This window comes from Bos javanicus, chromosome 17 (assembly GCF_032452875.1).
Source record: "Bos javanicus breed banteng chromosome 17, ARS-OSU_banteng_1.0, whole genome shotgun sequence".
Classification (NCBI taxonomy): Eukaryota; Metazoa; Chordata; class Mammalia; order Artiodactyla; family Bovidae; genus Bos; species Bos javanicus.
In genome coordinates this window covers 35,571,179-35,715,357 of record NC_083884.1, presented here as the reverse complement: position 1 = coordinate 35,715,357, position 144,179 = coordinate 35,571,179, and the positions used below count along the sequence as shown (strand labels likewise).

Sequence of the window (144,179 nt, the reverse complement as noted above, 5' to 3'; positions counted from 1 at the left end):
AATTATGTTTTGGGTCTCCTAGAATTACTATCAGTTCAGAGCCAGTATACAGTAGCCCCCAAAAGGCTTGATTACTTTCTTTTGCACAACATAGTTGTCCTGACAAAAGGCTATAGATTTCTTTGGGGAAGTCAAGGAAAAAGATTAACAGTATACATTTTTGGCAGTATATTATATCAGAGTCCTTCCTTATGAGATCCAGCCTTCCCTTCATCCAAGAAAGTAAACTGGCTCAAGTGTAAGAATTACTTGGATTATTTTCTTTGCAGATCTAACCTCTGCTTATCAGGTTAGATTTTGTTTGCTTGACCTGAAACTTTTCTGCTTATACAGATCAAGTTAGAATTTTGTTCATTTATTTATTTTATTAAAGTACAATTAATTTACAATGCTATATTAGTTTTAGGTTATAGCATAGTGATTCACTATTACTGCAGATTATACTTCATTGTAGGCTATTACAAGAAAATGTGTATAATTACCTATGCTCTACAGTATACCTTTGTTGCTTATGTGTTTTATATATAATAGTTTGTATCTGTTAATCTCATACCCCTAATTTGACCCTCCCATCCCCGTCCTCTCCCCTTTGGTAACCACAAGTTTGTTTTCTATATCTGTGATTCTGTTTTTGTTTTGTGTACACCTTCATTTGTATTATTTTCTTTATATTCCACATATAAATGATATCCAGTATTTGTTTTCCTCTGACTTGTTTCAATAATATTCTCTAGGTCCATCCACATTGCTGCAAATGACTGTATTTCATTCTTTTATGAGTAACATTCCATTATATATATATATATATATATATACACACACACACACACAAAAACACACACACGTGTATATTGTTGTTCAGTAGCTAAGTTGTGGCCAACTCTGCGACCCCATGAACTGCAGCACATCAGGCTTCCCTGTCCTTCACTATCTCCCTGAGTTTGCTCAAACTTATGTCTGTTGAATCAGTGATGCCATCCATCCATCTCATCCTCTGTCACCCACTTCTCCTCTTGCCCATAGTCTTTCCCAGCATCAGGGTCTTTTCCACTGAGTCAGCTCATTGCATCAGGTGGCCAAAGTACTGGAGCTTCAGCTTCAGCATCAGTCCTTCGAATGAATATTCAGGATTGATTTCCTTTAGGATTGACTTGATCTTGCGGTCCAAAGGACTCTTAAGAGTCTTCTCCAGCACCACAGTTTTAAAACATCAATTTTTTGGTGCCAGTCTTCTTTATGGTCCACCTCTCACATCTGTACATGACTACTGGAAAAACCATAGCTCTGACTACATGAACCTTTGTTGGCAAACTGATGTCTCTGCTTTTCAATATACTGTCTAGGTTTGTCATAACTATTCTTCCAAGGAGCAAGTGTCTTAATTTCATGGCTGCAGTCACCGTCTGCAGTGATTTTGAAACCCAAGAAAATGAAATATGACTCTGTTTCCACATTTTCCCCATCTGTTTGCCAGGAAGTGATAGGACCAGATGCCATGATACTAGTTTTTTAAATGTTGAATTTTAAGCCAGCTTCCCCCCCTTCCCCTTTCACCTTCATCAAGAGGCTCTTTAGTTTCTCTTTGCTTTCTGCCGTAAGTGTGCTGTCATCTGTATATCTGAGGTTATTGATATTTCTCCCGGCAATCTTGATTCTAGCTTGTGGTTCATTCAGCCTGGCATTTCACATGATGTACTCCACATATCTGTTAAATAAGCAGGGTGACAATATACAGCCTTAACGTATTCCTTTCCCAATTTGGAACCCGTCTGTTGTTCCATATCCAGTTCAACTGTTGCTTCTTGACCTGCATATAGATTTCTCAGGAGGTAGGTAATGTAGTTTGATATTCCCATCTCTTGAAGAATTTTCCAGTTTGTTGTGATCCACAAGGTCAAACAGAGGCTTTAGTGTAGGCAATGAAACAGGGGTATATATATTTTTTGGAATCCCCTTGCTTTTTGTATGATCCACTGTATGTTGCCAATTTGATCTGTCTTCTCTGCCTTTTCTAAATCCAGCTTGAACATCTGAAAGTTCTTGGTTCGCGTACTTCTGAAACCTAGCTTGAAGGATTTTGAGCATAATCTTCCTGGCATGTGAAATGAGTGCAATTATACAGTAATTTGAACATTCTTCATTGCCTTTCTTTGTGATTGGAATGAAAACTGACCTTTTCCAGTCCTGTGGCCCTGGTGAGTTTTCCAAATTTGCTGGCATAATGAGTGCAACACTTTAACAGCATCATCTTTTAAGATTTGAAATAGCTCACCTAGAATTCCATCACCTCCACTAGCTTTGTTCGTAGTGATGCTTCCTTAGGCCCACTTGACTTCACACTCCAGGATGTCTGGGTCTATGTGAGTGATCACATCATCATGATTATCTGGTACATTAAGAGCTTTTTTTGTATAGTTCTGTGTATTCTTGCCATCTTTTATTAATCTCTTCAGCTTCTGTTAGATCCTTGCCACTTTTTTCCTTTACTGTGCCTATCTTTGTATGAAATGTTCCCTTGGTATCTCCAGTTTTCTTAAAGAGATGTCTAGTCTTTCCCATTCTATTATTTTCCTGTATTTCTTTGCATTGGTCACTTAAGAAAACTTTCTTATCTCTCTTTCCCTTTCTCCTTTGCCTTTCGCTTCTCTTCTTTTCTCATCTATTTGCAAGGCCTCATAAGGCAACTACTTTGCCTTCTTGTGTTTCTTTTTCTTGGGGAAAGTTTTGGTTATCACCTCCTGTATAATGTTACAAACCTCTATCCATAGTTCTTCAGGCACTCTGTCTACCAGATCTAGTCCCTTGAATCTATTCATCACCTCCACTATATAATCATAAGGAATTTGATTTAAGTCATACCTGAGTGGCCTAGTGGTTTCCCTTACCTTCTTCACTTTGAGCCTGAATTTTGCAATTGTGTGTGTGTGTGTGTGTGTGTATACATAATAATATATGCAGCTTCTTAATCCAATCACATATTAATGGGCACTTGGGCTGCTCCCTTGTCTTGGCTTTTGTAAATAGCACTCGATAAACATTGAGGTGTATGTGTATTTTTGAATTAGTGCTTTACTTTTTTCCAGATATATACCCAGGGGTGGGATTACAGAATCATATAGCAATGCTATTTTTAGTTTTTAAATTTTTAAGGAACCTCCAAACTGTTTTCCATAGTGACTGCACCAATCTACATTCCCACCAATGGTGTACAAGGATTCTCTTTTTTTCCACACCCTCACCAGCACTTATTGTTTGTAGATTTTTTGATGATGGCCACTTTTACAGGTGTGAGATGATACCACATTTTGGGTTGGTTTGCATTTCTCTCATAATTAGCTAGCCATATTAAGCATATTTTCATGTTCCAGTTAGTTAATCTATGTGTCTTCTTTAGAAACATATCTATCTAGGTCTTATGCCCTTTTTTTTTTTTTTTGCTTGGGTTGTTTGTTTGTTTATATTGAATTGTATGAACTGTTTTTATATTTTGGATATTAACCTCCTTGCCAGTCACATCATTTGCAAATAATTTCTTTCATTCCATAAGTTGTTTTATCATTTTGCTGATTGTTTCCTTTGTTGTGCAAAAGCCTTTAAGTTTAATTAGGTCACACTTGTTTATTTTTGCTTTTATCTCTTTTGCTGTTGGAGACTGATCTGAGAAAATATTGCTATGACTTACATCAAAGAGTGTTCTGCCTGTGTTCTCTTCTAGAGTTGTATGGTTTCAGGTCTTACATTATGTCTTTAGTCCATTTTGAGTTTATTTTTGTATGTGTTATGAGGGAGTGTTCTAATCTTATCCTTTTACATGGAGCTGTCCAGTTTTTCAAGCATCACTTATTAAAGAGACTGTCTTTTCTCCATTATATATTCTTGCCTTCTTTGTCATAGATTGACTATAGTTGTGTAGGTTTATTTCTGTGCTGTCTATTCTTGATCTACTAGATCAAGTAAGAATTTAGTAGGCTTCCTATCAGTTTCAATTCTAGGAACACCACAATCAACTAGCCAACCCTGTAGGTCTATGCCAGTCAGATTATTCCAATTACTGCTTTGACTCTGCCTTCCATTACAGTGACAACACCCACCTTGCCTTTGGCTGCTGACTGCTGCCACTTGGTCCCTGCCACCCCAATATCCAGTTACTCCCCATCCATTTAGGTTTCTCAGTTCAGTGACTCTATTTCCAACTGTGAAAAGAGTGATCACAGAACTCTTAAGGTTGCTGGAGTTCTCACAGATTTTTTATTTATCACAGTCATCATGAAGAGTATGTCTTCTGGACTCTCCCAATATGAATGAGTAGGTCTTAGATGACAAATCCACTTGAACATTCCAGTCTCTCTAGGCCTAACCCTAACCCTTCCTCTGCATTCTGGCTTGCTCACTGTGGGCCACTTTTTGGTCTGTTTTAGCCAACCAACCAAACAAACCATTAGAGCTCTTTCTAACTTCCCAAGTTGCAACATTAAAGACAGAATTTGTGTTCAGTTAGCTCATGTCAGTAAATTCTGCCTGGATTCAATATTATGTTCCTTACAGCATTATCCAATTCTTAACATCCTTTCTTACACACGTGTCCCTGCATTTCTGTCTGTATAAATTTAAAAACTCAAGGAATTATTTTAACATGTAGCATATCTCTGTGTATCATGCTTTGCACCCTACCTTTAGAGATTTGTTGGGCCATCAGTTATGGGCATAGAAGTAGGATGGGCTGAGGAGTGGTCCTGAGCAGAATTATCATCTTATACAGCAACTGCTCAAAAAGACCATTTCAGTTTCCTCAGGCAGTGCAGGGTTAATCCCCTCAGATAGGGGTGGAGAGGCTGCTTCTGTTGGGAGCAGGTTAACCTCTTCCACTGACAAGTTTCAGGATCCTACTCCTTCCCAGTCAATGCCGCACTTTAACTGTAGACATTCTGGGGAGGCTAGGAGTTGAACTTGCTTGTAATTAAGCCGATCAGTCACAGGATGAGATTCTGTCCTTGACTTTCAGCAATCTCAATCCTGTGGCTACAGGAGATCATTTATGCAGCGAACTTGAGCTGGGAATTTGAATCCCTAAGCCCATCCTTTTCTTGCCCAACTTTGTCCAGCAACAATAGGAACAACCAGCCAACCTAATTATATTCATTTTTTGCCAAAAATGTTTGAAAGTTTTATGTGAACAGTGACCCAGATCCTTGCTTTTTCAAAGTAGTTGGTTCGGAGTACCCAGTTGTGATGTTTGTCCTATCTGTATTGTCATATCACACCATGGAGTGTCAGCACTCTTTATTACTGGAAATAGGGTCCTTAGCATCTTTAAATCTAGTTGTAATAGGGAACCAATTCCATAAACCCAGAAACAATTGAGAACTCATCCTTAACATTCTGTTTCTCTAAAACAACTCTCAATACCAAAATATGTATTAATCCGAGTCCTCCAGAGAAACAGAACCAACAAGAGCTGATAGATAAACACATAGATACATAAATAAAGGAATTGTCTTACATAATTATGGAAGCTGAGAATTACCTAGATCTGTAATTGGCAAGATAGAGACCCAGAAGAGCCAATGTGTAGGTTCTAGTCTGAAGGCCAAAAAAGACCAATGTCCCAACTCAAATGGTCAAACAGATGGAGTTCGCTCTTACTCAGCCTTTTTGTTCTAGGTCTTCAGTTGATTGGATGAGGCCACATTCATTAGAGAAGATATCTACTATTTCTGAGTCTAGTGATTCAAATGTTAATCTTATCCAGAAACAGACACACCAGAATAATGTTTGAACAAGTATCTGGGCATCCTGTGACCTAGTGAAGTTGAGATATGAAATGAATCATTACAGCTATCTTGTTATTTTCATAGATGTTGTCTATAATATTTATAGAGTAGATTCAGTTCAGGTCCTTATTATTTCTTGCTGAAACTAATGGAACAACCTTACAACTAATCTCATGATATTCAAATTCTCTTTACTTGCATTCATCCCCTAAACTACCACCCACATTACATTACTTTTAAATAACACAGATAGATAGTGTTTTCTATCACCATCCCCTTGCCAGAGCACTGTGGCAACCTCCAGTGGTCTTTCTAGGCTGTAGGATTCAGTATGATCTCAGTAGGGCTTCCCTGGTGGCTCAGATGGTAAAGAGTCTGCCAGCAATTTGGGAGACCTGAGTTCAATCCGAGGGTCAGGAAGATCCCCTGAAGAAGGAAATGGCAATCCACTCCAGTATTCTTGCCTGGAAAATCCCATGGATGGAGGAGCCTGGCAGGCTACAGCCCATGGTGTCGCAAAGAGTCGGACATGACTGAGCAACTAACACACATACCAGCATAGGCAAGAGGAAGTCGTCTTATCATCTTCCACTCCACTTCTCATGAGGATGCCTACTTATCCTTCTGATAATACATCAATGCAGTATAATCTAGTAGCTCTTAGATTAAACCATGTGAAATTGTCCTTTTTTAGTTTAAAAAAGAGGTGAATTGGCAGAATATGACACAATTTAACCCAGTAATATAAAATGAGAAGTATAATTAAAGCTTCTCAAGAGCAGAGCCCTATCGTATTCATCTCCATTTTTAACCAGTGCCTAACATTACTCTGGCACATCTCAAAGTCTAGGGAAATGCTTACTAAATTAAAGAAACATTTTTATATTAAAGAACACTCAAGAAAACTTTGGAGTGTGTTGCAAACTTTCATTATTTTAGATTTTACTCGAATTTATACACGTGCCTTTGTCTTTTTCTTTATTAAAATTATGTTCAAAGATTCAAGTTTTTTAAAAGAAGCAATTATTCTCAGAATTAAGAAGTATTTCTAGTTTATCTAGACATTTTTAAATGTTCTTAATCTGTTTGGAGAGAAAAAGAATATCTTAAATTTAACTTTAACTAAGTTTTATTCCAAGCAATCACTTGGAAAGTAGTTCACTATTTGTGGCCAAAAAACTCCCTTTTGAAAATAGTACTTTGGGGCTTGTTGGGATTTTTGCATGACTTTTTCTCTGGCTTTCAGAAAAGTGCTAAAAATATAACTCAAAGAACTCATGGGAAAAGTGAACCATTATGATCAGATATAGCCTGTTCAATCCATGAATGTACTGGAAACATTTCTCAGTTTGACAGGAAATAGAAAGTTTTTCAGTAGAGGATTTCTCAGGGCTAATTATAATCAACTTGTAGAACTGAAGAGCTGATCAGGACTTTGGGTGATCAATTTATTTACTCTATGTCTTCTAGTAGCACAATGTTTAAAGCATCCCCAACAAGTAAGAATCTATCCTATTTTTTTTTAAAGGTCTGTAAAAAACTTGAAGTCCTAAATACTAAAGCCTCTTATGGACATGAATAGATAGTATATCTCCCACAGGAATTTCCAGTAGTATAATTAATCTAACACATCAAGTGCCTGGGACATAGAAAGTGGTCAATAATTATTGGCTGTAATTATTTTTGCATAATTAAGGTGATTACAAAAAATAAGCATCTTCCTAAGACTTAGGCTTCAGTCCATGGGGTCGCTACCAGTCCGACGCAACTGAGTGACTTCACTTTCACTTTTCACTTTTATGCAAGGGAGAGGGAAATGGCAACCCACTCCAGTGTTCTTTCCTGGAGAATCCCAGGGATGGCAGAGCCTGATGGGCTGCTGTCTATGGGGTCGCACAGAGTCGGACATGACTGAAGCGACTTAGCAGCAGCAGCAGCAAGACTTAGAAAATATGTTTCTTTTAATTAAAAAAGCAAAGTGTGTCTACTTACCTATTTGATTATTTTGTAACTGGATGGTACACATGAAACACTGGAAAACATATGAGCTCTAAAGCTCCTAGTAGACGTGGGTTTAAATTTTAGCTCCTCTAAATTTCATCTTTTTAAAATGGGGATAATTATACAAGCCTACATTGTAGGACTGTTGTGCAGATTGAATATATTTTTCATAAAGTGTTCTGTACAGCGCCTGCCCATTCGATCCTTCCAAACAGTACTAGTACTAATATTAATAGCACTCAAGCTGAATACTAGTACTATTAATATTAGTACTTGAGTGTTAACACATGCTTGCAGAAAGAGTGAATGGCAAAGATACTACACAGTCAATCTGCAAAGTGATAAACTTGACCCTGGAGAGAGAGTCTCGTTTCTTACACTGTTCCTACAAAAACCAGATATTCACAAATATCAAGAATGTTAAAGTAGATATTCCTCCATTTGAAAGGAGAAGGAACTGCATCACTGGATGAGACAACTAATCCTCTGAATCACCTAGGGAAACTTCTAAAAGTACAGATTCTTGAACTCCAAGTCAGACCTAAAAAATCAGCATCTCTGGGGGTGGGCAGGAGAAGGAAGTAAATCCTGTATTTAAAAAAAAAAAAAACAGAAAACAACCTAGGTGATTACCATGATAAGTCAGTGAGATGACCTCTCTATCCCCTTCAAGATTTAGATTCTGTGATTCTATCACACCTTCTAAGTGAGTCAGAGCTCAGAATTATTGTGCACAATGAGGTAATGTGATAATTTGTGGTTTCCTGTCTTTAGAGTATGGTAGGGGGAAGAATCACATAATGAACATTATCTGATAAACTAATGGAGATTTGTTATAACAGAAAAATGAAAAGTTCCCTGAACAAGACAGACTGGATTTGAACACAATAGATATATTCTGTGCCATTAAAAACTCTGACAAAAAGGGAAAATACCCAGGGAATACTCAAGCAAGCCATAGCCAAGGCAGTGATGGAGAAATAAGCTGAAGGTAATGACATGCAGACCTCGTTTTACCTCATGACTGAACAACTGTAGAGTTGGGGCTGAATCAATAAAGAAAAAGAATAAGCCTTCATTGAACCAGAGTGATATTTTATAGAGAATTATGGGGCATGATTACTGTCTGAAGCCCATATGGATGGTCAAGGGAAATGTTAAATCAGAGTTCACAAATGTATTTGATTCCATCAAAGGAAGAAATCTCATACCAGTTTTGCAGTGTGTCTCATATTAATGCAGCAGATCATGACCCTCAGGATAAATCACTCTTCTCTGGACTAAGAGCAAGCTTTTATTTTTCAAGCACTATGTCCGACCTCCAGAAAGAAACTAGTGTTTATTGGGTCTGTTAGGTTCCAGAAAGCAGATAAAGTTCTCAGTGAAGTCTCCTCACTCTGGGAAAGAAATGAGAGGTTTACCTTTCACACCTGAATTTATACAGACAGAACTAAGAAATAGGCAGTTGATGATGCCACCCCCTGGAAATATGTGCATACTGCCTTGGCATACATGCAGTTAGCCCCTTTGTGCCTGGCATTGTGCTGGTCACTCCATGCACTAACCTCAGGAGGAAATGGTACGCTAAAGACCTCACATCTTAGCAAAATGGTAGAACACACCACACTTTCAACCAGATGTGTAATTTTTTTTATTTCTTTAATTTACATAATAGTACCAGCTACAGGAGTATTAATACACTTCAGAAAAGGCAGTTACTTATGTAGCACTATCTCCAGGAATTCCTCGCCGCTTCATGGATCAGTCAATCAGTCACGAAGTGGAGAAGAATCTGATTCTTAAGTGTCTGATTCTGGCTGTAACTCTTAAGTGTTTTCTGACCTCACAACTGTACCGCCTCTCTTAGCTGGAAAACACTCTCCGGTCACTTGCTAATTCACATCATGATAACCTGTATCAGGGCTGACAACACTGAGGTCTGGAGGCTAACACTGACTTCTCTATAGGAAGGCATTCTCAAGGGCTCCATATCCTGTCCTGTTTTTAACTCTGAAATGTGTTAACCTACTCACCCCTCCTGTAGATGACACAGAAAAGGAAAGGATCAGGTTTTATAACTATTTATAACTTTCTGATTCATCCTTGGTCTCAGAGCTCTGTGGGTGTTTACTACAGCTTAGCAACTTTGTCTCATAAAGCTCAATAAATCTCTCCTTGAATGACAGTCAGGCATTAACATAAATGGTCTCAAAGCCCAGTTTTGCATCAGTGCACTTGGTTGCCTTCAAAAAAAGGTGAGGAGCCCATGGGGAGAAACCCAGAGAGAACCACTAACTGGAAAGGACTTCTGAGTGCTAGTGAATATTTTCAGTTTCAATTCCTAGATTCAGGGCTGTACTTCAAGAGACCCACTCAATGGAAGAATCTTGTTGTTGTCTCATTGTTGAATGATTTGGGAGGAAACAAACAAAGCTATTTGCTTTCCTGTGTGTCATGTCTGTGGCAATGAGGGAAGAAAGAGGGAAAAACTGGCTGGCTTAGAGTTCTGTCTTTGGAACAAGGCACCGAGTTTTAAAGTAATTGCACAGCGCTTGAATCAGCAATTCTAGCAGTATTTCCTCTCTACGATGAAATTAAGTTAGTCTTATAGACTTTCCTCACTTTCTCTTTCTTTTTTCACACTTGCACTGCCTCCCCTTGCTTTGCTGCCTTTCTTTTATCTGCTTCTTACCCACTCGGTCCCCCCTTTCTATTCTCCCTGATCCTTTGAGAATTTGGCAGATGTGGTACAGCTGGGGATGGTAGGAAAAAACATGTTCATCGATTTAAAAGCCAGGTGGGAAACAGTCCGGTAGGTTCAGGGATTTAGAAGAAAAATCAATTGAAAACAATCGACTCGATTTCAGTCTTGACCTTTGGGAAATGGTACAGAAATCTTGGTCTCAGAACTAGGGTCCTAAGGTGACCCATGACAGTTTTACTGACTAAAGGACAGGCGAGTGTCTTTTGATGTTTGCATTATAACTGGGCACTTGACTCACTGAACCAGGGCTCGTGCACTGGTGACAGAGTACGTCTGCTCCTTGTATCCCACCCCTCTTCATTCCCGATGCTAGTTTGTTCATCCATAGAAAAGCAAGAGAATTGCAGAAGGGGAAGGAGGGAGAAGTTTTTCAGGGTCTGAACTACAGTAAAAGAGCAAAATTAAGGAAAATGGAATGACCGTATAGTATCTGTTATCTGTCTGGCTCCTAGAACTGGCTCCTAGAACTGGATAATGGAAAGGAGGTGGTGCCTGCCCTCTACTACCCTTTAAACTGAGAAAGAGGGAAAAGACAGCAGAGGAAGAGCTGTGTTTTGGATAAATTGAGCAAAGCACCCCTAGTTAGAACATCTCTGCTCATGAAACCCAGCATGGCTGCAGTGTCTTGAGGACTGTCAGCTTACGGAGCACTGGAGAAGCATCCTTGGCCTGCGCCTTGATATTCTCACAAGGGGTTAGTTACAGTGATTCTCCTTCCAAAGGTCTTCTGAGCTGTGAACACTGGGAAAGTCAGCATGTCAGAGCCAGGACAGACACATGTGAAGTACATGTTTTGTACTGGCGCTCACAGTTAACTGTGGGAGAGTGCAAGGGAGAGTTGAAATCCTACAGTCAAGCACAGGGACACAGTAATTTGAAAACTTCTGATTGAGCCTGATATATGCCTAAGAACATCAGAAACACCCTCTGCATAACTGTGTGTGTGTGTTAGTTTGAATTTAACAGTATAATTTCATATAGTGAGGGGCATATTTATTTTATATTAGTAGATCTTTCTGGCTTTCCTGTTCCTATATAATTTTTTTAACCTTCCTTAATCTTTGGTAATTAAGAATTGGTGGATACTAGTTTTAACTACGATATTGTATACTCTGGAGAATATTTTTGGTTTTTTACCAAAATTCATTTTAAGAAAAACACTGTAACACCAAAGATATTTCCATGTTTTTCTCTCCTAAAGCTTATAGTGAGTGAGCTCTTGTTTTGTTTTAGATACTTTTTCCCAGTGATATTAAAGCATGTGATTATAGAGCATTTGAAATTTTGGAATTTTTGAAAGGAGGGAAAATATCACAAATCATATACTGCCATAGGCCTGTTTTGAAAAGAACCACCAGTACTTGCAGGATTAGAAAAATGAAGTCCAATCTACTCATAGACAATGATGGAAGTTGCCTCTCAGTTTATTAGTGGCAGAAACAGGATTAAAGCAAGATTCCAGCCTGCTTCTGACTATATTTTAATGGTGACCTTCTGGAGACAAAAATGACTTTGCTTTTATTGTGTGGTCCTTGGAGAGCACCTACCCTTGGGGATTTCAGACCACATCATAGGGAGGGAAACACAGCAAGCTACTGAAGAAACACTATAGCCTCACTGAAGCCTTGCTGGGCTTTGAGCCTGCATATGGCAGGCTGTACTTTTAAATGTACATTCTGCCTCCCCTACTCCCCACAAACCATCTGTTTCTGCCCCTATTCCTGATGGACAAAAGGTGATATTTCTGTTCTCCTTCCTATCACATTTAGTCTAAAGGAAAATATCAGAAAAATTAATTTACTCCAACCTTAATGTAATAATACCTCACCCAGAGATGGTTGCATCTTAAAGAAGGACTGAAGGGATAAGTCAAGACAGTTAATTTCTGTTTCCAGTATCGATAAATGTAGAAGCATTGACAGAGGGCCATGGTGTTGTCTTATTTGGAGAAGGTAACTATCTGAGACAGTATCCCACATACTGAGTCCAGAGCAGTCTTTGGGCATTCTAAACCTGAAATGAGTCTTACCAAAGCAATTCAGAGTACTTCCATGGATTCTATTTTAGAGACCAGGAACAAGCCCAAGAAAGGCTTGATTGGATTGAAAATGCAGTAAGTCCCCTACATAAGAACAAATTCCATTCCAAGAGTGTGTTCCTAAGTCCAATTTGTTTTTGTAAATCCAACAAACAAATGTATTTACAAACAAATCCTAGTTAGCCTAGGTATCCAACTAACAGAATCAGCTATATAGTACTGTAGTGTAATAGGTGTATAATACTTTTCACACAAATAATACATACGTAAAACACAAACAAAAGATAAAGAAAATATTTTTTATCTTACAGTACAGTACCCTGAAAGTACAGTAGTACAGTACAACAGCTAGCATACAGGGGCTGGCGTGTACATTTGCATCTTTGGAAGTTTGCAAATTGAAGATTCATGTGTAGAGGACTTACTGTATTGATTCATCCATTCACTACACATTCATTGAGCACATGCTGTATGTAAGACTCAATCTTAGAATTTGCTTAAATTTTATTTCCTGGTCTTAAAGAGTGTTTATTCTAGTAAAGGACATAAAACTTATGCACAGGTAACTTTAACACAAGGTAAAAAGGTGGTGTCATAAGTTGTTTTTTTTTAAGAATAGAAGGTGCTGGAGCATATTGTTGAAAGAAGAAGATATGTCAGAGTGAGGGGATGATTAAAGAATCAAGAGAGGATTTTTTTTTTTTTTTTTTGAGTATGATGCTCCTGGAGTGAAATGTGGATCAGCTTTACAGAGGGGTTGGGAAAGAGACATGAAAGAAGGAAGAGATTGAGTGTGTGTGTGTGTGTGTGTGAAATACTGAAGAAATTTAATTTGAAAAGGAAGTATAGAAGGTGGCCTAGGTTCACAGTACATAGGATGGGAAGCTGTTTATTGAGTGTGAATACGACAGCAGTGATGTTGGGGGTTGATAGAAAGGTTTAGAGTAAGTGTCCTGAGACCTTTATAGGTTTGTCTGTTAAAAGAGAGAAACTTGTCAAGTAGCAGTGATGGCCCAAGCGGGTCATGTGTGTGGTTTTATTGTGGATCCGTTTAGCCTTGTGACTTTATTCTAAGATTGAAAGCAAGCGTAGAAAAAGTGGATGGGAACTTTAACCTAACAGGGTTTGGCAAAGGCACAGGTGCAGGAGAGAAAGGACTGGATCAAGAATGCCCATAGGAGCATCTTTAAGAGGATAAGCCAGGAGGTCTTGGTGAGGAGAGAATGGGGAAAGAGCACGTGGAGCTAGAAGCACCAGAAGACTTGAGAGGTGCCAGAACCTCTCCCTGACACATTCATCTCATGATTTCCTCCCATCTGCCCCGTGGCTAAGTCCCTTTAAATCTGCACTTCTTCAGTAGGAGAGAAAGTGGGTAACTGTGATGACAGGGCTCCAGTAACTTAATAATGCAGTGGCTGAATTTGAATGCAGCTAGACTTCCTGTAGATGCAATTCATGGGAAAAAAAAAATCCTCTCCCACTTATATTTTTTGAAATGTGAACAAACACTGCAAAGCAAAACCATATACCTATATATAACAGTAAGTCGCATTGTTTAAAAAAAATACAGAAAAGGTGATTAAATAAGTAAAAAACACTTAGGAAAAATTAGGTACCTTACAAATTCTTATAGTTGTTTAGTTGCTAAGTCGTGTCCGACTCTTTTTGACCCCATGGACTGTAGCCCATCAGGCTCCTCTGTTCATGAGATTTCCCAGGCAAGAATACTGGAGTGGGTTTCCATTTCCTTCTCCAGGGGATCTTCCCAACCCAGGAATCAAAGCTGCATCTCCAGTATTGGCAGGCAGATTCTTCACCACTGAGCACCTGGGAAACACCTACAAATTCTTAGTTATCATCAATTGTTATTTAATCTTACCCTGTTTTTCTTGGGCTCATGTAGATTTTTTTTCTCTTCACTTTTAACCTTTATACTTAGAATCAAAAACCATTACAGAATTGAAAAACATATACTGGGAATCAACATGCTAAGTCACTTCAGTCGTGTCCGACTCTGTGCGACCCCATAGACCGCAGCCCACCAGGCTCCCCGTCCCTGGGATTCTCCAGGCAAGAACACTGGAGTGGGTTGCCATTTCCTTCTCCAATGCATGAAAGTGAAAAGTGCAAGTGAAGTCACTCAGTCGTGTCCGACCCTTAACAACCCCATGGACTGCAGCCTACCAGGCTCTTCCATCCATGGGACTTTCCAGGCAAGAGTACTGGAGTGGGGTGCCATTGCCTTCTCCGGGGAGTCAACATATCTCTGACCTTTATTTTGCTGTAGGCTTTAACTTCCCTGAAATGGTGAATTCTCAATTTTTTTTTTACTCTTGTTTGGTTCTTTGTGTTCTAAAATGAGGAAGAAACTATTTTCTTCCTTTTTCACTGCCACTTGTAAACGAAAACAGATGAAGTCACTAAGTAAAACCCTATCTTCTTCCCAGTCAAGGTTTCTGGTTACTTTTTTTCTTCTTGGAAAGGACACCCTCTGTCCCCACCTACCAGTCAACATCGTCATTGGTTATTCCCTGGGACTACTGTAGCTTCACCTTCATGAATGGATTCTAACATGGAATTTTGGTTGTAAATTTAGACTTACCAGAACATGGCTTTGAAGGAGAGAATTCACCAAGCTATTAAGGCAAAGTTTAAGTCCATGTAGACTTGTCCTTGTGGAAGACTCCCTTCCACAGCTGTGGGCCATTTAGGAATCAAAGTCTCTGCCTAGGAGAGAATTTCTGAAATGTTGCCTTGGCCCTAGCTCCTTCTGGCTGATTTAATAACAGTGAGCCTCCCATTGCCCAACTCCTACTGTAACCAGCATGCATGCCAGGCCCCTCAAGATCTCCTCAGTGTTCAGACTGATTGATTGTGTGGATGACTCTTAAAGGAAAACAACCTTTATTTTAAAAATTCATTTAAAATAGTCAAAAAAAGGATAAGGGTAACAACTGAAATCATGACTTTTCCCTTTAAAGTAGCAGACAGTCCCAAGCTTGAATCCTGGTTTCCTCACTTATTCTCTGAACCAGGCTCATGGCAAGTTTCAACTGTGTCCACAGCTGATTTGCTTCTCCTTCCAGTGCCACCTTTGGTGTGAAAACACTGAAGCACTGAACATGCAGCTTTGTGGAGTGAAATCACTTTAAGGGGAGGCAGATAAAGGACTTTATGCCCTAACCCTTGCTCTCCTCTTTTGGTCTCAGAGTGGGAATCATCTCACTATGGGGGACCCTCCCAGGGGCATGAGGTTGGTATTGTGGCAAGAGCTCCTCAAGAAAGTGGCTGGGCTTCTCTAGGACCCTGACCTTGGACCTGCTAAACCTAGGGCAGTGGACACTGAAGCTAAACCAAAAAACTATACCAAAAATATATTATCTATATGTTTATGCTCCTTGGAAGGAAAGTTATGACCAACCTATACAGCATATTAAAAAGCAGAGACATTACTCTGCCAACAAAGGTCCGTCTAGTCAAGGCTATGGTTTTTCCAGTAGTCATGTATGGATGTGAGAGTTGGACTGTAAAGAAAGCTGAGCGCTGAAGAATTGATGCTTTTGGACTGTGGTGTTGGAGAAGACTCTTGAGAGTCCTTTGGAATGCAAGGAGATCCAACCAGTCCATCCTAAAGGAGATCAGTTCTGGGTGTTCTTTGGAAGGACTGATGTTGAAGCTGAAACTCCAACACTTTGGCCACCTGATGCAAAGAGCTGACTCATTTGAAAAGACCTTGTTGCTGGGAAAGATTGAGTGCAGGTGGAGAAAGGGATGACAGAGGATGAGATGGTTGGATGGCATCACCGACTCAACGGACATGAGTTTGGGTAGACTCCAGGAGTTGGTGGTGGACAGGGAGGCCTGGCGTGCTGCAGTCCATGGGGTCTCAAAGAGTAAGATAAGACTGAGCGACTAAACTGATTAATATATATATTTGCACATGCATGCTAAATCACTTCAGTTGTGTCCAACTCTGTGCGCAGGCTGTAGCCTGCCAGGCTTCTCTGTCCATGGGATTCTCCAGGCAAGAATACTGGAGTGGGTTGCCATGCCCTCCTCCAGGGGATCTTCTTGACCGAGGGATCAAACTTGCATCTCTTATGTCTCCTGCATTGGCAGGTAGATTCTTTACCACTAGTACCACCTAGGAAGCCAATATATATTTATAGAGAGAGGCAAAATGTCTTACTCTTTTATTAATATATATATATATGTGTGTGTGTCAATTTTAGACATAAAAAATAAGATGTTTTGCTTCTGTGGAGTGCAATATCACCGACATTAAGAAAGCATGGCTTAGTTCCTGCTGCTGCTAAGTCACTTCAGCCATGTCCGACTCTGTGAGACCCCATAGACGGCAGCCCACCGGGCTCCCCCATCCCTGGGATTCTCCAGGCAAGAACACTGGAGTGGGTTGCCATGTCCTTCTCCAATGCATGAAAGTGAAAAGTAAAAGTGAAGTAGTTCAGTTATGTCCAACACTTCGCGACCCCATGGACTGCAGCCTACCAGGCTCCTCCGTCCATGGTATTTTCCAGGCAGGAGCACTGCAGTGAATTGCCATTGCCTCCATGGCTTAGCTAAATCCCCCCAAATATTTATGCCATTATAATTGCATTCATCCTAAGGGGAAATGTGAAAGAGGGTAAACTGGAAAGATAAGAAACATATGGCCATATGAACACATTGAGAGGAACACTTCAGGAGCCACAGAGGAGATCTGTTTAAGTGAGGAGACTTGAGACTTAACCTCCTTTTTCTTCATGATAAACACACCTCTGCCAACATAATGTGACTTTTGTGACAGGACAAATAAAATCACAGAGAAAAATATCAGAACATGTTCTCCCTTCAGAAATATCCTTCTTAGGAGGGAAGCAGGGTCTGTGCTCACTCCATGTCTGAAAAAGCAAAGAAACAAACTAATAACAGCTCCCAGGAAAGATTGTGAGAAATCTGCAGATAAACTAGTCTCTCCTATTATTTCAAAATCAAGTGACTGCTCGAGCATAGTAATGATTGATTTCATAATGTAACTGTGTATTTTTGAAAGATAAAATTCTACTGTAAAGTTCTCATTGATTTAGCAAGGATGACTGAACACATTGTAAATAATTGAAATAGTTATACCATTGTCAACATGTTACTCTAATAATTGGTTTTAAAAAATAAACTTAAATCCAGTTTTAAAATGTTTGTCTTGACAAACATTAATAGGAAAGTATTCAAACTATAACTAGTATATATATAAATATTGTACATATGCTGCTATGGTGACCAGTAGAATTCATTGATTTTTATATTTCCTCGTGTTTTGAAGGAAAAGTGAATTTGAAGGATGGGCTTCCCAGGTGGTGCTAGTGGTAAAGAATCTGCCTGCCAATGCAGGAGACGTAAGAGACACGGGTTCTTTCCCTGGGGCAGGAAGATCCCCTGGAGGAGGGCATGGCAACCCACTCCAGTATTCTTGCCTGGAGAATCCCATGGACAGAGGAGCCGGGCGGGCTACAGTCCAGGGGGTCACGAAGAGTTGGACACGACTGAAGCAACTAAGCATGCACGCACACAAGGTTCCCATATAGTAGTTATTTAATCTTCACTGGGCTATGAGCTGCTGCTTGATGTGGCTGTTTGCCTGAGAATATTGACTACAGTGTACAGGATCATTCAACATGTTTTTACAGACTTAAAATAGAAAGATAGGTTTTACTTTTTTCCCATGTAGGAGAGAGTGGAACATTTTAAAATTGAGACACTTAAAAAGAATTCCAAGATAAAAGAAAGTGAGACTTGAAATTTCTAAGTAGTTCTGGGTCTTTTAGTCACAGTCCCCAAGTCATTTCTCATAAGGTGCTTTTATTTTTGGTAAATTGCACACCTGCTCGTATAAGATGAATTCTTATTTACAGTGTTTAAAAATATGAGTTTAATTTAGAAAATTGTTAATAATTATTAAACAGCACTCAGCACAGTCTGTCCGTAGTAAAAAACAGTACCATGGGCTGTTGTCACTGATGCATAGAATGAACTCCTTTAGAACAACTTAGCTTCCCTAAACCACAGTTTCCTCTTCTGTAAGGGATTATAATAAAATATTTTTCAAAAATGTTTTTTTATGGATTAAATGAGATAATGTCACAATGGTTTAGAATCTGTCCTGTGCTTTGCAAGTATGAGGACTTGCCAGGTGGCTCAGATGGTAAAGAATCTGCCTCCATTGCAGGGGATCCAGGTTCTATCCCTGGGTTGGGAGGATCCCCTGGAAGGAAATGGTTACCCATTCCAGTATTCTTCCCTGGAGAATTTGAAGAATTGTTGCCATTATGACTGATATTTTGAATTAGAGTATCATGAAAAACACGCAAATTCTTGCCCGAACTTTTCTGATTACTGTGCAGTGGTCTACTTAGAGTTTATCATTCTCATTTTTTAAATATATGGATTCATCGGATTTCCTTTGATTATACTATACATAATTGTTTTGTGACTGTACTCTAGTAATACTTCCTATTTACTTGTTCGTATCTACTGCTAGAGTCTAAGTTAGACAGGCAGCTTATCTGTCACATTCATTCATCATTCTACCCCAGTGTCTAGCATATGTGACTTAGCACCCAGTAGGTGCTCAATTACATGTGAATGAGTACCAGAACAGATAGATAGGTAGTTATATACTTCAATTTCCTCAGGTAAAATGTTTTTCCCATGTGGTTTTAAAACCTGCCTCAACTGTAACCTAAGGGCCTCCATGACTCATTCAGCCTACCAACCAAAAACACCAGGAGTGCCAGTTACTGTAAAAGGTATTGTCTTCAGAAAGAAAAATTGTCTACCTACAGTAACTAAACAGAAACCACCTACCACTAAATTTCATGTTGACCCATGAACTACCAAAGAGCAGGAATTTTCCATCCCCATCTAAGATTACAATTTAACAAGTGGACCAAGTCACTTTGGAAGGTGTTTGGATTGGAGTAAAGAAAGTCATAGACACAAACCCATTAAAGCTATCTTGCATCTATAGTATAGATTATAATGTGCTAAGTTCCCTTTGAGTGGTGCATGATAAACGGAAGGCCCCACAGCTGCCCTCAAAGAGCTTGTTAGGAGATAAGTGCCTCAAAGACCATGGCAAGGAGATAAGTCTTTACTAGAGAAAGAAGGATTGATTCAAGAGTGTCTCAAGGACCAGCAGGCATACAAATTATTGGCTCTTGAGATTTCTCACAATATTCTCCTGGAGGAAAAAACAATAGCTGTGTTGATTTGGCGGGGGGAGGATTTTAATCTTAGAATTAAGAATTATTTAATTCTTAATTTTGTTTTTACGGATGGAACACAAAAGGGTTGAGGTGATTTCAGAAAAAGGGAGCCTAGTAAACTTATTATACTCTGCTTTAAGGGACTTCCCTGGTGGCTCAGCGGTAAAGAATCCCCCTGCAAAAAAAGAAACACAGGTTCAATCCCTGAATGGGAAAGATCCCCTGAAGGAGGGCATAGCAACCCACTGCAGTATTCTTGCCTGGAGAATCCCATGGACAGAGGAGCCTAGGCGGCTGCAGTCCATAGCCTCGCTAAGAGTTGGACACAAGTGAAGTGACTACGCATGCACGCACTCTGTTTGGTATAGATTTTTGCTTCTTCTACATAGAAATGTAGCTGAGAATAGCTTTCAACCCAAGGTTGTTCCTGTTTCTCTGTGGACATAACAATTGATAAACATAATGCCGGTTTCAGGAAGCCAATGAAAGACCTCATTCTGCCCAGAGTTTGAGGTGGGGGAAATGGAACTGGATCCTCTCATGCTCTTCAGTCCCGTCTTCCTCTCTGATGTAATCTCTTCCTTGGATGGGCAGAACAGGGTAAGGCAGGTGGGACCAACCGACAGCAATGTGGCCAGGCTAGAACAGGTTGGTGAGGAAAGTGGGACTGGGAGCTACTGAGAGAGGACACCACCGAAAGGTAAAAGGCCTGAAAGAAGGTAGATTCAGGGAACAGTGAAATGAGGAGGACAGCTTGGATGCACAGGGATAGCATGTGAGGAGTTCACGTTTAGGCTAGGTTTAAAGCAAAGTGTTGCCAGTAGGACTGTCTTATGGCAATAGACTGGAGCTAGACTTGAACATTTTCCTTAAACTGGTCACCTTTCCATAAAGAAAATGCTTAGGGGAAGCAGAGGCTGGGGGCCTCATCCATCTCTCAAACTTAAAGGGAGCCAGTCCTGTAGGGATTTGTTTTGCCTCTATATCAGGACTGCATTTTTCCTCATGTATTACTTCCTCGTGTAAGATAGACAGTGCAGCTCTGAACATCACATTCATGTTCATTCAAAACAGTAGGAGAGGGGTTGGGAGAAGGGAGTTAATGTTAACAGATTTTCTCTAATGTCTAGTTGCCAGAATGGTATCACTTGGTAACACTTGGGGATTCTAGCAAGGAAGTCTGGGAAATAAACTGTTTAGCTTTTGCATCCTCTCAGATAGAGTCAGTAGAGATCTGGATCTGGGTGTTGGGGAACCAACATAAAGTGTCTATCCCTGGCTCTGAAACACTCCTTACAATTTCCTCCCTTACTTCTCCCTCCCTCATTCCAATATATTTTTAAGTAGAGAACATTTATGGATGTTTCTAGTGGAAATAGTCATCAGACTCACACAAGTCTTCATCTTTCATCCTCCCAGTCTGCTCAGATACCAAGGAAACCCGCTTCTCTTATCACCTTTCAGTCTACCTCAGACACCCGCCATAAACCTCTCCTTTTCTGCCCCTAAATTTACAGCAAACCCACAGCAGTTCATTGGCCCACACATGTAAGCATCCCAGAAATACAGGAGGGTTTATTTTCCTGGCAATAACACTTCTCCAGGGGTAGAGAGGAGTCAGTATATCAATTCCCTGACCTTCTGCACTGGACCAGTCTTGATGGGTGTTTCACATGCTTCTTTAGAGGGTCCCAGTTAGGTGCTCACAGTGGAAACCACTCCAACAAATCCCTTTTTCCTGGCTTTTCTTCCTCTGCTTTACTCTCCCTTCTCCCTAACTCCTGCTTCCTGAGATCAACACATGAGTAGGTGATGAGACCTGGATCTGTGTCTTTGTCCCAGGTCCTGCTTTGGAGGCAGGCTAAGGCAGATCTCTTCACTGGGACTTCTTGACAGTTTTTACCTCTTGGCATTTCCACCATATCCTTCTCTTGACATACTCCCTTTTAAAGGGAACCAGAGATCAAATTGCCAACATCCACTGGATCATGAAAAAAGCAAGGGAGTTCCAGAAGAACATGTATTTCTGCTTTATTGACTATGCCAAAGCCTTTGACTGTGTGGATCACAATAAACTGTGGAAAATTCTGAAAGAGATGGGAATACCAGACCACCTGATCTGCCTCTAGAGAAATTTGTATGCAGGTCAGGAAGCAACAGTTAGAACTGGACATGGAACAACAGACTGGTTCCACATAGGAAAAGGAGTACGTCAAGGCTGTATATTGTCACCCTGCTTATTTAATTTATATGCAGAGTACATCATGAGAAACGCTGTACTGGAAGAAGCACAAGCTGGAATCAAGATTGCTGAGAGAAATATAAATAACCTCAGATATGCAGATGACACCACCCTTATGGCAGAAAGTGAAGAGGAACTAAAAAGCCTCTTGATGAAAGTGAAAGTGGAGAGTGAAAAAGTTGGCTTAAAGCTCAACATTCAGAAAACGAAGATCATGGCATCCGGTCCCATCACTTTGTGGGAAATAGAGGGGGAACCAGTGGAAACAGTGTCAGACTTTATTTTGGGGGGCTCCAAAATCACAGCAGATGGTGACTGCAGCCATGAAATTAAAAGACACTTACTCCTTGGAAGGAAAGTTATGACCAACCTAGACAGCATATTGGAAAGCAGAGACATTACTTAGCCAACAAAGGTCCATCTAGTCAAGGCTATGGTTTTTCCTGTGGTCGTGTATGGATGTGAGAGTTGGACTGTGGAGAAGGCTGAGCGCCGAAGAATTGATGCTTTTGAACTGTGGTGTTGGAGAAGACTCTTGAGAGTCCCTTGAACTGCAAGGAGATCCAACCAGTCCATTCTGAAGGAGATCAGCCCTGGGATTTCTTTGGAAGGAATGATGCTAAAGCTGAAACTCCAGTACTTTGGCCACCTCATGTGAAGAGTTGACTGATTGGAAAAGACTCTGATGCTGGGAGGGATTGGGGGCAGGAGGAGAAGGGGATGCCAGAGGATGAGATGGCTGGATGGCATCACTGACTGGATGGACGTGAGTCTGGGTGAACTCCGGGAGTTGGTGATGGACAGGGAGGCCTGGCGTGCTGAGATTCATGGTGTCGCAAAGAGTTGGACACGACTGAGCGACTGAACTGAACTGAACTGAAAGCATAAAATATGCTTTATTTTTTCTATAGAAACTAAAAATTTAGGTGTGTGATTAATAATCCATTATACAAATGTAGATGTGTTTTTCTGTTGGGGGAAACAAATATATCAGAGAATATTCTTCTCTCGGAATTTCTGGTAGAACCCAGGTATTAATTGATTACTGTGTATGTGTGTGTGCCTAGGAGAATCAGCAACATGGAATTTTACAAAGCAGTCAGTGTGCCAAGTACCAGGTCCAGTGGTACAAGCTAAGCATCCACAATCAATTGGAGACAGTTTCTGTTCTCAGATCACCAGGAAGTAGAGGTGGGGTATGGGGAAGGTCAGTGATAATCTGTGTGGTATGTGCTGTAAGAATCCACAGATCTTGGTGACAGATGAAATGGGGAATGGAAATGAAAAAGATGTAAGGATTTTGGATGACTCTAAGCTTCCCATGCTGGGCAACTTGGGGGGGTGGTGCATCGTTAACCAAGACAGAAAATGTAAGCAAGTGTGAAAGTCATTAGTCATATCTGACTATTTGTGACCCATGGACTGTAACCCTGCCAGCCTCCTCTGTCCATGGGATTCTCCCACTGGAGTGGGTGGCAACCCACTTTTCCTACTTCAGGGGATCTTCCTACTTCCCACCCCATTTCCTACTCCAGGGGAGCTTCCTGACCCAGGGATCGAACCCAGGTCTCCTGCATTGCAGGCTGAGTCTTTACTGTCTGAGCCACATAAATTTGAAGAGAAAGACAATATATTGAGTTTTAAATATGTGTAAGTTATTCAGGTGGAGATGTCTAGTAGACAGAAATATGGATCTAGAGTTAAAGAAGTCAGGGTTGAATGTAAGTCATCAAGGAAGTTATCAGGAAGTCATCAAGGCATAAAGGTAACACTTTACAATCAATATGAATAACTTGTGTTAGTCACACAGTAGTGTCTGACTCTTTGTGACCCATAGACTGGGAGCTGCCAGGCTTCTCCGTCCATGGGATTTTCCAGGCAAGAATACAGGAGTGGGTTGCCATTTCCTTGTCCAAATGAATAACTTAGATCAACAGAAAAAGAAAAGAGAAAAGCAAGTGGAAGATGAACCCCAGGAAATAGCAAGACTCATAAATGAGTTAAGGAATAAGAACCAGCAAAGAGACTGAGGAGGACTGACCACAGAGATAGGAGAAGAATAAAATGGGAGTGTTCCTCAGGAGAAGGAGAAGCATCATTTTATCCTGATTTCTGTGTTATGGAGCGGTCAGGTAGAATGGATAAAGACAAAAACCTTCAGCATTGACTTTAGAGATAGCAGTTTCAGTAGAAGGGTGGATGAAGTATCTGGTACATTATTTTCCTCACCTCAACCTGTGTCTCCTTAGCAGGCATAAAGTAGGGCACCTACTCGCACCTCTATTTATAGTATCAGTTTCTATACTTCTGACAACTAGAAGCAGATTTCTTCATTTTCCCTTTTTCCTTCTTCCTTGTCCCCAAGCATATTGAGATTAATCTTCCTCCTATGTGAAGTATTATTCTCTTCTCCCCTACATATCCTATAGAAGATAACTACTGTTTCTTGGCTTTTTTGCACAAAAATTCTGGTTAAGAAAAAAAAGGAAGCACCTTTCTATTCTTATCTGAACAGAAGCTCTCTGGACAGCTTCATTTGTATTAGTGAACTTTGCAAATAACACTCCTATTGTACCCTCCCTCCATCATCAAGACTGTGTGCACACGTCAGATGATCTGGTTAAAGACAATTTGAGTAAAAAAATTTGATTGAAAAGACAAATTGGTAGACACCCAGAACTGGTTATAAACTCATATTTCCAGTTACTTGTTTTGCATCCTTTGTATTTTGATGTTTATTTTACTTTATAATGCCAAGTCACATAAAGAGACAGTAACAGAGCACAACCCCTGTGCAGCCCTTCGCACCACTGTTGCTGTTGTCCCATACCCCATTACCAGGTAATATTTATTACTTGGAGACCACTAATGGTTGCTCGGCCATTGGTTGGTGCCACAACATGCCCCTCCCCCAAGTGAGCAACTGTCAATGAGTGACTGTTGGTGGTCCTGCTCAGCCATTGGTTGCTGCTGCAGTGGGCCCCTCCTCCAGGCAACCAACTGCCAATGAGTGACCTTTAGTGGTTCAGCGGTCAGCCAACAGTCAATGGAGTGGTGGTCACCAGGCAGGCAGAGAGTGAGGTATGAGACAGATCCCAGCCTTCTTCCTGGGGCCCTCCAGCTCACCAGGCTTCTGGATGAGGGAACAGGTGGGGGGCTGTGTCCTGTAGGGCTCCAGAGCCCTCACCAAGACCACCTGCTGGCCCGGCCCAGGCTTTGAGGTGATGGTGAACCTCTCCCCCATCCCTGCCTGTGTAACCTAAGGGCAGTGACCTCTCTCTCTGGGTCACAGTCTACAGGACCTGGCCCCCACCACCTGGGTGGCCTGAGGAGCCCAGGGCCAGTTAGATCCTGGACACCTGGCTTCCTCAGCGATGACAACTGGCCCTGAGGAAATCATCAGATGAGATCTACTCCTCTTAGCTAGGACCTGGACCTTGGAGGGTGAAAGCTGTGTCTAAGGATCCAGCCGTTTCTTGTCAGAATAGAGAATAACATTCATTTCATGAGATTTATGAGAGCACCATTACTGACCATGACCTGACCTTTAGAACAAAGGATTTGACACCCAAGAAGTTTACAAAAACTAACCACACCCTTCCCTCACCTTTCCTAGAAAAGGGCTTTGCTGAAAACTTTTTGAGGAGTTTGGGATTTTTTAGAGCTTGAGCAACCAATCTCGTTCCATGGCCCTCAAACCTTTCTCTGTTCCAATTTCCCACGTTTTGGTATTATTCGGCCTCACCGTGTATCTGGCACATGGACTTGTGTTTAGATAACAGGACTAGTCCTACATATATTGGAGGCTTTCTAAGTACAGAAAAATTACAACAGCAATGGCCAAAAAAAAAAAAAACCTAAATTTTTTTCTTTTACAAAATGGTTATGGGAATCACATTAAGATCAGAAATAAATTGTGATGTGAAGCATAATACAGGTCACAGCAATCTGTTTAGCCCTAAGGCAGTAAACATTGAGAGAGGCTGGAGAACTGCTTTTTGTGATATGAGCTGGTTGTGTGAATGTAAGCTTTAAGCTTCAGAGAACTATGTGGAAGCTGGTTTGGGGATTTAGCAAGTTGATTACAAAGTTGGTCCTAGATGTATTGAATTTAAGGTTCTAATCTAGAGAGAGGTCTTGATGGAAAAGCCAGCCAGAAATGTGTAAATGGGAAAGGGAAATCTGAAGAAAAATTGAGGCTGGAGGAGATTTGAGAGTCAATCCATGAAACTGTGGAGCTGGTTAAGATTAGCAAGGTAGAATACAGGGTGAGATAAAAGGTTTGATAATACCCATTTCCCAATCTTCCACAATATAGAATGTGAACTTTTAGCTAAGCATGTCACTTCCTGAAATCAAAGACCACACTTCTCAGCTCACCATAGAGCTGTTGACCACATGATCAAGTTCTTTTTGAATTATGTGTTGTCAGGAGTGTTTATAGAACTTCTAGGACAGAGCATCCCCTCTTTCTCCTTCCTGGTGCTTGGAATGCAGAGGCAGTGGCTGACTCTAGCCATCACGTTGGCATGGGGTGTTCTTGAGGAAGTCACACGCAGTGGGCCAAGTAGTAGAAGGACCTGTGGTTCTGTTGAAATTATAAGCCTGTTATGTACCTACTCTGGACATTCTGTAAACTAGATTTTCTTTTACTGGAAAGAATAAACCCTTGTGTGTGGAAGCCAAAGTCTTCATTACTTTCAACTGAACATAATCTAATGTAGATTCAGGGTGTAAAAAAGGAAGAGGTACTAAAGAAAAAGACAAAGAAGGCAAAATCAGAGAGGTAAAAATAGGAGGATTAGGACAGGGTATATCAGAGAACCAATGGGAAAAAAGATTGAAGGATATGAAGTTTTAATACCTTCTGAAGGTTTTAAATACTGAAGAGAGAATGATCATATTTCTTTGTAAGTATATTAAAATTATGAGGAAAACAAATTATTTATTAATCGTAACTGATTGTGCATCATTTATTTAGTGTTGCAAACACCTAGAACTTACAATTTTCCATTATTCTAAAAGACTTTATCATTTACTTTATAATGCATTTCTTAATTCTCTTTCAATTGAGGCTAACCTGAGCCAGAAACCCTCATAAATTATATTTCATGTTTCAATTTGACTATGACTGTATTATATAATGGATAGTGGCAGAGAAGCAACAAAAAATCTGTATGTTTATGTATTTTGGGTATAAACTCTTTATTGGTCATATCATTTGCAAATATTTTCTCCCATTCACTAGGTTGTCTTTTCATTTTGTTGATGGTTTCCTTTGCTGTGCAAAAGCTTTTAAGTTTAAATTATGTCCCATTTGTTTATTTTTGCTTTTGCTTCTTTCACATTGTTTATATTTGGTGTGAGAAAATGTTCTAATTCTTTTTTTTTTTTTTTTTACATGCAGCTGTCCGGTTTCCCTAACATCATATGTCTTTTCCTCATTGTATATTCCTGCCTCCCTTGTCATAGATCACTTGTCCATGAATGTGTGGATTTGTTTCTGGGCACTCTATTCTGTTTTTGTGTCAATACTATACTGTTTTTATTACTGTAGCCTTATTGTATAGTCTGAAGTCAGGCAGCATGATACCTCAAGCTTTGTTGTTCTTTCTCAAGATTTCTTTGGCTAAACAGAGTCTTTTGCAGTTCCATATAAACTTTAAGATTATTCTAGTTCTGTGAAAAATTTCATGGGTATTTTCATAGCGATTGTATTAAAGCTGTAGATTTCTTTGGGATAGCTCTTACAACTCAACATCAAAAAACAGAACACCTGATTAAAAATGGGTAGAAAGCTTGAATAGAAATTCTTCCAAAAGAGACATACAGATGGCCAACAGGCACATGAAAAGATGCTCAACATTGCTAGTCATCAGAGAAATACAAAATAAAATCACAAGGAGATATCACCTCATACCTGTCAGAAAGGCTATCATCAAAAAGACCACAAATAACAAAAACTGACAAGGATATGGGGGAAAGAGAACCCTCGTATATCATTGGCAGGAAGGTAAATTGGTGCAGCATCTATGGAAAACAATACGAAGGTTTCTTAAAACTAAAAACAGAACTACTATATGATCCAGCAGTTCCTCTCCTGAGTATATATCCAAAGAAAACAAAAACACTGTTTGGAAAAGATACACGCACCCAGTATTCAGAGCAGCATTATTTACAATAGCCAAGATATGGAAGCAACCTGTGTCCATCAGTAAATGATTGGATTAAGATGTGACATACACACATAGACATAGGAATATTAATCAGCCATAAAAAGAATGAAATTTTGCCATTTGTAACAATATAGGTGGACCTGACAGAGAAGGCAATGGCACCCACTCCAGTACTCTTCCCTGGAAAATCCCATGGACGGAGGAGCCTGGTAGGCTGCAGTCCATGGGGTCGCTAAGAGTCAGACACGACTGAGCGACTTCACTTTCGCTTTTCACTTTCCTGCATTGGAGAAGGAAATGGCAACCCACTCCAGTGTTCTTGCCTAGAGAATCCCAGGGACGGGGAGCCTGGTGGGCTGCCATCTATGGGGTCGCACAGAGTCAGACATGACTGAAGCAACTTAGCAGCAGCAGGTGGACCCACAGGTTATTATGCTTAATGAAATAAGTCAGACAAAAAGACAAATAAAAATAACATATAATTTTGTGTTATCACTTATATATGGAATCTAAAAATGAAACAAACAAATGAATATAACAACAACAAAAAAGACTCACAGATATAGAGTTCAAACTAGTGATTACCAGCAGGGTGAGGGGAGTAGGGGAGGGACAAGATAGGGATAGGGGATTAAGAGGTACAACTTCTGTGTATAAGATAAGTAAGCTACAAGGTTGTATTGCATAGCACAGATAATATAACCAATATTTTATAACTTTAAATGGAGTATAATATATTAAAATATTGAATCACCATATATTGAAGCTAATATAATATTTTAAATCAGGTATACTTTAATAAAAAAAAATCACTGTGCAAAATGAAATTTATAAGCCTCTAGAAAAGTTAATGGTAGTGAATACTTCAGGTATTCTGAATGATACAGTTGTACTGGATATTTTGTGTAGGGTTCAGTATCTTTGTTCTGAGCCAGGAAATTTATATCTATCTTATTGACAATGTTCATCTCATAAAATGAGGATGCTGACTGGATATAATTTTATTAAAAGAGAGTTTCATATCAGTTCAGTCACTCAGTTGTATTTGACTCTTTGCAACCCCATGGACTGCAGCATGCAAGAATTCCCTGTCCATTACCAGCTCCTGGAGCTTACTCAAACTTATGTCCATCGAGTCGGTGATGCCATCCAACCATCTCATCTGCTGTCATCCCCTTCTCCTCCCACCTTCAATCTTTCCCAGCATCAGGGTCTTTTCCAATGAGTCAGTTCTTCACATCAGGTGGCCAAAGTATTGGAGTTTCAGCTTCAGCATCAGTCCTTCCAATGAATATTCAGGACTGATCTCCTTTAGGATTGACTGGTTGGATCTCCTTGCAGTCCAAGGGACTCTCAAAAGTCTTCTCCAACAGCACAGTTCAAAAGCATCAATTCTTCGGTGCTCAGCTTTCTTTTATAGTCCAACTCTCACTCCATACCTGACTACTGGAAAAACCATAGCTTTGACTAGAGGGACCTTTGTCTCTGCTTTTTAATATGCTGTCTAGATTGGTCATAGCTTTTCTTCCAAGGAGCAAGCATCTTTTAATTTCATGGCTGCAGTCACCATCTGCAGTGATTTTAGAGCACCTCCCCCCCCCAAAAAAAAAGAATTTGGCTTAAAACTCAACATTCAGAAAACTAAGATCATGGCATCCATTCCCATCACTTCATGGCAAATAGATGGGAAACAATGGAAACAGTGAGAAAAGAGAGTTTACAATTGCTTAAAATCCAAAGTTGGATAAGATTTTCATGCAAGTGTTACGGTCCTTTAATGGACCAGAACCTGGTGGTCCGGAGTCAACAATATGAAAGTGAGAGAAAGAAAGAGGTTAATATTCCCTGGGTTATGCAGAAAACCAATAAAACCCTAGGACAGGGCTTGTATAGCTCACGTAGGCACAGGGCGCCCTCTCAAGAGGTCTTGAGAGGTCTTGAAAGCCCGGGCGGGAAAATGAGCACGGCAGGCTTCCACACTCCAGAGAATCAGCCAGAAAGAGAGATACAGAGATAAAGAAGGACACAGGGACCCAAGTCTCTAGTGGAACAAGGATGCTTTATTGAACTCTGTGTGAGTATATATACCATATTACAAGGTAGCTTCTTCAGATAAAGATCAAAAGACCAGACTTTACACGTCACCAAGGAAACAAGGAGTAATAGAGGCCATAAAGCCAAAGACAATCCATATCAAAAGTGGGTCGTAAATCACTTTCACCATATGGAAAAGCTAATGAAGGAAATCTTCTAATTCCTGACAGGAACTTATAAGGAACAGAGGGCTCATGAGAGACAGAAAACAGCACACAGGAATCCTACTGTTAAACATTCCGACATGCAGGCAGAAACATGAAGTTTAAAAGATTTTCCAAATCAGTAAGAATATTCTACAAAAGCAGAATTTCATATTATTTGCTTTCTTCTTTTTACTGAAATATAGTTGACTTACAATATTGTGTTAGATTCAAGTATGCAACATACTAATCTGATATTTCTATATATTATGCACATAAAAAGTTACTACAATATTATTGACTGTATTTATAATATATTTACTATGTGTGTGCTCAGTCGCTCAGTAGCGTCTGATTCTTTGTGACCCCTGGACTATAGCCCACCAGGCCCCTCTGCCCATAGGATTTTCCAGGCAAGAATATTAGAGTGGGGTGCCATTTCCTCTTCCAGGGGATCTTTCAAACTCAGGGATTGAACCTGAGTCTTTTGCATTTCCTGCTTTGGCAGGTGGATTCTTTACCACTAGTACCAGCATATTATTGACTATAATGCTGTACATTATATTCTTACGACTTAGAATATAATGGTACTTTGTGCCTCTGACTCCCCTTCACCTATTTTGCCCATCTGACTTACTCTTTATATTGACTTGGAGTTACCATATTTTAAATCCATTTTAAGAGTAGTGACCTACTTCTGATAGTATATTAAACTTAGAGTATCTAATTAAGAAGAAATTAAGAAAATATCTATTAGGAAGGAAGAAAGAATAGGATATTATAGTCAACTGAATTTTCTGGACAATCCAAAATCAAATAAAATGCTTTTAGTTTCAATTATTACATTTGAGAGAGTCACTTTACATTATATTCTTTCCAGTCTTTGTAATTAAGGTACAATATACTACAACTGTAATTGCATATTTTGATGCTTAATTTTCAGTGTCTTGAGAGCAGTTTGGAAATATAGGTATAGAAAGAATGAGGATTATATCCTGGGATTCAACTCTCAATATTATAGATAAGGAACTGAGGCTCTGAAAAGTCAAAAGCATAAACACATGAGTGCATCCACATATGCATTCATAATAGAATGCAGATTTATCCAAGTATCAAACTAAACAACTGTTATTTTTATAAGATTTCAAGGAGAGTTTAATGAAGCACAAGAATTTTAATTTTTAACAAATGTGATCATCATGAATTTTCCTCTACTCACACATACAAACAAAATTCATATTTATTCTCTTTCACATAATATATTCAAAATTACCCATAGCTTGATGACTGTAGAACTGGATGTTTGAACCTGTAGTATTTTGAAGTCTCTAAAGAACCTTCCAGATGTTCAAGCTGGTTTTAGAAAAGGCAGAGGAACCAGAGATCAAATTGCCAACATCTGATCATCAAAAAAGCAAGAGGTTTCCAGAAAAACATCTATTTCTGCTTTATTGACTATGCCAAAGCCTTTGACTGTGTGGATCACAATAAACTAGAAAATTCTGAAAGACATGGGCATACCAGACCACCTGACCTGCCTCTTGAGAAACCTGTATGCAGGTCAGGAAGCAACAGTTAGAATTGGACATGGAACAACAGACTGGCTCCAAATAGGAAAAGGGGTACGTCAAAGCTGTATATTGTCACCCTGCTTATTTAACTTCTATGCAGAGTACATCATGAGGAACACTGGGCTGGAGGAAGCATAAGCTGGAATCAAGATTGCTGGAGAAATATAAATAACCTCAGATATGCAGATGACACCACCCTTATGGCAGAAAGTGAAGAGGAACTAAAGAGTCTCTTGATGAAAGTGAAAGAGGAGAGTGAAAAAGTTGGCTTAAAGCTCAACATTCAGAAAACTAAGATCATGGCATTTGGTCCCATCACTTCATGGCAAATAGATGGGGAAACAGTGGAAACAGTGTCAGACTTTATTTTTCTGGGCTCCAAAATCACTGCAGATGGCGATTGCATCAATGAAATTAAAAGACGCTTACTCCTTGGAAGGAAAGTTATGACCAACCTAGACAGCATATTAAAAAGCAGATTGGATACTTCCCAGCAAGTCATGATTCTTTAGAATGTAGAGGAATTCCCCATTATTTTCAGCTTTGTGCTTTAGTTGAAATTTCAAGGCAATAGAAGAAGTTCTATTCCACTTGTGTTTGATTATGTGCAGTAATTTTCATGGGTTGTGTATAAAATGAAAAAATTGAATTAGCTCATTGTTCTGAGGTCAATTCTATTAATTTAAAAAAATCCTAATTAAAAAGCAGAGATATTACTTTGCCAACAACGGTCCTTCTAGTCAAGGCTATGGTTTTTCCAGTGGTCATGTATGGATATGAGAGTTGGACTATAAAGAAAGCTGAGTGCCGAAGAATTGATGCTTTTGAACTGTGGTGCTGGAGAAGACTCTTGAGAATCCCTTGGACTGCAAAGAAATCCAACCAGTCCATCCTAAAGGAGATCAATCCTGGGTGTTCATTGGAAGGACTGATGTTGAGGCTGAAACTCCAATACTTTGGCCACCTGATCTGAAGAGCTCACTCATTGGAAAAGACCCTGATGCTGGGAAAGACTGAGGGCAGGAGGAGAAGGGGATGACAGAGGATGAGATGGTTGGATGGCATCATCGACTCAATGGACATGGGTTTGGGTGGACTCCAAGAGTTGGTGATGGACAGGGAGGCCTGGCATGCTGCGGTTCATGGGGTCACAAAGAGTCGGACATGACTGTGCGACTGAACTGAACTGAACTGAAAGAACCTTCTAGGGATCGTCAAATTATTTTTAATGAGCAGAATAAGAGAAAAAAGAGAGGACAGTCGTGTGCTAATAATATTGATGCCCTCCAAGCTGAATTCATAACCTATGCATTTGACAGGGAGGCTTCTCTGGCAGGGGTTTATACTTAACCTTTGTGGTGGGTTTCTGGACCAGCTCTGTTTTGGTTAAATAGCATAATCAGTAGGTGCTCTATAACTACCCAATTCATAGAATGTTAGGTCTGCACCTTGAGTTTGTTGATCTGCTATTGTTTCTGCCTCAAAATACACAATGCTGTTGTATGTTGATTTATATTTATGGTAAAACTGTTAATGATTTCTTTAGCAGATGAAACAGCCTTGTTCTTCTTCCTTTATTGCCCCCAAACACCATATTGGCCCTCCATCCCCCATGTCTGGATAATACGTGAGGCAGATTCCAAATTATTTTCAAATTATTTTGGGACATCAGAACATCCTATTTTCAGCTATAGAAGCACAGTCAATCTAATATCAAAATTTAAATCTTTCATTCAATTAAAGCTTCTCCATTCCCCTGCCTTCCAGCTTGAAATTAACTCATGGCTTTAAATCTGGTTTTGGGAGAGCGTGGTCTCCTTTCTCTCCCCCTGCAAACACACCTCTTTCCTACATTTGACTCCTTCTAGATCAGTGGCAGAGGAGAGGTAAGAAGTAAAGGGTGGTACTTTAACTAGTTGGTGCTGTTGACTCTACTTTCTCATACTGGGATTCAAATAATGGCTCTTTCCTGGTACATACTGGTGAATTCCTCAGAGATGTTTGTCCACTTGCCCTGGTTCTTGACTTAGGCAATTCCTTCCCCAAAAGACCTCTTGTGATACCCCATCAGCTCCTATCCCTGGAGGTAACCCCATACAGCATTGTTCTGCCAGGATTCCCTCACCCCAGTCGACAGCCTTTGGGCTAGAGCTTTTCAAGGGTGGCTCTCATTTGGTCACGTCACTGCCTGTTCACTGGGAATTGACAACCTGAGGAACATTTGGCATCCTTTCCCTGCTCCATCCTTGGCCTCTTAGGCTACTCTGATTTCTTCTTTGGATGTACCCTAAGCTCCTGGGATTTGACCCCCAAACTCATCTATGTGCTCTTTGGTGGTGGAGTACATAGTAGAGATGTTTACTCAGCCCCTGTTCTATCTGACAACTGCAGTCTCTTGGAGAATTTCACTTGGAGTTTCCCTCACGCACTTAGGGGACATGTAGCCTGAATCTTCCCTCACAGGGAGGATAGGGGAAATACCTTTTCTACTGTGAACTCTACAAGGATTCCTCTTCCCAGGGAATCCTTAGTTTGCTCTAATACAGTGTGTGTGGGTAAAAGTCACCAAACTAGATTGGGTACTTCCCAGCAAGTCATGACTCTTTAGAATGTAGAGGAATTCCCCATTATTTTCAGCTTTGTGCTTTAGTTGAAATTTCAAGGCAATAGAAGAAGTTCTATTCCACTTGTGTTTGATTATGTGCAGTAATTTTCATGGGTTGTGTATAAAATGAAAAAATTGAATTAGCTCATTGTTCTGAGGTCACTTCTATTAACTAAAAAAAAAAAAATCCTAGTACTTATCCTGAATTCCTTTCTTTGATAGTCTAGCTTCTTGAGAAAATAAATCAGGAAATAAGCCCCTAAAGTTCTCAGAGCAAGTAAAAATAATATTTAAGCCTCCCCTCTCCCCAACACACACAAGCCTGAGTACTTATTTAGCAGGAAATTCCCCTGGGTCTTTCCTCCATCCCTATTTACTCTGCCTTTCATATACTGCTCAGATTTAAGTCTCTAAATACTACAAAGTTAGTGTTCCTTTGTTTGCAAATGACAGAATTCACCCCAAAAATGCTTGTCAGTTAGTTGCAAGCAATCGAAAACCTGAGTCAAAAACGCCCTTTAAAAGTAAAGGAAATGTTTCATCCATGTAAGTGACATATCTAGAGGCTTCCAGCAAAGTTGGATCCAGATTCTCACCAAGAACCCGTTTTGGGGTTTTTTTGTTTGTTTGTTTGTATGTTTTCTGCATGGTTTTGGCTTTATCTTAAATACAACTTCCCTTACAGTTGTAAGGTGTCTGTCAGAAGCACCTGACACTTCAAGTCTCCTCCATTATGTCCACTGAATATCTTTTTTTGCTAACTCCTAAGAATGACAAAGGGAACTTACTCAGAAGTTTCCAGAAAAAAATCTCTTAATAGATTAGTCAGGACAAACTAGGTCATGTGTTCACTTGTGCATAAATAACCCTATCCAGGATAATGAGGCATGCTAACTGGCTTCAGTCTGGATGCACTGTAGAACTGAGATTTAGGATCAGTTCTATTCAAAACACAGGATTGGAAATATGGCAAACTGTTAGGAAGGAGGAAGTAAAAAATGGACACTGGGAAAGCATCAAGAAATCAACATTCAACATCACCAAGAAATCAACAATCAGCAACAATCCACTACATCAACATAAGGGATAAAGCAGGACTTATTGTCAGAATATGGCGATGTCTTAGAGAATCTGAGGACAGGAGTGTTCTGGGCCTGAAGAAGGAATTGCATTGGTAATAAGATGTCCATCATGAATCTTTGCACTTTTTTATTGCCTCATAATGACACAGATAACCACGATGGTGTGATCACTAATCTAGAGCCAGACATCCTGGAATGTGAAGTCAAGTGGGCCTTAGGAAGCATCACTACGAACAAAGCTGGTGGAGGTGATGGAATTCCAGTTGAGCTATTTCAGATCCTGAAAGATGATGCTGTTGAAGTGCTGCACTGAATAGGACAGCAAATTTGGAAAGCTCAGCAGTGGCCACAGGACTGGAAAAGGTCAGTTTTCATTCCAACCCCAAAGAAGGGCAATGCCAAAGAATGATCAAACTACCACAGAATTGTACTCATCTCACACGCCAGCAAATTAATGTCCAAAATTCTCCAAACTAGGCTTCAACAGTACATGAACAGAAAACTTCCAGATATTCAAGCTGGATTTAGAAAAAGCAGAGGAACCAGAGATCAAATTGCCAACATCTGTTATATCATGAAAACAAGAGAATTCCAAAAAAACATCTACTTCTGCTTCATTGACTATGTTAAAGCCTTTGACTGTGTGGATCATAACAAACTGTGGAAAATTCTTAAAGATATGGGAATACCAGACCACCTTACCTGCCTCCTGAGAAACCTGTATACATGTCAAGAAGTAATAGTTAGAACCAGACATGGAACAATGGACTGGTTCCAAATGGGGGAAGGAGTACATCAAGGCCATGTATTGTCACCCTGCTTATTTAACTTCTATGCAAAGAGCATCATGTGAAATACTGGGCTGAGTGAAGCAGAAGCTCAAATCAAGATTGCGGAGTGACATATCTATAACCTCAGATATGCAGATGACACCACCCTTATGGCAGAAAGCAAAGAGGAACTAAAGAACCTCTTGATGAAGGTGAAAGAGAAGAGAGAAAAAGCTGGCTTAAAATACAACATTCAGAAAACTAAGATCATGGCACCCAGTCCCATCACTTCATGAGAAATAGATGGGGAAACAATGGAAACAGTTGCAGACTTTATTTTCTTGGGCTCCGAAATCACTGCAGATCATGACTATAGCCATGAAATTAAAAGACACTTGCTCCTTGGAAGAAAAGCTATGACAAACCTAGACAGCTTATTAAAAAGAAGAGATATCACTTTGCCGACAGTCAAAGCTATGGTTTTTCCAGTAGTAATGTACAGATGTGAGAGGTGGACCATAAAGAAGGCTGAACACTGAAGAATTGATGCTTTTGAACTGTGGTATTGGGAAAGACTCTTGAGAGTCCCTTGGACTGCAAGGAGATCCAACCAATCAATCCTAAAGGAAATCAACCCTGAATATGCATTGAAAGTACTGATGCTAAAGCTCCAACACTTTGGCCACCTGATGCTAAGAGCTGACTCATTGTAAAAGACCTTGATGCTGGGAAAGATTGAAGGCAGGAGGAGAAAGGGACAACAGAAGCAGAGATGGTTGGATGGCATCACGGACTCAATGGACATGAGTTTTAGCAAGCTCCAGGAGATGTTGAAGGACAGGGGAATCTGGCTGCTGCAGTTCATGGGGTCACAAAGAGTCGGACACGACTGAGTGACTGAACAACTTATTAAGCGTCTGCTTTATAAAGGACAGGCCATGTGGTGGGCTTATATGATGGCTTCTCAGTTCATGTATCACAGTTATAGACACACTGAGAATTAACATTCTTTCTATCTCCAGAATCCACATTACCCAAGAAGGACCCCTGGTTAACCTATCAGAGGCACAGATCAACATAAAAATTAAAAAAATTTTAAAAACTTGCTTTTTTCTAGGAATCTGTGTATCAGGGATCTTGGCAGCTTTAACACAATCTGTCTGCCCCAGAAGTAACCACCTGAGACTGACATATCACCATACCTGTCTGTAATAAGAGAAGGAAAAGGAATGTACAGATCAGACACAAGAATCTAAGAATATGGTAAAGCATCAGAACAGACAGTTCCACATAACACAATGGATCGTATTCATGATGATAGTTCCAGGTCATTATACTGGGTTCACTCTATTCTAGTTAAATTGAAATTTTACTCTTGTGGAATAAGGTATGGCCATCATTATACTAGTTAATATAACCTACAGCCTCTCTATTTGATCTTTTGTGGTTTCCTTAATCACTGTACATTGTCCAGATTGCTTGTTAAGATTCCCTTCATTATGTGTATCTGCAGTTATTTCTGACATTGATTCTGAATCACTATAACTGTTTCTAACATGAATCCTTTCAACAAATATTTCCTTCTTACTAAACACTGTGCTTGCCTTCTCCCATAATATATGTAGTTTTATCTATATAATTTTGACTGACTGATGAAGGTATGTGTGTTATTTATCTTAGTTCCCAGAGGTGGATTTGTTGTCAAACTATTTATAGATTTCCTTATTCCCAGGTTCTAGTTACAAAACTCAATATATCTGCTGAATGATTTGTCTATGTTGAAGTCTGATTCACTTGAGAAGTAATGTTGTGTCTATGCTGAAGGACCCTCAAGCACACAGTGCTGGAATAAACAGACTTATTACCAGAGAAATGAAAATAAATTATTCTCATCTATAAGTGTGGCAGGAATGCTGAGAAGCTAGACACAAGCTTGCCTCCCTTGAGGCTTTGTTCTGCCTTTCCTTCACTTGGTCTAGATTCACAGACCTTTCTGGAGAGAGGACAGCAGGGTGGGTAAGAATGCAGACTCAAGTGTCAGGATACTGGGTAGTGATCAAGGACATGAGCTGGCTTAGAATTTCACTTCTCTGAGAAAGTCTGGGGAAAGTATTTGACTTTTTCTCTCTCAATTTTTTTCCTTTATACAAGGGTAATAATAATAAAAGGCTTCCCATCTGACCCAATGGTAAAGAATCCCCCTGCCAATGTAGGAGACATGGGTTCAATCCCTGGGTTGGGAAGACCCCCTGGAAAACAAAATAGCAGTCTACTCCAGTATTCTTACCAGAATAATCCCATGAACAGAGGGGCCTGGTGGGCTATAGTCCATGGGGTCACAAAAGTCAGACACAACTTGGCAACTAAACAACAACAATAGTAAATAATACCACCTACCTCCTAGGGCGGTTGCATGCGTGTTTGTGTGTGCTCAGTCATGTCTGACTCTTTGTACCCCCTGGACTGTAGCCCACCAGGCTCCTCTGTCCATGGAATTCTCTAGACAAGAATACTGGAGTGGGTTGTCATTTGCTTTTCCAGGGAATTTCCCAATCCAGGGATCAAACCCACATCTCTTGCATCTTCTGTATTGTCAGATGGATTCTTTACTACTGTGCTACCTGAGAAGCCCGGGAAACCCTAGGGCAGTTATAAAAATCCAAATTAAGAGCTTAGTATAGTGCCTATATTCAGTACACTGCCCTCTATAAATTTCTCTTCCTTTCATCCTCCTTCCTAACTTTTCTTTTCTTTTAGAAAAAGGAAACTTTTATTTTTGAATAGGCATTAAACCTGAATTTGATGCACATCACAGGTAATCTGCTAAAAGATTGCAAAGAGGTCAAGAAATCTCATCCCTGTATATAGACATGCAGATACAATGAATTATATATAGGTTTTCAAGATAAACGATAACTAGTCCAGGTAAGATGATTTGATAGCATAACTGATTCACTTTACTGTACCCCTGAAACTAACACAACATTGACTGTAAATCTACTCTACTCCAATCAAAATTTTAAAGCAAACAAACAGAAAACAGTTTTAGGTGTACAACATAATGATTTCATATTTGTATATACTGCAGAATAATCACCACAGTAAGTCTAATTCTTTTCAGTCTTAATGAATCTTTGTAAACCAATGTAAGACATCTGGAAAATTTCTCTATTCTTGACTATAAAATCATCCTTACACTTTTCTGGAAATCACCTCTCTTAGTGAAATCCTGTCTCTTGGTCAGTTCAGGTTTCTTTCTAAAGAGCAAAGGCCAAATTCCTTAGTGGCAACTGGTGCTTTATTCTGCTCTAGAGATGAAATTGCAGGCCTGTTCTTCCTCTCTGTGTTCTGGAAAATGCCTAATACCTAAAACCGTCTGATGCTAATTAAGAATTAAATAGTAATCACAGTTTGAATTAAAGACTGAACAGTGACTCTGTGTGTCATAATACTTACCCTCCTTAGGCATTACCTTTATTTATAGTGACAAGCTCTTGTAATCAAAGTAGAGCAAATACTATATCCACATAATAAAAGCAAACACTTAGGGATAATGGGATAAAACAACTGCCCCTGAGACAGGGCCCGGGAGTCACCACACTCCACACAGCCACCAGAGCCTGTCAGAGCTAACTTCAGGAGTCTGACTCACACTAACCAAACTCACAGTACACAGATCAAATGCCCAAGAACCTTTGTTTATAATAAAGAGGAAAGTCACTCAGCAGACTGGATATTTGTAGTTTAGTAATTCTTAGCTTCCTTTCAAGTTCAGAGACCCCCTTTACCCTGCAGTGCTCTCACAGTTTGTCTGAAGGGATTTGGTTCTAAGAAATACCTCACCATCATAACTTTGTGATTTGTACCCAAAGGAGGCCCTGAATGTAATGATCTCTGGGTCTCTATTTTATGTACATATCACATCACAACATGTTAAGTGGCATCTTAAGGTATAAAGGACTTTGATAGAATTCAAGACACCCATATATAAAAATATTGATGTGAATATATATTTACAATGTGCATCTCACCAGAATGTGAGTTTAGGGTGGAAAGAGGGAAAAAATCATGGAGAAAGACAAGTTTCTGAAGCACAATGTATGGAATGATTTTATGACTAAAACTTCTTAGTCTTAAAGCAGCAAGGCCAGTTGGATCCATAGTTTCTGTAATTGCACTGCCCCCTTGTGGTAAGATGGCTTAATTTGTTGGCTGAAAGGCGGGTTGGAAGAGGACAGAGGCTGGAACAATGCAAGGGCAGTAGGTCAGATGAGAAATAAAACAGAAGCTCCCTGGAAGAGTGCCAGGAGATTCTGCCATTGAGAATGTTGGGGAAGCTCCTGGCACCTGCAGGGGCTGCTTTTATTGCCTATCTATGATGGCCAGCTCTCTCCAATTCCTTAGGACAGAGAAGATTTTACTTTGTTTTTGCTTTGCTTTGAATCCCTGTATAGGGTGGTTATCGTAATACTGAGTCACGTTGCTTATCCACCACCATCTCCTGCACTCATCAGCTTGGAGAAATGTAGCCTAGGAAGTTAAATGACACTAGACCAGAAGCATACGCTTGGCAGAGAAGATGGCATAGTAGCTCAATAGCCCAGAGGAAGGTCCTGTGCAGGGCATTTTACCCTTTTTAACTCCCTTGGAGGCTTTCAGCCAAGGAGGGGCTTGGAACTTGTTTATAATTTATGCTCATCTAATTCTAGTGAGGTGAGGAGGCCTACAATGTATATGATCTTCAGAGAGATGTTTGCAAAGTAAAGAAGACTAGAAGCAGTTGCGGAAGGAGCAGAGGATGCAGTGACTGTGGTACCAGGTGACTTCCACATTAAGCATTACATTTAGTTCTAAATTTCTTCATAATCAAGCAAAAATGGGAAATACAGAGTTATATAGTTTGCATTGCCTGGAAAGAGAAAATATAACCCTCCTTCAGAGAGGCACATGCGATGGGATGGAGGTGTCAGTTTCAGCTATGGTGTTAATCATTTTGCAATATATAAGCATGTCAAATAAACATGCTATGCTGTGGCTCAGAAGGTAAAGAATCTGCCTGCAATGTGGGAGACCCCGGTTTGATCCCCGGATTGGGAAGATCCTCTGGAGAAAGGCATGGCAACCCACTCCAGTATTCTTCCCTGGAAAATCCCATGGACAGGGGAACTTGGTGGACTACAGGCCACAGGATCACAAAGAGTCAGACATGACTGAGCAGCTAACACACATACACCTTAAACTTACAGAACATTATATGTCAATTCTCAATGAAGCTGGACAAATTTTTTAATCATTTTAAAGAGAGAGAGGTATGTATTCTGGCATTAGATTCCAAGAGGAAATAATCCAGTAATTTGAAACCTGTAAATAAACACTGAACTGAAAAACATCCAAATACAGTCGATTTTCCTCCAAGGAAGCTTGTAGACCTACTAAGTATTAGACATGATGAGTAGTTCTTATTTACCTGCAGTTCCCAACCTCTAGTGGGGCCTCTAGTGGGCCATGTAGTTATTGCAAAGTGTCCCTGAATTTAGATTCTGCTGCTGCTGCTGCTGAGTCGCTTCAGTCGTGTCCGACTCTGTGTGACCCCATAGACGGCAGCCCACCAAGCTCCCCCGTCCCTGAGATTCTCCAGGCAAGAACACTGGAGTGGGTTGCCATTTCCTTCTCTAGTGCATGAAAGTGAAAAGTGAAAGTGAAGTTGCTCAGTCGTGTCCGACTCAGCGACTCCATGGACTGCAGCCTACCAGGCTCCTCCGTCCATGGGATTTTCCAGGCAAGAGTACTGGAGTGGGTCGCCATTGCCTTCTCCAGAATCTAGATTCTAGATGCATGATTTCAGGAGTGAAAAAATGTTTTGTGCAAATGTACTAACACTTTTCATAAATACAAGGACAACCAGAACCAGAAAAATATAAACATATGTAGAAGAACTACTGAACTCATACTAGCTTTTAATTATTATATTACTATATTTTCTTAATTTGGTTTACTAACAATACAATTATTTAAAAGTTTAGGGGCAGTCCTAAGATGGCGGAGGAATAGGATGGGGAGACCACTTTCTTCCCCCACAAATTCATCAAAAGAACATTTGAGCGCCGAGAAAATTACACAGAACAACTTCTGAATGCTGGCAGAGAACATCAGGCACCCACAAAAGCAACCCATTGTCTTCAAAAGGAGGTAGGACAAAATATAAAAGATAAAAAGAGAGACAAAAGAGGTAGGGACAGAGATCCATCCCTACAAGGGAGTCTAAAAAAGAGAGAAGTTTCCAAACACCAGGAAACACTCTCTCCTGTGGGTCTGTGGTGAGCCTTGGAATCTCAGAGAGCAAAACAACCAGGAGGAAAACTAAATAAATAATTAAAACCCACAGATTATGTGCCTAATAGCAACTCCCAGTGGTGCAACAGCCCAGATGCTCGCATCCCACACTAGCAAGCCAGGAAGGGACAGGGAGGAGCGGGCAGCGTAACTTAGGATAAGGGCCTGGCCTGAATGCCCTGAGGGCAATCTGAGGGAGCTAGCTTGAGATAGCAACCCAGACTGTGGGATAGCTATCCTGGGATCCCATGAAAAGTCCTAACCACGTGTACCCCAATGTTCATCCTGGCACTGTTTATAATAGCCAGAACATGGAAGCAACCTAGATGTCCATCAGCAGATGAATGGATAAGAAAGCTGTGGTACATATACACAATGGAGTATTACTCAGACATTAAAAAGAATACATTTGAATCAGTTCTAATGAGGTGGATGAAACTGGAGCCTATTATACAGAGTGAAGTAAGCCAGAAAGAAAAACACCAATACAGTATACTAACACACATATATGGAATTTAGAAAGATGGTAACAATAACCCTGCATGTGAGACAGCAAAAGAGACACAGATGTATAGAACAGTCTTTTGGACTCTGTGGGAGAGGGAGATCGTGGGATGATTTGGGGGAATGGCATAAAAACATGTATAATATCATGTAAGAAACAAATTGCCAGTCCAGGTTTGATACATAATGCTTGGGGCTGGTGCACTGGGATGACCCGGAAGGATGGTATGGGGAGGGAGGTGAGAGGGGGTTTCAGGATAGGGAACATGTGTATGCTCATGGCGGATTCATGTTGATGTGTGGCAGAACCAATACAATATTGTAAAGTAATTAGCCTCCAATTAAAATAAATACATTAAAAAAAAAAAAAAAGTCCTAACCACCGCCAGGCACACTCACAGAACAAAGGACTGAGCAGAGCCAGCCGGCTGCGGACCAGCCCATCCCCCGCTGGAGACAGGCAGGTGAGGGCAGCCAGAGCAGGAAGGTGGCAATAGCGGCCCTAGAGAGGCAACCTATACCAAACTGCAAGCAGACTTCATTGCTAATCAAGACTTCTTGGGATTCTGGACAGTCGACATTAGCTGGGAAGGTCGCAGCCAGGAATCAGCTTCCCAGAAGAGACACAGGGCACACTGAGAAGGCCCGCCCATTGTACACCCAGAAAACCGAGCGGCTGGGACGGGAAAGGGGATAAGTCGCAGCCTTCAACTGGGGGTGACCACGCGCCCCAAGGACTCGTCACCTGAGCTGCTCAGACCTGGGACGGACGCAAAACACAGGCCCAACCAAGTCTGCACCTTTGTGGAGTACCCGAGAACCTGAACCTGAGCGGCTTAGACCTGGGAAGTGCATGCAAACCAGGGCCCGCATCAGACAGTTCCCGGCAGAGCAACCTAGAGTCTGAGCAGTGTAGACTGGGAAAGCACACACGCTGTGAGCAGGGCAAACCCAGTGTAGCTGAATCACTGTGAACACACGCCAGTGATATTTGTTTGCAGTGTTCCTCCCTCCCCAAAGAATGACTGAACAAGCGAGCCTGAAAAAAAGTGACCACCACCGCGTCCCTTGTGTCAGGGCAGAAATTAGACACTGAAGAGACCAGCAAACAAAAGAAGCTAAAATAAACAGAGGGAACCACTTTGGAAGTGACAGGTGCAATAGATTAAAACGCTATGTCGGTAGTTAGCACCGACTACTTAGGAAGGGGCCTATAGACCATGAGATGTACAAGCCGGACCAAGGAACTATCTGAAAATGAACTGACCACACACTGTACACAACAGGTCCAGAGAAAGTCTTTGATATATTTTTACTATTATCATTTAATTAAAAATTTTTTTATTTTATTTTTTTATTTTTAAGTCCCCATTACTCCTTTAATTTTCATTCCTACTACTACCTTGCCAAAAAAAAAAAAAAAAAGACCCTATTTTTAAAGCAAACTTCATATATGTATATTTTATAATTTCTGTGACTGTGTTTTGTTGTTTGTTTAGTTGGTTGGGTTTTTTTTTTGTTTTTTTAATATTGTATTTTTGAGAATCTAACCTCTACTCAAGATTTTTAATCTTTGCTTTTTGGTATTTGTTATCAACTTTGTACCTTTAAGAACCCAATCTTCAGTATCCAGTTTTACTTGGGAGTGAGATCACTGGCCTGACTGCTCTCTCCACCTTTTGACTCTCCTTTTTCTCCACCAGGGGGCCTCTATCTCCCCCCTCCCCCTTTTCTTCTCTACCCAACTCGATAAATCTCTTTGTGTGTTCCGGGCTGTGGAGAACACTTAGGAAACTGATTACTGGCTGAATCTGTCTCTCTCCTTTTGAATCCCCCTTTTATCCTTCTGGCCACCTCTGTCTCCTTCCTCTTCTCTTCTCTGTGTAACTCTGTGAACGTCTCTGAGGGATCCAGACTGTGGAGAGCAAATAGGGAAGTGATTACTGACTAGCTTGCTCTCTCCTCTTTTGATTCCCCATCTTCTCCTTCTGGTCACCTCTATCTCCTCCTCTCTCTTCTCTTCTCCATGTAACTCTGTGTACATCTCCAGGTGTCCCTCACTGTGGAGAAACTTTTCATCATTAACCTAGATGTTTTATCATCGGTGCTGTATAGATGGAGAAGTCTTGAGGCTACTGTAAGAATAAGACTGGAAACCAGAGGCAGGAGGCTTAAGTCCAAATCCTGAGAACACCAGAGAATTCCTGAATCCAGGAACATTAATCGATAGGAGCTCATCAAACCCCTCCATACCTGCACTGAAACCAAGCGCCACCCAAGGGCCAACAAGCTCCAGAGCAAGACAAACCATGCAAATTCTCCAGCAACACAGGAACATAACACTGAACCTCAATATACAGGCTGACCAAAGTCACACCAAACCCACTGATATCTCAAAACATATCACTGGACACTTCATTGCACTCCAGAAAGAAGAAATCCAGCTTCACCCACCAGAACACTGACACAAGCTTCCCTAACCAGAAAACCTTGACAAGCCACCCGTCCAACCCCACCCACAATGAGGAACCTCCACAAGATAGAGGAACCACCAACTGCCAGAATACAGAAAGGCCATCCCAAACACAGCAATATAAACAAGATGAAGAGTCAGAGAAAGACCCAGCAGGTAAAGGAACAGGATAAATGCCCACCAAACCAAACAAAAGAGGAAGAGATAGGGAATCTACCTGATAAAGAATTCCAAATAATGATAGTGAAAATGATCCAAAATCTTGAAAACAAATTGGAGTTACAGATAAATAGCCTGGAGACAAGGATCAAGAAGATGCAAGAAAGGTTTAACAAGGACCTAGAAGAATTGAAAAAGAGTCAATATATAATGAATAATGCAATGAATGAGATCAAAAACACTCTGGAGGGAACCAAGAGTAGAATAACAGAGGCAGGAAATAGGATAAGTGAGGTAGAAGATAGAATGGTAGAAATAAATGAAAGAGAAGGAAAAAGAAAAAAGAATTAAAAGAAATCAGGACAACCTCAGAGACCTCTGGGACAATGTTAAATGCCCCCACATTCGAATCATAGGAGTCCCAGAAGAAGAAGACAAAAAGAAAGACCATGAGAAAATACTTGAGGAGGTAATCGTTGAAAACTTCCCTAAAATGGGGAAGGAAATAATCACACAAGTCCAAGAAGCCAGAGAGTCCCAAACAGGATAAACCCAAGGCAAAACACCCCAAGACACATATTAATCAAATTAACAAAGATCAAACACAAAGAACAAATACTAAAAGCAGCAAGGGAAAAACAACAAATAACACACAAGGGGATTCCCATAAGGACAATAGCTGATCTTTCAATAGAAACTCTTCAGGCGAGGAGGGAATGGCAGGACATACTTAAAGTGATGAAAGAAAATAACCTACATCCCAGATTACTGTACCCAGCAAGTATCTCATTCAAATATGAAGGAGAAATCAAACGCTTTACAGACAAGCAAAAGCTGAGAGAATTCAGCACCACCAAACCAGCTCTCCAACAAATGCTAAAGGATCTTCTCTAGACAGGAAACACAGAAAGGGTGTATAAACTCAAACCCCAAATAATAAAGTAAATGGCAGCGATATCATACTTATCAGCAATTACCTTAAATGTAAATGGGTTGAATGCCCTAACCAAAAGATAAAGACTGGCTGAATGGATACAAAAACAAGACCCCTACATATGTTGTCTACAAGAGACCCACCTTGAAACAAGGGACACATACAGACTGAAAGTGAAGGGCTGGAAAAAGATATTCCATTCAAATAGAGACCAAAAGAAAGCAGGAGTAGCAATACTCATATCAGATAAAATAGGCTTTAAAACAAAGGCTGTGAAAAGAAACAAAGATGGACACTACATAATGATCAAAGGATCAATCCAAGAAGAAGATATAACAATCATAAATATATATGCACCCAACATAGGAGCACTACAATATGTAAGACAAATGCTAACAAGTATGAAAGGGGAAATTAACAATAACACAATAATAGTGGGAGACTTTAATACCCCACTCACACCTATGGATAGATCAACTAACAGAAAATTAGCAAGGAAAAATAAATTTTAAATGATACAATAGACCAGTTAGACCTAATTGATATCTATAGGACATTTCACCCCAAAACAATGAATTTCACCTTTTTCTCAAGTGCACACAGAATCTTCTCCAGGATAGATCACATCCTGGGCCATAAATCTAGCCTTGGTAAATTAAAAAAAAAAAAAAATTGAAATCATTCCAAGTATCTTTTCTGACCACAATGCAGTAAGATTAGATATAAATTACAGGAAAAAATCTATTAAAAATCCCAACATATGGAGGCTGAACAACAGGTTGCTGAATAACTAACAAATCACAGAAGAAACCAAAAAAGAAATCAACATATGCCTAGAAATGAGTGAAAATGAACACACAACAACCCAAAACCTATGGGACACTGTAAAAGCAGTGCTCAGAGGAAGGTTCATAGCAATACAGGCTTACCTCAACAAACAAGAAAAAAAGTCAAATAAATAACCTAACTCTACACCTAAAGCAACTTGAAAAGGAAGAAATGATGAACCCCAGGGTTAGTAGAAGGAAAGAAATCTTAAAAATTCGGGCAGAAATAAATGCAAAAGAAACAAGAGACCATAGCAAAAATCAACAAAACCAAAAGCTGGTTCTTTGAGAAGATAAATAAAATTGGCAAACCATTAGCCAGACTCATCAAGAAACAAAGGGAGGAAAATCAAATCAACAAAATGAAAAATGAAAATGGAGAAATCACAACAGACAACATAGAAATACAAAGAATCATACTACTACTACTACTAAGTCACTTCAGTCATTTCTGACTCTGTGCGACCCCATAGACAGCAGCCCACCAGGCTCCCCTGTCCCTGGGATTCTCCAGGCAATAACACTGGAGTGGGTTGCCATAAGAGACTATTAAAGTTCTCTTGATGAAAGTGAAAGTGGAGAGTGAAAAAGTTGGCTTAAAGCTCAACATTCAGAAAATGAAGATCATAGCATCCAGTCCCATCACTTCATGGGAAATAGAGGGGAAAACAGTGGAAACAGTGTCAGACTTTATTTTTCTGGGCTCCAAAATCACTGCAGATGGTAACTGCAGCCATGAAATTAAAAGACGCTTACTCCTTGGAAGGAAAGTTATGACCAACCTAGATAGCATATTAAAAAGCAGAGACATTACTTTGCCAACAAAGGTTCATCTAGTCAAGGCTATGGTTTTTCCTGTGGTCATGTATGGATGTGAGAGTTGGACTGTGAAGAAGGCTGAACGCTGAAGAATTGATGCTTTTGAACTGTGGTGTTGGAGAAGACTCTTGAGAGTCCCTTGGTCTGCAAGGAGATCCAACCAGTCCATTCTGAAGGAGAGCAGCCCTGGGATTGCTTTGGAAGGAATGATGCTAAAGCTGAAACTCCAGTACTTTGGCCACCTCATGCGAAGAGTTGACTGATTGGAAAAGACTCTGATGCTGGGAGGGATTGGGGGCAGGAGGAGAAGGGGACGACAGAGGATGAGATGGCTGGATGGCATCACTGACTAGATGGACATTAGTCTGAGTGAACTCCGGGAGTTGGTGATGGACAGGGAGGCCTGGCATGCTGCGATTCACGGGGTCACAAAGAGTCGGACACAACTGAGCGACTGATCTGATCTGATCTGATTAGCAACTTTATGCCAATAAAATGGACAACTTGGAAGAAATGGACAAATTCTTAGAAAAGTACAACTTTCCAAAATTGAACCAGGAAGAAATAGAAAATCTTAACAGACCTATCACAAGCACAGAAATTGAAACTACAATCAGAAATCTTCCAACAAACAAAAGCCCAGGACCGGACGGCTTCACAGCTGAGTTCTACCAAAAATGTAGAGAACTAACACCTTTCCTATTCAAACTCTTCCAGAAAATTGCAGAGGAAGGTAAACTTCCAAACTCATTCTATGAGACCACCATCACCCTAAAACCAAAACCTGACAAAGATGCCACAAAAAAAGAAAACTACAGGCCAATATCACTGTTGAACACAGATGCAAAAATCCTTAACAAAATTCTGGCAAACAGAATCCAACAACATATTAAAAAGATCATACATCATGACCAAGTAGGTTTTATCCCAGGGATACAAGGATTCTTCAATATCCACAAATCAATCAATGTAATACACCACATTAACAAATTGAAAGATAAAAACCATATTATTATTTCAATAGATGCAGAGAAAGCCTTTGACAAAATTCAACATCCATTTATGATAAAAACCCTCCAGAAAGCAGGAATAGAAGGAACATACCTCAACATAATAAAAGCTATATATGACAAACCCTCAGCAAACCTTATCCTCAATGGTGAAAAATTGAAAATATTTCCCCTAAAGTCAGGAACAAGACAAGGGTGCGCACTCTCACCACTACTATTCAACATAGTTTTGGAAGTTTTGGCCACAGCAATCAGAGCAGAAAAAGAAATAAAAGGAATCCAGATTGGAAAAGAAGTAAAACTCTCACTGTTTGCAGATGACATGATCCTCTACATAGAAAACCCTAAAGACTCCACCAGAAAATTACTAGAACTAATCAATGATTATAGTAAAGTTTCAGGATATAAAATTAACACGGAAATCCCTTGCATTCCTATACACTAAAAATGAGAAAACAGAAGTAAAAATTAAGGAAACAATTCCACTCACCATACCAACGAAAAGAATAAAATAGTTAGGAATATATCTACCTAAAGAAACAAAAGACCTATATATAGAAAACTATAAAGCACTGGTGAAAGAAATCAAAGAAGACACTAATAGATGGAGAAATATACCGTGTTCATGGATTGGAAGAATCAATATAGTGAAAATGAGTATACTACCCAAAGCAATCTATAGATTCAGTGCAATCCCTATCAAACTACCAACGGTATTTTTCATAGAACTAGAACAAATAATTTCACAATTTGTATGGAAATACAAAAACCTCGAATAGCCAAAGCAATCTTGAGAAAGAAGAATGGAACTGGAGAAATCAACCTGCCTGACTTCAGGATCTACTACAAAGCCACAGTCATCAAGACAGTATGGTACTGGCACAAAGACAGAAATATAGATCAATGGAACAAAATAGAAAGCCCAGAAATAAATCCACGCACCTATGGACACCTTATCTTTGACAAAGGAGGCAAGAATATCCAATGGAGAAAATCTCTTTAACAAGTGGTGCTGGGAAAACTGGTCAACTACTTGTAAAACAATGAAACTAGAAAGCTTCTAACACCATACACAAAAATAAACTCAAAATGGATTAAAGATCTAAACATAAGACCAGAAACTATCAAACTCCTAGAGGAAAACATAGGCAAAACACTATCTGGCATAAATCACAGCAGGATCCTCTATGACCCACCTCCCAGAATATTGGAAATAAAAACAAAAGTAAACAAATTGGACCTAATTAAAATTAAAAGCTTCTGCACAACAAAGGAAACTATAAGCAAGGTGAAAATACAGCCTTCAGAATGGGAGAAAATAATAGCAAATGATTCAATGGACAAAGAATTATTCTCAAAAATATACAAGCAACTCCTACAGCTCAATTCCAGAAAAATAAACGACCCAATCAAAAAGTGGGCCAAAGAACTAAACAGACATTTCTCCAAAAAAGACATACAGATGGCTAACAAACACATGGAAAGATGTTCAACATCACTCATTATCAGAGAAATGCAAATCAAAACTACAATGAGGTACCATTTTACGCCAGTCAGAATGGCTGTGATCCAAAAGTCTACAAGCAATAAATGCTAGAGAGGGTGTGGAGAGAAGGGAACCTTCTTACACCGTTGGTGGGAATGCAAACTAGTACAGCCACTATGCAGAACAGTGTGGAGATTCCTTAAAAAACTGGAAATAGAACTGCTATATGACCCAGCAATCCCACTGCTGGGCATATGCATCGAGGAAACCAGAATTGAAAGAGACACACATACCCCAATGTTCATTGCAGCACTGTTTATAATAGCCAGGACATGGAAGCAACCTAGATGTCCATGAGCAGACAAATGGATAAGAAAGCTGTGGTACATACACACAATGGAATATTACTCAGCCATTAAAAAGAATACATTTGAATCAGTTTTAATGAGGTGGATGAAACTGGAGCCTATTATACAGCATGAAGTAAGCCAGAAAGAAAACCATCAATACAGTATACTAATGCATATATATGGAATTTAGCAAGAAGGTAATGATAACCCTGTATGCGAGACAGCAAAAGAGACACAAAGATGTATTGAACAGTCTTTTGGACTCTGTGGGAGAGGGCGAGGGTGGGATGATATGGGAGAATGGCATTGAGACATGTAAAATATCATATGTGAAACGAATCGTCAGTCCAGGTTTGATGCATGATACAGGGTGCTCGGAGCTGGTGCACTGGGATGACCCAGAGGGATGGGATGGGGAGGGAGGTGGGAGGGGGGTTCAGGATGGGGAACACATGTACACTCATGGCAGATTCGAGTCAATGTATGGCAAAACCAATACAATATTGTAAAGTAAAATAAATAAATAAATTTTTAAAAAATAAATAAAAGTTTATATTACTAGTAGGTCCTTGTGCTTTAAAATACTGTGACCCATTACTGGTACAGACTATCTAGATGGTGTTACTGATCTGAGCAGAGAAGTCAGACCCCTCCCTACCCTCACCCTAAACCACCTACACACACCTCCCCAGTCACTGCTCTCAACAACAGGTTTTTCATTTTCTGAGATGAAGTCCAAGGAAGGCACTCCTGTGCTCGGATGCTCCGGGGCTTTGTTCAGTAATCAGCTTTGTGGTTTCAGGAGGCCCAAAAGTACTTCAGGGCTTTCCACTCCGAGCACTTTGTTCAGGAAGCTTGAGAGACTTGTTGTGGTTTCAGAAATGACACACTTGAAGTTCTGGAGTTGGCATAAACTACTGCTCCTGCTCAAAGGTAGGAAGAGCGGCAGCCAGAGGGGCTGGTAGCCTGAAAACCGAAGCTGTGGTTGTCTCCACAGACAACTGCTCTTCAGCAAGCTTGCAATTGCTCCACACCCCTTTCATGTGGGCAAAGAAAGAACTTTATCAGACATTAAGTCTCTCTCCTCTTGAAATATCGGGGTGAGAGGAGAGGAAGTTGGGCAGTAAATCGGGGCAGAATTTACAAGAGTGAAAATCACGTTTTTGTTGCGTTCTCCCCTTTCACACAGGTGACTCCAGCTGCTCTAGATGCTTGTGTACTGGCCCCCAGACTACGACATGAGGCCCCCAAAGAGGGGAAGGCAGCACTCGCTGCAGCATGCCTACAGTTGCCTAAAGTTTAAGCCTCTGTGCTCTGGGTCATTTGGCTTAGCTTGACTGTTTGAGGACATAGGACAATGGCAACAAGATTCCAGCACTAAAATGGGCAACCAGAGCCTTGTGAGAGAAGCAAAGATGCACAGTATTTCAGCCTCTCTTACTACAATAATGCCAATAAGCAAGCTAACCCATCACCACCCCAAGGATAGACTGGAGCATTTGTTAAGGAAAGAACAGGTCACAGATAGTTTGGTTTTAGTTGCAACTCTAAGGGTACATATATGTGTGTGTGCGCGCGCATGCATTTAGTCACTCAATCGTCTCTGACTCCCTGCAACCCCATGGACTATAGCCTGCCAGGTGTATGTTTTGATTAATGGCCCCATGGAACTAAAAAGAAATAGTATTTTTTGCTCTTTCTCACAAGTTAATGTGAGGGGTGGATGTGGTCTTTCTTGTGAAACCTTGGCCATATAGATGGGTAGACAGTAAAATTCCATGGATTTTTCCTAGAGGACCTACTATTTATTGAATGAGGTTCAAATGATTCCAATGACATCCCAATAGGTTCCTGCACTACAGACTCATGAGACCCTTTTCCTAGAGGCACAATATTATAATGTTAGGTTCTGTTATTGGAAAGCTAGTTCATATCATTTTTTTTAATTTTATTTTATTTTTAAACTTTACAAATTGGCTTCCCAGGTGGTGCCAATGGTAAATAATGCACCTGCCAGCACAGAAGGCTTGGGTTCAATCCCTGGGTCAGGAAGATTCCCTGGAGTAGGAAATGGCCACCAACTCCAATTTTCTTGCCTGGAAAATTCGATGGACAGGGGGCCTGGTGGGCTACAGTCCATCAGGTTGCAAAGTGTCAGACATGACTGAGCCCAGATGTACGTACACACACATCTCGTTAAAATGCCCTGATCATTAAAAATGAAAATATGTCTTTACAAACATTAAAAGTAAACACAATATAAAATGATGTGTTATATATATGTGTGTGTGTGTGTGTGTTTATGTCATTGTTGTTCAGTTGCTAAGTTGTATCCAACTCTGACTCCATGGACTGCAGCATGCCAGGCTCCTCTGTCCTTCACTGTCTCCCACAGTTTGCTCAAATTCATGTCCATTGAGTCGGTGATTGTTTTTCTATGGCGTATTTAGGAAAAGAAAAATGTTTTATATCAATATCTTGTTGGATTTGTATTTTAGGCAATCCAGACCATTTGCAGCCAATGAATGGGAATTCAACAAATTTTTATTGAGTAACTACTGTGTGTAAGGTTCTATACAGTATCAGATCTGCAAGGGAGAATACATGCTTTTAGAATTGGTAAGAAAATGTGCTAAGAACATGAACTAGAAATTCACAAAGAAAATTTCAAATAGTCCATAAACATTTAAATGTGTAATTCACTAGCAATCAAATATAAGTTAAAATGAGAAGCCCTTTTTTTTTTTTTTTGGCTCTATTTGACAAATGTTAAAAACAATGGCTATTCCCAGTGTTAGACTGTATGGGTGACTTTTCTGTACTAATAATGAAATGTCACCTTTCTAGAGGAGTTTGACAATATATGTCAAAATAAAAATGCCCATGTTTAACCTAGAAATTCCCATTTTAGGAATTTAAACAAATAATAGAAAAGCGGCTCAAAGATGTGCATACTGAGATTTTTATTGAAGTATTATTCATAATAATGGCTTCATATAGGTGTCACTTAACAGCATTGTTAAATAATCTATAGTAAATCCTTTCAGTGGATTACTGTACAGTGGATTTACTGTACAGTAACTCCTTTCAGTGGGTTACTGTTGATGATATGTGCCTGTTAGTATAGCTATCCACAACATATCATCAAGTGGAAATAACAGAATATTATATACACTTTAATTGTATTTCTGTTTTTTTAGAAAAAGTATACATACTTATATACATAGAAAGAAATTAAGAATGATCTTCCAAGATGACTAGCATGAACTGATCTTTAATTTTTTTATACGTACTTCTCTTTATTACTGTAATGGGCTTTAATTATGTTTTTTGCAGTGAACTTTAATTACTTTTATTATTTGAGAAAGAATATTAAAATATAAATACCAAGCACTGTGTCCTCAAGGATATCCCATTTGTATAATGAGCATATTTTTCCAAGCTGGCATGCGTGTTGCCTACTAATTCTAGAATTTAAGGAATTGGCAAAGCTTAGAAAGTTTTGAGTTCATCTCTGTTTTTAAAAGCCCAAAACCTGGTTTCAGGAACAGGGCAGGGAAATCAGACAAGTCCTGCCTCCCCATCTCCAATGAATCAGCCACTCCAGTCCTTTCCTCGGCAATTTTCTGTTTGTGTTAAATCAAATTCAGGTGATGTCATCTCTATTGAGCATGAGGGAACCAGTTTCTCAGAAGGCCCCTAAGTTCTAGACACTCTGGTGGATGCATACATTTCCTCCACTGATGACATGGGTATTTTTAGACCAAGTAACTGGCCTCAAATGAGCAGGGCCATGATTCAAATCTAGTTCTCTAATTCCAAAACCCATGCTATTTCCATGGGTTCCTTAGTGTCTGCTTTTGTGTGTTTGTGTGTTCCTTCTTTAGTAGGAAATAGTTTGTGTCCCCAAATTTTCACTTAGTTGGGCCTTTCTTACATTTGGCGCTGTTACCAAAAGAGTATGTGTGTGTGGAATGTGGCTGCTTGCTGCTCAAAAGCCAAAAAAAAAAAAAAGAGGCCAGTATGGTGGAAAGGAAAGTTTGCTTTAATTCAGATGTTGGCAATTTGGGAAGAGGGTGGCAGACATCTGTTCAAAGGCCGACTCCCCACCCTGACAAGCAGTGGGTGAGAGCTTTTATAGACAGAGTCAGGGGTGGGGGGCTACATGCAGAAACAGCTCAGTCATCTCTAACAGTCATCTTCAGTTGGTCATCAGTGGTCTCACTAGCATCATCTTGGTTGTTTTAAGAACAGTTAATCTTCAGTTCTGCTGTGTGCTTGTTCCCATTTCTTTGCGGTCAGTTCTCAAATTGTGGCAGCTCAAGTCCTGGGTGCAGTCTGGTCATCATGTAGTTAACTTTTCCACCTGGTGTTTTGGTATCTATAAGGCAGCTCACAGGATATGGTTCAGAATATTATCTATAGCCCTTGAGAAAAAACTAAATGTCCTTGACTATGCTTAATGACTACATTATTATTATTTAGTCTCCTTTGACTGTTTTCCTTTGTTTCAGCATTTCTCACTTCTCTGATTAAACTTATTCTTTGACTAAAGTTTTCCACAGGCAAAAGGCAAGCACAGGACATGCTGCAGGGAGGCAGGGGTCGGGGGGGTTGTGGGGACAAGGATAATATGGTTCTACTCTGATTCAGCACTAGTTGTAAAGGATCCATCTGCCAGTGCAGGAGATGGGTTCGATCCCTGGGTCAGGAAGATCCCCTGGAGAAGGAAATAGCAATCCCCTCCACTATTCTTGTCTGGAGAATGAGAGGAGCCTGGTGGGCTATGGTCCATGAGGTCACAAAGAGTCAGACATGACTGAAGCAACTTAGCAGGCACGTACAAGAGGCCTACATTGGGCACATTTTTCTCATGCCTTGGCCTTCTTTAACTGTCTAGAGATGTGCACAGTCATCCATTCATCCTTACATAGAGCACCACCATTCATTCATCCTTTCATCTGGTATTTAAAAGCAACATGGTTTAGTTAAGAAACATGATCCACAGACCCAAACTGGCCAGGTGTAAACCATGGCTCCAACTCCTTACCAACTATGAGACCATGGACATAAATGAGACCAAGTTATATAAATACCTTTTGCTTCCTTTTCCTGTAAAATGGGAATAGTAACAGCACTTACCTCATAATGTTATCATGAACATTAAATGAATGAACCATTGTGAAGTACTTAGAGTAGTGCATAGAACGTGATAAGTCCATCTCTGTCATGATCAATACTGTGTGCCAGGCACTAGACTAGATACTAAAACTTCAAAATGGAACAAAACAAGGTTTCTGCCCACAAGGAGCTTACAGGCTCGTGAAAGGGACAGATGCTCTCATGACCGCGAGTACAGCATGCTGTGTGGGCAGCGCTGGAGAGGATGGGGTCAAGGAGGCTTTCCAAGAAACAGATTGTCTAGCTTGAACTGAACCTGCTGTTGGTGAGAAGAGCAGGGATGAAGACCTGGAGGTAACAGTGTGTGTGTCAAGTTTGAGGCACTGGAGTGGTTCTGAGTGATTGGAACAGGCGTGCCAGATTGAAGAGGTGAGGTCAGCTGCCTCTTTTTCTTCGGCAACTTTTACAAAAGTCCCTTAAATTTAGAGGACTACACTCCCCCGCTTTACTTGCAGTTAAACTTTTCTTATGGGGTGTGTGTGTGTGTGTGTGTGTGTGTGCGCGCGCGCGCGCATGCACAAATGCGTGCGTGCTCAGTCGTGTCCAACTCTTTGTGACTTTATGGACTGTAGCCCACCAGGCTCCTCTGCCCATGGAACTTCTCAGAATACTGGAGTGGGGTGCCATTTCCTACTCCAGGGGGTCTTACTGACCCAGGCAGGGATCCAATCTGCGTCTCTTGCGTCTCCTGCATTGGCAGGCAGGTTCCTTACCGCTAGTGCCACCTGGGAAGACTTTCACCCCTGTAATTGCCCTTAGTTAATAACAACACATCAACCTAAAAGTTAAGGTTGGAAGTCATGGGTAAAAGCCCTTGTTTCATTATGCTTGTTGTGTCTGGGATAGACTGACGGTGTTTCAGCTGTGTCTGTGTCTGGAAACCTCGCTGTATTTAGACTCTCAGACTGTGTACCCAACTTTGGGGAAAACTGACTCTCCCAGCCATCTGGGTGTGACAGGCTCCTCTGGCTAGACCAGCTGCCTCCCAGCTCAGAGAGCCAGACATGCCCCTGCCTTCAGTGGAAATCACAGCGTGCCTTCGGAGCAGACTAACCAGGCCAGGAATGCAGAGTTATTTACAGCTCTTATATTGTCCTTCTCAAAAATAATTATGTTCCAAGGACAGGACTTGAATGCCACAACTCCCACTGACTGGGAGTTTTACAAGTATCTTGACTCTTCTCAAGAACTACTCTGCCTCTGTTTCTTTGCCTTTAAAGTATCAAGTATTGAAGTGTCTTTTGATTAGTGAGCTTTAACCAGTGTCTCATTCATTACAAAAATCATGCATTCTTCTTTTTTGCCCTCAGTCTGTCCATTCCATAAGTTTTCTGTATGAAATATGTATCTGTGGACAAAAAATTCTTATTCTATTTTGAGATTCCCTTTGACAGTAAAGGAAGGATGCTTACTGAACTGGTTGCTATTTTCCAGAGGAGGTTCAAACCCTGTTACCTATATTTATCTTCAAAAGAATTTTTGTAGGTCTGTCATAACACCATCTGTGTTTCTCTTGTTGGCTTCTGCCTATTTTCTGTGATTTTGTTTTTTGTGTTTTTTTTGTGTGTTTTTTTTTTTGGTGTAACATCCTCCATAGGTTATTTTTGGTAACTGAGCTTACCTGAATCAGTCTCCTTTTCATTTCTGAGGCAAACTGGTGATTCATCTTTAGTACAGGAGGATTTTCACAAACACAGTTATATTATTTTGTATCATTGGGGTTTGAGTTTGGGAGACAGATCAAATAAAGTTGTCTAGTGGGTATTCAGCTTTGCAATTAGTTCTTCACAGTTGTGCCTGTCAACAGCACCAGCAAGAATTTAAGTGCAGGGTAAGGTCTCCTTGGATGGCTTTGACACCACCCCTGCTGGGGAAATGGGTGGGATGGGTAGAAGGAGAAAGGCTGGGAGTTGAAGCTGTAGGTGCATTAAAGCGTAATCAAATCATGTGTTTCCTGATGTGTTCTACAGAGAAGGGCCTAGCATCACCTATATTGTATTCCTACCAAAAACATTTAATCTGGATCTAACAATGAGAAAACAATTAGGTACATGCAAACATTTAATCTGGATCTAACAATGAGAAAACAATTAGGTACATGCAAATTGTGAGATGCTTTGCAATACAGTCAGCTTGGGCTCTTCAAAAATGCCAGTGTAGTTTCTTTAAAAAAAGATTGGGGAGTTATTCTAGATTAATTTTCAAAACCTGGTCCCAAGACCAGCAACATCAGCATCATCTAGGAGCCTCACTGGAAATACAGAAGCCTGGACCCACCCCAGACTCAGAATCTACATTTTAACCACTTTCCTGGGGTGATTTCTGCGTGCATTCAATTTTGAGAAGTCCTGATTTCATGTACAATTCACATTCAAATTTCCCAAATTGTCCCAGTAACATCCTATTTCTCTGTTCCCCATTCCATCCCCACCTCAAATTTAAATCTAGTTAAGTATCATACATAGCATTTAGTTGTGAAGTCTCTCAAATCTGTTTTAATCTAGAGATTTGGCCCTCAGATTTTATCAGGAACAGAATCATTTTGAAGGTTTGTTAAAATACAGATTTCTGTACCCCTCCCACTCCCATCCAGTGCACACACCATCTGAGAGTTCCTAGAGATGAAATCAGATGCTGCTGGCCCTTAGACCACACTACGAGTAGTGTGGTATTAAATAATAGCATTAATTCAGTGTTAAACTTCTAGGTGTGATCATCATGTTTGTATAGGAAAAAACCTTTGTTTTCAGAGAGTCTTGATGAACTACTTAGAGATGAAGTATCATGATATCTAAAGTAACTCTCAAATGATTCAGTAATATAAATAAATGGCTAGATGGATGAACATGGATGATGGTTGCATAGATGAATGGATGGAGAAAACCTCAAAATGTTTCTTCACAATCAGTGAACATAGGTGAACATAGTGAACAAAATAATGAAGTAACACATAAACAAACAAACTGTAAAGGAGGAAAATGTCCTCTACCCTCTTGGGTTCATTTCCTGGGGCCTTGCAAATTAGATGGATAAGAGAGATTAAAAGAAGAAAAAGCATGCAAATTTTACTTGATATTAATGTTTATGATAAATGGGGAGCCTTCCTAGAGAAGAAGTGAAGACCCAAAGAGAACTTACATAGCATTTTTGATAAAGAATAGTAAATTATGGATATGTGACAAGACAAAGACAAAGAGTTTTGGGCTTTGAAGTATGGAAAACTATGGAAAGATAAATATATGGAGGAAACTAAGAGAAGATAAGGGCTATTTTAGCAAGGTTTGCCTGTGCTGGTCAATCTCCATACCAACTTTCCATCTTCTTAATGGCCATAAAACCCTCCTTGGATAAGGGATTTATGGCAGTCCATAATTCTCAGGAGCTTCTGCTTTTAGTCCAATAGGGAAAAATCTGGGGTAGCTTCTTTCTACAGCTGTTGAATCTCAAGTATATTTAGCTCAAAGTGATCTTTATTCCAAAGTAGAGAAAGAGCTCAGGACACATTACCCCAGAATATTGATGGCACCTTAGCATATTGAATATTTTAAGATGAAGGAGTTTGAGAAATGGCAGGTGCCAGAAGGACTCTCTGGCCTCGTCTTTCTCCCCTAAAGCAGATTTTAAGACCTTTATGTGAGTGCCGCCCACCCTATATCTTCAGAAAAGGAGTATGTGTATCTCTGAGGACAGAGAAATACCAAGAGGAACCCAAACCAATAGGCCTTGGTAAGTTTCCTCCAGCTTACCATCCTTAGCTCATACCTTGTATCCTATCACACTTCCCCATGACTTTTACACTTGATCGGATCTAGTATGAAAATGCTTAGGCTTAACCACTTCTTCAGATCTTCATTTCTTCTGAAGGCTCTCGTGTTACATAAAACTTATATAGCATCATAAGTTTATATAATATGCTTTTCTCTTTTTAAGCTGTCTTTTGTCAGTCTAATTTATAGGGTCCTAGTCAGTGAACCTATTATAAAACAGCACAATCTTTTCCTCTCCTACAGTGGCATATTTTGGGGTGGCACATTGTGATCTTCAAAACAAACTGTGTGTCTACCTAGAGACTGTAGCTTCTGTTGTCCCTATTAACAGGTCCCTATGGAGCCATCCTGGAACAGACAACCTTGCCTATGTCCTCTGCCTGCTGCTTGTTTATAAAAAACTTTGGCCTCCTAGGCCTGTCCATCACTCAACCCCCACAGATCCAGATGCTTTCTTAGCAGCACTCCTGCCACAGTGGACTGTCCCACCAGACGGGCACAGGTCTGCAGGCTGCCTCCCTGTCACAGAAGGTGATGGCAATGCTGGCTAACTTTTATCAGGGTCAGCATCTGCCCCTGCCACACACAGACAAGCACCATTACTGGCTAATTTTTAGTTACCAAGGCAGAAATCTTAGGCTATTCCATTGAAAACTGGGGGAAAAAAAATATCAGATTCCCTACTGTTTCCAGCTTTACTTCATCAGTTCAGGTTTTGCCACTTCGGGCATAGGAAATAAACTCTTAACATGTTTGACCCACAGTGTCAAATGCTACATTAGGCAAGAGCTTGGTTATTTAAAGAAAAAAAAAAAAAAACACAAAAGCAATCATGTTAAAGATTTCTTCTGGATTTGCATCTACCCTCACTATTGCACTTGCTTCTGGTTAACACTGACCAGTCCACAGTCTAGCATAAGTCACTGAGCCTTCCTGAGTCTCAGTTTCCATATTTATAGGGATATATGGCCAGCTCTAGCATCCTGATTGACCATACTGTCTGTGGCCTGAGTCTATGCTGTGGCCTCTGCCTAGAAAGCCATATCAACCCTCTAGACCAGCTAGGGGATGATTTTGCCCCTCAGGAGACATGTGGCAATGTCTGGAGACTGTTTTGGTTGTCACAACTTGGGGTTACGAATGCAACTGGTATCTAAGTGGTAGAGGCCAGAGAAACTACTAAATATCCTATAATTCACAAGAAAAGTCCACACAAAAAACCGTGTGGTGGTGTGTCAGTAGTGGCCAGGTTGAAAACCACTCTTCTAGACACAGTAATTCCTGCAAGTCACTAGCCAGCAATTTAAATGTCACTTCCCCCAGGACACCATGTCTAATGCCCTAAAACCAAACATAAAGTTATCAGAACATTTATTATATGCTATTCAGTTCAGTTCAGTTTAGTCGCTCAGTTCCGTCCGACTCTTTGCAACCCCATGGACTGCAGCATGCCAGGCCTCCCCATCCATCACCAACTCCCAAAGTTTACTCAAACTCATGCCCACTGAGTCGGTGATACCATCCAACCATCTCATCCTCTGTTGTCCCGTTCTCCTCCTACCTTCAATCTTTCCCAACATTAAGGTCTTTTCTAATGAGTCAGTTGTTCACATCAGGTGGCCAAAGTATTGGAGTTTCAACTTCAACATCAGTCCTTCCAATGAATATTCAGGACTGATTTCCTTCAGGATGGACTGCTTGGATATCCTTGCAGTCCAAGGGACTCTCAAGAGTCTTCTCCAACACCACAGCTCCAAAGCATCAGTTCTTTGGCGCTCAGCTTTCTTTATAGTCCAACTCTCACATCCATACATGACTACTGGAAAAACCATAGCCTTGACTAGATGGACCTTTGTTGGCAAAGTAATGTCTCTTCTTTTTAATATGCTGTCTAGGTTGGTCATAACTTTTCTTCCAAGGAGTAAGCATCTTTTAATTTCATGGCTGTAGTCACCATCTGCAGTGATTTTGGAGCTCTAAAAAATAAAGTCAGCCACTGTTTCCACTGTTTCTCCATCTATTTGCCATGAAGTAATGGGACTGGATGCCATCTTAGTTTTCTGAATGTTGAGTTTTAAGCCAACTTTTTCACTTTCCTCTTTCACTTTCAAGAGGCTCTTTATTTCTTCTTCACTTTCTGCCATAAGGGTGGTGTCATCTGTATATATGAGGTTATTGATATTTCTCCTGGCAATCTTGATTCCAGCTTATGCTTCATCCAGCCCAGCATTTCTCATGATGTACTCTGCATATTATATGCTATATGTTATAGTTATTCTTCACTCATTTTTCTCTGTAGGAGATAAGGATATATTTTTTATTGAATGTTTTATATATCTCTTGAGCTTAGCATATATTGTAGAATATAGGGATGGATGGATGGATGGGTTGATAAGATGATCACTGTGTTAGAGATACCATAGCAGAGTTCCATAGTCTGGATGACTTACGCAATTTTGAGAAATTAATTTTCTCAAAGTTTTTGAAGTTGGAAGTCCAATCAAGTGTCAGCAGGTTTGGTATCTTCTGAGGCCTCTCCATAACTTGCAGATTACTAAACTCTTCTTATAAGGACACCAGTCAGATTGGATTAGGCCCACCCTAACCTTAAATTTACAACCTCTTTTAATTTAATCACCTTTTTGAAGGTCCTGTCTCCAAATGTAGTCACACCCTGGGGTACTAAGATGGTTAGGGCTTTAACATGTGAATTTGGCAGGGAGAACAATTTAATACTTAACAGGCGGATTTTTATTATGTATAACATTCAAAAATCCAACTCCAGAGAAGAACTTGGAAAGAACGATTCTCCTGATCCTTTCCCAGTTCTGGCTTCTGTTTAACAATCTTTCTACATTCTACCTCCAAATCACTGAGGGCTGTGAAATCAGAAATGAAAATCGCCTTGAAATGAAAAATGAAAATGTACCCTTGGTGCTTACACAGGTTTCCACAGTCAAATGTCCGTGTGGTCTTGGGTCTTGCCTCTATCGCTAGTGAGCTAAGTGGTCTTAGGCAACCTCAGTACATGCTCTGAAAAATGGGACTGTGATAACATCAACCTCTTAGGATTTGATTTGAGATTTATCAAGATAATGCGTAAAATGTGGCTAACATAGTGCTTGAAACATGGTAAGTACAATGTTAGCTTGATTCAACTTTTTTCTTTATTACACTTTTTTTTTTTTAGTCACAGTAAAGTTTTTCTTTTACCTTGGTAAAAACTTTGAACTTTGGGAGGCAAAACATATTTTTCTCTATGTCTTTCCTCTTAGTTGACATTATAGATAAATTGAGAAACCCCCTTGTCATCCAGTTTTTACTCACAACTCCTACCCTGGTACTCTGTGTGCCACCAACTCTCAAAAGCTAATGACAGGCTAATGGGCAAACAAGAGGAATGGAGACCTTTGGGAGTCATATTTCCTCTGTCAGTCTTTTCCTCTCCCTCTCACCCATTCTAGCATCCACTCTTGCATTAAGCACATAGATTCTACTTCCTTAGTCTCTTAAAGATTTCTCTCTCCCTACAAGCCTCTCTCTGCCTTGGCTGAACTCTCACCACTTCTTGTATGAAGCGTCGTTAGAGTCTGACTTCCCTGACCCTGAATAATATCCCTTCACATCCACTCCCTACTCTGCTCTTAGTCTGATCTTGCAAACATAAAATGCCTCAGTGGCTTCCTCTTTCAACATGAACTTCAAACTTCTTGATTCATGAGCATCTCTCCAATTTGGCCCTCTTTCTCTTCTAGCCTCCTCTCTCTAAGACCCTCCTCCTGACAGCACTGTGCTATTTCATGATTCTATGCTTTGCCACATTTCATACTCTCTACTTCAAATTCCCTTCCTCCATCCTTCAGCTGACTAACTTGTACTGGCTTTTCAAACATCTACCTCTTCCAGGAAACCTTTTCTTCCTAGGCTTCAACTGTTTAGTTCTGTTCAGTCACTCAGTCCTGTCCAACTCTTTGCCACCCCATGGGCTGCAGCACACCAGGATTCCCTGTCCGTCACCAACTCCTGGAACTTGCTCAAACTCATGTCCATCAGGTCGGTGATGCCATCCAACCATCTCATCCTCTGTCATCCCTTTCTCCCCCTGCCTTCAATCTTTCCAGCATCAGCGTCTTTTCCAATGAGTCAGTTCTTCGCATCAGGTGGCCAAAGTATTGGAGTCTCAATTTCAGCATCAGTCCTTCCAATGAATATTCAGGATTGATTTCTTTAGGATTGACTGGTTTGATCTCCTTTCAGTCCAGGGGACTCTCAAGAGTCTTCTCAAATGTCACAGTTCAAAAGCATAACTTCTTCGGTGTTCAGCTTTCTTTATGGTCCAACTCTCACATCCATACATGACTACAGGATAGCTTTGACTATGTGGACCTTTGTCGGCAAAGTAATGTCTCTGCTTTTTAATATGCTGTCAGGTTTGTCATAACTTTCCTTCTAAGAAGCAAGCATCTTTTAATTTCATGGCTGCAGTCACCATCTGCAGTGATTTTGGAGCCCAAGAAAATAAAGTCTGTCACTGTTTCCATTGTTTCCCCATCTATTTGCCATGAAGTGATGGGACCAGATGCCATGATATTCGTTTTCTGAATGTTGAGTTTTAAGCCAACTTTTTCATTCTCTTCTTTCACTTTCATCAAGAGGCTCTTTAGTTTCTCTTCACTTTCTGCCATAAGGATGGTGTCATCTGCATATCTGAGTTTATTGATATTTCTCCCTGTAATCTTGATTCTAGCTTGTGATTCATCCAGCTCAGCATTTCACATGATGTTCTCTGCATATAAGTTAAATAAGCAGAGTGACAATATACAGCCTTGATGTACTCCTTTCCCAATTTGGAACCAGTCAAAATTGTTCCATGTTGGTTATAGCTGTTGCTTCTTGACCTGCATACAGGTTTTTTAGGAGGCAGAAGAGGTGGTCTGGTATTCCCATCTGTTTAAGAATTTTCCACAATTTGTTTTGATCCACACAGTCAAAGGCTTTAGTGTAGTCAGCGTAGCTTCATTGCTACATTGCTATAGCTAAGAAGTAAATGTTTTTCTGGAATTCCCTTGCTTTTTTGATTATCCAGCGGATGTTGGCAATTTGATCTCTGGTTCTTCTGCCCTTTCTAAATCCAACTTGAACATCTGGAAGTTCTCAGTTCATGTACTGTTGAAGCCTAGCTTGGAGAATTTTGAGCATTAATTTGCTAGCATGTGAAGTAAGTGCAATTGTGCAGTGGTTTGAATATTCTTTGGCATTGCCTTTCTTTGGAAATGGAATGAAAACTGACCTTTTGCAGTCCTGTGGCCACTGCTGAGCTTTCCAAACTTGCTGGCATATTGAGTGCAGCGCTTTCACAGCATCATCTTTTAGGATTTGAAATACCTCAACTGGAATTCCATCACCTCCACTAGCTTTGCTCATAGTGATACTTCCTAAGGCCCACTTGACTTCGCATTTCAGGATGTCTGGCTCTAGGTGAGTGATCACACCATCGTGGTTATCTGAGTCATAAGGTCTTTTTTGGGTTGGGAAGATCCCCTGGAGAAGGAAATGGCAATCCACTCCAGTACTATTGCCTGAAAAATCCCATGGACAGAGGAACCTGGTAGGCTACAGTCTATGGGGTCGCAAAGAGTCGGACATGACTGAACGACTTCACTTTCACTTTCACTTTCTGTGTATTCTTGCCACTTCTTCTTAACAGCTTCTGTTTCTGTTAGGTCCATACCATTTCTGTCCTTTATTGTGCCAATTTTTGCCTAAAATATTCCATTGATATCTCTAATTTTCTTGAAGAGATCTCTAATCTTTCTCCTATTGTTTTCTTCTATTTTTTTTGCATTGATCACTTAGGAAGGCTTTCTTATCTCTCCTTGCTATTCTTTGGAACTCTGTTCCAAAATATATCTTTGTATATATCCAAAGTATATCTGTTCCAAAGTATATCTTTCCTTTTCCCCTTTCCCTTTTGCTTCTCTCCTTTTCCCAGCTATTTGTAAGGCCTCCTCAGACAACCGTTTTGCCTTTTTGCGTTTCTTATTCTTTGGGATAGTTTTGATCACAGCCTCTTGTACAATGTTACAGACCTCCATCCATAGGCTTCAACTGTAGCTTTCATTTATTCAGGAAAATTTGCATGCAGTATAATGCACAGATTTTAAATGTAGAACTCAAGGAGTTTTAATAATGTATACGCATCCATGGAACTTTTGCTGCAATCAAGATACAAATAATTCCCTTTTTCTCCCTCCCAGTTCATTTCTACTTGCCCCTCCCCCACCCAAATAGGCAACTATCCTAATTTCTGTCACCATAGATTATTGTTGCCTATTCTTGAATTCCATATAAATGGAATCATATGGTACATACTCTTTTGTCCATATATAAGTGGGGCTATTTCTGGACTCTAGTCTGTTCCTTTCATCTATTTGTCTATCTTTATGCTGATATCATATTGTCTTAATTACATACTTTTATGTAATTCTTGAATTCAAATTATATGATACTTTAAACTTTGTTTTTCAAGAAAATTTTGGATAAACTAAGTATTTTGCATTTCCATGTGAATTTTAAGTTCTATCTAGTCAAAGCTATGATTTCTCCAGTAGTCATGTATGGATGTGAGAGTTGGACTATAAAGAAAGCTGAGCACTGAAGAATTGATGCTTTTGAACTGTGGTGTTGGAGAAGACTCTTGAGAGTCCCTTGGATGGAAAGGAGATCCAACCAGTCCATCCTAAAGGAAATCAGTCCTGAATATTCATTGGAAGTACTGATGCTGAAGCTGAAACTCCAATACTTTGGCCACCTGATGCAAAGAATTAACTCGTTTGAAAAGACTCATTTCTGATGAGTCATTTGAAAAGACTCATTTCTGATTCTGGGAAATATTGAAGGCAAGAATAGAAGGGGACAACAGAGGATGATTGCCTCACTGGCTCAGTGGACATGAGTTTGAGTAAACTCCAGAAGTTGGTGATGGACAGAGAGGCCTGGCGTGCTGTAGTGCATGGGATCACAAAGAGTCGGACATGACTGAGCAACTGAACTGCCTGACTGACTGCCATCTTCTACCAAAAAAATGTCTGTTGAGATTATTAATGTAATATAATTGCATTGAATTTATGGATCAGTGTTGGGTAAAATTGACCCTATGCAATATTCAGTCTTCCAATCCATGAACATAATATAGTTTTCCATTTATAGGGTTAAATTTCTCTCAACAATGTTTTTGTAGTTTTCAGTTCAGAGGTTTTACATATCTTTTATTAAATATGTTGCTAAGCATTTTATACTTTTGATACTATTATGAACGAGGTTTAAAACTTTTCATTTCCCAGTTTTTGATGCTGGTAGATATAGAATTGATTTTGTATATTGACCTTATATATTGAGACCTTGATAAGTTTACTTATTAACTCTAATAGATTTTTTTATATTCCATGGTATTTTCTGTGTTATCAATCATGTCAGTCTGTAAATAGAAACACCTTTGTTTTTCCTTTCCAATGTTTATACTTTCTGTTGTCTCATTACACTTGCTTGGATTTCTAAAACAGCTTTGAATAAAAGAGAGTAGACATTCTTTCCTCACTCCTTCTCTGAAATGTAAAGAGTTTAATAGTTGACCTGTAAGTTTGTTCTTAGCAGTAGGTTTTTGAAAACTGCCCTTTATCGGAAAAAAGAAGTTTTCTTCTATTTCAATCTGCAGAGATTTTGTTGTTGTTGTTTTTAAATCAGAAAAAATTTTAAATTTTATCAAATGCTTTTTATGTATCCATTGAAATAATAATTTGCTTTTTCTCATCTATCAATATGATGAATTACATTGATTTTTGAATTGTAAACAATTCTTGCATTCTTTGCATGAAGTATGGTTGGTCATAATCTGTGTGTGTTAGTCGCTCAGTCCTGTCCTACTCTTTGCAACCCCAAGAACTGTAGCCCACCAGGCTTCTGTGTCCATGGAATTCTCCAGGCAAGAATACTGGAGTGGATTGTCATTTCCTTCTCCAGAAGATCTTCCTGACCCAGGGATCAAACCCTGGTCTCCTGCATCGCAGGCTGATTCCTTACCATTTGAGCTACAGGGAAGTCCCCAAAGTGAAAGTGAAACTCGCTCAGCTGTGTTGGACTCTTTGCAACCCCATGAACTATACAGCCCATGGAATTCTCCAGGCCAGAATACTGAAGTGGGTAGCCTTTCCCTCCTCCAGGGGATCTTCCCAGGGATGGAACTCAGGTCTCCTGCATTGCAGGTGGATTCTTTACCAGCTGAGTCACAAAGGAAGCCCAGGAATACTGGAGTGGGTAGCCTATCCCTTCTCTAGTGGATATTCCCCACCCAGGAATCGAACCAGGGTCTCATGCATTGCAGGTGGTTTCTTTACCAACTAAACTATCAGGGAAGCCTTGATATGGCTTATTTATGATCATAATCTAACGAACATATATATTGCTGAATAAGATGTCAATTTTAAAGTATTTTTGCATTTATATTTATGAAGACTATTGGTCTGTGATTTTATTTTTTCAAATGATTTCTCTTAGGTCTTGATATCAGAATTATACTGACTTCATAAAGTGAGTTTGGAATTATTCTTTCATTCTCTGTTTTCAAAGAGTTTGTATAAACGATATAGCTTCTATGAATGATGGATTGGATTCACTAGGGAAACCATCTGGGCCTGGAATGTTCCTCATGAGACAATATTTTAAAATTATGGACTCTATTTCATTAATAGATATAGAGCTTGTTGACAGTCTATGCCTTTTTGTCGATTTTGTGTCGATTTTGATAAATTCATCTTTTAAGGTCTCATTTCATCTCCTTTTTAAAAATCTATTGATATAAAAATTTTAAAATAATATTTACTTGTTATAGTATCTGTAGGATCTATAGTGATGTCTCCACTTTTATTCAAATTGGCTACTCTACTCCCTTTTCTGTTCATCAGCCTTGCTAGGGATTTGTCGATTTTATTACTCTTTACAAAGAACGAATTTTTGGCTTTTCTGGGTATTCTCTATTTGTCTAAGATCAAAATACAAAATCAGTTCTATATATACCACCAGAAAAAACTGGGAAATTATAGGTTCTAGTGTTTCATGCAAAATAAATCCAAAGTAGAGTGATGAAAATAGTAATTACTGCTTACTTTGTATTATTATTATTAATTCAAAATATTTTCCAATATCTCTTGTGATTTCTTCCTTGACTCATGGATTATTTAGAAGTCTCTTTTTAATTCCCTGATGTTTGGGGCTTATCTAGATCTCTTAGTAGTAATAATTTCTAATTTAATTTCATTGTGATTATATATATATACACTCTAAGGTTTCGAGATTTATTTCTTTTGAAGTTTATTGAGATTTATTTTGAGGCTGAGGACATGGCCTATCTTGGCAACTGCTTCCTGCACACTTAAATAGAATATGTACTTTGAAGTTCTTAGATGTATGTTCTGTAAATAGCAGTCAGATCAAGTTGGTTGATAGTGTTGTTCAAACCTTTTATATACTCAGTGTTCTACCAGTTACTGAGAGAGGTGTGTTAAATATCTGTGGATTTGTCTATTTGTTCCTTTAGTTTTGTCTGTATTTGCTTCATCTGTTTTGAAGCTCTATGTTAAATAAATACACATTTCTCTTTTTTTGATGCAATTACTTAATGATACATGAAAATAGCATGTTATGAAACAAGCTGGTTACAAGTAATGGGTAAAGAGGATGACTTACTTTTAATAAAAAAATATTTTAAGTATATATACAAAACACTAAAAGATTATACTGTTCATATTGTTCAACTCATGAATTGTATGAAAAGGCAAAAAGATATGACATTGAAAGATGAACTCCCCAAGTTGGTAGATGCCCAGTATGCTACTAGAGAAGAGCAGACAAATATTTCCAGAAGGAATGAAGAGGCTGAGCCAAAGCAAAAATAACCCCGAGTGGTGGATGTGTCTGGTGGTGGAAGTAAAGTCCAGTGCTATAAAGAAAGATATAGCATAGGAACCTGAAATGTTCCATGAATCAAGTGAAATTCACTTCAGTTCAGTCGTTCAATCGTGTCCAACTCTTTGCAACCCCATAAACTGCAGCACGCCAGCCCTCCCTATCCATCACCAACTGCCAGAGTCTACCCAAACCCATGTCTATTGAGTCAGTGATGCCATCCAGCCATCTCATCCTCTGTCGTCCCCTTCTCCTCCTGCCCTCAATCTTTCCCAGCATCAGGGTCTTCTCAAATGAGTCAGCTCTTCGCATGAAGTGGCCAAAGTATTGGAGTTTCAGCTTCAATATCAGTCCTTCCAGTGAACACCCAGGACTGATCTCCTTTAGGATGGACTGGTTGGATCTCCTTGCAGTCCAAGGGACTCTCAAGAGTCTTCTCCAACATCACAGTTCAAAAGCATCAATTTTTCGGCACTCTGCTTTCTTTATAGTCCAACTCTCACATCCATACATGACTACTGGAAAAACCATAGCCTTGACTAGACGGACCTTTGTTGACAAAGTAATGTCTCTGCTTTTTAATATGCTCTCTAGGTAGGTTATAACTTTCCTTCCAAGGAGTAAGCATCTTTAATTTCATGGCTGCAATCACCATCTGCAGTGATTTTGGGCTGTCACTCTTTCCACTGTTTCCCCATCTATTTGCCATGAAGTGATGGGAACAGATGCCATGATCTTAGTTTTCTGAATGTTGAGCTTTAAGCCAACTTTTTCACTCTCCTTTTGCACTTTGTACAAGAGGCTCTTTAGTTGTTCTTCACTTTCTGCCATAAGGGAGGTGTCATCTGCATATCTGAGGTTATTGATATTTCTCCTGGCAATCTTGATTCCAGCTTGTGCTTCCTCCAGCCCAGCATATAGTTGTGTCTTATTTTTTAATGCAGCCTAGTAGTTTCTGCTTTAAAATAGAGAGTTTATTCCATTTTCATTTAGTGTAATTAGTTACATATTGGTGGATTTACATCTGTCATTTTCCATTGTGTTTTCTCTTTGTCCCGTCTATGCTTTGTTCTTATGTTCCTTCTTTCTAGCCTTTTCTTAGGTTAATTCAATATTTTTGTTATTCCATTTTAATTCTCCCAATTTTAGTGATTTTTAATCCTTTTTAGTTGTTACTAAGATTACAGCATGCATTCTCAAACTTATAATCTCTGTAGAGTTAATATCATATTATATTTAAGAACCCTGAAACAGTGTAATTCCAGTTTACCACTATGCCATCTTGTGTGCTCTTGTTATTTATTTTAAATAATTTCCACAATAAGATGTTACAATTTTTGCATGAAACAGGTATTTGAAAACAATTATAAGAAAGAAAAAAATTCTATTTTATGTTTACTCACTTATCTTCCATTTCCAGTGGTCTTTATTCCTTCCTATATATCAGAATTTCTGTCTGCTATTAATGCCTTTAGTTTAAATAACTTCTTTCAATAGTTCTTATAGGAATTCTATAAGCTTTTGTTTATTTGGAAATGTCCTTTGCCTTCATTTTTGATAAAACATGAAAAACCACTATTTATAGTTTGCTGAAAATCAAAAGCAGGCAAAATTGAAGAAGTTTGACTCTTGAAAGAAGAAAACTACACTGAGTGAGAGCTATATTTACATGACCAATGCCTTGAGGATACCTTGTATCCATAGGTGTGGTACAACCAGAGCTCAAAAAGAAGGCTTCAGTCTATTGATTTGAGTTGTCAGAAGACAGTTTAGGGTGTTAGAGTAGCTGGGAATTGAGTGAGAGAAGACCAAAACTGGGGGAGGCAAAGTAGGACACCTCTAAACTGGCACAGGAACTGCCTCAAGTCTTTGGATGGCCTCTGAAATACCCACTGGACTCCTTGAAGTCCCCTCTGTGTTTACCTAGTTCAGGGCCTTCCAAAGATTTGAGACAGTTTGTCCTTGGGAGGATTGGTCAAATAAAAACTACTCTGCCATTCCCAGAGTCAGAGCTTTCCCACTGTATTTTGAACATTCATGCATCTCAGAATACATCATCTTGTACTATTAATATAATATGAATTTAAATATATGTGTCTCCCACAAGACTTTAGGGTAATATCTACTTAGTCAGCTACCCTTAATGTCTATTGTATTGTCTGGCATATTGTGCTCCATAAATGTTCATTGAGTAAATAAACCTAGTAAGACTAATAAGTTTGACAACCAGAGTGGAAGGTCCTGCCTCTTTAGTAGTTCTTACATGGAATATTGATTTTCTCAGGCCCAGTTATCTCAAGAGTGTCCTGAGGATTATAGAAAAAATTATCCTCCTCTTTTCTCTAACCTTGATGATTTTACCATTAATTTATATTGATGTCAATAATAAAAACCAGTCCTTTGGCAATTAGCCCCAGATTATGGATTAATATAGTAAATAGGATACAATGATACATTATTTCTTATTTTATTTTATTTTTTTTTAATAATTAGATTAAACCTCTGACTTGAAACAGCAGATGTGGTGTCCATGGCACTCCTCATGCTTGCAGGAAAGAATAAGGAAAATTAATATTCTTCCGGCCCAAATGGATTTTCTGGCTCTATGGAACAACGATAGACTCCAGATCAGAAAAAAATGGAAGGTTATAGTCCCAGATTCTATTTGTTGTAATATGGTGCTGACCAGTGCTTGACAAAGTAGGGTTTCCTGATTGTTGAAGGAAACATAAACAGTGCAAGTAATTGTGGAATCTCTGAACCTTTTACTCAGTGTAACCCTTCTCTATGATTGTGATCCTATCTGCTGTTTACATCATGTAATGTTTACTAAAGGCATGTGTGGGTCGGGGACTGGGAACAGACTCCACATAGGGCTCTGTATCCTGCAAGGAGCCATCTTACTGTCAAGAGCTAATGCTTACTGGTAGTCTTCATAACCTGACCAGGCATGTTTTTCAAAGGTAGGAGAAAGGGATTCTTTTTGTTTGCCACAGATGGTTAGCCAGAGGGAGTATTGTAGGAGGGAATTTCACATCTCAATTTCATTTAACTAGGGGCTTGGTGAGGATCAGGATACTATCTTTCTTTTATAAAGGTCATTTTTAAGGTAATTTAAACTGGTGGAATTGAGGAGTCTACTAAAGCTCTCTTGGTCATAAGTGACAAAAATACAACTGAAACTAGTTTAAACATAAAGGGGGCATTGTATTATTGTTCAGTTACTAGGTATGTCTTTTCAACCCCATGGGCTGACTGCAGTCAGGCTTCCCTGTCCTTCACCATCTCCCAGAGCTTGCTGAAACTCACGTCCATTGAGTCAGTGATGCCATCCAACCATCTCGTCCTCGGTCACCCCCTTCTCCTCCTGCCCTCAATCTTTCTCAGCAGCAGGGTCTTTTCTAATGAGTAGGCTCTTCACATCAGGTGGCCAAAGTATTGGAGCTTCAGCTTCACCATCAGTCCTTCCAATGAGCATTCAGGATTGATTTCCTTTAGGATTGACAGGTTTGATCTCCTTGCAGTCCAAGGGACTCTCAAGAATCTTCTCCAACACCACAGTTGGAAAGTATCAATTCTTTGACTCTCAGCTTTCTTTATGGTCCAGCTCTCACATCCATACATGACTACTGGAAAAAACATAGCTTTCACTAGATGGAACATTGTCGGCAAAGTAATGTCTCTGCTTTTTAATATGCTGTCTATGTTGGTAGTAGCTTTTCTTCCAAGGAGCAAGTGTCTTTTAGTTTCATGGCTGCAGTGATTCTGGAGCCCAATAAAATAAAGTCTGTCACTGTTTCCATTGTTTCTCCATCTGTTTGCCTTGAAGTGATGGGACCAAATGCTGTGATCTTAGTTTTGTGAATGTTGAGTTTTAAGCAAGCTTTTTTACTCTCGTATTTCACCTTCATCAAGAGCCTCTTTATTTCCCCTTTGCTTTCCACCATAAGGGTGGTGTCATCTGCATACCTGAGGTTATTGATATTTCTCCAGACAATTTTGATTCAAGCTTGTGCTTCATCCGGCCCAGCATTTTGCATGATGTACTCTGCATATCAGTTAAAAAGGCCTGGTGACAATACACAGCTTTGATGTACTCCTTTCCCAATTTTGAACCAGTCTGTTGTTCCATGTCTGGTTATAACTGTTGCTTCTTGACCTGCATACAGGTTTCTCAGGAGGCAGGTAATATGGTCTGGTATTCCCATCTGTTTAAGAATTTTCCACAGTGTTTTGATCCACACAGTCAAAGGCTTTAGCATAGTCAATGAAGCAGAGGTAGATGTTTTTCTGGAATTCTCCTGCTTTCTCTATGATCCAACCAATGTTGGTAATTTGATCTCTGGTTCTTCTGCCATTTCTAATTCCAGCTTGAACATCTGGAAGTTCTCGATTCATGTACTGTTGAAGCCTAACTTGGAGAATTTTGAGCATTAATTTGCTAGCATGTGAAGTAAGTGCAATTGTGCAGTGGTTTGAATATTCTTTGGCATTGCCTTTCTTTGGAATTGAAATGAAAACTGACCTTTTGCAGTCCTGTGGCCACTGCTGAGCTTTCCAAACTTGCTGGCATATTGAGTGCAGCGCTTTCACAGCATCATCTTTTAGGATTTGAAATACCTCAGCTGGAATTCTATCACCTCCACTAGCTTTGCTCATAGTGATGCTTCTTAAGGCCCACTTGACTTCGCATTTCAGGATGTCTGGCTCTAGGTGAGTGATCACACCATCGTGGTTATCTGAGTCATAAGGTCTTTTTTGTACAGTTCTTCTGTGTATTCTTGCCACCTCTTCTTAACATCTTCTGCTTCTCTTAGGTCCATACCATTTCTGTCCTTTATTGTGCCCATCTTTGTATGAAATGTTCCCTTGGTATCTCTAATTTTCTTGAAGAGATCTCTAGTCTTTCCCATCCTATTATTTTCCTCTATTTCTTTGCATTGATCACTTAGGAAGGCTTTCTTATCTCTCCCTTACTATTCTTTGGAACTCTGCATTCAGATGGGTATATCTTTCCTTTTGTCTTTTGCCTTTTGCTTCTCTTCTTTTCTCAGCTATATAAGGCCTCCTCAGACAACCATTTTGTCTGTTTGCATTTCTTTTTCTTGGGAATGGTTTTGATCACAGCCTCCTATACAATGTTACGAACCTCTATCCATGGTTCTTCAGGCACTCTCAGTTCAGTTCAGTTCAGTTCAGTCGCTCAGTCGTGTCCGACTCTTTACGACCCCATGAATCGCAGCACGCCAGGCCTCCCTGTCCATCACAAACTCCCGGAGTTCACTCAGACTCAAGTCCATCGAGTCAGTGATGCCATCCAGCCATCTCATCCTCTGGCGTCCCCTTCTCCTCCTGCCCCCAATCCCTCCCAGCATCAGAGTCTTTTCCAATGAGTCAGCTCTTCACATGAGGTGGCCAAAGTACTGGAGTTTCAGCTTCAGCGTCATTCCCTCCAAAGAAATCCCAGGGCTGATCTCCTTCAGAATGGACTGGTTGGATCTCCTTGCAGTCCAAGGGACTCTCAAGAGTCTTCTCCAACACCACAGTTCAAAAGCATCAATTCTTTGGCACTCAGCCTTCTTCACAGTCTAACTCTCACATCCATACATGCTGCTGCTGCTGCTAAGTCGCTTCAGTTGTGTCCAACTCTGTGCGACCCCATAGACGGCAGCCCACCAGGCTTCCCCGTCCCTGGGATTCTCCAGGCAAGAACACTGGAGTGGGTTGCCATTTCCTTCTCCAATGCATGGAAGTGAAAAGTGAAAGTGAAGTCGCTCAGTCGTTCCCGACTCTTCACGACCCCATGGACTGCAGCCTACCAGGCTCCTCTATCCATGGATTTTCCAGGCAAGAGTACTGGAGTGGGGTGCCATTGCCTTCTCCAACATCCGTACATGACCACAGGCAAAACCATAGCCTTGACTAGACGGACCTTTGTTGGCAAAGTAATGTCTCTGCTTTTGAATATGCTCTCTAGGTTGGTCATAACTTTCCTTTCAAGAATTAAACATGTTTTAATTTCATCTGCAGTGCTTTCATGTTTTCATTTCAGCTGCAATCACCATCTGCAGTGATTTTGGAGCCCAAAAAATAAAGTCTGACACTCAGGCACTCTAATCAGATCTAATCCCTTGATCTATTTGTCACTTTCACTGTGTAATCATAAGGGATTTGTTTAAGTCATACCTGAATGGCCCAGTGGTTTTCTCTACTTTCTTCAATATAAATCTGGATTTGGCAATAAGAAGTTCATAATCTGAGCCACAGCCAGATCTGGGTCATCTTGTTTTTACTGACAGTATAGAGCTTCTCCATCTTCAGCTGCAAAGAATAAAATCAATCTGATTTCAATATTGACCATCTGGTGATGTCCATGTGTAGAGTTGTCTCTTGTGTTGTTGAAAGATGGTGCTTTTATGATCAATGCATTCTCTTGGCAAAACTGTTAGCCTTTGCCCTGCTTCATTTTGTAATCCAAGGCCAAACTGTCTTGTTAGTCCAGGTATCTCTTGACTTCCTACTTTTACATTTTCAGTTCCCTATGTTGAAGAAGACTTTTTTTGATGTCTTTTTTAGAAGGTCTTGTAGGTCTTCATAGAACCATTGAACTTCAGCCTCTTTGGCATTAGTAGTTGGGGCATAGACTTGGATTACTGTTATATTGAGTGCATTAATAGCTTAAATAATTAGGTTTCATGGTGACTCTTCAGGCACAATCTGTCTCTCTTACTCTGCTTCTCTCTGTGCTCAGAAAGCACTCCCCAGAGTGGCAAAGAGGACAATTGACAACTCCAGCCTAAATCCTGTAAGCTTAACAACCTCAGTATAAAGAGAACATTTCTCTCTAAATAATTACAACAAAAATCATGAATAAGAAGGCTTCTCTATGCTCTAACTTATATGATGTTCCCACTTATGGAGCAGGGGAAGAGGTGAGACCAACCCCAGTTGACCACAAGGACTGCGGGTTGGTCAAGGACGAATTCATAAAGAAAAAAAAAAGGGTTCTAATGCCAGAGGAAGGGGAAAAGATACTAGGCTGACAGAAGCAATGGTTGGGGTTCTTTCTTGGTTGGATTGTTGCTCCTCAAAAGAGAAAAGGAAATTTCAGCATTAAAAGTAGAAGCAACAGAGACCAGAATTTCTGAGCCATTACTAGACTAGACCTCATGAGAAGAGCAAAAGTAGATGAGAAAATAACACCAAATTGGTTACAACACTGGGACTCTATTGCAGAGGGCTATGTTACACAGAAAATCATGGTAACCTTTTGGAAGGAGAAGGCATGACCAGAGGCAGCTAAAAAGGATGATTTAACTGATGTGTTTGATTAATGTCTTGCAATCTCAAATCTTTCTTCTGTGGCAACTACTGGGAACAGTGTTTGCCCTGTAAGAAACTGTATTAAAATACAGTTCAGTGATGCCAAGGTTGTGGAAGAGTTTCCCAGATGAACTGTTCATCAGGAGAGCAATCCTCTAAAAGCAGACAGTAAAGGGGAATTCAGCACTAATTGTCACTAGCAGTAGAATAAGTCTGAAAACAAAGTTCTACATTGTCAGATGTGTACACGCTTTACAAGCACTTTCCTGTGCCTTGTTTTATTCCATTTTTGTGAGCAGTCTCTGATGTCAGAGATGCTGGAATGATTACAGCTGTTTCACAGCTGAGGAAATCCGCACTGTTTCTGGCTTCATCCTAAGTGAGGGAAAGAGGATAACAGTGTCCTGGTCAAAGGACCCATAAAGAGGACCCCTGCTAGATTAAGGTTACTTTCCTGGGAGCCAGTGGCCAGGCATTCTGCCTGTTTAAGAATGTGGTGTGCTCTCCTCTCAGTTGCTCCTGTGTGAGCAGGACAGTAGCTAATGGTACCAATGCATGCTAAGTTGCTTCATTGTGTCTGATTCTTTGTGACCCTATGGACTGTAGCCCTCCAGGCTCCTCTGTCCATGGGATTTTCCAGGCAAGAATACTGGAGTGGGTTGCCATGCCCTCCTCCAGGGGATCTTTCCGATCCAGGGATTGAACCTACATCTCTTATGTTTGCTGCATCGGCAGGCAGGTTCTTTACCGTTAGCGCCACCTGGGAAGCCCCAAAGCAGCTTTCAAACACTCCTGTTCTTGTTCACTCAGATCTGTAGGTCCAAGAAGAAATGCTGTTCCTGACCCTGAAGCTCCTTTTAGAAATGATCTCATTATACAAAGTGAATATTTTTGTAAAGTCCAGGACTGAAAGAGCTGAGAAAATGTTTCAGAGTTCACACCATTTGCTTTTGTGTGGGGTGGGGCAACACAGTCCTGACGTTTTAGAATTTGGGTGTCTTGTATGTATCAATAATTGCATTGTTTCGATAGGTGGCAGTATGTCCTCTCCTTTAAAAGATTTTCTTTTTAAAAGGGCACGTTCAGTGAAAAGCTGTCAGGAAAGGAAGAGGTGCTAATAATAATAAAAGCAAATAGAAAATGTTCCAACAACCCACATTGTTCATGGTCACAACTCAAGTCATTGATCAGGCTTTAATCCACCAGTAATAACTTCAGACCAAAAGTTGTATCATGACACTTTTTACTTAAAATTCTAGTGCTATTTAGTTCTATCCTCATCAGGAATGTATGAATAGCGTATTGGAAAGGCTTTGTCAGCTGACACTGAGCTCTTTCCCACCCACCATGTTCTGGCCATATCTGTCCTGCTCCACCATTCTGAGTGACCAGCTCCAAACTCTTCTCTCTTTTTAAGATTGATTTCTCCATCAACAGAAAAAAATGTTTTAATTCCATTTACAATGGCATTTCTCCAAAGGGACCATCCAAGGAACAGTTGATTTCAACTGAGTCAAAAAAGGAAGGGAGAGGCTTACTAAAAGCTTGGAATGACCCAGAGGGAGGGTATGGGGAGGGAGGAGGGAGGAGGGTTCAGGATGGGGAACACAGGTATACCTGTGGCGGATTCATTTCAATATTTGGCAAAACTAATACAATATTGTAAAGTTTAAAAATAAAATAAAATTAAAAAAAAAAAAAAGCTTGGAATGTACACACTACCCTACATTCTAAGAATAAGAATATCCTTATCAGAGAAAGGCTGTTCTCTTTGTGGCATGAAGTGATGATGGCCACCATGGGGTGGAGTAGTTTGGTAAGGAGGGGTAACAGGCCCTTCTGGACTTGTGGTATGTGGGACCATGTTGAACTTGAGAAGTCACTCTTTGTGCTACAAATTGATTTAGCTCCCAAACTGGGCTTTTGAGAATTAGATTGTAGCCCCCAAAAGGAGATAACCTATATAAAATATATATATATATATATATAATGTATATAATAAATATATATATAATTATATTGAAACAAATATATCCTGAAACTGCCTCATTTTTATAATAAAGTTAATCTTTGCCCTAAGCCTTCTTCTTAGTTAAAAAATAAACTTTTAAATGAAAAAAATAATCACACTTACTGTAGTAGATATAGGTGGTGCCTGTCCAGATGCCCTTAGATCCTTCTCATCAACTCTGTGTACCCATCCAACCTGTACCCTTTGGTGATGTAAGACCAAAGGATGGCACTTGGGCACTGGAGCAGCCTTACCTGTGTCTTAAAGCTCCACAGACATGTAAGTGGCTGTGAAAGTACAAAAACTCAGTCCCTTGCATTCCAGGCAGAACTAACAACTCAAAGGTGTAACTGTTGCTCTAGGGCACCCTGCAGGATTTAGATGAATCTGGGGCTTCACCTGAACCCAGGCCTGAATTTCCCTTTCCCAGTCCTACTTTCCTCAATCCCTTCCAGGTTTTTCTCCCATTTCCTTAGTAAACCACTTGCACTGGAATCCTTGACTCAGGTTCTACTTCTAGGAAAACTTGATCAGAAATACTTATTGTTCCCTCTCTTTCTGTATTTCTCTCTCTATTCTCTCTTATCCTTTTTCCTTTTGTATGTTAAATTTGGATATGTTCTTGAATCAAAGATTATATAGAAAAAACAGATAACAAACTTTTCTCCTCCAAATCGACCATCTCTCAGCCTGATAGTAAGATGGTAACATGATCAGAGTTAGTTTAAAAAGACAGCTTTAAAGATGCTATTTTTTAAGATGTTATTTAAAGATGTTATTTTTAACTAAGGTACCACAACCTAGAATCTTCCTTGGTAGCAATTGGGAAAAACTTCACTCTCCTCCGTGTTTAAAATTGACTCCTCATCTGCCTCACACATGCCCTCTCCCTAGCCCCTTTCTCTGCTTGTATTTCTCTATAGCAGTTCTCCATAGCACTTGACCATCTCATTCAAATGAGTGAAGGAAAACTAAAGAAAGTGAAAAAAATAAAATAATTTGTAACATTTGAGGAAGGCTTCTTAAAAAGAATATTTCATTATGAATGGGAAGGTAGAGAAAGAGATTCATAAGTGGGTGTATGATACTTTGAATTTTCTATTTTTGTAAGGGTAGAAAAGATAATCATATGGAAGAGTTTCAGTTGTATGACTGGAAATCATTGAGATGTTTTATCTACCAGCAAAAGAACTCTAGACAATAAAACCCCAGAAGTTTTCTTTAGAAAAATATTTTTGCTAAAATTTTAATGATAAGTGGAATTTATGTTTTCATTTTTATCTTCCAATTTTTGGATTTCGGAAGGCCAATTGCAAAAATAAAGAAGAGGTGTGGTTACATCTGATAAGAGGATGGGGGGAAATTTGCAGAAAATGCATGATACCCAAAAGTCAAGGAAAAGCTATAAGGGGAAAAAAAAATTAGTATATTACTTGCATAAAAACAAGAAAGCAACCTGTGCATTGGGGATTAAAACCTGATGGCACAGGAAAGTCAAACACTGGCTCTGTATCAACCTAGAGGGGTGGGGTGGGGAGGGAGATGGGAGGGAGGTTCAAGAAGGTAATATATATATACCTACGGCTGATTCATGTTGAGGTTTGACAGAAAACAACAAAAGTCTGTAAAGCAATTAAAATAAATGAAAAAAAATTTTTTAAGGAAATGAGGAGATCAATAAAAAAATTACGAGAATGTTTCCTCAGGCTTGCTCACACTAAGAGCAAGTCTGACTGGATTTCGTTTAGATTTCCCTAAAATGAGCTCCCTCCCATGATAAAGGGGTTATCCTGTTTCCAGATGCCTTTTGAGAGTATTTTTAGAGATGCCTCAAAAAGATCTACATTAGCTCTTCTCTTTTTATTTTTTAACTCTTCTCTTTATTTATTTTTGACAATTTTGGTCTGCTTTGTGCTGCCTGAGAAAACTCAGAAGGCATCCGTTATGGCTGAAGTTGGGAGTGGGGGCAGAGCACCCCTTCGTGTAGGAAGGTGATCTCAAGAAAATGCTTCAGGAAAATAAAAAGTCATTTCCTACAAATAAAATAAACAAACCAAAAAAACCCTAAGGGCAGAACTTCAATGCCAACCGTCACAGAACCCACCAGTAGTTTCCGCAAATATTTGAGTTCCTTCCATGTTCAAGGCATCATTCTAGATGCCAGATATATAGCAGTAAACAAAAAAGACCAAATCTCTGTAGAATTAAGCTTACATTCTACACATAAATTATTAAAATATGTATGTCTAGAGTGGAAGTACTATGGAGAAAAATAAAGCAGGGGTATGTATGGAGGGGGTTGCGATTTAAAATTCAGCCTGAGTCAAAGAAGACCTGGTGGAGAGATGACAACTGAACACGGTAATGAAGGAAGTGAGGCAATAGGACACATGGACATGTGGCAGGAGAACATCCCAGAGGAGTGCAAACAGGTGGGGTAAAAGTAGAAACAGCGACAAGGTTTATTTTCTTGGGCTCCATAATCACTGCAGATGGTGACTACAGCCATGAAATTCAAAGATCCTTGCTCCTTGGAAGAAAAGCTATGATGAACTTAGGCAATGTATTAAAAAGCAGAGACATCACTTTGCCAACAAACGTCCGTACAAAGCTATGGTTTTTCCAGTAGTCATGTACGGATGTGAGAGTTGGACCATAAAGAAGGCTGAGAGTCAAAGAATTGATACTTTCCAACTGTGGTGTTGGAGAAGATTCTTGAGAGTCCCTTGGACTGCAAGGAGATCCAACCAGTCAATCCTGATGGAAATCAACCCTGATTATTCATTGAAAGGGCTGATCCCAAAGCTGAACTCCAATACTTTGGCAACCTAATGTGAAGAGCCAACTCATTGGAAAAGACCCTGATGCTGGGAAAGATTGAGGGCAAGAGAAGGGACAACAGAGGATGAGATGGTTTCATGGCCTCACCAACTCAGTGAACTTGCATTTGAACAAACTCAGGGAGTAGCTTAGTGTCCAACTAAGTGTTCCTTAGTAGCTTAGTGTCCAACTTAGTGAAGGACAGGGAAGCCTAGCATGCTGCAGTCCCTGGGGTTGCAAAGGGTTGGACACAACTTAGCAATTGAACAACAACAGTATGTCCAGAATGGTAAGTATATGGGGGAAAATAAAGCAGGGGTGTTGAGGGGTTGCAATTTAAAACACAGCCACAGTCAGAGAAGACCTGGTAGAGGGAAGATGACAACTGAACCTGGTAATGAAGGAGACTATAGACCACATGGACATTTGTGGGAAAGCATTCCAAAGGAAGGGAAAAGTGCAAATGACTTAGGTAAGAATGTGGCTGGAGTGTTGGAAAACAATGACAGTGTGGCAGGAGTTGAGTAAGAAGAGTGAAAATTAGGTTAGAGAGAGGACAGGGAGATGGGACATGGCCTTGTAGCCCCTGTTGTAGGGCTTTGGCTTTACATGAATGAGGTGTGAGCCTTTGGAAGGTTTTCAGCCGAAAGATGTCATATTCTGATTAGTTTTTAAAGGATCATTCAGGTTGCAAATGAATTTTGGTGAAAGGCAAGGACCAAAGCAGGATAACTATTTAAGAAGATACCATCATCTGGGTGAAATTTGTAGTGGCCTGGATAAAGTGGGAGCTGGATTCTAGAGATATTTTTTGAAAACAGTTGTCAATTATCACTGGCTTTGGTGATAATTAAATTCAATGTGAAAGAGAAAAGTGTCAAGGGAAATTTCAATGCATAATCATGTATTTGTGTTTTGTTGTCATTTCAACAACTTAGTTGCTAAATTGTGTCAGGCTCTTTGCGACTCCAAGGATCATAGCCCGCTAGGCTCCTCTGTCCATGGGATTCTCCAGGCAATAATACTGGAGTGGGTTGCCATTTCCTTCTACAAGGGATCTTTGTGACCCAGGAATCAACCCCACATCTTCTGCATTGCAGGTGTATTCTTTACCACTGAGCCAGCTGGGTGTGTTTTGTTCAACTCCATTATGTAAACATCTATTTTCTACTGTGGGTTATCTAACATTTATAAGGCATTGTGCTAGTGAAATGCATTTTCTTGTGCCAAAGAGCTTATATTCTGGGAAGGGAAGCAGACAAATAAATCAATAAAATTGTGTATTGTTTGTATATGCCACAGTAAGTCTAACAACCAAAGTATGCTCAATTTCTGAAAATGGGGAGAGATTAACACTGTCACAGAGATAGAATAAGGTGAAGGAAATCCTTCTAGAGGAAGTGATGACTACATTGAATATTGATGGACCCTTGAGGGGTTTTCTGGGTGCTAAAGAGACAGTGGAAACATAATAGAGGAGAGGTCACTGCAAGTAAAAACACACAGAGGGATAAAACAAATGTGGTATGTCCAGGAAAATAGAAATAGATTAGATTGACTGGAATGTGAAGTTCAAAGTAGGAGCTGAGTGGAGCAGACAATAAAGGGTTTTCTATCCCCTGCTCCTTGCATGGGCTATACAGAGAGTGGAGAAGGAAATGGCAACCCACTCTAGTATTCTTGCCTGGAGCGTCCCATGAACAGAGGAGCCTGGCAGGCTACAGTCCATGGGGTTGCAAGATTCGGACACAACTTAGCAACTAAACCACTACCACCATACAAGGGAGAGCCAGTGAAAAGTTTTAAGTATGGGAGAATTTGATCATACTTAGGTTTTCTAAAACATCAGTCTGGTGGCCATGCAGAGATAGATTGGAAAGAGGAGGAGACAAGAAGCTAGAAACCCAACAAAATTTATCACAGCCATTGCTGAGAACCTGAATTAAGACAATGGCAGAGGAAATAGAAATGAAAGGATGGACTTAAAAGTTAGAAATAGCAAAGCCCAGTGGTGAATTGGATACAGTGTATGAGAGAGAAGGGGAGAGACTTGGAGGCTGGGAGATGCGTTCCCATCAATTAAGATTAGAGAACACTGCCGTCATAGCATCATTTATAATAGCCAAGATATGGATGTAACCTAAGTGTCCATGAAACAGAAGCACAGATAAAGAAGATATAGTATACAGTGGAATACTACTCAGCCTATAAAGGATGGAATCTTTTTTTTTTTCCCAGCAACCTGCATAAACTTTGAGAGTATTATGCTAAGTAATGTAAGTCCGACAGAGAAAGTCAAATACCATATGATTTCACTCAGACATAAGTCAAAATATATTACTGTACAGATCAGGGAGAGCTGGAAAACAAAGAAGGTCATGGAAGTTGGGGAAAGTGATGAGATCAATTTTGGCATGTGAGATAAAGGTGAAGAGCCTGGAGGATAAACATGAATGTCTCCCATAAGGACCTGGAAATCTGTAGAGAGGAATAGCCTTTATCTGTAGATTTAGGGGTCAAAGATATATACAGGGGTATCTAAAACAACAGGCTGCAATGAATATAATCAATCTGATTTTGGTGTCGACCATCTGGTGATGTCCATGTGTAGAGTCTTCTCTTGTGTTGTTGGAAGAGGGTGTTTGCTATGACCCGTGAGTTCTCTTGGCAGAACTCTATTAGCCTTTGCCCTCTTCATTCTGTATTCCAAGGCCAAATTTGCCTGTTACTCCACATGTTTCTTGACTTCCTACTTTTTGCATTCCAGTCCCCTATGATGAAAAGGACATCTTTTTTGGGTGTTGGTTCTAGAAGGTCTTGTAAGTCTTCACAGAACTGTTCAACTTCAGCTTCTTTGGTGTTACTGGTGGGGCATAGACTTGAATTACTGTGATATTGAATGGTTTGCCTTGGAAATGAACAGAGATCATTCTGTCGTTTTTGAGATCGCATCCAAGTACTGCATTTCTGACTCTCTTGTTGACTATGATGGCTACTCCATTTCTTCTAAGGGATTCCTGCCCACAGTAGTAGATATAATGGTCATCTGAGTTAAATTCACCCATTCCTTGGACCATGAAGTCCTTATTGCCAAATTCAGACTGAAATTGAAGAAATTGGAGAAAACCACTAGACCATTCAGGTATGACCTAAATCAAATCCCTTATGACTATACAGTGGAAGTGAGAAATAGATTTAAGGGACTAGATCTGATAGAGTGCCTGATGAACTATGAATGGAGGTTCATGACATTGTACAGGGGACAGGAATCAAGACCATCCCAAGAAAAAGAAATGCAAAAAGCAAAATGGCTGTCTGAGGAGACCTTACAAATAGCTGTGAAAAGACAGGAAGTGAAAAGCAAAGGAGAAAAGGAAAGATATACCCATTTGAATGCAGAGTTCCAAAGAATAGCAAGGAGAGATAAGAAAGCCTTCCTGAACATTTCATGCAAAGATGGGCTCAAAAAAGGACAGAAATTGTAGGGACCTAACAGAAGCAGAAGAAGAGGTGGCAAGAATACACAGAAGAATTGTACAAAAAAGATCTTCATGACCCAGATAATCACAATAGTGTGATCACTCACCTAGAGCCAGACATTCTGAAATGTGAAGTCAAGTGGGCCTTAGGAAGCATCAATATGAACAAAGCTAGTGGAGGTGATGGAATTCCAGTTGAGCTATTTCAAATCCTAAAAGATGATGCTGTGAAAGTGCTGCACTCAATATGCCAACAAATATGGAAAACTCAGCAGTGGCCACAGGACTGGAAAAGGTCAGTTTTCATTCCAGTTCCAAAGAAAGACAATGCCAAAGAATGATCAAACGCTGTCTCCAAGCCAGGCTTCAACAATACGTGAACCGTGAACTTCCTGATGTTGAAGCTGGTTTTAGAAAAGGCAGAGGAACCAGAGATCATGACTGTATGGATCACAATAAACTGTGGATAATTCTTCAAGAGATGGGAATACCAGACCACCTGACCTGCCTCTTGAGAAATTTGTATGCAGGTCAGGAAGCAACAGTTAGAACTGGACATGGAACAACAGACTGGTTCCAAATAGGAAAAGGAGTACGTCAAGGCTGTATATTGTCACCCTGCTTATTTAACTTATATGCAGAGTACATCATGAGAAACGCTGGGCTAGAGGAAGCACAAGCTGGAATCAAGATTGCTGGGAGAAATATCAATAACCTCAGATATGCAGATGACACCACCCTTATGGCAGAAAGTGAAGAAGAACTAAAGAGCCTCTTGATGAAAGTGAAAGAAGAGAGTGAAGAAGTTGGCTTAAAGCTCAACATTCAGAAAACTAGGATCATGGCATCTGGTCCCATCACTTCATGGCAGATGGATGGGGAAACAGTGGAAACAGTGTCAGACTTTATTTTTCTGGGCTCCAAAATCACTGCAGATGGTGATTGCAGCCATGAAATTAAAAGACGCTTACTCCTTGGTAGGAAAGTTATGAACAACCTAGACAGCATATTAAAAAGCAGAGACATTACTTTGCCAACAAAGGTCCGTCTAGCCAAGGCTATTGTTTTTCCAGTCATCATGTATGGATATGAGAGTTGGACTATAAAGAAAGCTGAGCACCAAAGAATTGATGCTTTTGAACTGTGATGTTGGAGAAGACTCTTGAGAGTCCCTTGGACTGCAAGGAGATCCAACCAGTCCATTCTAAAGGAGATCAGTCCTGGGTATTTATTGGAAGGACTCATGTTGAGGCTGAAACTCCAATACTTTGGCCACCTGATCTGAAGAGCTGACTCATTTGAAAAGACTCTGATACTGGGAGGGATTGGGGTCAGGATGAAAAGGGGACGACAGAGGATGAGATGGTTGGATGTCCATCAACTCGATGGACATGGGTTTGGGTGGACTCTGGGAGTTGGTGATGGACAGAGGCCTGGTGTGCTGCGGTTTATGGGGTTGCAAAGAGTCAGACATGACTGAGTGACTGAACTGAACTAAAAACGGTAGGAACTTATTTGACTGTTGAAGGAAAAGATTTATAGTGAAAAGGTGCCCAGGGATAGAATCCTCACGAACATCATCTTCCAAGCAGAGCCACAGGAAAGCAATCCAACAACTGACACTGAGAATATGGTCAGAGAGGCAAACAAGCAGGAGGGTGACGAGCAGCCTCCACAGTCAAAGAGGGAAAGGAGAGAGTAATCAAAGGAAGTAAAGCCCACAATGAGATCAGATAAAATAAGGATTTAGACACATCTGTGAGCTGGGTAATTTGGAGGTCATTGTTGAGCAGAGAAAGGACAGTTTTAATGATACACTGGTAATGTGTGGTTTGGGTAGAAATCAGATGATACTGGTTTGAAGTGGATAGGAGATGAGATTTCTAGACACATGTGTAGACTACTCTTTGAGTGAGCTTGACTTTACATGAATACCCAAACCTCCCTTTTCCACATGAGGTGAGGCCATGCCCACAGAGTAGATGGAGGTAGACGCTGAAAGCAGGTGAATGTTTCAAGCTGAAAGTGAAGTGGAGAAGTGACTTCAGTAAGCCAAATAGGGGAGTTTATGAGGGTCTCCAAAGGTAAGGGGCCAGAGCCACTGTCTGAAGCTGGATTAGGGAAGCAAGACAGACATCTAGGTAGGGAGTTTGTAGGCAGGTCCTTGAGAAGAATGAGATCGTGTGTGCTGCTGGGTCTGAAGTTCAAGGGTTTGACAGGGACCCAGGTTCAGTGGGAAAAGAGGGGAACAAATAAACTGAGAGAATCAATAGGGTGAAGGCCTGGCTATCATGTTAAGTCTCAGGACACATTAGTAGAAGGAGGGCAGTTTGAAAGCAAAGAGACTAGTACGTGATGGAGTTTTATATATAAAGATTTCAGACAGAGACTGGTTCCAAGTGCTATATAGTCTGGTACCTGGCCATGGGAATGATCTGATGATAGAGTAAAAGATGCCCGTGTTTGAAACTGAGGTACTCAAGTTTCTGGGAAGCTATAGTGTTGGTGGAATCCTCCTTATGGTCACTGAAGTCACCCCGGGTGATGGAATAAATTTGATTCAGGAACAGAACATGCCTGAGTCCTCGGTGAACATGGAGGAGTGTTCAGGAGTTGACAATCATCAATAAAAAGTAAGGGGACAGTAAAGCTAGATGGGACAAACTTCAAAGGAGAAATGAGTTTTGTGCAAGAATATGCGTGCAATAGGCATTAGGAAGGATATCTTCAATTGCTCTTGGAGAGCTGCACAGGAAGTGGTGTCCCTGAAGTAGGGACAGGAAGTAGAAAGTCCTATTTCAGTGAAAGTATGTAAGGAGAAAAGATTGTCTTTATTACATACGTGTAAAAACGTCATGCTCTCAGAAACTAAGGATCATCTTTTATTTTCTACTGAAACTTAAATTACAGGTTTCCAGGGAATCACAAAAGACAGTTGTACTGACTGGGTAGTATTTAATATGACCAGGTCTTAAATAAGAAGCCATGAACATAAACATTTAAAACCAAATATATAATAAATAATCATTAAATTATAAAGTACATAATTCATATTAAAGCTAAATTTTCAGATGCAAATGTAATAATACAACAGAGCAATAATATAGAATAATAATGCTATAATTTTATGTGTCCAAAGAAGACGCTTTCAGCTAAAATAGTAAAAGTCATGATTAATTTTCCCTGAACCCCCATGACCTAGAGAAACCTTTCTTTTTTCTTCCTGCCTTCTTTCTTTCTCCCTTCTTTTTTCCTTCTTTCCCGATTTTTTTTTTTTTTGAAACATATCCCTTGTTCCTGCAGCAAGTGTTGCTAAAAACGCTGTTGAAATAATGTTGAACAAATGATCGGTTCAGTAGAAAGTTTTACTCAGAGTTGTGGTCAGATGTTCCTGTGAGAGTATCCAGAACTTTAGAGACTCATAGACATATAAAGCTCAAAAAAGATAGAATATTCCTTAGAGACTAAGTCCAACACCCTCATTGTACAGATAAAGAGATGGGAACCAAAACAATTTAAGCAAGTGACCATAACTTCATATCCAGTGAGATTTCAGGTCTCCTGTACCACCATCCATAGGTGAACAGCAATTGTGACAGGTCAGCCCCAGATCCTTTTGGAGGGCTGGTCTTGGACACAGAGTAGTGAAGATGGAGCAGTTTGAGTCTCACTTCTTCATCTTGTATATTCTGATGCACTGCTTTCCTTGGGATGTTGCCAGGATCTTTACCTGAATCTTTAAACTCAGTTTAAAACTCGCCCCATTAAATTATTTTTGCTTTTAAGGTAGAATTTCTGGTCAAAAGGATTAAAGCAGAGATTTTTAACAGTAAACACACCAAAATAAATACATTGTTTTAAATATAAAATCACAGTGTCAAAGAAACCAACAACTATAAAGCCAGAAATTAGAAATAAGGACTCCATCTTTCCCAAGTCAAATTCATGCTAACACTTTCCACTGTTTCCCAACAACCTGGCCTGATGCTGAGGCAGGCTTTACATGCGTATTATGATCACAATGCATATGATTTCTTTGTAATAACATTTTAAAAATTTAAAACAGAACACCCTGTTTCTGATGATCACACATCTCATTGAGAGTTGATGAAATACGGATTCCTAACATACATTTTAGAACCATAAATTATCTATACTTGTCCAAAAAATATTTTTAAGTAGATCATTTTCTTCTTAAGAGTGTAAAGCATTTTCCATACAATGTCCTCTTGCACACTCACAGCTACTTTAACAATAAGAGATTTTCAAATAGCTTATAACATTCTAGTGAAAATTTTTCTAGCGTTTTTAACTTTTATTTAAATAAACTGTTGGACTTGATATGAAATGGCAGTTAGAGCAGGTTGCTTGTTTTCACTACCCATGACTGATAGTAAAGATTGGAATGCTTATGCAAAAGTCTGTTTTCTACTAGGAGTCCTGGACTCCTGATTTGTCTTCTGATCTCAACTTTGTATAGGTGACTGAATTTGCCTTATGCAGAGCATACAAACACAAAATGTCTGTCTGTTTAAAAAGCAGAAAGAAAGGAAGAAGGAAACAAACATTTGGTATTATAAGCTCACTCCCATATAGTCTTTATAACAATTTAAGAAGTGAGCTACAAGATTTTTTAAAATTCTGTTTAGTTCCAGAAGACCATCTAACGTTATGTCTGATTTTAATTGCCATTTCCAAAGGCTTAGAATGTTAACTTATAAAGGGACTTGAGTTGGGGAAGGTACTATTATACTCATTTAGAGGGAAAAAGTCCAGAAGAGTCTATCCCGTAAATACATTCATATGTATAGTATTAAAATATTTTTGACAGATTCCAATGAAGAAGTCAAAACTTTGGGAGCCATCGGGTAAAGCTATCCCCCAAGTACATAAATAAATCATATATTTATATGTTAGACATTCTGAGATTTAAAAAAAAAAAAAAAACCTCTTCAGATATCTATTTTAAACAGTCAGATATCGATTTTAAACACTTAAAAGTACAAAGGCTTCAACTTTTATTTTCACCCTATGCTTCTGTATTTTTCAGATTGAGTTAAGGTATTACACCTTTTAAGTTCTGATCATCAGAAACCTCATTCTTTTTGCAATCAAGATCAAGGTTAATATAAGATCAACAAATTCCCAAACTGAATTTTTGGTTAAAATTTTTAAGCTTTTCCAAGAAGTGTCATAGGTGAGCAGTAAGATAAAGTAAAAACTTTAGAAGCCATAGAAATCTATAACATAAGAAATCAGACTCAAATTGAGTAGAAAATTTTTTCAAGTTGACTAAACAGAGCATGTAGATCAAACCGAAGTACTGCATAGTGATTTTGGAGAAATAATCCTGACCTTGAACACACATCTGAGTGTTCCCCCCATCACTTATACATTGTACTTGTCCACTTGGAATACCAAGAAGTGAGTTTCATGGCTGTGTTAAAGTATGCAATATAGTGTCTGGCTTCAAGTGAGATCTTCAGGAACCTTCATATCCCATGTGTTCTAGGACAGATGCTGATGAATCATCTGTGAAAATAGAATATCATGAGTAACCTCAACTTAAGACGCCATCTGGGTAAGGATGAAATAGAAAATCAAATGTAATTTGTTATATACCTTTTGGATGAGTGATTTCAGTCTTTCTAGGTATTCCTTGGGTGGTTTTTTCTCATAAGAATCACAAGAAGGACATGTCTAGAAATCAATGAAAGAATAATAATTTTCTCTAAAACGTTCTTCCTATATAAATAAAATGTTCATTCAAATTTTATGTTTTCCAATTAGAGATACAAATCATGTTCACTGAAAAAATTTGAGAAATGCATGAAATAGTTCAGAAAATAACAGTGAGAAAAATCACTTGACATCCTAATCTCAGAGATAATAACTGCAATATTTTGATATGTGTCCTCCTGGTAATTTTTTTCTTCACATTTATGTTTACACTGGTTATTAATTTGCCTTTTTTACACTTAACATATCACAAGCATTTTCTACATATTAAATATTCTTCAAAAATATACCCCATAATGGTTGCTTTGTATTCATACATAGAATTGAAGTGTTACTATTTTTGGACACATAAATTACTCCTAACTTTTCACTATTGTATACAGTGCTGCAGTGAACATCTCTGAGTAATTTTTCATATACTTTATTTTATTTAATAAACTACTAAAAGTAGAATTAATAAATTAAGTTAAAAGGATAAAATATTTTAAGGCTTTTAAAGTACATTATTAAACTATTTTATCTCTATTCATATAGAATATTCTTACCATCATTGGGCATTGTTAAAATTTTTTAATTGGAAAAAAATAGGATTTCTTTTCTTAACTTGCATTTATTTGTTCATGAGGAGATTAAACAATCCTTTATATGTGTATTGCCCACTTATATTTCTTTTTAAAAAACATCTTTTTATGTTTTTTATCCTATTCCTATTGGAATACCAGACACCAGACCATTGCTTGCCATTGAGCATCTCTAATGCCAGTTTGATGTTGTGGTATGAGATATTTGAAAGATAAGAGATTTAAGTTCTAATTCTCATTCTGGCCCTTAGTATGTGTGGGGCTTGGGACAAGTCACTTAACGTCCTTGGTCTCGCTTTCCCATCATTCAGATGAAGGTGCTTCACTGGGTAGCTCTAAGTTCAGTGCCAGTACTACCGTTTTCTTTCTTTGATATTTGTTTCAGAGACAGGCTCAGCGCTTGTCTTCCTGAGAAAAGTTTTGGAGAGATACTTTTCACATTCTAACCTTGCCAAGCAATCAAAGGAAATAAAAATCATTTTGATATTGTAATTAAGAGTTCATTTGCTCACACGTGCAATCCCCTAGAAGAGGGAGAGAAAAAAAATTCTAGTAATTTATCTTATGTGTTCATCCACTGGTTTTGATTAGTGCTTGAATTACTCATGAGATTATCAGCATTGCTCATGAGTTGGCATATGAGGAAATATACAAAAGGATCTCAGGACCCCAAAAAGTAGGGAATATTGAAATTCCCTAACCAAATAATGGGGTCTATCACTTTAAATGTAGCACTGACTCTGCAATTATATAGGATGGTAATATTCTTTAAAAGAGGAAGGCAGAGATTGAGATTTATCCTGGTGTCTTGAAGGCTATCTCTTTTCTTGTAGGAAAGCTAGGGTCTAGCTCTTATTAATAAAATTGCAAGTTATATGTGATCATATAATGAGAGGAGAATATATTTTAATTCTTAAGTCACAATTGGATCCTCTGCCTAATGACTTCCTCACCTCAGAAAGCTATATTAACTTATTTCAGCTACCAGAGACCATTAGCAAGTTCTAATTGGCTGTTAGTACTTTCAGGTCTGTGGACTAAAAAGAGGTGATTTCACTTCTCAAAACACTCTATATGATAAGGTGTAACATGTAACTGGAAGGAAGGCACTGGAGGCTCTGGCTGCGTGTGTATGCGTGTGTGTGTGTGTGTGTGTGTGTGTGTGTGTGTGTGTGAAATTGTGTAAAGTAATAGATATAGTTAATAAGTACAAATAAGATAGATGACAAACGACATCTTACTACTTCATGTTTCTGTCTTCTCCCTGCATTTGTGGCAGGTAGTTTCCTCTTCAGCTGTTTAGTTAATATGTTGATTATCTTTTCGTTGTCTCCATTATTTGCTGACTTTAGTTGAACCTTCTGAAAACATGAAAAAGCTGACCGCTCACAGTGTCTCTGAAAGAGAAATTATTTGTGTGCAGGTTAATGAAAGTAATTCAGAAAGTAAAAATTACCTTCCCAATCCTTTTTTCCTGCAGTGCCTTGGATCACATTCATTTCAGCAGACAAATGAGGAATGATTCTTGTCCTACTTAATCTTTGGGCTGAAGAGGAGACTCTTATCATGTGAAATTCCCCCATGTTAGGGGCGAGAGGACGCTTCCCTGTCTCACAGACAAGAAGATGGAGCCTCACTTTGCCACAGTTCTATCTTCCTAATGTCATTTTGAGGTTTGAGTATTGGGCAGAACTCTTGGTGTTTCTGGGAGGGTTAGTTTGGTTGTAGAACACACTTTAAAAATTGTGACACTCTAAGAGTTACATTATGGCTTGTGGCAGCTTTGGGTGAATTATGCTATGGTGTGTTAGTCATTCAGTCATGTCTGACTCTTTGTGACCCCATGGACTGTAGCCCACCAGGCTCCTCTGTCCGTGGAATTCTCCAGGCAAGAATACTGGAGTGGTTGCCATTTCCTTCTCTAGGGGATCTTCCCAACTCAGGAATCAAACCTGGGTCACCTGCATTACAGACAAATTCTTTACCATCTGAGCCACCAGGGAAGCCCCTATGCTATGGTAGTCTGATTAAAAATTGTTTCATTTGTCTGTCTTCAACACATAGGAGTTTCTAATAGTGACATATATGTCTTGAACAACACCTTTCCTGTACAATGCCTGGCATAGTGAATGCTAGTGAATGCTCAACAAATATTTGCAGAGTGGACAAATTAATTAAGTGAGTTTAAAACCCCTCCTTTGGGGAAATGAAGTGGGTGCCTACCTCAGATGGTACATTCCACATCTAAGATAGAGTCCACCTGCCGTAGACCATGTGTGACTTTTCTAAAATCCCATTCACACTTTCAAGTCAGTCATGGTGGGATCTGCCTGAATCAAGTGGTTGAGAAATAGAATTTGAGATGTGCCCTCTCCACCCCCACACCCACAAGGGAGGGAAGACTGTCCCTTATAAAGTAAGAGTAATGTCTCAGAGCATGGGGAATTGGGCAGATCATGGATCAAAAAGTTGATTCTTGGTTTAGTCAAATAACCAGTGGCTAGTGAATAAATCAGAATCTTAGAAATTGAACTGAAAGTGAAGTGGAATTTACTGGAAGAACACAATGTATACTGACTTGGTGGAATCATTTTCACACTGATCTGAGAACTTGTATTCAGGTTAATTTTTTCTTTCAGCAAATGTCTGTATATGATGCTGGTCTCCCCCACCCCCGACAAAGTTGCTATATCTTCATTTCACCAATGTGCATGAAGCTACTGCCATGTATCCAGAAGCTGCAACTTCTCTCAGTTCCTACAAGGCCCATCATATATACAACAATATTACCTGAATCTTCCCATGGACAATCAGCTGAAAATAGCATCTGGCCTGCTTTGCATTTTCCAGCCTATATGCTTACCCAATATGAATGTTGGTTAATATCATGCACCTTTAAGACACAACCCCGTCAGATTTGCTTTGCATACGTAGCCACAAGCCGAAAACCAGCTTATCTGGTTTCCTTATATCAGAGCTGCTTGCCTGTCATAAGGGTGAAATAATGTCCTTTACATATGTTTGCCAAAATGCTTATTTAATAGAAACTATTTATAAATGTTAATTATAGCACTTTTTTTTCCTTGAAAACCACATGTTCATGTTTGTTGAAGTTTTTTCTTTTCTCTTCTTTTTGACCACAACCGGCTTAACTTACTGGAAAAAAATAATATTCATATTTAAAGAGGTAAATTTTCCAGCTGAAACTGAAAACACTAACTGCTTCATCCGTGATGATCTGAGAAACCAGCATTTCTCACAGAGGCCCATTTTGCTGAGTTAACATTAACATGTGTATGTTGAAAGAAAATTAGGTTCCAAAGAAGTGTAGGGGCCTACGAAATGAACTCCCTCAAGACAGTATTGCCAAGAGTGGTCAAGACAAGTGAGCAAAGATTTTGCACCTGAGAAAGCCTTTCTGAATGCCTCTGAATGGCATCTGGACGCCGATGCTCCTACTGATGCAGCTGTGCTCTCTCTACCGCGCTTCCTTGCTCACCTGTGTCAGTACACAGTGGAATTTTGCTTTGTGCTTTCTGCAAGCAGCACAGCTGTCCCTGGCAATCTGTGGTCCAGGACAAACAGCTGCTGGATTCGGCTTCAGATGCACACCAAAGGCAGCCTCAAACAGGAAAAGAAGCAGAGAAGCTGCCCTGCTAACTGCTTTAAGGATGCATTGAGGCAGGGAGTAGAGAGGTTAATCTTGATTCAAGCTGCTGCAGGTGCCCTGTCAATCAGGATGACCCTGAGTTCATGTGCAGCACCACCATCTGGGAGCAGAGCCACTGCTTTCCTTTGCTGTGCCTTGCAGACTCAGAGGGCAAGGCTTTGCTTCCCTCATCCTTTAACACCTGGAAGCATTAGTTTTGCAGAATAGAGGAAGCAGTAAGGAAATCAAAAGCGAGAGTAACCACTCTTTAGCCAGAGAACAGTCAAGTGCTGCTTTTGCAAGTAGGTGCACTTGGCTTTGCTGATTGCAATTGAGTATTTGAAAATACTTGCCTCCTTACAGTTTCCTTTTGACCTGTGTAGTTTTTTTCCAAAGAAAGCCCTGGCCATTCACACTAGGAAGTTTTGCCAATGGGGTAAAATTACCTTTGTCCCGCTTACAAGCTAGGTTTCTATCAGGGTTTTTCAGTAGTAGCACTGTTGACATTTAGGGATGGATAATTCTTTGTTGTTAGGGCTGTCCTGTGCATTCTAGAATGTTTAGTAGCATCCCTGGCCTCTACCTACTAGATGCCAATAGAAACCTCCACACACACAACTGTGGCAACCAGAAAGTTTTCCAGATAATGCCAAATGTTCTCAGAGGGCAAAGTCACCACCAGATGAGCACCACTGGTTATATAATTAGAAAGAGAAAGAAAGATACCTGGTGAGGCCTTAGCAACCTTAGATAATCACCGTCAACATTTATATGCAACATTTTAATGAAGTTATTTTCATTGAACTTTTTAATCTTTTAAAATCTCATATAGACTCTGCTTTGATGCAAGTCCTAAAAAACTTGATATAATGCTACTATGACCTTGATCTATTTTCTTCTCTCCTGGGTTTGCCTGCCAGCATGGCTTAAAAATCTTAGTTATAGCATTATTCACTTGTATCATAGTAGCATTGCTTGATCTGATTATTAGATAGATACAATGTCACTGAGACAAAATCCTGTCATTATGATATAAGATAAAAAACATCTGCTTTAACAAAGCATATAAAGAGAGTACCCACTGGATCAACTCAAGTTAGAAAATGGGATATCTTTATTTTGCAAGTCACAGACTGCAGCTAAGCAACTCCAGAAAGGACTCTAACCACAGCAGTTAGACAAAGGACATGAGATGCTGCAAAATACGTGTTTGGATAACTAGGACATTAAGAAACAGTCTTTTTGAAGAAGTCTTTCCAATAAGCTGAATGTGCTACTTTCATTTTAGATGCTCCTTATTAGAAAAGGACTTAGTAAATGAGAGTGGTTAGGTTCAGAGACAGAGAGTGAATTTTAGAGAAAAGCAATAGTTGTGACTCATTCACTTTCTAAACTTTTACACAGTCATTTACGATAATTGTTTTCTTTGCAATGTATCTTCATAAGTCTCCCCTTTGTAGTGTCCTAATTACTGGTAGTACTTTTATAGTTATTCTAATTTATGCAGTTAAAGCTCTGTGACAGTGAAACTGTGTCCCCCAAATGCGTTTATATCCTCAGGATACCAAACATTAAGACTAGATAGAAGTTACCAAGGGAAAGATCAGCACACAGTACTCTTGGACTACATGCTACGCCTCTTCTTCCTGGGACCTCATGGATTTACATGGCTTAAGAGAACGGGATGAGTTGTTGAAAATTGTCCTTTCAAAAGACCTCACCAAAGGCCGAAGACAAGACCCATTCAGGCCAAGGTATATGGGAATTTCATTCTAAAGAATAGCCTTGATTTCCACACCAGTATTCCTCCATGCTGTTCTGTAATCTACTCTTTCTTTCTTTCCTTCCTTCTCTTTTTATTCCTTCTTTCTCTCTCTCCCTTTTACCCTTCCTTCCTTTCTCCCTTTCTTTCTTTCTTTCTCCCTTCCTTTCTAATTGTCAAAAACTGAATCCTGCTTCTATGATTTGTGTCTATGTTTCATAGATTTACAAAGAAGGCTCAAGAACTTTTATGCACAGACTCTTAAAATGTAATTACTTGGTCATTGTTCAGAAAATGATCATAGTATATAGATTTATTTTCTAGTTTTGTTTTTCTGTCTCAACAGTACTACTTGGGAATACTCTTAGACATACTTGAAGATAAAAATATATCATATAAGGTATGTAGTGTTTTATAGGTTGGCTTGTTAGTAAATCAAAGAATATTTGGGCAAATTAGAAATAACTATATAGTAAATGTATTTATTAAATAACTAATTATTAAACCACAAAATTCATTGATATTAAGTCTATTGCTAAATAATCATGTTAATGGCTTCCTTAATTGGATTTAAAAACTTTTATCAAATGCATTTTCACAAACAAATTCAACTGGTCTTACCTTTACATCTTCTGGAGCTGGCAGAAATTCAGGATCCTAGAGCAAAAGAAAATTAGTTCTGAGTTATTTTTATAAGTCAAAAAGCTCCTTTTATAGTAACTGAAGAATATTATTTGAATTTTGTTGTGCCCACTATGGCCTTACCAAGTCATTCACATAGTTTTTCAGCTGATCAACAATGTCTATAAGTTGACGCAGTCTAATAAAGAGGCGATCTTGCCCTTGGAAGCTTGACTTATGGGCCACTGTCCCAGAGAAGATGACCATCAGGCAAATGACTATTCTCTCCATGTTGCCAGGAGTGGATCTCATAAGTGCCAGTAGAGCAAGACCTTGGTCTCAGTTTTCAGTTTGTGAACAGGTTGTCAGAAAAGCTACCTATTTATTCATCCTTCAGGGAGAGGTAAAGCCCTCCCATTGCAGCCTGGAAATCTTTGTAAAATGGATGAATGTGAGTAACTCTTTTTTCTTTTCCACTGGCTAGGTATACGTGTGCATGCGCTAATGCGTGGGGGCAGGGATTGATGGAGTTAACAAAATGTGCCCAATCTGCATCTTAGACAGGAAAAAGAGAGACATGGGTGAATTCCAATTTTCAGCATGAATCAAGAAGCATGCACAGTAAATAGTCAGTACTACAAGATTTCAAAGAAGTAAACAAAACACTTTGATCTCTCTCTCTGCCTCCCCTAGCATCTTACCTGTTTTCTCTGACAGTCATAAGGGCACTTCAATAATGAGTAAAGTGGCAACATGTGCTTTCTTGCAGGACTTTTTCTTATGGTAATAACTAGGCTTTTTGACTGAGATCATCCAATAATCCATCATAAAGGTAGGAGGACAGCTACCTTTTAGGAAATTTTAAACATCAAGTGTATTTTCCAAATTAGCAAGAATATTTTAGTTTCTTAATCAGGTTAAATGGTTTAAAGTAGAAGTTGCTTCCAGCTCTGCTCCCAAGCATCTTTAAGTAACATTAATTTCAGCCTCTAACACTCTACTTAACCATCTGATTTATACATATTATTCCATCCCCAATCAAGACCTCATTCTACCTTCATTAAAAAATAATGCAACAATTAAGTGAATGAAAAAGCTAATACTCATTCCTCTCCAACCAAAATTTTATTTCAAACAGCAAAATCCAAAAATATCTGCGACTCTTTTTTTCTTTGAGTAGTGTTACTTATTTCTGTTAGATATCATTTTCTCTGGGTATGAACAGTACATTTCTAACTATGATCGGGTAGAGATTAATGAAAGGCTCAAAGTCCACAAGTGGTTCTGTCATCCTCCTCTCTGCAGCTTCTCCTGTCCCTGCTACTTTTTACTCATTTGAGAAAGCTGAATATGATATTATAGAATCATGGAAGTAGTATTGTAGCACAGTCAATTGGGTCTTACAATAAAACTCTTGGCTACGGATTTTTTTATCCATTTATTTCTTCATCTATTTCATCACATGCTTACAGCTATACTTTTTTCTAAAATGTTATGTGGCTAAGATAAATTGGAATTTGGACTTGCTTTGAAGGTTGTTTTTAATCTTTATACTATAGAATATCTATTCAAGAATATTCAGGTTTCGTCCTACAGAGTAATAAAAATCTTACCGTGTGATCAAAAAGTCCTTCCTATAATCATTAAATTCTACAGGGTAGGGTTGATGTATTAACCCACGAACAGCATTTGGACTTGGGGTTGCCACTTTGCATCTCAACATTGCCTGCATCAGCTTTGTTCACGCTTTCTTTATCTGTTAAAGAGACATGAGTCTCCTTGAAGATACTAACCACAGTGGTTAAGAGCCCAATTTCTAAAGCAAAATGCTTGAATTCAGATCCAGGCCCTAACAATGAGTTACATATTAATTGTTGTACATATGACCCTGGATATATTATTGCAAAAGGAAGATAAGTATAGAATCTAATTATAGGGTTGTAATGAGGCTTAACTAGACATTTCAGGGGGAAAAGGGCCAAGTACATCACACAATAAAATCTCAGAAGATATGTGTGCTGATTATGGATGAGGGTAGAGAGGAAAATTTATAAAAGCCTAGAGAAGCTAAGCTGATCCATGGAAGGAAGAGCACAGGTAGATCAGCAAAAACGCATGGGTGTGGCTGTATTTGCCATAAAAAAGTTTTGAAGTTTTTAGTGCTGCTTAGAATCACTTGTCCCAACTCTGGAGTGCCTCACCATCATGCTAGACCTCCTGGCCCTCCACAGTCCATCAGCCAGCATACCAGAATCTGCATGGTCCCACTCTAACATCAAGACCTAAGACCTTTCTGAGAGTCAGATCCCCCGCTTTAAGTAGCATTTCAGTTGTTGAGCATTTTGAATATCACTGCTAGTATGGTAGGCTGAATAAGGGCACCCTAAGATGTCCACATCCTAATCCCTGGAACCTGTGCATATGTTACCATCAAGGTAATCAAAGGGACTTTACATGTGTGATTAAATTAAGGATCTTGGGAGGAAGATTCTCCTGGATTATCCATGTGACCTAACATAATCACAAGGGTCCTTATAAGAGGAAGTGGTGGGTTTGGAGGGGGTGGGTCAGAGTCAAGGAAAATGTGATGACAGAAGCAGAGGTCAGAGTGATATGGGGCTTGAAGCCAAAGACCTCCTGAAGCTGGGAAAGACAAACAGCAGGTTGTTCCCTAGAACCTCCAGAAGGAATGCGGCCAACACCATGATTTCAAGCCCCTTTAAGCTCATTTTGGACTTCAGAACTGTAAAATAATGAATTTGGGTTGCTTTAAGCCACTGAGTTTGTGGTACTTTGTTACAGTAGTAATAGGAAAGTAACACACCTACGTGTGGAATTTTTACTTTTGGAAAAGGGGTGAGAAAGGAAGGAAAAGGTGATTAAGAGAGAACTAGTAAAGGCTGGAATTTGGTTTGCTGGGCTGTTGGGGTGCAGGTAGAAGGGATCAGGAATCATAAAGAAGAGAGGCAAGTAAGATTAGTGTAGCTACCATTGGGTATGGGATATAAGGGAGAGGAATGTCCGATGAGGACTTTCCAGGAAGTCTGGGTGTCTTTTAACAACTTCTTCCTGGTGCTGAGAGGGCTCACTCAAGAACAACAGTGTGTTTCAAAGCTATGGAGCCCAATTTGCATTGTGCTAGAATTTATCACTGTGTTGAGACAGACCTCACAGTGAAGTAAAGAGACTTAGATTTACTTGAGTTACGTGTTCTCTGCTTAGAAATACTAACTTATTGCTACCTTTTTACAGCATCATTTCATTGCGGTCTTAATGATCTTTTACTCTTTAGATTGTAATCTTTTTTTTATTTAGATTCAGTCAGTCCTGCCGTAATATTTGTATTGAAAATGTGAATTTATCTCACTGTGACAAATACACCAGGGCACAATTTGAGTATAACCAGAATTTTGTGTTTCCTCATATGTGATTTTGTCTGCAAGAAATGCTAGGCAAATGCAGAATCCGGCTGAACTGGGCCATTTAGGAATATACAAAATGCATACACACCTCAAACACTCACCAGCTAACTGTCCATATCTGGTGTTTAAACAGCTTTCCGTCCTGGGAAGCCTCTGCTGCCATTTCTCAATAGTTTGTAGCTTTGACTCTTCCTGCGCTTACCTCCATGAACAAACTTCAGGTCTTTTCCTAGGCAAAATGCCATATTTATTATAGTATTTATGTGTTTCTTAACCATTTAACATGTGTAAGACTGATGTCTTTCTTCATTAGGTTCCTGTCATCTTTTATCACTGACGGAATTTCAGTGTTATGCCCTTAATCCTATTTCCCCCATAAGTTCTGTGGTGTTTATTGTGTGATTTTATATAGTGCACTTGGTTTTTAGAAAAGTGTATGTCACATTATAGCAGAACTGACTGTATTTTATCTGAAAGTGTCACACTAAGTCTCAACAGCATCTAGTTACGTCCAGATGAAGAGCAAGGCTAGGATCAAGGATTTATTCCTAAGGAGGGAGAGAAAATGGGGATGATGGAAGAAAGGAGAAAGAATGAAAAACAAATTCTTTCTTTCTCATTTTTACACATATCCTATCTGAGCTCAGCCTCCCTAGTGGCTCAGATAGTAAAGAATCTGCTTGCAATACAGGAGACCTGGATTCAATCCCTGGGTCAGGAAGATCCCCTAGAGAAGGAAATGGCAACCCACTCCAGTATTCTTGCCTGGAGAATTCCATGGACAGGGGAGCCTGGCAGGCTACAGTCCATGGGGTCGCAAGGAGTGGACACAACCGAGTGACTCACACGTTTTATCTGAGCTCAGATTTTTAAAACCCTGGTGGGGCAGCTCCTCCCTGGCCCTTTCCCATTAGTGCAGGGGAGCACAGCTTGGCCTCCGTGAGCCTTCTGAAATTGTGTGCAAATTTTTGTGTTTATGTTTGTAGGAAGAAGAAAACCTTAAATTTCATCTGCTTCTCCAAGGAAATGTCAGGCAGCTGCTTCTTTTATTTTCTAGGCTCAGAGGCTTCTGTGAAGGGCAGTGTGGACCCATGCTTCTTCAGCACCCGCACAGCACTATGCAGAAAAGTGGCAGCTGCTGGTGTGGCAGGATTAGTGAAGGGGCAACAACCTGGCTGAAGCCACACTTGTGTGACAAGCCCACTACTTTCACTTCCTTCCATGGTTATTTAGCACCTTGGAGTGAGGTAGTGGATTCTGCTACATGTACTCTTCCCAGGAATATAACCCAGGTCATCACCATGAAAGCATGAAACTTTAGTCACCCACCCAAGAGGATTCACAGACACATTTCAAGAATTTTCTTGAATGGACTATGCTCATAGACCACCTGCTCAGGATAGGAAGGAGGCCAGGGCACTGAAGGAAAGCTTCCAGCCAAGGAGAGCAGGCTGGGGGTGAGAGGAATAAAGGGAAGGAGGGGTTGAAGTATGAAGTGAGTGAAGTTAGGTCACAGTTTTGCCTGGGAGAGATGTGCTAGGCCTGAGATGGCACTGGTTACTCCTTGTGCCCAGCTCTCTTGCCCTGTCTGCACAGCTCTTCCTTGTGACCACTGGGTGTCAAGTATTCCCTTTCTGCTTTCACTTGCCTTGGCCTTTCATGGGTAGACTTAGATATCCTGCCAGACAAACTCTGCCAAGGGCGGTCTCTGGTATTTAGAGTTACAGACATTATTGTAACAGGTGCCACTCTATAGGCCAAAGGTAGATGGCTTATCCTTAGGCGACCGTGACACCCATCAGTGAGGCTACAGATCACATGTCCATCATTCCATGACCATCAGGCACAAAGTATGGAGAAAAAGAATCAGAAGATCCATACCATTCAACCAAGTTCCATCCTGATGCCACACGAGATATGACAGTTCCACCAGCCTCCCTAGTCTCCTGTCCAACAGCTCTGATCAAAGGAATGCTACTGTCTTTGGACTCAAGACCTGCACCTGTTTCCTTCCCGAGGGTGAGAAGTGGCTACAAACATTTGTCTTGACCCTGCATCTCCCAACACACTGTCATGAAAATAAAGAAATACAACATTGGCCTTTGCTGTCAGTGTGTCCTCTTCCTAAGGTGTCTGCTGAGTTTCTCATTCATAGGAACCTTCTCCCCACATCCTCCAAGGGGCAGTGTCGGGATATCAGAGAAAGGAGTCTGAAGGCTGAATGTCTCACTCATTCTGAACAGCCATTTCTGTTTCTAGGGCTGAGGAACACTTGGGGAAAATTATTACTTTTAATCTTTGTATTTACAAAAGTAATACATGTGTATCATAAAACAAAGAATTCAAATACACATAATTGTGTAAAGCAAAAAGCAAAATTTAAAATTGCTTCCTTTTTCTAAATAAATACAATAAGATAAATTGCTCCCTTTTTTTCCCTAATTTTCACTTTCTAGGTGAACTGTTGAGAATTTATGAAGTACCGTATATTCTTTACCTATGTACTTAGAACATATAGAGGCATAGATGTAAACATACATATTGAAGGAATTAGAATTTTAGGTGGAGATAGAGAACATTGGAGAAGGAAATGGCAACCCACTCCAGTGTTCTTGCCTGGAGAATCCCAGGGACGGGGGAGCCTGGTGGGCTGCCGTCTGTGGGGTCGCACAGAGTTGGACACGACTGAAGCGACTTAGCAGCAGCAGCAGCAGAGAAGAATAGAAAAAGAAACAAAGATATAGACAGGAAAAACATGCGCTTTTTTTACATAAAAATTTAATCTTATCATACATATTCTGGGCATCCCTGGTGGCTCAGACGGCCAAGAATCTGCCTGCAATGTGGGAGACCTGGGTTTGATCCCTCAGGAAGATCCCCTGGAGGAGAGCTTGGCAGTCCATGCCAGTACTCTTGCCTGGAGAACCCCATGGACAGAGGAGCCTGGTGGGCTACAGTCCTTGGAGTTGGAGAGAGTCGGACACGACTGAGTGACTAAGCACAGCATACATATTCTACAACTTTTCTTTTTAACTCAACAATATGTCAGGGACAGTGATCCATGCAGTAGTCTCACACAGGGCTATCTTTTTACATAGAAGGTTAATATTCCATTGTATGGCTATATTATAATTTATTTATTCATAACCCTGGTGATAGGCATTTAGATTATTTCCAATTTTTATTTCCTACAAACAGCGCTGCAATGAATATCCTTAAACCTCTATGTCTATAGCATATGTGAACTATATTTCTTTTAGATACATATCCCACATTTCACTTTCTGAGTGGAAATATTATATCCTTTTAAAAATTTGACAGGAACTATCAAGTTGCCTTCCAACATGTCAAAGCAGTTTGCACTCCCACTGACAATACAGTTTCCTTTCCCCCTCCATTCTCACACTTTGTATTGTGAATATTTTAAATGTTTGCCATTATGCTAAGGCAAAAAAAAAAAATAGTATCCTACCGTTGGTTTGCCTTTCTTTGATCAATAAGTTAAGTTCGGTATATTTCGTATCTTTGATATCAGTGTTGTTTGTTTTCTTCTGTGAAAAGCCTTGTTCATATTCTTTGTCCATATATTGGGTTGTTTCTCACCTATAAGGGCTCTTTCTCTCTTAAAGATAAGTTAAACATGTTTAAATTATTTTCTCCATGGTGTCTTTGCCATACAGAGATTTTGTTTTTATGTTACTGGATCTTAGAGTCTTACGTTTTATGACATAAGCTCCTATTTGATATCAAAAATACCTCACCTTTTATAATAATAAGTGATTGAAATTGGTTTAGTCTTAGCTTGAAGAATTCTAATGCCAAAGAGTCACTGATTTCAGGAGTACTTCTATTTTTTTTCCAATATGTTTTTATTGATATCCAAAATCCTTACTAGGAGATTACCGGCTGCCTTTTTTTTTTAATTGATATAAATTTATTTATTTTAATTGGAGGCTAATTACTTTACAATATTGTATTGGTTTTGCTATACATTGACATGAATCTACCACAGGTGTACACGTATTCCCCTTCCTGAACCCCTGTCCCACCTCCCTCCCCATACCATCCCTCTGGGTCATCCCAGTGCACTGGCCCCGAGCATTCTGTATCATGCATGGAACCTGGACTGGTTATTAGTTTCACATATGATAATATACATGATTCAATGCCATTCTCCCAAATCATCCCACCCTCGCCCTCTCCCACAGAGTCCAAAAGACTGTTTTATGCATCTGTGTTTCTTTTGCTGTCTCCCATACAGGGTTATCATTACCATCTTTCTAAATTCCATATATATTCATTAGTATACTGTATTGGTGTTTTTCTTTCTGGCTTACTTCCCTCCAAGGAAACTAGAATTGAAAGAGACACGTGTACCCCAATGTTCATCACAGCACTGTTTATAATAGCCAGGACATGGAAGCAACCTAGATGTCCATCAGCAGATGAATGGGTAAGAAAGCATGGTACATATACACAATGGGTATTACTCAGCCATTAAAAAGAATACATTTGAATCAGAAGTACTTTTAAATGAATCCACATTTAATTCATCATAAGGCTAGCTACATACTTTTTTGAAAGTATGAATAATATATATATGGTCAAAAATTACTTAGTCAGTTTATAAACAGTGGCCCACACATCAATAGATTCATGGGCTACCTGAATACCATTGTTTTAGAACAAAGTTGGGTATGCTATATAATTATTATATACATATAGGTCTAACCGTATACCACTCTCAGGGGAACAGGCACTGGAGAATCCTAACATGGCATCTGCGCATCAGTTGTCGGTTGTGTTTGCTACAATTTTAGTGCTGAGTGCTTTATGTTACTTGCACTCTTTAAATATGGACTCTCCACATCCAGTATACACGGTAGCTTTATAAACAATATTGCCTGATTAACAAAGTGGACAACAGGAAAACACAAACTCTGTGAGATCTGCTCAATTAATGCCAAGGTTGCCCTAAAATCAGCTTTTAAACTGAAGAATAGTTACACCTGAGAGCTACTTCTGTTGATAATAAAGTGAGTGGGGTATCTCTGGAGAAAATCTTAGACCAGTCAAAAAGATAATAATTATTAGAGCAGACACATATAGTTAAGTGCTTTGCTGACATTGTCTCATTTAAAGCAACAATATGAAATGAGGTATTATGATTATCCCTTTTCACAGATGAAGAAGCCAAGGCACAACAAAGTTGAATAACAGTGAAGCGCCTGGAGGACAACTGTCTGCAGAGCTTAACCACTTCTCTTCACAAAAGGAAACTGCCTCCATTGCCAACGCCTTTGGGTTATAACAGAATAGCCTCTGCAGTTCAAGAGACCCCATAATGGGATTAAACCATATTGGTGATGCTTCTGACATGTGGATTTGGAGTGAAGTAAGGAGTCCTTTTGCAGAATTATTCTTGGTGGTATCCAAAATGTAAATATATATATATATATATATATATATATATATATATATGGTCAGAGCTAATTAAATAATTAACTCAGCTTCCTGTCTGAGTTGGACTATCCGATTGCCTGTCTTTCATTTATTTTACCTGCCGTGGTACAGTGTAAACTGGTTTTCTGGTATTTTATATCCATACAAGAAGAGAGAAATAAGTGAGTAAACCGCTGTAATCATTTGAATCATGAATAACATAGATGAAATCAACTAAGGAAATCAATTATCTTAACAACTTAATATCCAAAATATGATTAAGTTATTTACATGTATTTATTTTTTTTATTATCTCAGTAATTTATTCCACATTTTCTAACAACTCTGCAGATTCAAGTAAAAAACAATAATCTAAAAATAAAAGATACAGAACTAAAATTAAACATTTCCCCCTCATACTCTCACAAATGGTGAAAAGTAAATTCCACAGTGAAGTGTAAATAGAATCTAATTTTACAGCTGGTTGTTTTGATGACTAGGAAATTTTTATGGTATAGATTCAGACTTTATTAATTTTTTAATTGGAGGAAAGTTGCTTTGCAATGTCATATTGGTTTCTGCCATACAACAATGTGAATCAGCTGTAATTATACACATATCCCCTCCCTGTTGAGCCTCCCTCCCCTGCCCCACTCTAGGTCATCACAAAGCACCAGGCTGGGCTCCCTGTGTTATATAGCAGCTTCCCACTAGCTATCTATTTTACACGTGGTAGAGTGTATAGGAGAAGGCAATGGCACCCCTCTCCAGTACTCTTGCCTGGAAAAATCCCATGGACGGAGGAGCCTGGTAGGCTGCAGTCCATGGGGTCACTAAGAGTCAGACATGACTGAGAGACTTGACTTTCACTTTTCACTTTCATGCATTGGAGAAGGAAATGGCAACCCACTCCAGTGTTCTTGCCTGGAGAATCCCAGGGACTGGGGAGCCTGGTGGGCTGCCGTCCATGGGGTTGCAAAGAGTCAGACACGACTGAAGCGACTTAGCAGCAGCAGCAGCAACAGTGTATATATATTGATGTTACTTTCTTCATTTGTCCCACTCTCTCCTTCCCCCACTATATCCGTAAGTCCATTCTCTACATCTGTGTCTCCATTCCTTCCCCACAAACACGTTCATCAATACCATTTTTCTAGATTCCATATATATGTGTTAATATATGATATTTGTTTTTCTCTTCCTGACTTAGTTCACTCTGTATAACAGGCTCTGGATTCATCCATCTCTCTAGAACTGACTCAAATTCATTCATTTTTATGGCTGAGTATAATAATATTCCATTGTATATATGTACCACATCTTCTTTATCCATTCATCTGTAGATGGATATCTTGGTTGCTTCCATGTCCTGATTATTGTAAATAGTGCTGCAGTGAATATTAGGGTACATATGTTTTTTAAAATTGTTGCTTTCCACAACTGACAAAGAATCTCAAAAATATACAAGCAGCTCGGCAGTTCAATTCCAGAAAAATAAACAACCCAATCAAAAAATGCGCCAAAGAACTAAACAGACATTTCTCCAAAGAAGACATATAGATGGCCAACAAACACATGAAAAGATGCTCAACATCACTCATTATCAGAGAAATGCAAATCAAAACCGCAATCAATACCATTTCACACCAGTCAGAATGGCTGCTATCAAAAAGTCTACAAACAATAAATGCTGGAGAGGGTGCAGAGAAAAAGGAACCCTCTTACCCTGTTGGTGGGAATGCAAACTAGTACAGCCACTATGGAGAACAGTGTGAAGATCCCTTAAAAAACTGGAAATAGAACTGCCATATGACCCAGCAATCCCACTGCTGGGCATACACACCAAGGAAACCAGCATTGAAAGAGGCACATGTACCCCAGTGCTCATCGCAGCACTGTTTATAATAGCCAGGACATGGAAGCAACCTAGATGTCCATCAGTAAACAAATTGATAAGAAAGTTGTGGTACACACACATATACACAATGGAATATTACTCAGCTATTAAAAAGAATGCATTTGAATCAGTTCTAATGAGGTGGATGAAACTGGAACCTATTATACAGAATGAAGTAAGTCAGGAAGAAAAACAATACAGTATACTAATGCATATATATGGAATTTAGAAAGATGGTAACAACCCAAATGCAAGACAGCAAAAGAGACACAGATGTAAAGAACAGACTTTAGACTCTGTGGGAGAAGGTGAGGGTGGCATGATTTGAGAAAACAGCATTGAAACATGTATATTATCATATGTGAAATAGATCACCAGTCCAGGTTCGATGCCTGAGACAGGGTGCTCAGGGCTGGTGCACTGGGATGACCCTGAGGCATGGGATGGAGAGGGAGGTGGGAGGTGGGTGAAGGATGGGGAACACAGGTACATCCATGGCTGATTCATGTCAATGTATGGCAAAACCCACTACAATATTGTAAAGTAATTAGCCTCCAATTAAAACAAATAAATTGATTTTTAAAATAAAAGTATTTGGTGAATGAAAAAAATAAAATTGTTGCTTTCTCAGGGTATATGCCCAATAGTGGGATTGCTGGGTCACATGGTAGATCTGCTCCTAGATTTTTTAAGGAATCTCCATATTGTTCTCCTTAATGGCTGTAACAGTTTACATTCCCACCAATAATGTAAGAGAGTGTTTCCTTTTCCCCACATCCTCTCCAGCATTTATTGTTTGTAGGTTTTTAATGGTGGCCATTCTGACTGGGGGAGAAGGAATTGGCAACCCATTCCGGTATTCTTGCCTGGAGAATCCCAGGGACAGAGGAGCCTGGTGGGCTGCTGTCCATGGGGTTGCACAGAGTCAGACACTACTGAAGTAACTTAGCAGGCATGCATGCATTGGAGAAGGAAATAGCAACCCACTCCAGTATTCTTGCCTGGAGAACCCCAGGGACAGAGGAGCCTGGTGGGCTGCCATCTATGGGGTCACACAGAGTCGGACACGACTGAAGCGAGTTAGCAGCAGCAGCATTCTGACTGAGGTGAGGTGATACCTCATTGTAGTCTTGATTTGCATATCTCTAATAATTAGTGATGTTGAGCATCTTTTCATGTGTTTTTTGGCCATCTGTGTGTCTTCTTTAGAGAAATATATTTAGGACTTTTGTCCATTTTTTGGATTGAACTTATTTACATGTATTTCATCAATTATTGTTCATTTACCATGTTTTCAAGCCTTCTCATGGTAATGAGAAATCAGAACACTCATCTTCCACCCCAGTTAGCTCCCAGAGCTTCAAAATAGACACTGAGGGGGCAGTTAGTATAGAGGAAGACGAAAGAAACGTGCTTACAAAGAAAGCCAAATAAAATTAAATCTTCATGAAAGTAAGAGATGGATGGCTCAGTGTTGTTGGATATCCATAGTTAAGTCATCACAAGTCATGTCAGTGTATTTATCAGAAGTTGTTACTTCTGCTATCTGTATATATATCAGTTGGAAGCTTTAATGGTATGACAGGGATGAGGGATTCCCACTCTTGCCTTGGTTTTCATAGGGTGAGGAGGTAGGGGGGTTCAAGATGGAGGGGACACATGTATGCCTATGGCCAATTCATACTGATGTATGGCAAAAACCATCACAATATTTTAAAGTAATTATCCTCCAATTAAAATAAATAAACAATAAATTTTTTAAAGAACTACTCCTGCTCTGATCCTTGCTACTGTGTTCAGAGAATAATTTTTAATGGTCAGGTCAACATTTTAAAAAAATTTTATTGTATTGTTGATTTACAATATTGTGTTAGTTTCTGCTGTACAACAAAATGAATCAGTTATGCATATACATATATGCATTCTTTCTTTAGATTGTTTCCCCATATAGGTCATTCCAGAATATTGAATAGGGTTCCCTGTGCTCTATAGTAGGTCCTAATTAGTTATCTACTTTATATGTGGTGGTTTAGTTGCTAAGTTGTGTCCAACTCTTACAACCCCACGGACTGTAGCTTGCAAGGCTCCTCTGTCCATGGGATGTTTCCAGGCAAGAATACTGGAGTGGGTTGCCATTTCCTTCAGGGGATCTTCTGGACCCAGTAATCAAACCCAAGTCTCCTGCATTGCAGGCAGATTCCTGCATTGTAGGCAGATTCTTTACCAACTAAGTTACGAGCTGATTCATATTTTATATATAGTAGTGGATATGTGCAGAGAAGGCGATGGCAACCCACTCCAGTGCTCTTGCTTGGAAAATCCCATGGACGGAGGAGCCTGGTAGGCTGCAGTCCATGGGGTCGCTAGAGTCGAACATGACTGAGTGACTTCACTTTCACTTTTCACTTTCATGCATTGGAGAAGGAAATGGCAACCCACTCCAGTGTTCTTGCCTGGAAAATCCCAGGGACGGGGGAGCCTGGTGGGCTGCCGTCTATGGGGTCGCACAGAGTCGGACACGACTGAAGTGACTTAGCAGCAGCAGCAGCAGCAGCAGTGGATATGTGTCAACCCCAATCTCCCAATCTATCCCTTCCTCCTTACTCCCCCAAACCATGATTTTGTTTTTTACATCTGTGACTCTATTTTATAAATAAGTCCATTTGTACCATTTTTTTAGATTCCACATATAAGCGATATCATACGATATTTGTCTTTCTCTGACTTATTTCACTCAGTAAAACAATCTCTAACATCCATTTCACTGCAAATGCCATTACTTCATTCTTTTAATAGCTGAGTAAGCAGCCCAATGTGTGTATGTACCACATCTTCTTTACCCCTTCTTCTGTCAGTGGACGTTTAGGCTGCTTCCGTGTCCTGGCTAATGTGAATAGCGCTGCAATGAACACTGGGTGCACGTATCTTTTTGAATTATGGTTTTCCCCAAATATATGCCCAGGAGTGGGTTTGCAGGATCTTATGGTAGTTCTAATTTTAATTTTTAAGTAACTTCCATACTGTTCTCCGTAATAGTTGTACCAATTTGCATTCTCACCACAGTATAGGAAAGTTACCTTTTCTCCACACCCTCTCCAGCATTTATTGTTTGTAGATTCTTTGATGATGGCCTTTCTGACTGGTGTAAGGTCATACCTTCTTGTAGTTTTGATCCGCATTTCTCTAACACTTAGTGAAGCAGGTCAGCATTTAGAATAGAGACCTTAGAAATGTAAGGATTAAGGTGTTTGAAGGTCAGCAGTAATCATGGAGAAAAATGACCCCAACCGCCCACAACCCAAATGAACCACAGTACCTCCAGAGTTCTGAGCACCCACTTCTAGCTCCTTTGGTCTCCTGGTTTCCTCTCTGGATCTCTCTCTTCTCCCTTTCTCTTTTGCTGCTCATTTACTCCAGATTTCTCCTCCTCTTTTCTACTCTCCCTGTCTTTGTTTTCTTTCATCCCAGTTTATTTCTTATTCAGACCCTCACACCATCTTTATTTCTGATAAACTCATAACTGACATACAATCATAGTTAATTAAATTTTACTTATTATTGGCTGGAGGCTTCCTGAGACAGAGCTCAAAGAGAGATTCAAGAAAAAGACTTTAGAATTAAAAGTCCAATAGCAGAAAACTGCAGGTGGAACAAAAGCATGACATCCTTCACGCTGGGTCCTCCGAGAACAATAAACTACAGCTGGGGAGAGTCATGAGGTGACTTGGTTGAAATGGAAGGATGATCTCAGTCACATGTGACAGACTGGAAGGAGTTTGAAGACCCAAGTGGAGGAAGATAAAAAAGTACATTAAACATATGTTCTGTGCAGTCCACGTGTTGGGCACTAGGTAACACCACTAAGGTGGCATTTGATGAAATTCCACAAATTAGGTGACATTTAAATAAGGTGAAATTTGACGGAGTTTGGAGTGATTAATAAACTAGCCCTCATAGGAATTTCAGGGACTCATTATCTCAAATAGGACAGGAAAGTGATATTGCTGCCCTGAAAGGGCTCCTTACGGAGTCTGTCCTGCCGAGGGTGGGCACAGTTTTGTGCCTCTTAAACCCAGCTTCAATCAGAAAAAAAATCTTTTAGTCATTTTATACATTGGATCCTGTATAAAATTTAGTTAAGAAAAAAAAGGTTTACCCACTAGGAAAAAAAGTTTTAAAGTGACTGATGGAGTTCCCTGCTTGCGGAGCCTGGGGCGGTGGTGGTGTCGCCTACCTGTGCCCAGGTATTCTGCCTTGACTAAAAAAGCCGTGCCCTGGCTCACAGAAGCATGGAAAGCCCACTTCCTCACTGCGGTTTGCTGGTTGCTCATAGATGTTTAGAGTTAACATGTATTGGGCATATACTATGTGCCAGGTGTTATTCTGATGATTTTTGTTCTTTAGTTATTTAGTTCTTTTAGTTATTACTGTATTATGTCATTTCTTGGACAACACATTTGTATATTAATGTCTTGGGAGCAGACTGCTTTTTATAACTGATGGCAACTTAGAGTTAATAAACTGCCATAAGCTACCTGGTCCTCACATTTGTGAGGCAACTGCTATTGTCATCTATTTTATAGAGAAGAAAATTGAGGCCCAGAGAGTTTAAGAAACCAGTCCAAAGGGGAACTTAAAAGAGGCGATGTAATTGCTAAACATCAAGATTGCTATTGACTAGGTAATAAGGTGGCCTAGAATGATGCCAGTTAGTGCTGAAAATAAATGTTTTGATACAGAAACTATAAGGGTGGGCTTCCCAAGTGGTGCAGTGGTAAAGAATCCACCTGCCAATGCAAGAGACACAGGTTCGATCATTGGGTCAGAAAGATTCCCCTGGAGGAGGAAATGGCAACCCACTCCAGTATTCTTGCCTAGAAAATTCCATGGACGGAGGAATCTGGCAGGCTACAGTCCATGGGGTCACAAAGAGCTGAACACTATTGAACACGCACACACATGCATGATGAGGGTGGCAATAAATTAGCACCCATAATATGAAATTATGCATAACTTGTTAGGGAAAAGAAGCCCAAGTCTTACATTTCTGTTTATTTTCCATCAACTCTGCCCTAACTTCATTATTCACAGTAAAAATCATCTATTAGTGAAAAAGATGACGAGAAGATATTTTGCTTTTAAAGGATATAACTTATTTAAATCCATCAAAACTGCTCCTTGCACATAGCAGAGACCCATTAATAAATATTAGTTCCCTGCTTTTTTCAGGGATCAAAAAAACTATCTTGTGGCTCATATTTTTTAAATGTCATAGTGGTGGCTGTCACCTTCTGATATAAAATGTATTTGCTAAATAGAAGTGTAAGCATTGGGGAATACTGCAGTTAGAACTTTGACAATTCTACTTGATTTTTAAACAGATTTATAATGTGTAAGACAATTTTCTTGACTATTCAAGAAATAGGAAATGCATTGGGTAAAGGAGGATCATCTATAATTGTTTACTATAAGTTCTTTGGAATACCACAGAGGAGAGGTGAAGAGAATTAATAAAATTAATAGCTGTGATCAGGGACAGAATGTCTTGATTGTTAGAAACGTGAATAAGAACAAGACCAACAGGAGAACTCAGTACACTTCCGTTCTGTGTGTGCATGAGGTGGGGAAAACACACGGTTTCCCTGTCACCTAGTGAGAGCAAATGGGCAAGTGACGTGAATTTAGCACACGTCAACTTAAGAGGTCTGTGGCTTAGGAACATGCTGAGTCAATTTGCTACTTGAGAATGTACATCACCTTGATAGTGGACTTCCCCAAAAGTGGAATTCTAAGCAACCTCATAATCCTACCTGGGGAGAGCAGAGATTTCCTTTTTCCTCTGACTGTCCAAATCATGCGATGGATACAAACCAGACCTCATTCCCTCCGCCCACATTTTCCTTTACATAATAACACAGAAAGATTTTTCCTATGGCTTAGTCACTGGTAGATTAAATAACCATTCTGAAAATTAGGAGGCAAGGTGACAAAACTGCTTTCAAGGAATTTTTTTGAATTTTCTAAATTGAGGATTTTTAATTCATTATTCAGCAATTACCATAAGAATGTACCAATCTGAATGATAAAATGGCTTGCTATTTAAAACAATAAATAGGAAGCATTACATCATCAGAAAACATTTACCAAGCCTGTGTTTGGTATTTGGTATTCTCCTAGATGCTATCATGTCACTGTTCTACGAAGATACAAAGCAACACTTAATTATACCCATGCTTGAGGAAATGAAAGCGTGCTTGTCTTTATGTGTGAAAATGACACTAAATATGATCAGACAAATGTGCATTTGAGGTTTGTTTTACAGTTGCAGTGAGTTTTCTTGCCATAATTTCTGTAGCGCATTAACTGCTGGTGACCTGTATCAGAATCTTAAGATGATCAGCACAGGTTAGAAGTATAGTCTTTGCTCATAAAATGGTTTGTCTTTGAGATATTGATAGTAACTAAAACCATGAGCAAAAGTACTTATCATCATCTTACAACTGATGCGTCAGTAAAAATAATCTGTACTTTTATGAACTCAGAAAAGGTTAGTAAAACTGACATTAGTGTAAGACACTAGTAAGATATGGAATTTACAACAGTATTAATTACATATGAATTCATCTACCAGAAAAAATTAGTTGGGGGAATTATGAAATAAGAACTTCAGCCATTTAATGTGCTGGTGGTATTACTTTATTAAGCTTTGTATTAGAATTCATCTTGTAATATTGGCTTAAATTCCTCAGTCATTTTTCCCCCTTTTAGGCATCAAAGTTTCTGATAGCTGCCTCCTGCCACGGTGGGGTGTAAAGACTATCTTTTCAGGGTCCAGCACCATACCTGACACCGAAAGGCACTTGTCTCCTGAATATATGAATGGCTGATTAAATGAATGAGTGAACTTATTCATTAGCTGAGTTTTGGCATATAAAAGAAATGCAGTTGGATATAACAGGAAACCAATCACAAGCTCAACTCTGATTCTTGCAAATAGAATGAGACACAGTAGGCACCAAAATGGGAGGAGACCACCCACAGTCCGTTTACCTCAGCATCTTGAAAGCAGATAACTCAGGTTCTAGAAAATGCATGGTGACTGGCCTGCAGTTACATCCACGGGGGAAAAAACAAAACAAAACTAGCAGTTGTTCCCTAGATAAGACAAACTATTTCCATTAACTATTAACAAAGAAGCGGTCACTTGAGCAGAAACCTAGGCAAATGCCTTGAGCAGTTAAAATGAATTTCCTGCAGAAAAGCATTTCTTTTGATGACAACTTGAAAAAATAATTTATGTAGTTTCTTTTTCAGTAGCCGTGCTCCATCTGTGTGGCGCAGCATTATTAGCATTTGTTCACAACAGAAGTGGTAAGGAAATTACTCACCACGGTTGTTAGACCGGGTTATTAGAGGCAGAGAGAGAATAGTGGCCTTCATGGGTACTCAGTTCAGATGCTGCAGTCAGCAGAGGTGTGGGCCACCGTGGGGGAGGATCTGAGAATGGAGGAGAGAACCAGCTTGCTCATTTTCTGGTGAAACATTAAAATTTGTAATGCAAGCCACCTAGCCTGGCAAGGGTGATTGGTTTCTTTTGTTCTAGCAGAGAAGGGTTGCTGGGGAATAAATTCAGATGAATAAATATGGCTCTAATCTTTGAGTATGAATTTCATGAAAGACTCGTTTATGACGTCTCAGGAAACAAGTGCATATAATGTTTTTTTGTTTTTTGTTTTATTTCTAAAGAGCGTGCAAAATTAGATTGTATCAATCATTTCTCATGAATGGCTTTGTACCATGGCTTTGGTCTTTCAGTCTTCAGTTATGAATTTGCATGTCCCATGCACTTTGGTCCCTATGTGTCTGGGTATAATGAGGGCATCTTTGTTCATTTAAAATTCATTCAACAAGTATTTATTGAGCGCCAACTAGTCACACTTTTCTACTCTAGTTTTTTCCAAGTGTGAAAAAATAGGATGGTCTTTTAGCTGTGTTTTATTGAGCACAACTTGTAGACGTTTTAGCAGGGACTTCCTAGCACATATGGTACTTTTGTGAACATTTTTTCAAAAATGCTCCCTCTGTGTGCAAAAGAATTGTGTTCAAAAGTGTCTCTTCCTCTCAGAGGATGGAGACTTATACCTGGGCAAGGGACTTGATGAGGTAATTGCATGCTTCAGCCCGTTCCTGGGCACCACTCTGCATTCCACAAAGGCTTGGCTAAATGTGGAAGCTGGTCTAGTTGAAGCCTCACAAAAACAGTTTGGTTTTTGTTCAACTTTTGGTGATTTGTACTGAAACTGGAGAAAGTTCCTTCAATCCACGTTAGTCAAAGAATCTCTGTACCAAAGACTCTGTTGTCTATCTGCCAGATGAAGGAGTTAAACTAAATGTGGTCTTCCCCTTCCCTTTCCCCATCCCCTGCTAAAAACTATGTATCTGGATTACATAGTAGAGATGTCAGGAGTGTAGGCTTTGGAGTCAGGCTGCTTGAGTTTGAATCCTGGCTCTGTGATTTAAGAGCACTTTGGCCTTGGAGATGTCTCTGAGCCTTGGTTTGTTTCTTTGTAAAGTAGAGATGATAGTACCTAGTAGGCAGTTCATAGAGTTATTAGGAGAATTAAATGAGATAAGGCATGTAAAGTATGTAGGAAAATATACAGAATAAGTGCTCGATAATTGTTAATTATTGTTATTATTATCATTATTATTTAGTCAATGTGATTCCATATCTCTAGGAAACCAAGCGCAGCCATCCATCTAGCATTGGTCATCTCACTAACACTCAATAGTTTATCCACATTTGTCACTCAGCCAGTGATAACATCCTCTGGGTCACTTATCTGTAGTAAATAAGGGCATTCATTTGTAGGCCTTGACAAAGCTACTGCCCTCAGTCTCCTAACACTATTGTAATACCACCTAAGACATTTTTGATCTTTCTAAGGAAGGGTCAAGTGCCAAGCAGTTTTTCTTGAATCAGTTGGTATCTGTACTGACACCTCAACATCCCTTAAGCATATAATTCCTGAAGCACCTAAGAAGTAGAGTGTACATTTAGCCATTACTGTTAACCAACAATCCCAAAGTATAGTGGCTAAAAAACCCACCATTTATCATTTCTCACAAGTTTATGGGATGGTTTAATAGCTCTGCTGATATGGGATAGGCTTAACTGACCTTGGCTGGGTTCCCTCATTCCTTTGTGATCAATGGCAGGTTGGCCTTGACCCAGACCTCTAAGTTCTTTCTTACTTGGCTCCCACATCCCTCCAGCCTAGGCAAATTCTGATGGTGGTTGCAGGAGTCCAAAAGAAAAAGAAGAAACAGCAAATCTCTTTCCAAGTCTTTACTTGGGTCAAGTTCACTGTTATCTCACTAGCTAAAGCAAGTAGCAAGTAATGTGGCCAAGCCCAAAGTAAGCATAGAAGGATATAAGTAGAGGGACGAATGAGAAACTGGGGCCATAACTGCAACCCACCACACACAGCAAATATTATTTTGAGGATTTCTAGCTTATAAGCTTATCTAGTAGTCAGCTTCATTGTTTTAATATTCATTCATTAATATGTATATATATATATATATATATATTCACATGTCCATACATATACATATATTGGGCTTCCTTGGTGACTTAGTGATAAAGAATCTGCCTGCCAATGCAGGAGACACAGGTTTGATCCCTGGGTCAGGAAGGTCCCCTGGAGAAGGAAATGGCAACCCACTCCAGTATTCTTGCCCGGGAAATGCCATGGACAGAGGAGCCTGGCAGGATACAGTCCATGGAGTTGCAAAAGGGTCGGACAGGACTTATTGACTAAACAACAACAACAACATATATACATAGTAGTAATTGAATGTGTATTGTGTATGTTATTATATACATAACATATAATACTGATATGTATATATACAGTTGTTTCTTGTTTTAATCACAGGAAATGTCTTGAAAAACAGTTCAAAATCCAGAAATAAGTTGATAGTTTCTAATCAAATCCTAAAATCATGTCTGAAATGTTCTGATGTTGTTTTCTACCTCTTTGCATGGCTCAGTCTGGGTCTTCAGAGAAGTTGTCACCACACATGTAATTGCCACCTGCCAGAGCAGCTAAAAGACTTCCTTATGGACTAAATGGTGTTTTATGGAGGCATCCCAAGGGCCCCATGTGCTCAGAACACGAACATTTTAGACACAGAACAGTTGGTGGGCAGGTAAGGAGTGTTAAAAGTTGAGTGAAATCTTGGCCAAATTCTCTTCATGAACTTCTACTTTGTTCTTTTAGAAATCAGCTAGCAAAGTCCTTCTAAGGTAGATTAAAAAAATTAAAATGTAGGGGGACTTTATCCCTGCTAAGGTAAGGCTGAAGCATTGAATTATGCAGTTAAGTGACATGCTTGGGAATGCCGCCACCTATAACAGTGTGAAAGACGGAGCTCCCTCTTCATAGCAGTTGGCTGTCCTGGTGCTTAGAAGCCAGCTCAGGGAGGACAAAGTACACCCATCAAGGAGCTGCTTCTAACCAGCTTGCAAAACCACGGTTATTATGACCTGCAAGTCCTTCAAGGTATAAGTTGTCTATTAGAATATTCATCTAGACCTTAACTTTAGGGTCAACAAAAGAAAAAATCCTCTTAAAATTAGTAAATATACCTTCTAATTTGTGTCTCCAAATTCTACCACAGAAGCACAATGGTTCATTCCCTTAAATATTTGAAGACAACATGTGGTCTGTTCCTCTCTAACTCGTTAACCAGACTGGTTTAATACTTTCCTATAGGACCTAGTTTCCAACAATACTATCATTGGGTTCCCTGTTTTTCTCTAGCGCTCACAGCTTTTTGCCACGCCTGCTCTTAAATGTGGCGACAGTGCTGTCCCAGGTATGATAAATTGGGACAGTTCTCAGGCCCTACACGTTGTCCACCCCTCCCCCCAGCACCCAACACACGCACACGTTATAACGACAGGTGGCTAGGAAATGACTCAGGAGGTGTTGTGTGGAAGAATAAGAGGAGGCTTCAAGCACAAGTGTGGGGAAAACCTTGAGGGTTTCAGACATAAGTGTACTCAGTCAGTAAACTCACCCTTCTCACCATGGCAGATGGTAGCAGAGTCCCTCCCTCTTTCCACAGGCTCTTCAAGATGCATGCGTCACAATAAGACTCCTGCTCTTTCCAAGTTTATCCTTGATATTCTCCATAACAAGAGATTGCCTATAAATGAGTAGTCAGCACCAAATGATGTGATTTACCGTCACCTGCCTCACTGCATTAACCTCAATCACCCCAAGGGATAACCAAAATCTCTTGTAACTCTAATAACAGCAAAGCCCCCCAAATGCTAGCCTTCATGAGCCATTCTTCTAACGATGCACACTGACAGGTGCTTCTCTTTTGACCAGCAGTCCAGTGCTCACTATATTCAGCTTGAACTACTGCAACTCTCTAATCTTTTATCCCTTCTTCTTTCCTTCCTCCTTCCCTTCCTCCCTCCCTTCCTTCCTTACCCTCTCCCTTCCTCTCTTCTTTTCTTTCTTTCCTTAACTCCTCAAACCTTAGTATTTTCTCACACAAATAGCTGAAGTGGGTTGGCTGAAGGCATGAAGAAGAGAGTTATCCCTGCAGGTTCTACTTTACAGAGTTGCCTCTAGTGTACTTCATCCCACTCTCATTTTGAGTTCGAAAAAAATGTATTTCAAGTAAATAGTAAGGAGTTATGAACAAAAACTCTGCGTGATTAAATATGCATAGGAAAAGCATTAAACCATGCTCCTTGATTGCAGGACTTTCTGTTTAACTTGCAGTTGCATCTGTGACTTTCTAGCAGTGTGCGCATAGCCATGGAGACTCTTCCTTGTGGAGCATCAAATGGGGTAAGTCGTACAGGACTGACTCTGGTCTAATTTGTGAAGGTACATCCCTACCACAGTCATGGAGCATCCCTCCGGGGAAATACAGCTGCAAAGAGCAAGCTCCCTGACCAGGTTTTCCATCTGGTCACTGGGTCTCAATGAATGAACTTCAGCTACCACCATGCACAGATAAATAAAGAGAGTCTACTAAATACCCTTAAAGTTCTCTTTATTAGTGATCTAGTATGCAAGAGGGATGCTCTCTATGTTTTCTCCCACTGGTTTTCAGAATCTGGAGTTTTGGATCATCCATTCAGTCACGAAATATGTATTGAATACACAATTTGTGCCAGGAAGGTAGACCAAGAACCCCAGCCTTTATAGAGGTAATATTCTGGTGGAGAGATAGATAATGAATGGATAGTAACATAAAATATTATGTAAGGTACATCAGACCCTGAGAACTGCTTAGGAGATCAGAGGAAGATAAGGAATGTGCGGGTTGGGGGTAGGAGCTATTTTTCTTTGTGTGTGCAAAGAAGGTCTTAAGAATGAAGCAGTGAGGAAGTAAGCCCTGTGAATATCTGTTGAAGGAAAATGTCAGGCAGAGGGAATAGCCAGTGGAGAGAAATCTGCAGTTTGGGGGAGCATTCAGGGCTGGAATCTACATTTGGTATGATTAGCGTGTATATGGTATTTAAAACTAAGAAGCTGGTTGAGACCACCAAGAGAGTTAGCGTAGATGAAGAAAAGGGGAAATATGAGAATTAAGTCACAAGTTTAAACACTTCAAAAGTTTGAGGTCTGGAGTAACAAAGAGCAAAGGAGACTGACATGAAATGGACACTAAGAAGGGTGAAAACCCAACAGAGTGGAAGCCAAGTGAAGAGAGGGAGTGCTGGGACCCAGGGAAATGCTAATAGAGGAAGAAAGATGTAGACTGCAATATGACCCGGAGAGAGCAATGTGGAAGTAGTTGGTGAACTTGAAAAGGGGTATTTCAGTTAATTAGTGAGGACAAAAATGTGGGGAATAGTGGATTAGAGAGACAATGGGAGGAAAGGAAATAGAGTCAGTAGGAAGAGACAGATCATTATTTCAAAGAGTTTTGCCTGTAAAGGGGAGCAGAGAAATGAGATGGTAGGTAGAGAGAGGTGAACAGTCAAAACTATTTTTAAGATAGGAAAGATGGTAGCCTATTTGCATGCTAATTTAAATGATTCACTAGAAATGAGAACACAGATAACAATAGAGAAGGGGGAGCATGGCTGTGCAGTGTTGTTGAGTGATCAAGTAAAGGTGGGATCTAGAGAGCCTGCCCTTAGACAGGAGCACAAGTGGCCCTTCCAGGACAGCAGGAGGAGAAGCTGAGTGTGTGAACACAGACTCAGCTCAGTGGGTAGTTATGGTGGTGAGGCATGAAGAAGCTCTCTTCTGACTGCTTCCCTTTTCTCTGAGAAAAATGGGAGCAAGGTCATTAGTGAGAGTACAGATGGGAAAGGCAGTATTGTAGGAATAAGATGTAAAATAATCATTTGGTGGCTCAGATGGTAAGGAATCTGCCTGCAGTACAGGAGGCCATGTTTGATCCCTGGGTTGGGAGGATCCCCTGGAAAAGGAAATGGCTACCCACTCCAGTATTCTTACCTGAAAAATCCCATGGACAGAGGGCTACAGTCTATGGGGTCACAAAGAGTCAGACACAATGGAGCCAGTAACACACACACAATCATGTGGGAGTGGAGGTATAGTGAATGGACTAAAGAATTAGTGATACTGTCAGAAGATCCTGTGACCTATTTCAAATGGTTGGTCATGCATTTTTACTGAAATCAATTGACATGGATGTTTTTCCAGCAAAACTCAGCTGTGTGTATATGAGAACAGAATAAGTAAAGAGGTGAATTTAACCATGGTTGTACTCATAGTAGGTTAAGACAATGAAATGAGAAAGGGGGGAGGTAAAAATGATGAATAATGAGAGAAGTGATGACAAAAAGATGAAATAAGGGACAATCCAAAGTTAGTAGGAGCAGTAAGTCGTAAGAGGTGAAGTGAGGGATTATTAGAGTTGGGTCACTACAGAGAATAAACTGGAAGGATAGAAGGTGTTGGTCAGAGGGTAGGATGCTTGGAACTGAGGATATAAAGGAACTTAAATGACTGATAATGATAAGGGCTGGTGTTGTCAAACCCAAGTTCATGTGCCCAATGCACACTGAGGCCAAGTAAACCTAAACACAGGAGCCTTGCACAAGCAAGGGAAACAGGCAGCTCATGCTCAAAAAGTACAAACTCTCCAGGGTTTTCAAGGAATAGGTTTTATAGGCAAAATTTGGGGGTAGGTCTGCTGATGGTAGGGTGACCATCCTCTGATTGGCTGGTGGTAAGGGTGTTGTCTCCCTAGGTGGCGGTCTTAGATCCTGTAGCAGAACTCAGAGCTATATTATTCTGTACATCCTTTGAGGAGGAGCCAGGACCCTTCTTCATCACTGCACTCTTGTTTCTTGACTGCTTCTCTGTTTCTCCATTCACTCCCTTCCCTGACTAGTAACTGTCTGAATCTGCCCTTTGGAACTCGGGAAAGGTCTAGGAGGCTGAAGCATTTTTCCTACAAATAAGAAACACTTTGGGGGGCTTCCCTTGTGGTTCAGTGGTAGAGAATCTGCCTGCCATGCAGGAGACCCAGATTTGATCCCCAGGTCAGGAATATCCTTTGGAGAAGGGAATGGCAACCCACTCCAGTATTCTTGCTTGGAGAATTCCATGGACGGAGGAGCCTGGCAAGCTACAGTCCATGGGGTCACAAAGTCCATGGGTACACGACTAAGCAACTAACACTAAGAAATAGGAGACATGGAAAGGCTTTTGCACCCAGAAGGGCTCCACAGGGTCCTGCTTGGTTCCACTAGGATCATATGACCATAGATGTGAGTGGCAGAGGAAGAGGATAGGCAAGATCTCTGAAACAAATGAGGTCAAGGAGATGATGTTATAATTTAAATCTCCAAGAATTGTCAATATCAGTGTTGAAGGAAGTGCATGAAGTTAACTAAGAGTTAAAATTTTAAGAAATGAGGGAAGGGATGTTGGTAGCAGTGGGCAGAGGGGGTGGGTGGTGTAAACACTGAAATTTAGGAGACTAGCTAGCGGTATGGGCCTTGTGGCCTGCAGGCATTTTACTTTTAGGGTGGAGAAAGCAAGAACAGTCTGGGATTAGCAGTGAGGAGCCAGTCATTTGCCCTCTTGTCTTCTTTTCTCTTCATCTCTGGTACCTTCTATAGGAGATCCTGCTACCTGGGTATTTTTAGAGATTTTTTCTTGGTATTCTTTTCTTTGTTCCTAGACACTTTCCTAGACTTTTCTTGTTGTGTTCAGTTAGTGCCTTAGGCGGAGAAGGCAATGGCACCCCACTCCAGTACTTTTGCCTAGAAGATCCCATGGACGGAGGAGCCTGGTAGGCTGCAGTCCATGGGGTCGCTAGAGTCAGACACAACAGAGCAACTTCACTTTCACTTTTCACTTTCATGCATTGGAGAAGGAAATGGCAACCCACCCCAGTGTTCTTGCCTGGAGAATCCCAAGGACAGGGGAGTCTGGTGGGCTGCCATCTATGGGGTCACACAGAGTCAGACACGACTGAAGAGACTTAGCAGCAGCAGCAGCAGCTTAGCAGCAGCAGTGCCTTAGAGCTCTGACCCTCAGCCCTTCCTTACATAAGAATCACCTGAAGAGATTTTTACTATTACACTGTACCCTGGCCCTGCTGTGATCCATGCTAATTTCATTGTTCTGAGATAGGGCCTAGGCATCTGTATTGTTTTTAAATTCTCCAAGTGATTCTACTGGACTGGCAATTTGAGAACCACTGCTCTGGAGAAGAGTTGGACAGTGTTTGAGTCTTTGTAGGTGTTTGCATTTTTACAGAGAGTGGCACGTAGTTTTCATCACATCCTCGAAAATATTCCTGACTCAAGGTTAAGTCTTTGTTGTTGTTCAGTCACTAAGGCATGTTCGATTCTTTGGGAGCCCATGGACTACAACACACCAGGCTTCCCTGTCCTCCACTATTTCCCAGAGTTTGCTCAAATTCATGTCCATTAAGTCGGTGATGCCATCTAACCATCTCATCCTCTGCTGCTCTCTTCTCCTTTTACCTTCAGTCTTTCCCATTATTTCTCATTTTTCTGATGAGAAAACTTGATTGATTTTTTAGAAATTTTTTTCATTGGAAATGGAGATAGAAATTGGGAAAAGGGAATTGGGTAAATCCTTGGAAGAACAATATCGTATTAGGTACAATGATGGTGTCTTTCCCAAAACAAGAGCAGGGCTTTGCAACCTCCACTTGTGCATCCAGGATCCTCTCTGTCCTCCCTTCCTGCCCTCTAAAAATGTGAAATGTACTGGGTAACCGATTCCGGGGCTCTCTCACGTCTGGTTTCTGCGTAGGAGTGTTGCACACACCAGGCTCATGTAGCACCTGCGTTTTAGGATGTGAAAACTGCACATCCACCATATGAGCACCACCTCAAATTGTATAATTTTTTCTCTCAAAGTGGAAAAAGAGAGGTTTCATAATATGCATTCAACCCCTTCTGACAAAGATGAGTTAAGAATGGGGTCATGAAGCTGGAGAGCCCTGGAGGTAGAAGGCCTCTCCCAGTGCTGATGGCTGAACTGTATCCTGGGCTTTGTCTGCTGTGTCCAGGCTCTCGCTCGTTCCCTGCTGCAGCAGGGCCAGTCCTGGCCACCAGAGCACTCAGGTTTGTGAACTTACTTGCTTATGTGGTAAAATGCTTACCCGTGTTAACTCCACAGACCTGGTTCCCTCACTGTGGACCTTAATCCCATGATACAGAAGGCAAGAATGTGTCTCAGAATCATGCACTATAATTTTTTATCTTTACCTTGCCGTCCTTTATCTATTAGTTGAGATTCTAAGATTCCCAAATTAAGACATGACTTAAAAAATGTTTTTTAATTTTTTACACAGTTTTTAAAGGTCACTTTTCATGTACAGTTATTGAAAAATATTGGCTCTATCCCCCAAGTTGAACAAAACATCCTTGAGCCTACTTTGTACCTCCCACTTGCCCACCTTTGTATTATCCAAACCCCACACTGGCAATCACTGCTTTGTTCTCTATGTCAGTGAGTCTGCGTCTTTTTTGCTGTATTTGTTACTTTTAATTTTTAGATTCCACATATAAGTGATATCATAGCGTATTTAAGACATGATATTTCTAAGCAGTTAGCACAAAGATAACAGGAAAAAATTTCTAATCTGCTGGGGGAAAAAAGGATCTGCTAAAAGCAGTAGCAAGAAGAAACCCCTGAATGTACCAGCCTTGGCCTGGTAACTGCCATCTCCCACCCAACAAGTGTTAACACCTACTCATCTTTGCACGTATTAGGGGAATAAACACTGGCAGATAGAATATATCCGCGAATGCACTGGGCGAAAGTTCATTTGGCTTCCCTCCTTCTCTCGCTCTCTCCTACCACTAACTGGCTTTTCTCTTTCTGCTCATAGACGCCACACCAACTTCACACACACACTTGACTCCCACCACCACTGCCATCCACTGACTCACGTTCTCACAGTCACCCACACAGCTGCTCACTTGTGCTCTTCTCACGTCAGTTTCTGTCCAGATGCCATGGCTGTCAGTATCTGCCTAATCCTCAGCAGCAGTAACCTGTGGGTCTGCAGCTCTCTTGGAGTCTGAAGCAGCCAAATCAACCCCAGGTTGACCTGTGATGCTCCCCAGTCCTCCGTAGTATTTGGATCGAGTTTTAGAGGAGTCTTCAATGACACATTAACCCAAAGATTTCAGCGCAGCGTCTCCAGAGTGGAGGCTGAGCATTAGCTGTCCTTGGGTGCCTCTGGTCAGCATTCTGTCTAGCCCAAGTGGCATCTTAAAAATACCGTTGGCACCACATCAGGTTTAACAAAAATATTGGGTCGACATTTAAAGCTAGAAGGTACAACAACTTTGTTGTATGTGACCCTGGTTCTACATTCCAGCTCGGCAGTCTTTGGCTAGAGTTGATTAAGTCCTGTGCCCCTTTGACAAGGCATCTCCGCAATTGACCACAGTGTCCACCTCTCCTTATCCATCCCAGTTTCCTGCTTCTTCATACATTTGCCATACTTATCTGGCTCATGGAAGTATGTGTGCTGGGCTACCACAAATGGAATCCAATCCAGACTGACTGAACCCAAACCCCAAAAGATAAACTACATTTTTTCTTTATTTTGAGTTGTGAAAGCCCGCAAGGAAGGGCAGCCCAGCAGACGAGGCTGCCCCAGGCTTCTTGGTACAATAGAAAGAGCATCTGCTTCAGAGACAGACAGTCCTATGTCTAAACCTAAGCTCAGCTACTTGCTAATGATAGTTTAACTTTGGGTGACTCAGTGGCTAAGAGCTTAGGTTTTCTTTTTTTATCAAATGGAGGTGTTAATTGAAACATGTTGTGAAGATGAGAAATAATGTTTATAATAAAATACCTAGCATGATAAAGTTATTAATAGCTGCTGCTAGTATCTGCTCCTCCTCTCCTTTCTGGCCCATGCACATTCTTTTTTTTTTAATCTTATTTATTTATTTATTTTTGCCTGTGCTGTGTGTTCACTGCTGCACAGGCTTTTTCTCTGGCTGTGGTGAGTGGGGGCTACTCTAGTTGCTGTGTGTGGGCTTCTCATTGCAGTGGCTTCTTCTGTGGAGCACGGGCTTTAGGGCGTGTGGGCTTCAGAAGTTCAGTTGCTTCAGTAGTCGCGGTTCAATAGTTGCAGCTCCCAGGCTCTAGAGCACAGGCTCAATAGTGTGGCACATGGGCTTAGCTGCTCTGCAGCATGTGGGGTCTTCCCACATGAGGGATTGAACCCATGTCTCCTGCACTGGTAGGTGGGTTCTTTACCACTGAGCTACCAGGGAAGCCCCCGGGCACATTCTGAGGACTTGTGAGGACACATGCCCGGTACTAGAGGACATATGTCAACAGAGAGAAAGGCTGATGCCAGGAATGCTGGCGGATAATGATGACACCGAACAAACTGAAGGCTTTCCAAAGGTTTCTTGGCGCCCCAAAGAGCTCTGTGGGAAAAGCTTTTGTCACAGCGGGTTGGCTTTCCGAAGTACCTACCACCAAGACCCTGAAACTCATCAAATGTTTTGTGTCTCTGCTATGCTGAGAGGCCAGGAAAGGGAGGCCAGGGATCTGAACTAGAGCTGCGGTAGGAGAGAAGGAAAGGAAGGGACATGTTAAGAAATCTGTAAGAATTCAAACTGATTGATATGTAGGGAGTATGGTGATTACATACTCTGTCGACTTCACTTAGCTGGAGTTACATCTCCCAGAATTTCCTTCTCTGTGTGGTTCTAGGTCACAGGTGGCCGCACAGGCATTTTGGTGTGATTTGGATGGTGGAAGTGAAGCAGCAGCCATCGTTTGTCACTGATCTTCTGGCTCACCTGACCCACAGCTTGTCTAGCTCTCTGTCATCTCCTTCAGCCTCTCCAAGTGCTGGGCTGGGCACATGAACATGTCAGACTTCCGGTTCTAGCTTTTCCTACTGGTCGTCGGAATTAGATGTAGGGAGAGACAGATATGAGTTCCAGTGTTTCTTTGAGGTTCTAGTTTGGGTTCTAGTTTGTGTTGCTAAGTCATGTCCAATTCTTTTAGACCCCATGGACTATATGTAGCATGCCAGGTTCTTCTCTCAGACTTCACTATCTTCTGGAGTTTGTGAAGGGTCCATTGATTTGGCGATGCTATCTAACCATTTCATCTACTTTATCCTTGTGACTCTGGTTTTCCCTCACTCTTCCCCAAGGATGTCTAGCTTTCCTTCCTGACTGCCAGCCCTTCTGACCAAGAGTGACCCCAGGTTCACCACCGGATGGCTCACTGGGTTTCACAGACGCAGCTGCCACAAACAGCCAACAGCCTTCCATAAAATTTAACATCGTCCCTCATAGTTCCCCTCTAGCAGCTTTCACTTTCACTTTTCACTTTCCTGCATTGGAGAAGGAAATGGCAACCCACTCCAGTGTTCTTGCCTGGAGAATCCCAGGGACGGGGGAGCCTGGTGGGCTGCCGTCTATGGGGTCGCACAGAGTCGGACATGACTGAAGCGACTTAGCAGCAGCAGCAGCTGGTTAGTATTTTTCTCTGGAAAAAACTAATTCAGATTGAAGTGTACAGTTTATTTTAAGCCTTTACTTTCCAGCTTCTCCCGTAAATGCTTGAGGTCTAATTTCTACAATCAATTCCTTAGTCCATAATGCCCACAGCGGTTCTACTTCTCCCATGGAACCCCGACTGATACAGGGAGGAAGGGAAGAAAATGATGGAAGGTCTCTGGCTTGGAAGATGAACTGGATGATGTATATGAAGAATCTCTAAAAAATAGCTAAAGATACATATCCAGAGCTTTTGAAAGGAACCCCCTAATGGCTCTAAAAAGAATGGAAGAAATTTTGGATTAATCTAGAGGACCCAGAAATGTAGGGGAGAGTTCATCCCCAAACCAGGACTCATTTTCATAAGGCTTCCATCTCTAGGTCACAGATGCATCTGCCTAACTAGCTATGCAGAAAGAGAGTCATCTCTAGATAAATTTGTTTTTGGATGTATCAGATACCACTACCCTCAGAAATATGGCCAAAAACATTTATCCTACATCCATATTAATATAACTTCTTTACAATCCATTTATACATTTGTGTTTCTATATAACTATCATAAAGGGTCTCAGCAATTCTAATAGATGGAGATTTGCATAGCAAGGTGGCTCTGTGACCCTTAAGAAGACTAAACTAGATTATGGATTTTGGGAGAAGGAGTTACAATGGAAGGAAGGTCTCACCATCCTTTCATCACTCTTATCAAAGATAGAGAAAGTTACTCGAAGAAATAGCTAGCACAGCTTGAAATGTGAAGTTTATTTTCAGGACCCATTTTCAAGGCATATCATGATGGCCTTCCTAGTTCTCTCTGCTGCTCACTAATCACATGGTCTGTGGCAGTTACACACTTATGATAAGGAGAAGGAGCTTTGAAAGGTACTAAGAAGAGCAGCTCCACATTTTTTTTTTCTCTGATCCAGAACTGAAGATTTGAGGCGTGACTCACAATCATTGTGTGTGCTTAAGTTTGTTTTTTTCCAATTGATTAGGAATAACTTTATAGTATATGAGCATTTTCTAAATGTGCAAGATGTTATAAAGTTGTTCCTAGAGTATCAAGAAATTATTTTGTCAGCTGGTTTTTCTCTAGGAATTAAAAAGAAAATTTTTAATCTAGGGGAATGCTATGAAACTGGAAAGCAAACGAGGACACCCACGTCTGTCAACCTCAGATGTTTTAAAGCATTTTACTGAGGCAGGAATTGAATTGGAATACTACTTCCCAGGTAGGTGGCTCAGTGGTAAAAAATCTACCTGCCCATACAGGAGATCCAGGAGTCTCAGGTTCAATGCCTGGGTCGGGAAGATCCCCTGAAGAAGGAAATGGCAACCCACTCCAGTATTCTTGCCTGGAGAATCCCATGGACGGAGGAGCCTGGCGGACTACAGTCCATGAAGTCGTAAAGAGTTGAGCATGACTAAGCACACATGCACTACCTCTGAGAAAGGTAAAGTCTTTGAATTATCTGCCCACTTCTCTTCATCCCCACTGCTGCCATCCTGTCCAAGCTCACATCACATCTCCCTGGAGCATTACAGCATCCTTCTACATGGGATCCCTGCTTCCAGCCTCTCTTCCTACAGTTGTTCATAACACTCAGTAGTCAAAGGAATACTTTTTAACTATGTCAAATTATGTCACTCCTCTGCTCAAATTCCCCATGGCTTGGTTTTCCCTCAGGGCAAGAGCTAAAGTCTTTGCATTTGCCAGAAAACCAAATGATTCCCACTTTCCCTGCTGGCTCAGATGGTAAAGAATCTGCCTACAATGTGGGAGACCTGGGTTTGATCCCTCGGTTGGGAAGATCCCCTGGAGAAGGGCATAGCAACCTAGTCCAGTATTCTTGCCTGGATAATCCCATGGGCATTGGAGCCTGGTGGGCTGCAGTCCATGTGGTCGCAAAGAGTTGGACAAGCGACTCAGTGTGCTGAGTGACTAAGCACAGTATATCTCCCAAGTTAGATCTCTTTTACTCTTCAGATATGTTGGCCTTCTTGCTCTTCATTGAATATGCAGACACACTGCCTCCCCAGGGCCTTTGCACTAACTGGTCCCTTTGCTTGGAGCACTTGACCACCTTCCTCACTTCTTCAAAATTTTGTGCAAATCTTACCTTCTCTATGAGGCGACACTGACAGCCTTATTAAATAGCAAATTTCCACATATTTCCTCACTTCTGATCCATCTTACTCTTCTTTTTTAAAAATTGTAATTATCACTTTTTAATAGCCTACGTAACCCACTTACAATAAACTTGTTTATTTTTTGTATCCTCCCACTAGAATGTAAACTTCGTGGAGCTGGTATCTTTGACTTTGTGTACATTGATACAACCAAAGTACCTAGAATTGTGGCACATACTGGGGGCTCTAAAACTACTTGTGGAGTTGGATTGAATGCTCATAGTAAATACTGAGATTCAGCAGTTATAGTATAATGAGCTTTATTATATATACAGTTGGTCTTTGAACAGTAATATAGGTTTGAACTGTGTGGATCACTTATAGGTTGGATTTTTTTTCAATAAATATGTACTACAGTACTACATGTACCATGGTTGGCTGAACTCATGGATGGGTTCCTCTATATATAGGGGGCTGACTGAATTCATATGCTGTTTTCCTCTGGAGAGACAGTTGACACTTCTAAGTCCCAAATTATTCAGGGGTCAGCTGCTCAGAATCAAAAACAAGTATACAGAAAGATACAAAAATGATTTGGTAGTAAGAGTTGTCTGTCACATATGACATGATATAAATCAGAATTAAAGTGATTCTGTCTTTTGTGTCTAGGGGTGATAAGTGTTGGTCAATGTCACACCAACATCATGGCCACCTTGTTGCCCTAACAATGATAGAAACTGTCTTGAAATATAAAGAGGCAAACAAAGCATACTTCAGAAGGGATACTCAAGGACTAGCATCTGAAGTCAGTTACCCTTTGTGTAATGAATCTCCCATAATTTAGATATCATAAACTTTAATAGTTATTGAACCCTGGCAACACGGTTGGCACTGTGTGAGGTACTTTACGTACCTTAGCGCATTTAATCCTTTCCCAAGTCAGTAGATGTTGTGATTTTGCAAATGACTAAACTGAGATAGAGAAGCGCTCCGCGGTATCCTTGGTGCCACACAGATACTAAGTGGACTCACCTGAACCAGGCTGACTCCTGAGACTGCTTTCTTTGATGAGCATAAATATGAAAAAAAAATTGCAAGGAACTTGTTTGCTTATTTGTACTTGTGACATTGACATGCTTACTCTCTCTTCCCAATTCTTCCCCTCTAAGAGAGGATTCATTACTTTCAGGATGGCTCTTGGGTTCCCTTTTGTTTTACAGAATGCAAATAATGTCTGAAAAGACAGAGGTTAGTATGCTGTTGTTGTTGCTGTTGTCTCTGAGTTTAGTCATTCAGTCATGTCCAGTTCTTTGCAACTCCATGGACTGTAGCCTGCTAGGCTCCTCCGTCCATGGGATTTCCCAGGCAAGAATACTGGAGTGGGTTGCCATTTCCTTCTCCAAGGGTTCTTCCCTACCCAAGGATCAAACCATGTCTCCTGCAGTGGCAAGTGATTCTTTACCACTGAGCCTTCAGGAAAGCCCCAGAGGTTTATATAGATGCACATAATAAAATTCTGATCAAAGAAGATAGCAGCAACAGCCTACTTGGCTTTAGCTTATGGGATCGTTTTTTGAGACAATCTTAAAAAATAAATTGGCGAGGTGGGGTTCTATTTTATGGCTGTTCCAGGGATCAAACCTGTGTCCCCTGCAATGGCAGCTCAGAGTCTTAAACACCTTCATTTGTATTATTTTCTTTACATTCCACATATAAATGATATTATCCAGTATTTGTTTTTCTCTGACTTATTTCAATAAGCATAATATTCTCTAGGTCCGTCCACATTGCTGCAAATGACTGTATTTCATTCTTTTGTGAGTAACATTCCATTATATATATACATATATATATATATGTGTGTGTGTATATATATGTACACATGTGTATATTGTTGTTGTTCAGTCAGTAAGTTGTGGCTGACTCTCTGTGACCCCGTGAACTGCAGCACATCAGGCTTCCCTGTCCTTTACTATCTCCCTGAGTTTTCTCAAACTCATATCTGTTGAATCAGTGATGCCATCCTACCATCTCATCCTCTGTCACCCTCTTCTCCTCTTGCCCTCAATCTTTCCCAGCATCAGGGTCTTTTTCAATGAGTCAGCTCTTCACATCAGGTGACCTAAGTATTGTGGTCTGCTTTAGCATCAGTCCTTCCAATGAATATTCAGGGTTGATATCCTTTAGGATTGACTGGTTTGATCTCCTTGCTGTCCAAGGGACTCTCAAGAGTCTTCTCCAACACCACAGTTTGAAAGCATCAGTTCTTTGGTGCTCAGCCTTCTTTATGGTCCAACTTTCACATCCATACTTGACTACTGGAAAAACCATAGCTTTGACTATACAAACCTTTGTCAGCAATGTAATGTCTTCAATTGTTTTCTAATATGCTTTCGAGGTATGTCATAGCTTTTCTTCCAAGGAGCAAGTGTCTTTTAATTTCATGGCTGCTATCACCATCTGCAGTGAGTTTGGAGCCCAAGAAAATAAAATCCATCACTGTTTCCATTTTTCCTTGTCTATTTGCCATGAAGTGATGGGACCGGATGCCATGATATCTAGTTTTTTGAATGTTGAGTTTTAAGCCAGCTTTTTCATTCTCCACTTTGACCCTCAATTAAGAGGATTTTTTAGTTCCTCTTCACTTTCTGCCATTAAAGTGGTATCATCTGCATATCTGAGGTTGTTGATATTTTCTCCTGGCAATCTTGATTCCAGCTTGTGAACCATCCAGCCCATTTTGATTATTGCCTTGACTAATATAACAGCCAGAAGGCCCTGACTGTCAAAGTTCTCTCTCTTCAGCTTTCAGGGACTGTCTGCAAAGCTTTAGAGCAGCATCACCAGTAGAACTCTCTGCAATGCTGAAAATATTCTATATCTGTGCTGTTCAGTAGGGTAACCACTCACCACTTGTGGCTGTTGAGCATTTGAAATGTGGTTAGTGGGCTTCCCTCGTGGCTCAAATGGTAAAGAATCTGCCTGCAATGGTAGGAGGCCTGAGTTCAATCCCTGGGTCAGGAAGATCCCCTAGAGAAGGAAATGGCAAGCCACTCCAGTATTCTTGCCAGGGAAATCCCATGAACAGAGGAGACTGGAAGGCTACATACAGTCCATGGGGTTGTTAAGAGTCAGACATTACTGAGCGACTCACATTAGTGTGAGGAAGTGTGTTTTTAGTTGTATTTACTTTCAATTAAAATTAAATAGCCATATATAGTGAGTGGTTACCAGAGTATTCAGGACAGTTCTATTAGTCTGTAGTTCTGCTGCTGCTAAGTCACTTCAGTCGTGTCCGACTCTGTGCAACCCCATAGACGGCAGCCTACCAGGCTCCTCCATCCATGGGATTTTCCAGGCAAGAGTACTGGAGTGGGCTGCCATCGCCTTCTCTGAGTCTATAGTTCTATAGTTGTTTTATTTTAAATGAAGTATAGTTGATTTACAATGTTGTGTTAGTTTCAAATTTTATACCTATTATAATATAAAACAATATATATATTCTTTTTCAGATTATTTTCCTTTATAGATTATTACAATATAGTATAATTCTCTGTGCTATGTCCTTGTTGGTTACCTGTTTTATGTACAGTAGTGTATATATGTTAATTCTAAACTGTTTTATCCCTCACCCCTTTCCCCCTTGATAACAATAAGTTTGTTTTCTATGTCTGTGGGTCTATTTCTGTTTTGCATATAAATATCATATGATATCACTTATATGTAGAATCTTAAAAAGTGATACAGATGAACTTATATAGTTCTACAGTTTTATAGCACACAGTAGGCATCCCACTAAACAGACGTTCTCTTCCTCTTCTCTGTGGCCAGCCATGGTGCTACTAAAAATGTTCTGTGAAAATCTGAAATTGAACACTTAGAGTAAGGAGAGTGTTATAATTCCCTTATTCAAGAAGCACAGACTGACTTACACTCCTACTGTGCCCATAAACCAGGCATTCTGGAGAATAAACAAGTGTGACTTCTGTCTTGAGAAAGGTATGATGATCTAGGAAATTCAAACTGCACAAATACCGGAAAATCTCTTGGGTTAATACGCTAAGTGAGAGAAAATAGTTAACGTACAATTGCTATTTATGATTTTATTGCCAGTTGAAAGCATTTTAATGTAATCCCATGTATGTCGTTCCCACCATCCTCACCATCCCATCCCCAGGCCCTCTAACTCATACTGTGTTTAATCCTGACAATGATTTATGGTATTCATTTATTACCCTCCCTCCTTTTTATGCTGCTGCTGCTGCTAAGTCGCTTCAGTCATGTCCAACTCTGTGCAACCCCAGAGACGGCAGCCCACCAGGCTCCCCCATCTCTGGGATTCTCCAGGCAAGAACACTGGAGTGGGTTGCCATTTCCTTCTCCAATGCATGAAGTGAAAAGTGAAAGTGAAGTCGCTCAGTCGTGTCCGACTCTTCACGACCCCATGAACTGCAGCCTACCACTCTCCTCCGTCCATGAGATTTTCCAGGCAAGAGTACTGGAGTGGGGTGCCATCACCTTCTCCGCTCCTTCTTATAGATGGGGTGAATGAGGCTCTGGAAGACTAGGAAACTTACCTAAGGCCCACACTGTAGTGAGTGGCAGAGAGGGCTTTGAGCCAAGGACTGTCATGATGGAAAGCTTATTTTGTCAACCATTTAGCTCTACTGCCTCTGCCTCGTTCTTTATAACACATCTTTCACATTGCTTGCTGGGTTTAGAGTATCTATGTATGTGATTCCTTTTTCTCAATTTTATTTTAATTATAAATTTATATACATAAATGGAGTTTGAATTTGGCATTTGTTGTAGCCTGGTTTACCCACTGGTGGGAGTAATCACAGAACGTAATTTACCACCCAGCCTGTCACCTCCAGCAAGGGAGTGACAGCCCAGTGTGAACTGTGTGCTTAACATTTGTTTACAGGGCCAGGTCTTTGTATTTTCTCACATGTGCAGAATATGAAGGGAACATATTGACTATCAAATGGTTCTAGACTGGCTTCCTCATTTTCAGAGGAGAGAATTAGTAGGTCCATGAGTTTAAATTACTTGCAATGATAATTTCCCAGAAGGTAAAATTATCCTTCACCAAAGAAAAGGCAGCAGGACTTTTAAAATCCCTCTATGCACATATGAGTTATATTTCATTTTATGATATTCCTAAAATCCACTTGTTCATAAATTCAAAGTTGACAGTCTCCTGGCAGCCACTACTGCCATCTGTTGGTGCTGGGCAGAGCTGACGTGTAAGATGTTTTATATCTATGAAAGTTCTTAAGTTGAAAGTTCATCACAGGAACCTCTGCATTCATTTAAAAAAAAAAAAAAGTAAATCATGTGGAGTCAGGTAGACCCGAGTTCAAATCTTGATTGTGCTTCATGCAAGAAGTGTAACCACTTTCATTCTTCATTTTCCGTTTGTAAAATGCAGGTAATATCTAATTCACAGGGATCTGTTAAGGATTAAGTAACACAAATATATCTGTTTGGGCAAATGCTAGCCAAAACTTAAGTGGCTTAACATAGTCTCCTGTTAACGTCACTGTACCTTGCTCACATCACAGGCCAAAATGGACGCTCCAGACCACCGGCAGCTCTCATCCAAGTGGTGATTCCTTACCAAGCTCCTTCCATCTCATTATGCCACCATCTTCAACTCTGGCCTCCAGGGTCACCAACTCCACCAGCAGAGCAAGAGGAGAGGGCATGAAGGTATGCAAGGAAGTTTTCATGGGCCAGGCCAGGGCTGCATACATACATCCATCTCGTTGTTGTTGTTGTTGTTGTTCAGTTGCTAAGTCATGTCCGACTTTTTGTGACCCCATGAACTGCAGCACACCAGGCTTCCCTGTCCTTTACCATCTCCCCGCATTTGCTCAAACTCATGTCCATTGAATCAGTGATACTATCTAACCATCTCATCCTCTGTCGCCCCTTTCCTCAGTCTTTCCCAGCTTCAGGGTGTTTTCCAATGAGTCAGCTCTTCACATCAGTTGGCCAAAGTGTTGGAGCTTCAGCATCAGTCCTTCCATGAATATTCAGGGTTTAGCCATGAAATTAAAAGACTCTTACTCCTTGGAAGGAAAGTTATGACCAACCTAGATAGCATATTCAAAAGCAGAGACATTACTTTGCCAACAAAGGTCCTTCTAGTCAAGGCTATGGTTTTTCCTGTGGTCATGTATGGATGTGAGAGTTGGACTGTGAAGAAAGCTGAGCGCTGAAGAATTGATGCTTTTGAACTGTGGTGTTGGAGAAGACTCTTGAGAGTCCCTTGGACTGCAAGGAGATCCAACCAGTCCATTCTGAAGGAGATCAGCCCTGGGGTTTCTTTGGAGGGAATGATGCTAAAGCTGAAACTCCAGTACTTTGGCCACCTCATGCGAAGAGTTGACTGATTGGAAAAGACTCTGATGCTGGGAGGGATTGGGGGCAGGAGCAGAAGGGGAGGACAGAGGATGAGATGGCTGGATGGCATCACTGACTCGATGGACATGAGTCTGAGTGAACTCCAGGAGTTGGTGATGGACAGGGAGGCCTGGCGTGCTGCGATTCATGTGGTCGTAAAGAGTCGGACATGACTGAGCAAATGAACTGAACTGATTTCCTTTAGTATTGACTGGTTTGATCTCCTTGCTGTCCAAGGGACTCTCAAGAGTCTTTTCCAGCCCCTTGGTTCAAAAACATCAGTTCTTCAGTGCTCAGCCCTCTTTATGGTCCAACTCTCACGTTCATACATGACCATTCCATTCATCACAGATCAATCTCATGGTTGCATCTCACTGCTGAGAAAATGCGGAAACATGGTCCAGACGTGTCTGCCACAGTCATGATTTTTAGCAACAGAAACATGAGCATCACTTTAGTGCAGTTATACATTTTTCTTTATGTATTGTGTAACACTGCTTACAATTTTCTCAGTTTTTTGTATGACACAGACCTGAAACTAAAAGGCAATGTGGTATGGTGAAATGAGCAGTCTTGGAGATGTGGCTTCCAGTCCTGTGATCTTGGCCATATCACTTGGCCAATCTGAACCCTAGTCCTTATCTGAAGAAGGATGGGAGTAAAGCCAGTAGATAACTGCATGGTCTGCCCTCAATTTCATCTCTGATTCTATAGGTTTACAGCTTCGTGCACAGAGGTGATGCAAAACAAAACAAAACGTGCCATAACTTTGAGTAGGCAAGTGATAGAACACAAGTTTTTGATGGGTTTAGATGGGAAGACTTCTAAAAGAGAAGTTGCTTTAAACCCATTCTTGGAGGAGGTTATGGTTCTGAGTAGAGGGAATGAGATATGGGATGCTATGCAAAGAAGGCATGAAGAAGATAATGAAAAGAATCTAAAGGAGTGGGTATGATGAGGAGAAGCACCTGGCTGAAAAGGGGGAATGTTTCGGAGTAGGGCTGGGGGTGTATTAAAGATGTAGTTTGTTAGGAGTTAATAATGGACCACCAGACTCAGGTGGTCATATTTAATCCAAAAAGATACCAGTAGGAAGCCAATTATGGGTTTGTTTTTTTTTTAATGGGTAATGGTTTTTGTATGTATAAGTGACATCATGAAAAACTGCTAGTCATTATGAAAAGCAGTCTGATTAGATCATAGCTTGACTGTGACATAGTATTTGATATGACAGTACTTCTTATTAAATTCCTGAAATTCTAATGTCTAAATACTCCACAAGTAATCTTTCAAAATATTAGTTATCTGAATTATATACTCATTTCAAGGTTAAGAAAAAAAATTTTTATCCAGTAATGGAGAAAAGCTGAGGATGTGGGAAAAATCAAATGGTTCACATTGAAAGAGAGCCCTCATTTCTCTGCTTTATTTTATTTTTAATCAAGGTAAATATGTAAGTAAGACATGAGTCAGAGCAAGCTCAGAAAGTACCTAGAAGCCTTCAGCATTTGAAACATGCGAGCTGGTTTCATGTGGGTGAAGTTTGGTTTTCAGGAAGACACATTGAAAATAGAACTTGTTTATTTAGACTTTGCCATTGCCATTCTTAGGGAACAGACACACAAGGATGTTCGAAGAACCAAGATGGGGAAGAACTTCTTCTTGGGAACTGCTGCAGAGCTTTGACTGGAGAGAATATGGCCCCCCAGCGCACACCCTGTGAACACTGCAGCTTTTGTCTGGACCAAGTTTGGGGAGGTGCAGTCTTAGAGAATCTGGGCAGAAGTTCAGTCCAGTCTTTCAACCAGGTCTCCACTGAAGGCCTCTGTCACACTCTCGAGAAACACTAGAGGACTGAACACTCCATGGGAAAGCTGTTGATGACCCCTTGACGCTCCTTCAGCTCTAGTAAGCTCTTGGAAAGCACTATTTCTGGGTTTGTTTGTTTGTTTGTTTGCTGGCTTGTGTTTAAGAAAATGGTTACATTTTAGATAGGTAACTATTTGTTATGTACTACATATGAGTTTTTTTACACAAATGAAATACTCAACTGTTAAATAACCATGTGACCTTGGCAAGTCACAAGACTTTTTTCTGGGCTTTGGTCTTTGGTTTTCTTCTCTGTAAAACACAGAGACTAGACTATATAATCTCCAAAGCCTCTTCCTGATCTGAAATGATAAATTCTAATTCAAACAACTTCCTCTTTCTGGTGAAGTTACATGAAGCCTGAGGTTGCTTTATCACCTTGTTCTAAATCTCTATCACTCTTTAGAAGTATAGGAGAAAGACCGGCAGCCCATCGAGCGTGCCCTGTGGGAAGGAGCCTCTCTTCAGCGCAGCCGCACAATGGTGGGAGACTGAGCTCAGAGCTGTTTCCCTCCCACCCCCACAACAGGGGGGTGTTCACACCTTTACGCTTCTTAGAAACACCGGCGGCTTTTATTGTGGCTCTGCAGTACATTCTCTGGCTGAGCGCACTTTCCAGTTTGGCAGTAGTTTATTTGCTGTCTACTCTTATTCTTTATCCACTTCCATGTTTTTAAGTGGGTTCTACTACTTCCTTAGAAGTTAATTTCTTCTACAGCAAGACCATATCCTAAATAGAGCAATTATACCTAAAGTGTTCAGGAGAGAGTATGTGATAATAATGTAATATTCAGTGCTGGGAGCTAGAAAAATAGCATAGGATTTTAGAGCTAAGCTAATTTGGTAGCCATCAGCCACAGGTGACTTTTAAAATTGAAATTAACTATATGTGAATTCAATTAAAAATTCTTCCTCTCTGTCCTACTAACCACATTTCAAGTGCCCAGGAGTCATATTTAACTGGTGATACCATTTTGAACAACCCAGATACAGCACATTCCATCACCAGAGAAAGTTCGATTGGACAATGCTGCCTTAGAGATCAACTAGTCATAGAATCATATTCTTAAGAGATGTCAGGGAGCTTTAAATACACTAATACACTCTTCTATCCAGGACGGTTCAAATCTTTCCAGGACCAAAGAATTTGTCACCTTACAAAGTGGTCCATTCCATTTGGGGAAAACTTTATATTAGAAGTTCTTCCTTAAACTGAGTCAAAATCCATCTCTGTAACTTCTGCTCTCTCTCTTTACACATTCGATAAGTATAATAATTCTTTGACTTGGAACTTCATCAGAGGGACAACACCACTATTGTGTCAACTTTATCTCCTCTTTTCCAGTTAACCGGCCCCCCAGGGAAGAGGCTGAGGCCCGGAGCAGTTCTGCCTTACGCCTCACAACTCCATGACAGAGCTGGGACCGAATCCAGGTTTCCATTTGGTATGTTCCAGTCACACTTTCCCTGGAGAAGGCAATGGCAACCCACTCCAGTACTCTTGCCTGGAAAATTCCCTGGATAGAGGAGCCTGGTGGGCTATAGTCCATGGGGTCGCAGAGTCAGACATGACTGAGCGACTGAGACATACAGTCACACCTTACTGCTTCCACAGCTATACCATTAAAGAATATGAGTATATGATTTTATAGGGCTTCCCAGGTGGTCCTAGAGGTAAAGAACCCGCCTGCCAGCGCCAGACATGAAGAGACATGGGTTCAATCCCTGGGTCAGCAAGATTCCCTGGAGAAGGGCATGGCAACCCATTCCAGTATTCTTGCCTGGAGAGCCCCATGGACAGAGGAGCCTGGTGGGCTATAGTCCACGTGGTCACAAAGAGTCAGACACGACTGAGGCAACATAGCATAGCATAGCATATACGAGTTTACAGAATTTAAGTTCATGGTCTTTTACTTTTCTTTCCATTTTGTTGTTGTTCTCCATTGCTGTATTCTCTTTTTTCACCACATGCTGCCTAAGAGACACTAGACTATTTCTCCCCCAATAGAACAAAGATTACTGGAACTCTGTACAAGTATTTCAGAACATAAAACAATTGCTTCCCTGCCCCTAAAAACCTCAGCTGCCAAGCATAGCAATCACATTGAATGGCTTACTTCAGTTTGCTGCTTTGACAGCAGTATGAGGATAGAAGAGGAAGCCAGAGGCACACGAGGCAAATGATCACTTCCACATGGTGTCTAAAGGATGCTCCTGATAACTATTCAGTAGAAAGGCCATGGGGCTCTTTGGAGACTCCACAAGTGAGATGTTGTGTTAAATGCCTGTTACAGCTTCAGATCTGTTTGACAAATGCTCTTTAAGGTATGGGGTCTGTCCTTGGTCAACAAAGATGATTGACACATGGCCTTTACCCTCCAGGCACTGGCAGGGAAGCCAGGTGGAGTCAATGAACAGGCAAGAACCAGTCTAGATGACCCTACTGAACACCTGGATGTGTGTGTTTCAAAGCAACCGGCAGGGCAGTCGCAGAGCTCAGCTGGTCACATGCAGTTGCTGCCACAGTGAAGCACTGAGAGTCACTCAATAAGAGGATCCACAAACCCATCTTCCTAGGGGAGAGGACTCTGACCAGATGTGTCTAGGCCCAGCAGGATGTCAGGCACTGCACAGCTATCTTCTGTACCAACAACAACAAAAAAATGTTACCTGATTCACTTTAATAAATTTGGCATACCATCAGAAATAATAATAATGTCACCAAGTTCCACTACCAGCCATGCCCCTTTAATAGCCAGTGTTAGGTCCATGGTTGACTCTGTGTATGTATGCATATATTCATATGTGTATTTGCATACATTTTATAGAGAATTATTTTATATATGTGTGTACACATACATATGTAGGTATGATTTTATGTTATGTGTTTTACATTTTAATGGTCTTATAATTTGTGCATAAATATATATTTATATAACACATATTTCTAGTTGTGATACTTATATAGTATTTTTATTTAATACATATTGTGTATATGTAGGCATGTATACATACTAAGGACATTCCTGGAAGAATACACAAGAAATTTTTCCTGGTAGTTACCTTGGGAGAGTAGGAATGGGAATCTTGGGGCTAGAGTAGGGAAGGATATATTTGTGCTTCATTTTATAGCCTTTAATTTTTTACTGTCCATTCATTACTGTTAGAGCAATGAAATGTTTTTATTAAAACTGGGTTACACTAAGGACACTATCATCTATCTTTACCCCATCTTGCAATATGAGCTACAATGTACAGTCAGTTAGAAGACCTGTTTCAGCCTGGGTTTATCCAGGCACCTTACCTTAGATTATTGAAGTTGCTATGTCTTTTCTGTGAACTCCTAAATGCAGGTGCATAACACTTGCTGGTCAAAGAGTACTCACAACTACCCAGCCTGCCTGAAATCATCTAGACTCTGGTCCTCTGCATTAGCCTGTTTGTGAAAAGGGATGTGCGTAGTAGGAGTAGACTGTGTTGTAATAACAGGGAAAGTGGTGGGAGCAGGAAGAAGAGGAAGGAGAGTAGTACAGGCTAAGGCATCAGAGGGTGGGAGAGGAGGCCCCCGGGAGCCCTGATGTAACCCAGGCTTCCTTGTGGAAGGGCGCTCCCTCTCTGACATGAGGCCTGAGCTGCCATAACTTGCCCCTATTCTCAGCTGATGTGTGAAGATCTTTGCTGGGACAACAAGGTATCATTCTAGATAGTTTCATGAGAACATGGTAAAATCCGTGTCTCCTTGAGCTGCCTCCCATCGTTCTCTGTCAGGGTCCTTTATTAACTCTCTTGAATCCTCTTATTTAATTATTAATTCAACCAGTGTTTATTGAGTCTCTCCTCTGTGCTCAGTCCTGTGGATATGGGATACATATGATACTATCCCAACCATCAAGCTAGTCTCTATTCACGGTGGGTAAGGACATAAAAGTAACCATTGCAACGTAGCGTGTTTACTGGTATAGGAGGGAGCTGTGCAGAGTGCTAAGATGGTGACTGAGGGACAGGAAAGAGACATTTCAGTATAGGTAAGAGTTTGCCACACAGGAGGCTTTGAACAGAGAGGCTTGGAAATGCATGATAGACACAGAGGAAAGTGAATAATTGGGTTTGGCTGCCATGCAGAGTAAGGGCAAAGTGTGTTAGTTGGCTCAGTCATGTCCGACTCTTAGTGATCCCAAAGTCTGTCCATGGAATTCTCCAGGCAAGAATACTGGAGTGGGTTGCCATTCTCTTCTCCAGGGGATCTTCCCAACCCAGGGATCGAACCCAGGTCTCCTGCATTACAAGCAGATTCTTTACTATCTGAGACACCAGGGAAAGATTTGCAAAGGGACAGAGCAAAACTGAAAAGCCTGGGCAGAGTCAGATTGTTTTGTGTCATGCTAAGGAATCTGCACTCTGTCCAGTAGACAAAAAAAGGGTTAGAGAAGGTGGGATTCCCTTCATTTGATTTTACATCTTTTAAAAAAACATTGTTTATTTGGCTGAACCATGTCTTAGTTGCTGCATGCGAGCTCTTAGTTGCAACATGTGGGATCTAGTTCCACCAGGGATCAAACCCAGGCCCCTACCCTGGGAGTGCAGCATCTCAGCCTCTGGACCACAAAGAAAGCCCTCAATCTTACATCTTTTGTGAAGCAACAGTTATTTACCTTTA

At 40.2% G+C, this 144,179-nt stretch overlaps 1 protein-coding gene and 2 long non-coding RNA genes across 13 annotated transcripts; 2 read left to right on the top strand and 1 right to left on the bottom strand.

Moving 5' to 3' along the window:
* The first annotated feature begins 25,074 nt into the window (after positions 1 to 25,074).
* On the top strand, positions 25,075 to 107,187 carry LOC133228650 (uncharacterized). 11 transcript variants are annotated; one of them, XR_009730316.1, is made up of 12 exons: positions 25,075 to 25,159; positions 41,229 to 41,338; positions 42,538 to 42,708; positions 91,468 to 91,536; positions 93,756 to 93,948; positions 94,340 to 94,453; positions 97,485 to 97,678; positions 98,033 to 98,086; positions 98,792 to 98,960; positions 99,077 to 99,139; positions 102,716 to 106,182; positions 106,914 to 107,187. It is a non-coding gene; the product is annotated as an uncharacterized LOC133228650 (long non-coding RNA). The 11 variants fall into 11 exon arrangements; XR_009730320.1 differs by lacking the exon at positions 94,340 to 94,453 and having other exon boundaries at positions 42,543 to 42,708; XR_009730319.1 differs by lacking the exon at positions 94,340 to 94,453 and having other exon boundaries at positions 98,792 to 98,935; positions 106,078 to 106,182.
* Positions 88,781 to 98,792, bottom strand: IL21 (interleukin 21). The gene is made up of 5 exons (XM_061384257.1): positions 98,452 to 98,792; positions 98,308 to 98,343; positions 93,517 to 93,672; positions 91,578 to 91,655; positions 88,781 to 91,487 (listed from the first exon to the last, which is right to left on the bottom strand). The coding sequence occupies exons 1-5, from the start codon at positions 98,617 to 98,619 to the stop codon at positions 91,464 to 91,466; spliced, it is 462 nt and encodes a 153-aa protein (XP_061240241.1). The 5' UTR covers positions 98,620 to 98,792; the 3' UTR covers positions 88,781 to 91,463.
* A 22,447-nt stretch (positions 107,188 to 129,634) lies between the features above and the next one.
* LOC133228460 (uncharacterized) lies at positions 129,635 to 139,694 on the top strand. Its single transcript, XR_009730206.1, has 3 exons — positions 129,635 to 130,344; positions 136,810 to 136,957; positions 139,264 to 139,694. It is a non-coding gene; the product is annotated as an uncharacterized LOC133228460 (long non-coding RNA).
* The last annotated feature ends 4,485 nt before the right edge of the window (positions 139,695 to 144,179 follow it).

Bases quoted from the DNA above. Each gene is read 5' to 3' on its own strand.
- IL21 (XM_061384257.1), bottom strand. From the start codon at position 98,619: ATGAGATCCACTCCTGGCAACATGGAGAGAATAGTCATTTGCCTGATG. The intron at 91,656-93,516 runs GTAAGATGTCGT...ATTGATTTCTAG, and splicing joins GAAGACAGAAACATGAAGTA to ACATGTCCTTCTTGTGATTC. The intron at 91,488-91,577 runs GTATATAACAAA...CTATTTTCACAG, and splicing joins TGAAATCACTCATCCAAAAG to ATGATTCATCAGCATCTGTC.